The sequence below is a fragment of the Balaenoptera physalus genome, assembly GCF_965194825.1.
Source record: "Balaenoptera physalus genome assembly, chromosome: 4".
Classification (NCBI taxonomy): domain Eukaryota; kingdom Metazoa; phylum Chordata; class Mammalia; order Artiodactyla; family Balaenopteridae; genus Balaenoptera; species Balaenoptera physalus.
Window position 1 is genome coordinate 32,716,827 of NC_138891.1, and position 110,199 is coordinate 32,827,025.

A 110,199-nucleotide genomic window follows, 5' to 3' on the forward strand; every position below is an offset into this window, starting at 1 on the left:
CGCAAATCAATCAACATGATACACCATATTAACAAATTGAAGGAGAAAAACCATATGATCATCCTAATAGATACAGAGAAAGCTTTCAACAGAATTCAACACCCATTTATGATAAAAACCCTCCAGAAAGTAGGCATAGAGGGAATTTCCTCAACATAATAAAGGCCATATATGACAAACCCACAGGCAACATCGTCCTCAATGGTGAAAAACTGAAACCATTTCCACTAAAATCAGGAACAAGACAAGGTTGCCCACTCTCACCATTATTATTCAACATAGTTTTGGAAGTTTTAGCCACAGCAATCAGAGAAGAAAAAGAAATAAAAGGAATCCAAATTGGAAAAGAAGAAGTAAAGCTGTCACTGTTTGCAGATGACATGATACTATATATAGAGAATACTAAAGATGCTACCAGAAAACTCCTAGAGTTAATCAATGAATTTGGTAAAGTAGCAGGATACAAAATTAATGCACAGAAATCTCTTGCATTCCTATACACTAATGATGAAAAATCTGAAAGTGAAAACACTCCCATTTACCATTGCAATGAGAAGAATAAAATATCTAGGAATAAACCTACCTAAGGAGACAAAAGACCTGTATGCAGAAAATTATAAGACACTGATGAAAGAAATTAAAGTTGAAACAAATAGATGGAGAGATATACCATGTTCTTGGATTGGAAGAATCAACGTTGTGAAAATGACTCTACTACCCAAAGCAATCTACAGATTCAATGCAATCCCTATCAAACTACCACTGGCATTTTTCAGAGAACTAGAACAAAAAATTTCACAATTTGTATGGCAACACAAAAGACCCCGAATAGCCAAAGCAATCTTGAGAATGAAAAACGGAGCTGGAGGAATCAGACTCCCTGACTTCAGACTATACTACAAAGCTACAGTAATCAAGATAGTATGGTACTGGCACAAAAACAGAAATATAGATCAATGGAACAGGATAGAAAGCCCAGAGATAAACCCACACACATATGGTCACCTTATCTTTGATAAAGGAGACAAGAATATACAGTGGAGAAAAGACAGCCTCTTCAATAAGTGGTGCTGGGAAAACTGGACAGCTACATGTAAAAGAATGAAATGAGAACACTCTGTAACACCATACAAAAAATAAACTCAGAATGGATTAAAGACCTAAATGTAAGGCCAGACACCATCAAACTCTTAGAGGAAAACATAGGCAGAACACTCTATGACATAAATCACAGCAAGATCCTTTTTGATCCACCTCCTAGAGAAATGGAATTAAAAACAAAAATAAACAAATGGGACCTAATGAAACTTAAAAGCTTTTGCACAGGAAACGAAACCATAAACAAGACGAAAATACAACCCTCAGAATGGGAGAAAATATTTGCAAATGAAGCAACTGACAAAGCATTAATCTCCAAAACATACAAGCAACACATGCAGCTCAATATCAAAAAAATAAACAACCCAATCCAAAAATGGGGAGAAGACCTAAATAAACATTTCTCCAAAGAAGATATACAGAATGCCAACAAACACGTGAAAGAATGCTCAACATCATTAATCATTAGAGAAATGCAAATCAAAACTACAATGAGATATCATCTCACACCGGTCAGAATGGCCATCATCAAAAAATCTACAAACAATAAATGCTGGAGAGGGTGTGGAGAAAAAGGAACCCTCTTGCCCTGTTGGTGGGAATGTAAATTGATACAGCCACTATGGAGAACAGTACAGAGGTTCCTTAGAAAACTAAAAATAGAACTACCATACCACCCAGCAATCCCACTACTGGGCATATCCCCAGAGAAAACCATAATTCAAAAAGAGTCATGTACCAAAATGTGCATTGCAGCTCTGTTTACAATAGCCAGGACATGGAAGCAACCTAAGTGTCCATTGACAGATGACTGGATAAAGAAGATGTGGCACATATATACAATGGAATATTACTCAGCCATAAAAAGAAAAGAAATTGAGTTATTTGTAGTAAGGTGGTTGGACCTAGAGTCTGTCATACAGAGTGAGTGAAGTAAGTCAGAAAGAGAAAAACAAATACTGTATGCTAACACATATATATGGAATCTAAAAAAAGAAAAAAAATGATCAGAAGAACCTAGGGGCAAGACAGGAATAAAGACACAGACCTACTAGAGAATGGACTTGAGGATATGGGGAGGGGGAAGGGTGAGAGGTGACAGGGTGAGAGAGTGTCATGGACATATATACTCTACCAAATGTTAAATAGATAGCTAGTGGGAAGCAGCCACATAGTACAGGGAGATCAGCTTGGTGCTTTGTGACCACCTAGAGGGGTGGGAGGGAGGGAGATACAAGAGGGAAGAGATATGGGGACATGTATATGTATAACTGATTCACTGTGTTATAAAGCAGAAACTAACACACCATTGTAAAGCAATTTTACTCTAATAAAGATGTTTTAAAAAAAAGGTAGCTATGAAGATCATGTAGCAATTTGGACAAATGTTTATGATAAAAGTTAAATAAACAAAGCAGGATGCAAAGTAAAAAAAATCAATAGACTGGATTTTTTTATTATTATTTTTTAAAATTTATTTTATTGAAGAATAGTTGATTTACAATGTCATGTTAGTTTCTGCTGTACAGCAAAGTGATTCAGTTATACATATATATATATTCTTTTTCATATTCTTTTCCATTATGGTTTATTACAGGATATTGAGTATAGTTCCCTGTACTATACAGTAGGACCTTGTTTTTATCCATTCTATATATAATAGTTTTCATCTGCTAACCCCAAACACCCAATCCACCCTTCCCCGACCCCTCTCCCCTTTGACAACCACAAGTCTGTTCTCTATGTCTGTGAGTCTGCTTGTGTTTCATAGATAAGTTCATTTGTGTCATATTTTAGATTCCACATATACGTGATATCATATGATGTTTGTCTTTCTCTGTCTGATTTACTTCACTTAGTGTGATAATCTCTAGGTCCATCCATGTTGCTGCAAATGGCATTATTTCGTTCTTTTTTTACGGCTGAATAGTATTCCATTGTATATATATCCACCACATCTTCTTTATCCATTCATCTGTCGATGGGCATTTAGGCTCTTTTCATATCTTGGCTACTGTAAATACTGACTATGGATTTTACTAAATCGTTCTTGTTGTTGTTGTTATTGTTATTGCTGTTGTTGGCTGTGCCGCAAGGCTTGCGGGATCTCAGTTTCCTGACCAGGGATTGAGCCCGGGCCTCGGCAGTGAAAACCTGGACTCCTAACCACTAGGCCACCAGGGAACTCCCCTGACTATGGATTTTAATCATACCTGCAAACTGTCTTCACAGTAGCACCCATATTAGTGTTTGACTGAGTAACTGGAGACTGTAGTGTAGCCAAATTGACGCATAAAACTGATGGTCACAAGTATGATGGTATTATGGGTAGGTACAAAAACATCTTTGTTCTTAGAAGATACATGTTGAAATATTTAAGCTGAAGTATCATGATGTCTGCAATTTATGCTCACTTAGTTTACAAAATATACATATGGAGAGAACAAATGGCAAAAGGTTAATACTTGTGCAATGCAGATGGAGGGTATATGAGGGTTCACTGTCTTATTCTTTCAATTTTTCTATTTGCCTGAAAATTTTCATACTAAAATTCATGAATTAAAGTGGCCCCGATCTCCTGCCTGGCACAGTGTCTGCTGGCTCATAACATACACTCAGTAAGTGTTGCACGAATTAAATTGGACAAATGGCAGCATTTCACTCACAGCCAAAGTTGTCAGCAAGATAATGTGGCCAGGGTTCTAATAATAAGAATCTTCTCTTCATCTTGCTCTATCCTTGTTCAGACAATTCCACTGATAAATAACCAATAGCTCAGGCATTTCTTGAGGTGAGTGGAGGCTGTGGGATGTAGCAGAGGAAATACTAAGATAGGAGCCAGGAATTCTGTGTTATAACAGCAAGCTGTGTGACTTTGGGCAAATTGCTTACCTACTCTGAACCTATTTCCTCATCTGAAAATGGGGATTATTATTCCTGCTTTTTTCAGGATTGTTCTGAGGAAGAAGTTCAATAACAACTGTGAAAATGCCCTGTAAGCACGAGCGCTGCAGAATGGTCCTCCCACTCACTGTTGCATGCAGGATCTAGACCCATGTCTTATCACATTTAACATCTCTGACTTGGGAAGAGCCTTACAATGGATGGTGCATCATAGTTTAATTGGCAACATTTTTTTCTTTCTTAATGGTATTTAAAATAATAGTGGCATCTTTTTTTTTTAAATAAATGTGTTTATTTATTTATTTATTTTTGGCTGTGTTGGGTCCTCGTTGCTGCGCGTGGGCTTTCTTTTAGTTGTGGTGAGTGGGGCTACTCTTCATTGTGGTGCGTGGGCTTCTCTTGTTGTGGAGCATGGGCTCTAGGCATGCAGGCTTCGGTAGTTGTGGCTCGCGGGCTCTAGAGCACAGGCTCAGTAGTTGTGGTGCATGGGCTTTGTTGCTCTGCAGCATGTGGGATCTTCCCAGACCAGGGCTCGAACCCGTGACCCCTGCATTGGCAGGGGGATTCTTAACCATTGCGCCACCAGGGAAGCCCCAGTGGTGGCATCTTAGATTTGATGAAATACTTACCACGGCGGAGTGGTCTTGGGCAATGACTTATACCCTTCAAACCTCATCTTTTTCCTCTTTGCTTTGGGGACTAAAGTACTTTTATGGTTGTTACGAAGATTAAATAAAACTGAGTGCAAAGAACTCAGTAAGTGTTCAGTAAATAGCAGTACAACATAGTATTACACAGATATAAGTTATTATTACTTAGTACAGAACATATGCAGTCTCTAAAGATCCTGCCCGTAGAACCCAACTTGGCCACCCAAGTTTTGAAGAAGAAGAGAAATACAACCATATCAAGTTTTCTTTGGAAAAAATGACCCCAAATGAAATCTAGACGATTGCTTTGAGGGTTAGTTCTAAAGAAGCAGATCTGAAAACAAGGTGTCAGCGTAGCAAACTCTTTTTACTTTCAGTTCCTACTGGCTGGATGCTGGCACTATTTTCACAGCCACACTTCTGGGGACTCCCTTAGACTCTTAGGCTAGGACCTGGGGTAGTGCAATTTCTGTGCGCACAGAAGTTTTTTTTTTGAAGGCCTTCTCTCTTCCAAGATTATAATATAGTCTCCTTTATTTTCTTCCATTTCTGTACACAGAAGTTTTGAGAATGTTGAGATCAGCCCTACCCTGGGCGAGCTGCACTGCAGGCTTCCCTCAATAAAACTCCCAGGGGTTTCTCCCCCCACTGCTGTAGCCATGAGCTGAGGCTTCTGGTGTCCAGCAACCGGGGTTGGCAAACACATTACCTGCAGGAAAGGCTTTTATTTTTGTTGACCTGCAGTGTGAGCATTTAATGTGCACGATCCCTCCTGCGGAGAGAAGCCTGTGAATCGTGCCAGCTGAGGCAGCCTGTGTTAAGTGCTTCCAACCAAAAGGCACAATCAAATCCCGCGGCAAAGGCTCCGGTCTTACCTTCTCAAACAGTGTCCCTTGCATAGTTTGGCAAGCAACTGGCCATTAGGATTTCAACATATGAATTTGAGGGGGGGACACATTTAGATCATAGCAGTGGATGTACCTCAATTTATTTAACCAGTTTCCTTTTTTTTTTTTAAGATTTTTTTTTTTTGATGTGGACCATTTTTAAAATCTTTATTGAATTTGTTACAGTATTGCTTCTGTTTTATGTTTTGGTTTTTTGGCTGCGTGGCATGTGGGATCTTAGCTCCCCAACCAGGGATCAAACCCACACCCCCTGTATTGGAAGGCGAAGTCTTAACCACTGGACCGCCAGGGAAGTCCCACTAGTTCCCTATTGATGGATGCTACTGTTTGGCAGTTTTTTGTTGTTTTTTTTTTAATTATTCGCGATCAAATACATCCTGAGTGATACACTGGTCAGTAAAGGGCAGAGGGTGAGGGGGAAGCCCTAGGAAACCACCTTAGCGGTAGAATGAATTTCACCAGGCACACACATTGCATAGCTTTGGGTGATCTTGGTTCTAATTGATAGATTTAACTGCAGTGGGCTGGACGTGAGGCAAAGCAAAGTAACGGAAGCATAAAAGGAAACCAGGCCTTATTGTTGATCCTTAGAATCTGATGACAAGGAATGAGTTAACATGATGCCCTGTTAACAGGCATTTTAATTCTTTCTTATAATGAAGAGTCCTGAATTCCTGAAAAGGGCACCAGATACAGAGTGAGGGGATTGGGATCTAACCCTGCAGAACATCAGATTCCTCAGAGAAAAGTGCTGTGGCCTCTACTGCTTCAGGACCAGACCCCCAAGGGAACAAGATACTGAGTGGGACTTTTCCTTGGCCTGGGAATTGATGGCCAGAGCCAAAGCCGAAAACAGAGGATTCTACAGAGAAAGGTATCAAGGAGCCTCTAAAAATTGGGGCCAATCACCGGCCCACCTCAGCCATCGCCCCTGTGCTGCTCCCTATCTATAAGCCAAAGACAGCTGGCAGGGGGTAGGAGTGAGGGTGAGAGGTGGGGAGCCAGAGGAGAAAGTGAAGTGTTGGAGTTGTGAGCCATCAATTTATGGGAGTGGGAGGGTGTTGTGGTTATTTCTATGCAATTTTTATTTATTTATTTATTTATTTATGTATTTATTTTTGGCTGTGTTGGGTCTTCGTTTCTGTGCGAGGGCTTTCTCTAATTGCGGCAAGCGGGGGCCACTCTTCATCGCGGTGCGCGGGCCTCTCACTATCGCGGTCTCACTTGTTGCGGAGCACAGGCTCCAGCCGCGCAGGCTCAGTAGTTGTGGCTCACGGGCCCAGTTGCTCCGCGGCATGTGGGATCTTCCCACACCAGGGCTCGAACCCGTGTCCCCTGCATTGGCAGGCAGATTCTCAACCACTGCGCCACCAGGGAAGCCCCTCTATGCAGCTTTAAAGTCAAGCAAAGGGGTCCCCAAGGGTTACTTGTAAAGACAGGGGTCCTGCAGGAAGGGTGGGTGGCCATTGTATTAGTTTTCTATTACCGTTATAACATATTACTACAAATTTAGTAGCTTAAAACAATGCAAATTTATGATTTTACAGCTTTGGAAGTCAAATCAATCTCCGTGAGCTAAAGTCAAGGTGCTGGCATGCTCCTTCTCTCACTCTGGTTCTATCATCACACGGCCTTCTCCTAACTTTGACCTTCTTCCCTCCCATTAGGACCCATGTGACTATCTTGGAGCTACCTGGATAATCCAGGATAATCTCACTATCTCAAGATCCTTCATTGAACTACATCTGCAAAGTCAAAGAGACTTACCTACCATGTAAGATAACATATTCACCGGTTCCATGGGTTAGAACATGGACATCTTGGGAGGCCATTATTCAGCCAATCACAGTCATAGCTCCTTGATCGGAATCACCTTTGGCACTGGACTTGTGGAACTGCCCTCCACCTACCTGAGTAGGGCAAAAGCGAATTGGAGAGGGATGTGGAATTGAGGGGGGATGGCCATGGGGCAGATGTCACTGACCGGTTAGATAAGGATGTGAGAGTACCCAGGGCATCCAGAGAGCAGCCTTCACTTGGCGACGGGGATCCTGGGAGAAAGTAGCTCTGGGTAGGACTGCTAGGTGCAGGAAGTGAGGGATTAGGATTGGATGAAGTGGGCTTGGAGCCAGATCTCCCAACTCTATGTGGGAGCAGGAGAGAGAGCAGACCACCACCTCTCCCCACATCAGCCCCCACAGTCACAGTCTGGTTGGTTATTTGGAAGAGAAAACGTTGCATCAAACATAAGATGGGGAGGTATAAACTGCATGGGCTTTTTTTTTTTTTTTTTTTTTAATTTATTTTTGGCTGTGTTGGGTCTTCGTTTCTGTGCGAGGGCTTTCTCTAGTTGTGGCAAGCGGGGGCCACTCTTCATCGCGGTGCACGGGCATCTCACTGTCGCGGCCTCTCTTGTTGCGGAGCACAGGCTCCAGACGCGCAGGCTCAGTAGTTGTGGCTCATGGGCCTAGTTGCTCCGCGGCATGTGGGATCTTCCCAGACCAGGGCTCGAACCCGTGTCCCCTGCATTGGCAGGCAGATTCTCAACCACTGCACCACCAGGGAAGCCCTGCATGGGCTTTTTAATAACTTTTGATAACCAGAAATCTAGATCTGCCCAAGATGTCATGCTAGCCAGTAGGGAAAGAAGAGTCAACATTTGACAGTTGGGGTTCAGTGAAGAAAAAAGAAAAACAACAGTTATTTCACGTTTGTGTTACTAGCAAGGGCAGGCTCTTCAATAAACCAGTTATATTTCTTCATATCAGGGCTGGGACTCCAAGGAGAGAAGGAAGAATCTTAAAAAGACTAAGTCACAGCAGCTACCTTTGCTTAAGTGCCACTTGCAACACCCCGGGAATGAGCGTTTTCCCTCTAGGGCCACACTTGCCATAGTTATGTGTGGTTATCTGTGTAGTTGAATAGCGTGGAGGCCCACTTCTAGCTGAGTTAGAGGAAAGGATTTTCAATATAGCAGTCCTCAGGTAAACTTCTTAACAGTTGTTTTTCTGGAGTGACCCACAACTGAGCCTCAAACTTGCCTGGAAGGAGGCATTTGAAGATTACCTATCACCCACCTGCAATAGCACCCTGACCTCATATTCCATTCCTGCAACCGTTCCATGGGAGGCAGTGGAACAAGGCGGGTAGCAGGGCAGACAATCCCACGTTCTAATCCTAGTTTATCACTTCCAGGTGTGTGACCTTGAGCAGGTTTCTGAACCTTTTAATCCAACTTACCTAGTCCAGGTAGGCAAAGCACAACCTTTTCTTGGTGGATTTTGGGCACTCTTCAGTATTTGGGGTGGTGGGGTCACGTTTATGAACTGTTGCAACCCCACTCTTGAGTTTCAAGGAAAAGAGGTCTCAGGCTGACTTCTGCTACACACAGACATTTACTAGCAAGTAGGTACGAAACATGCATAGTCCCTGTTAGTAAGCTTGATGGAATCCCAGCTATTGATTCCCCATAGTGCTCTTTGCATAAAAGTCACCTCTGAGGGAAATGCAGCTATATATATATATATATATATATATATATATATATATATATATATATATATATTTTTTTTAAACATCTTTATTGTAGTGTAATTGCTTTACAATGGTGTGTTAGTTTCTGCTGTATAACAAAGTGAATCAGCTATACGTATACATATATCCCCATGTCTCCTCCCTCTTGTGTCTCCCTCCCACCCTCCCTACCCCACCCCTCTAGGTGGTCACAAAGCACCGAGCTGATCTCCCCGTGTTATGCGGCGGCTTCCTACTGTCTATCTATTTTACATTTGGTAGTATATATATGTCCATGCCACTCAAACTTCGTCCCACCTTACCCTTCCCCCTCCCCACGTCCTCAAGTCCATTCTCTACATCTGCATCTTTATTCCTGTCCTGCCCCTGGGTTCTTCAGAACCATCTTTTTTTTGGATTCAATATATATGTGTTAGCATACCGTATTTGTTTTTCTCTTTCTGACTTACTTCACTTTGTATGACAGACTCTAGGTCCATCCACATCACTACAAATAACTCAATTTCATTTCTTTTTATGGCTGAGTAATATTCCATTGTATATATGTGCCACATCTTCTTTATCCATTCATCTGTCACACCGGTCAGAATGGCCATCATCAAAAAAATCTCTAAACAATAAATGCTGGAGAGGGTGTGGAGAAAAGGGAACCCTCTTGCACTGTTGATGGGAATGTAATTTGATACAGCCACTATGGAGAACAGTACGGAGGTTCCTTAAAAAACTAAAAATAGAATTACCGTATGACCCAGCAATCCCACTACTGGACATATACCCTGAGAAAACCATAATGCAGCTATATTTTAGTGGCAGGATTCTGTGGGCTGTTTTGTTGGAGTCAACAGTCATCTGGAATCAGCAGGTGCACACCAGACCTTTTACAAGAGTTGATCAGCCTTGGGGGTCATTGATAAGGGTTAAGTTTCTTATGTACCATTGATGCCAGTGGGTTCTTTAAATTATGTTATTCATCCATATATGTTGAACAAGCTGTTAACTTTACCAATGGAAAGTCATGTTTAATATCCATTAGGCTAATGAAAAAACTTCAAGTGCTGGTGAGAGATAAAAATACCTGAGGAGCTTATAGCAGCTCCCTCTGGAGTGGAGCCTTTTGATTAAATGCCAGCACACCACCCCTGGAGTGTATATTCCTGATTAGGGCATGACTGTCACATGGGTGTAGCCCAAATCAACTAATACATATATTTATAGCACACTGTTTATGTTGAACTATTTTAAAGCAAACTACAGATGACATGAGACCTCTCACACCCTGGCTTCCTCTTCTGCAAAATGAGGGTAATAAAACCTACCTCACATGGTTGTCAGCAGACTGTTAAATTATGAGAAAGCTTACTATAGTGCCTGGTAAATAGTAGCGGCTCAGAAAAGTGTTAGCTGATACTGTTATTTTTTGCTTAGATACACCCAAGCAAACTTTTTAAAGAAATTGTGTACCCATTGAACACTTCGAAGTTGACATCTAAAATTTTTCGTTACAGAGTTTTATAATAGCAAAGGATTTAATTTCTGGCATGTAATAATTATTAACATTTTAAATTAAAACTGATGTATCAATCCTTTAAATATATCCAACAGAATCTAAATACATCGATTGGGTGCCAGCTATCCCTATTTTAAAAACACATAAACAAGCTTTTCTTTCTTGTAAAAGCTCTTCTGTGATATTTAAAGTAGAACATTTTATTTCTTTACTTTTTCTCCTTGAACTTGCATTTCCATTTCACTTACCCTACAGAATTTTATTCTAACATAATATACTTGTATGCTTGAAAGTCTTTTATTGATCATGCTATTGTATTTTCTGCAACAAATATGTGTATGTTAAAAAAGGTTTGTAATTATTTCCTGTTACCTCAAGGCTCCAAATGTTAAAAACATTTAGCTTGGGTTGTCATTATAGTTATTTTTTTGTGTAGAGTTGATCAGAATAACATAAATGTATGATACATTTTGATAAGCATGTGCCAAAGAAAAAGTAAGCTTGTATTAGAAATAAACTTAATAAAATGATTTTTTCAACTAATTGATGTATCTGGATGAATACTGTTTATTGCTAGAATGAGACAAGAGTGGGGGAGAGCAAGAACAAGCTGGAACCCACAAAGGCAGGCTGAAACCTTTCCCATTTTCCCAAATACTTTCCCACTTTTATTTTTATTGATATGAGAAATGAGGACATTTATTCATGTATATAGGAAGTTGGGCATGGAAGGACTCTTGCTCCAGCAATGACATTTAATTCTTTGAACTCTGTATATTTTAAGGGATATTATAACAACCCCTGAGAATTTACTTGTAAAGTAGATTATGAAAGCAGTGACGTTGTTGTTTAGATCACGTGGACCTGGGAGAACTGATTTATCCACCCCACCTGGGCAAGGAACCACAATTAGCCGAGGTGTTTGCTGAGGGCAACAGTAAAGGTAAGAACTAAAAACTCATGCTCAGTTGAAAGAATCTAACAGGGTATTTCTTTCTTATTTTGATATATATCAACCAAATAGTTTTGGTTTTCTTCCCTTATTGTCCTTTTATCACATTTTAAAATGTGTCAATAGTATTTAACTTTATATCGCAGTATATAAGTTACAGGATAGCAAAAGGGGCGTATGAGTCAGCTAGAAGAATGAATAGCACCCAAGAACAAAAAAAAGGGACTTGGCGTCTCCTCTTGGGGAAAGGATTAGTGGGATTTTGATTGAGCTGTGGGTCAGCTCATTGGCAAGAGGCGGCAGCTGGGTCTACTTTAGCTTTTCTGACTCCTGGGCGGGGATGTGTGTTCAGCTACGTGAAGAAAGGCCCTGGCTTCTGCAGGACGCCATTAAGGTCAGAGGCAACAAGAGCTGACAGAGGTTTTGGTCTGCCTTTGTGGGTTCCAGCTTGTTCTCCCCGACTCTACATCCATCTTCTCTTCTTGATTGCCTGTCCATCATCAGTCAGGAAGACAAACCCTTACTGTGATAGTTAATTTTATGTGTCCATTTAGCTCAGCTAAGGGATGCCCAGATAGCTGGGAAAATATTATTTCCCCGGGGGTGGGGAGTGGGAAGTCTGTGGCTTCTGGAAGAGACCAGCATTCGAACGGGTGAACTGAGTAAAGCAGCCCGCCCTCCCCTGGGCGCGTGGGCACCGTCCAATCCACTGAGGGCCTGAATAAAACACAAAGGTGGCAGAAGGGCGAATTCACTCTCTCTTTGCCTGAGCTGAGACATTCATGTTCTCCTGCCCTGGTAATTTGGTACTCCTGGTTCTCAGGTTTTTGGACTTAGATTAGGATTTACACCATTAGCCCTTGATTCTCAGGCCTTTGGACTCAGGCTAGATTATACTACCGGATTTCCTGGTTCTCCAGTTTGCTGATGGCAGTTGGGGGACTGATTTCTCAGCCTCCATAACTGCATGAGTAATTGCTATAATAAATCTCCTTTTATCTATATGTAGAGCTGTCTATATATCTATATCTACATCTATCCTATTGGTTCTGTTTCTCTGGAGAATCCTAATACATTTACAGAGACTACTTACCCAGCTCCCCAAATTGCATGGGGTCTAGTTCCTGTAACAAACCCCATATTAGTGGTTCTGTTTCTTTGATAGAACCCTGACTGATATAGTAAGTTATAAAAATACATTGAAATCAATATGCCATTTAAAAAAATTTACAGTAATGCAATGCAATTTGTGGCTCACATTGTAAGTTATTTTGTTGTTGAAGCCAGTATGTACTTTGATAAAGACAGGGTATTTCTCCTGTAATTAAGTGTGGGAGCACATAGGGACCGTGGTGTTCTGTCTTAGAGAATAATTATAGTGGAATTTAGCATAATAATCTGAAATAACTTTGATAATTTTTTTGGACACTATAATCAAACTTTTCTGACTTATTTTATAAAAGAGAAAGGTAAATAACACTAAAAACTAATTAGTCCAACAGCCAGCATATAATTTTTTTTATTAATAAGAGATTTAAAATATTGAACATTTTATGAAAAATAAATTAGATTTTACTCTAATTAAAATAAATGTTTCATGATATATAATAAAATATACTTTAAGTAGACTGTTAACAATAGGCACTGAATCTGAGAAAATGTTACCCATAAATTAATTCCAATGTGTCCTGAAAAACTGACAAATCTAGAAAATATTCTTGTTATATTTAAAAGAATCAGCGTCACTAATCTCTACTGTTTTGGCTGCTCAAAGTTGCTTTTCCTTCCAGCTAATGGCAAATTCTAGGCATGAGTGTTGAGAAAAGCAGAAAATATTTGCTTGTGTTTAAATACATGAAAAAAAGTTATTTTTAGCATTCAGGATTTCTAATCGATGCTCTCTTTGCTTTGCTGTCATGAAATTCTCCCTTGGATGATTCATCCTCTGAACGTATGGTGAAAAAAAGTAGACAAGAAATACGAACAAATAGTCCACAGAAAAAGAGTTGCAAATTGCTTCTAGTCATCAGGGAGAATGTTTAGTTTTATCCCAAATAAGAGAAATGCAAGGTAAAACTGCACCAAGAGAAACAGAGCTCATGGAGAAGTGAGGAGGAGAGACCTGGGGTGTGTGTTGGGTTAGTAGGTGATAGAGATGAATATATGCGAGTCAGAGCTGGGGATTCAGGGAAGAGGAACACTGGCCTCAACGTGGCAGCAATGTGTAAAGAGGACCCCTCCCTCCTCCACGTGTTAGTGATGCGGGGGAGAAAGCAGCCACCTCTTAAGATGGCTAACGACAAAACTCAAGACAAGAAAAAACGAAAAATAAAAACCAATCTGCCAAGATGCAAAACTGACAAAAAATTTTAAAGTTTGACAATTCTGTTGACAAAACTGTGGGAACAGAAACTTTTTTAAATTTTTTACATCTTTATTGGAGTATAATTGTTTTACAATGTTATGTTAGTTTCTGCTTTATAACAAAATGAATCAGTATATGCATACATATATCCTCATATCCCCTCCTTTTTTTTTTTAGTTCTCTCCACATGGTGGAATTTAAGGTGACTTTTAAGTCTCTATTTGTTTTTTGTTGTTGTTGTTGTTTTTAATTTTTGAATTTCATTTTATTTATTTTTTTATACAGCAGGTTCTTATTAGTCATCAATTTTATACACATCAGTGTATACATGTCAGTCCCAACCACCCAATTCAGCACACCACCATCCCCAACCCCCGCAGTTTTCCCCCCTTGGTGTCCATACGTTTGTTCTCTACATCTGTGTCTCAACTTCTGCCCTGCAAACTGGTTCATCTGTACCATTTTTCTAGGTTCCACATACATGTGTTAATATACAATATTTGTTTTTCTCTTTCTGACTTACTTCACTCTGTATGACAGTCTCTAGATCCATCCACGTCTCAACAAATGACTCAATTTCGTTCCTTTTTATGGCTGAGTAATAGTCCATTGTATATATGTACCACAACTTCTTTATCCATTCATCTGTTGATGGGCATTTATGTTGCTTCCATGACCTGGCTATTGTAAATAGTGCAGCAATGAACATTGGGGTGCATGTGTCTTTTTGAATTATGATTTTCTCTGGGTATATGCCCAGTAGTGGGATTGCTGGATCATATGGTAATTCTATTTTTAGCTTTTTAATGAACCTCCATACTGTTCTCCATAGTGGCTTTATCAATTTACATTCCCACCAACAGTGCAAGAGGGTTCCCTTTTCTCCACACCCTCTCCAGCATTTGTTGTTTGTAGATTTTCTTATTATGCCCATTCTAACTGGTGTGAGGTGATACCTCATTGTAGTTTTGATTTGCATTTCTCTAATAATTAGTGATGTTGAGCAGCTTTTCATGTGCTTCTTGGCCATCTGTATGTCTTCGTTGGAGAAATGTCTATTTAGGTCTTCTGCCCATTTTTGGATTGGGTTGTTTGTTTCTTTAATATTGAGCTGCATGAGCTGTTCATATATTTTGGAGATTAATCCTTTGTCCATTGATTCATTTGCAAATATTTTCTCCCATTCTGAGGATTGTCTTTTCGTCTTGTTTATGGTGTACATTGCTGTGCAAAAGCTTTTAAGTTTCATTAGGTCCCGTTTGTTTATTCTTGTTTTTATTTCCATTACTCTAGGAGGTGGATCAAAAAAGATCTTGCTGTGACTTATGTCATAGAGTGTTCTTCCTATGTTTTCCTCTAAGAGTTTTATAGTGTGCAGTCTTACATTTAGGTCTCGAATCCATTTTGAGTTTATTTTTGTGTATGGTGTTAGGGAGTGTTCTAATTTCATTCTTTTACATGTAGCTGTCCAGTTTTCCCAGCACCACTTATTGAAGAGACTGTCTTTTCTCCATTGTATATCCTTGATTCCTTTGTCATAGATTACTTGACCATAGGTGTGCGGGTTTATCTCTGGGCTTTCTATCCTGTTCCATTGATCTATGTTTCTGTTTTTGTGCCAGTACCATACTGTCTTGATTACTGTAACCTTATAGTATAGTCTGAAGTCAGGGAGTCTGATTCCTCCAGCTCCGTTTTTTTCCCTCAAGACTGCTTTGGATATTCGGGGTCTTTTGTGTCTTCATACAAATTTTAAGATATTTTCTTCTAGTTCTGTAAAAAATGCCATTGGTAATTTGATAGGGATTGCTTTGAATCTGTAGATTGCTTTGGGTAGTATAGTCATTTTCACAATGTTGATTCTTCCAATCCAAGAACATGGTATATCTCTCCATCTGTTGATATCATCCTTAATTTCTTTCAGTGGTGTCTTATAGTTTTCTGCATACAGGTCTTTTGTCTCCCTAGATAGGCTTATTCCTAGGTATTTTATTCTTTCTGTTGCAGTGGTAAATGGGAGTTTTTCCTTAATTTCTCTTTCAGATTTTTCATCATTAGTGTATAAGAATGGAAGAGATTTCTGTGCATTAATTTTGTATCCTGCAACTTTACCAAATTCATTGATTAGCTCTAGTAGTTTTCTGGTGGCATCTTTAGGATTCTCTGTATATAGTATATGTCATCTGTAAACAGTGACAGTTTTACTTCTTCTTTTCCAATTTGTATTACTTTTATTTCTTTTTCTTCTCTGATTGCCGTGGCTAGGACTTCCAGAACTATGTTGAATAATAGTGGTGAGAGTGGACATCCTTGTCTTGTTCCTGATCTTAGAGGAAATGCTTTCAGTTTTTCACTGCTGAGAATGATGTTTGCTGTGGGTTTGTCGTATATGGCCTTTATTATGTTGAGGTAGGTTCCCTCTATGCCCACTTTCTGGAGAGTTTTTATCATAAATGGGTGTTGAATTTTGTCAAAAGCTTTTTCTGCATCTACTGAGATGATCATATGGTTTTTATTCTTCAGTTTGTTAATATGGTGTATCACATTGATTGATTTGCATATATTGAAGAATCCTTGCATCCCTGGGATAAATCCCATTTGATCATAGTGTATGATCCTTTTAATGTGTTGTTGGATTCTGTTTGCTAGTATTTTGTTGAGGATTTTTGCATCTATATTCATCAGTGATATTGGTCTGTAATTTTCTTTTTTTGTAGTATCTTTGTCTGGTTTTGGTATCAGGGTGATGGTGGCCTCATAGAATGAGTTTGGGAGTATTCCTTCCTCTGCAATTTTTTGGAAGAGTTTGAGAAGGATGGGTGTTAACTCTTCTCTAAATGTTTGTTAGAATTCACCTGTGAAGCCATCTGGTCCTGGACTTTTGTTTGTTGGAAGATTTTTAATCACATTTTCAATTTCATTACTTGTGATTGGTCTGTTCATATTTTCTATTTCTTCCTGGTTCAGTCTTGGAAGGTTATATACCTTTCTAAGAATTTGTCCATTTCCAGGTTGTCCATTTTATTGGCATAGAGTTGCTTGTAGTAGTCTCTTAGGATGCTTTGTATTTCTGCGGTGTCTGTTGTTAACGTCTCCCTTTTCATTTCTAATTTTATTGATTTGAGTCCTCTCCCTCTTTTTCTTGATGGGTCTGGCTAATGGTTTATCAATTTTGTTTATCTTCTCAAAGAACCAGCTTTTAGTTTCATTGATCTTTGCTATTGTTTTCTTTGTTTCTATTTCATTTATTTCTGCTCTGATCTTTATGATTTCTTTCCTTCTGCTAACTTTGGGTTTTGTTTATTCTCCTTTCTCTAGTTCCTTTAGGTGTAAGGTTATATTGTTTATTTGAGATTTTTCTTGTTTCTTGAGGTAGGCTTGTATAGCTATAAATTTCCCTCTTAGAACTGCTTTTGCTGCATTCCTTAGGTTTTGGATCATCGTGTTTTCATTGTCATTTTTCTCTAGGTATTTTTTGATTTCCTCTTTGATGTCTTCAGTGATCTCTTGGTTATTTAGTAACGTATTGTTTAGCCTCCATGTGTTTGTGTTTTTTACGTTTTTTTCCCTGTAATTCATTTCTTTTTTTTTTTAATTTTATTTATTTATTTATTTATTTTTGGCTGTGTTGGGTCTTCGTTTCTGTGCGTGGGCTTTCTCTAGTTGTGGCAAGCGGGGGCCACTCTTCATCGCGGTGTGCGGGCCTCTCACTGTCACGGCCTCTCTTGTTTCAGAGCACAAGCTCCAGACGTGCAGGCTCAGTAGTTGTGGCTCATGGGCCTAGTTGCTCCGTGGCTTGTGGGATCTTCCCAGACCAGGGCTCAAACCCGTGTTCCCTACATTGGCAGGTAGATTCTCAACCACTGCGCCACCAGGGAAGCCCCTTGTAATTCATTTCTAATCTCATAGCGTTGTGGTCAGAAAAGATGCTTGATATGATTTCAATTTTCTTAAATTTACTGAGGCTTGATTTGTGACCCAGGATGTGATCTATCCTGGAGAATGTTCCGCACGCACTTGAGAAGAAAGTGTAATCTGCTGTTTTTGGATGGAATGTCCTATAAATATCAATTAAATCTATCTGGTCTATTGTGTCATTTAAAGCTTCTGTTTCCTTATTTATTTTCATTTTGGATGATCTGTCCATTGGTGTAAGTGAGGTGTTAAAGTCCCTCACTATTATTGTGTTACTGTCGATTTGTTCTTTTATAGGTGTTAGCAGTTGCCTTTTGTATTGAGGTGCTCCTATGTTGGGTGCATATATATTTATAATTGTTATATCTTCTTCTTGGACTGATCCCTTGATCATTATGTAGTGTCCTTCCTTGTCTCTTGTAACATTCTTTATTTTAAAGACTATTTTATCTGATATGAGTATAGCTACTCCAGCTTTCTTTTGATTTCCATTTGCATGGAATATCTTTTTCCATCCCCTCACTTTCAGTCTGTATGTGTCCCTAGGTCTGAAGTGGGTCTCTTGTAGACAGCATATATATGAGTCTTGTTTTTGTATCCATTCAGCGAGCCTGTGTCTTTTGCTTGGAGCATTTAATGCATTCACGTTTAAGGTAATTCTCGATATGTATGTTCCTATGACCATTTTCTTAATTGTTTTGGGTTTGTTTTTTAGGTCCATTTCTTCTCTTGTGTTTCCCACTTAGAGAAGTTCCTTTAGCATTTGTTGTAGAGCTGGTTTGGTGGTACTGAATTCTCTTAGCCTTTGCTTGTCTGTAAAGCTTTTGATTTCTCCATCGAATATGAATGAGATCCTTGCCGGGTAGAGTAATCTTGGTTGTAGGTTCTTCCTTTTCATCACTTTAAGTATATCATGCCACTCCCTTCTGGCTTGTAGAGTTTCTGCTGAGAAATCAGCTGTTAACCTTATGGGAGTTCCCTTGTATGTTATTTGTCATTTTTCCCTTGCTGCTTTCAATAATTTTTCTTTGTCTTTAATTCTTGCCAGTTTGATTACTATGTGTCTCAGCGTGTTTCTCCTTGGGTTTATCCTGTAAGGGACTCGCTGCGCTTCCTGGACTTGGGTGGCTATTTCGTTTCCCATGTTAGGGAAGTTTTTGACTATAATTTCTTCAAATATTTTCTCTGGTACTTTCTATCTATCTCTCTTCTCCTTCTGGGACCCCTATAATGCGAATGTTGTTGCATTTAATATTGTCCCAGAGGTCTCTTAGGCTGTCTTCATTTCTTTTCATTCTTTTTTCTTTGTTCTTTTCCGCAGCAGTGAATTCCACCATTCTGTCTTCCAGGTCACTTATCCGTTCTTCTGCCTCAGTTATTCTGCTATTGATTCCTTCTAGTGTAGTTTTCATTTCATTTATGGTATTGTTCATCTCTGTTTGTTTGTTCTTTAATTCTTCTAGGTCTTTGTTAAACATTTCTTGCATCTTCTCGATCTTTGCCTCCATTCTTTTTCCGAGGTCCTGGATCATCTTCACTATCATTATTCTGAATTCTTTTTCTGGCAGGTTGCCTATCTCCACTTCATTTAGTTGTTTTTCTGGGGTTTTATCTTGTTCCTTCATCTGTACATAGCCCTCTGCCTTTTCATCTTGTCTATCTTTCTGTGAATGTGGTTTTTGTTCCACAGGCTGCAGGATTGTAGTTCTTGCTTCTGCTGTCTGCCCTCTGGTGGATGAGGCTATCTAAGAAGCTTGTGTAAGTTTCCTGATGGGAGGGACTGGTGGTGGGTAGAGCTGACTGTTGCTCTGGTAGGCAGAGTTCAGTAAAACTTTAATCTGCTTGACTGTTGATGGGTGGGGCTGGGTACCCTCCCTTTTGGTTGTTTGGCCTGAGGCAACCCACACTGGAGCCTACCTGGGCTCTTTTGTGGGGCTAATGGCAGACTCTGGGAGGACTCACGCCAAGGAGTACTTCCCAGAACTTCTGCTGCCAGTGTCCTTGTCCCCACGGTGAGCCACAGCCACCCCCACCTCTGCCAGAGACCCTCCAGTCTCCGCTGGGGTCACTGCTCCTTCTCCTGGGTCCCGATGCGCACACTACTTTGTGTGTGCCCTCCAAGAGTGGAGTCTCTGTTTCGCCCAGTCCTGTCAAAGTCCTGCAATCAATTCCCACTAGGCTTCAAAGTCTCTTTCTCTAGGAATTCCTCCTCCCGTTGCTGGAACCCCAGGTTGGGAAGCCTGACGTGGGGCTCAGAAGTTTCACTCCAGTGGGTGGACTTCTGTGGTCTATGTGTTCTCCAGTCTGTGAGTCACCCACCCAGCAGATATGGGATTTGATTTTACTGTGATTGTTCCCCTCCTACCATCCCACTGTGGCTTCTCCTTTGTCTTTGGATGTGGGGTATCTTTTTTGGTGAGTTCCAGTGTCTTCCTGTCGATGATTGTCCAGCAGCTAGTTGTGATTCTGGTGTTCTCACAAGAGGGAGTGAGAGCACATCCTTCTACTCTGCCATCTTGGTTCCTCTCCCTCCCGTCCCTCTTGAACCTCCCTCCCACCCTCCCTATCCCACCCCTCTAGGTCATCGAAAAGCACCAAGCTGATCTCCCTGTGATATGCAGCAGCTTCCCACTAGCTATCTATTTTACATTTGGTAGTATATATATGTCAATGCTACTCTCTCACTTTGTACCACCTTCCCCCTACCACCCTGTGTCCTCAAGTCCATTCTCTACGTCTGTGTCTTTATTCCTGTCCTGCCACTAGGTTCAACATTACCATTTTTTTTTAAGATTCCATATATATGCGTTAGCATATGGTATTTGTTTTTCTCTTTCTGACTTACTTCACTTTGTATGACAGACTCTAGGTCCATCCGCCTCACTACAAATAACTCCGTTTCATTCCTTTTTATGGCTGAGTAATATTCCATTATATATATGTGCCACATCTTCTTTATCCATTCATCTGTCAGTGGACATTTAGGTTGTTTTCATGTCCTGGCTGTTGTAAACAGTGCTGCCTTGAACACTGTGGTACATGTCTCTTTTTGAATTATGGTTTTCTCAGGGTATATGCCCAGTAGTGGGATTGCTGGGTCATATGCTAGTTCCAATTTTAGTTTTTTAAGGAACCTCCATACTGTTCTCCATAGTGGCTGTATCAATTTACATTCTCACCAACAGTGTGAGAGGGTTCCCTTTTCTCCACACCCTCTCCAGCATTTATTGTTTGTAGATTTTTTGATGATGGCCATTCTGACAGGTGTGAGGTGATACCTCATTGTAGTTTTGATTTGCAATTCTCTAATGGTTAGTGATTTTGAGCATCTTTTCATGTGTTTGTTGGCAATCTGTTTGTCTTCTTTGGAGAAATGTCTGTTTAGGTCTTCCACCCATTTTTGGATTGGGTTGTTTGTTTTTTTAATTTTGAGCTGCATGAGCTGTTTACATATTTTGGAGATTAATCCTTTGTCCGTTGATTCATTTGCAAATATTTTCTCCCATTCTGAGGGTTGTCTTTTCGTCTTGTTTATGGTGTACTTTGCTGTGCAAAAGCTTTTAAGTTTTATTAGGTCCCATTTGTTTATTTTTATTTACATTACTCTAGGAGGTGGGTCATAAAGGATCTTGCTGTGATTTATGTTGTAGAGTGTTCTGCCTATGTTTTCCTCTAAGAGCTTTATAGTGTCTGGCCTTACATTTAAGTCTTTAATACGTTATGAGTTTATTTTTGCGTATGGTGTTAGGAAATGTTCTAATTTCATTCTTTTACATGTAGCTGTCCATTTTCCCCAGCATCACTTATTGAAGAGGCTGTGTTTTCTCCCTTGTATATTCTTGCCTCCTTTGTCAAAGATAAGGTGACATATCTTATGTGTGTGGGTTTATCTCTGGGCTTTCTATCCTGTTCCATTGACTCTATATTTCTGTTTTTGTGCCAGTACCATACTGTCTTGATTACTGTAGCTTTGTAGTGTAGTCTGAAGTCAGCGAGCCTGATTCCTCCAGCTCCGTTTATCTGTCTCAATATTGCTTTGGCTATTCGGGGTCTTTTGTGTTTCCATACAAATTGTGAAATTTTTTGTTCTAGTTCTGTGAAAAATGCCATTCGTAATTCCTAAAGATGCCTCCAGAAAACTACTAGAGCTAATCAAAGAATTTGGTAAAGTAGTAGGGTACAAAATTAATGCACAGAAATCTCTTGCATTCCTATACACTAACAATGAAAAATCAGAAAGAGAAATTAAGGAAACACTCCCATTTACCATGCAACAAAAAGAATAAAATACCTAGGAATAAACCTACCTAAGGAGGCAAAAGACCTCTATGCAGAAAACTATAAGGCACTGATGAAAGAAATCAAAGATGATACAAACTGATGGAGAGATATACCATGTTCTGGGATTGGAAGAATCAACATTGTGAAAATGACTATACTACCCAAAGCAGAAACTGTTTTGTATTGCTGGGAGGAGTGTAAAACTGTATAACTCCTATGGAGGGGATTTGATGAAAGCTAGCAATATTACATATGCATTTACGTAATATCCCAGAAATTCATTTTAAAGATTCACTGGCAAAAATACAAAATGATAAATATACGAAGACTCTTCTCATCGTAGCACCAAACTCAAAATGCAAATGGAAAGAATGCAAAAGTTGACATATAAAGGACTAGTTGAATAACTATGGTACACACACAGTGGAATACTAGAAAGCTATAAAAAGAAGGGACTTCTATAGGACAAACAGTCCATTTCTTTCAATAAGGGTCAGGAATACAAAAAAGAGAACTGGAAACTGTTATAGGTTAAAATAGATTGAATGAAGTCAAATGCAATGTACGAATTTTGTTTGGAAACTAATTCCAAGAAGTCAACTGGAAAAAAGACATTTTTGAGATAATTAGGAAAATTTAAATATGGCATAGGTATTAAATGATATTAAGGGATCATTATTTTTGTTAGGTGTGATAATGATATTGTGCTTATATTTAGAGAGAGGTATAGAAAGATGTATCTGCTGAGATATGTACAGAAATAGCTATGGATAATATGATATATAAGATATAGTGTTTGCTTAAAATATCCCTTCCCCACTACTAATAAAGTATGTGTGTTTGTGTGTATGTCTGTGTATGTGTGTGTAGGGAAAGAAATGAAACAAGGGTGGAAAGATGCCTATTTTCTTTGAGGTTGGGTGATGGGTACTTGGTTTATCACACTATTCTTTATTTTTGTATATGTTTGAAAATTTCCATAATCAAAAGTTAAATATTTTCAAATTCAAAGAAAAGGGATAGAGCCTTTTTAAATAAAAATGATTATTCCCACCCTCTACTTGACTATGTATTTTAATTCACAACATCCCAACACAAGCCAAACTACTCAGTTGCATTTCACAATTATAGTTCTATTTGACAGAATCCCTAATCCATTGGCTTTCACTGTTCTGCATTTCGTGCGCCCCAACACCAGCTGGCCCGCTTAAAGTTTGAGCTCCGCCTTTAACCTTAGAGCTGTATAAGACAGAGAAAGGCAGGAGGAGTTATGGGTTCCTGATTGATTAATTAACAAAGAGAGAGGTCTTTATACCCTGGGGCAATGCAACCGTAAGATTTGGAATAGGTGAGGGTTAGTGTGGGAGGGGATTATTGTGATGCAGCCCCCTCTCCTAGGTGGATCGGTTTTAGCAGAGTGCCTAAGGAAGCATAGGGTCTAGAAATCCGGTACCTTAAAATAATCCCTGCTCTAGTTTCTCTGGGAAGGTCTTTGTTTGTCTGCAGAGGTGCAGGCTCTCGTGTGAACACTGCTCATCTACAGCTTGGCGTGGGTCCTCAGCATCCCCTGATGTCCTGTTCTCTGGCCAGGTCTCAGTGCAGGGTGGCAGTTCGTGCCCTGTACAAAGGAGCCAGAGTGCAAGAGTAGGGAGGAAGTCCAGCCCCAGGCTCGCCAAGCTTGCAGCCTGGCAAGGAAGGGCCTTCAGGTACCTCATCTTCTGGGGAGTTTTCTGTAACTTGTGCAGAGGTGGCATCTGTGCTAGTGGAGACCCAGGCGCTGGGTGCCCATCCTTAACATTCTCCTGGTTCCATCGTCTTCCCAGTATCAGGGCTTTAGGCCTCAATGGTAGGAACCCCGAATCATCTGCATTTTGGGGTTTCAGTGGCTTTGTGTTGATTTTAGAAGTGGGGTGTCTTTCTTATATCATCTACTCAGTCATGTTCAGAGGGCAGCAGATCTTGGAGTCTCAGGGAAACGCAGACTGTAAAGTAATCTTCATCGTATCCTCCCTTTTCTCCTTTAAACTCTTACTCCCTCACTGCAAAATCAGATGCTTTCAGCCTCTTGAAAATTGTACACGGATCCTTTTAACAATTTAGATATACAGTGCTTGCTACAGAAATATTTTTAGAATACCATTTGCCTGATTATAAAAATTATACGTGTTCATCATAAAAAAAACTTGGAAATTTTTTGAATGAAGACAAAATATTCTACCATTCAGAATAAGTATTAACGTTTTCTAATTATCTACTTTTCATGCGTAGATGTCTATGTAGCTCTATTTGACAATATTAGGAATGACCTGTATTAACAGTTTTACATCTTGCTTTTGTCATTAAGTCTTGAAACAATTTGTTAAAAAATAATTAAAGAGTGTACTAGGAAAGGCACTGTGCTGGGCTGTAGGGTATACAATGTGTGTGTGTGTGTGTGTGTGTGTGTGTGTGTGTGAACTCATATATGCATGATTATATTTTCCAGCTTGTTCCCCAAAGTAAAGAGGCAATAGATGTTATCTCTGGCCTCCCAGACTTTCCAATCTAATAGAAGAAATAATACATATACATAATTAACTTCAATACAGTGGCAGCATATAATAAATCATGAATTCCTCAGAGATAACTTGGAGATGGGATGAATCTACACATGCGTATTCGGGTCATTTTCCTGTTCTAGTAACTGACATTGAAGAACTATAACAATAGTCTTGGAGCTTCCCCCGATCTGTGAATGAACAATTTCTGCTTTTCAAATGTAGAAATCATTGAAACGTTTGGTATGCTCATGACAAAGCGTTGTTGGGATCAGTGGAATTTGTCTCATTTTCATTGTTCCCCGCCTCTGAAAGGTCATTCTACCAACACTGTTTTGTCAGAGGCAGCTAGAGTCCTGGGGAGCTCTGCCACCTGTCTCTGGAATGTTTTGAGGGTGAGGAATAGACGAGACATTCAAAGAATGAGAAGAGAACTCCTTTTCTCATTTTGCTCCTCCCTCCTTGGTGTGCCATGGGAAAACACTAATTTGGAGTAATTAGAGCTAAGTAATGGAGAAGGCATAATGGGACATTAGCCATGCATATGACACAACAGGAGATTGCCCCTGCTAATGAGGAGAGAAGACCCAGTCTCCAGTAATTCAGAGACTGCACAGTGAAGTCCCATCTGAAAAGTGAGACTTCCAGGTAGGAGGGGACTGAGAGATCAGAAGTGAGCCTATGATGGGTGAATGTACCCTTTACAGAGGCACAGAATTCCCAGTGTGTCTCCAGGTGTGTTTCATGTAATTTTCTCTTGCTTCAATGTCTGATCACCATTACTTATAAAAGGGATAATCCAAAGACCAAGGGGTCACCTATGCCTTTGTAGCTGAGGCTCTGCAGACTTAACTGGTTACCCTTCCAGAAAATGGAGGTGGTATTTCTAGTGCTTTTTATTGTCTTTCCTGGGAAGCTTTCAGGATTTTGGTGAATTTGCTTACACTCATACTCATGGAAAAATCCCATTAAATCTTGCTTCAGGGTGATTTGATTTTATTTGGGAAAGAAAGCTCTCCCCCCACCTTCCAGCAAGGATTTGCATATGTTATTTATTCCCCCTTTGTGCAGATATGCAGATATTTTATAGGAAACTGTGCAGACCTTATTTGGCATTCTTTATTTAAGGAAAAGAATCACTATTTTGTTGGCACTCACCATTTCTGCAGGGAGGAAAGTCATTACATGGCAGGAGCTGGGCCATCCAATACCAGGTGGAGAAATTTCAGAGAAAGCCGCAACCGGAGTGCACTGCTCCCAGGGCGCTGTTCAGAGCGCGAATATGCTTGGGTCATCTGAGGGATGTAAACAGCCAGGCCAGCTTCGGAGTATTTTTTGGTTATGCTTGCATGGAAAAACCAGACTAAGAAAGTAAGTCAGGTTCCACCTTGAGAAAAGCTTCAGTGAATTTATCCCTGACTGCAAGGGAGCCCCCTGCAATGACTTAACCTCATTCAGGTGGAAAATGATATTCTTGGTCATCTGACCATGGAAATTTTTCTTAGCAAGACAGGAAGTGGAAATTTAGTTTGTTATTGAATAATAGTGGCAAAAGCAATAAAAGTCTTCCTCTGAGACAGGGACAAGGCAGTGAGGCTCCGCCAGAAGGCATGCTGAATTGTCATTACCAGCGCGGTCATCTGTATTTGGTCCACCCATTTTCTCAGTCTACAGTTCACAAAAAATATTTGCCTAGGGGGTGAGATGTGTGGAGTAAATGCTTTTCTTTGTGCAAAGCCAAGACTCATTTAGAAAGGAGGACTGACCCCTGGTGACCTCTGTGTCCCTCTGCCGTCAAACTGAGCTCTTGGGAGGCAGAAATCTTTCTGACCACGTGAACTTTCTGCTTAAAATCCCTTAGGCTTCCGGATGATACCCACACTCTTTGATGATCTGGTCACGGGCTATCCCTTTAGCCTCTTCTCTGATAAGTCTTCACTCTGCTCTCTGGGTGCCAGTCATACCTACTTCTTTCTTTTTTTTTAATCTAATATTTACCGAGCCTGTTCTGTACTAGAAGTCAAACACAGTGCTAAGGATTTTTACATGGGTTAGCTCATGCAGTCCTGATGGCAACTCTACGAGGTAGGCACAAAGAGGTTAAGTGACTCACCTAAGGTCCAGCAGTTAATAAGTGCTAAAGCAGGATTTGAATCTGAGCAGTTTGACCACCGAGCCCATTCCCGTCACTGCTGGGCTCCACCGCCTTCTCACCTGAAGGCACCACGCTCTCTCGCCTCACTGTCTTTGTTTATGCTGTTCTTTTTGTATTTCTTCCTTATGGATTCCCTTCCTTGTTTAGAAATCATATGGACGTCACCTCCTTCAGGAAGCCCTCTCACACGCACTCTCCCAGCACCTGTACTTAATTGTCGTAGCCCTTGTCACACTTGTGTGTGTGTGATATTTTTTATAGTCTCCCTTGTCACTAGGCCAACAGCTTCTTTTAGGTAAGAATGACATCTTTGATCTCCACAGTCCTACTCTGAGTTCCCAGAACTTAGGAAGTCCTAAGTATATAGTAAGACAGTCAATACAGTTTTTTTCTTTTAGACGATGAACGCGTGATGTGTACCTTTTTCTCACCAAACAGTCTGGATATAAGGGTCCAGGGCGGGGGTAGCAGCAGTAGGGTGAAGGGTCCCGGTGTCCTATCTTTTTGATTCACTGTCTTGAAGGTGCTGCTCTCGTCCATGTGGGCCTAGATGGACCATCTCCACAGTGTCCACCCACATTCAAACCAGTGGGAAGGGTGAAGGGAATGACGGCGCCCTCGCTCTTTCCCTTTAAGGACCCAACTTGGTATTTGCACTCCTGGCTTCTGCTCACATACCATTGGCTGGAACTGAGTTACGTGGCTGCATCTCGCTGCAAGGGAGCCTGGGAAATGTATTCTGGGAGGACATCTGCCCAGATAAAAACTATTAGTATAACTGTATTACTGTAGAAGGAGGGAAATGAAGATTTGGGGATAACTATCAATTTCTGCCACAGTGAACAAGAATTTAAAAACCACCAGAGAGTCTATCTTGGGCATGTTAAGTTAAAACAGCAGGTGGAGTGTTGAATTTTTAGTTTACTAAATAGTAATTTATTTTATAGAGTCTAAAGCCTTTAATAATTTTCTGGCTGGAATCATTTGTCAGTGAACATAGTATTAATGAATCAATTTAGTGGAACCATGGAGGAGTGGCCTGTCGGGGAAGGTTTCCTGGTGGAGGAGCATCTGATCTGATATTTGAGGCATGTGTAGGAGTTAAGCCAGCTGATGACCAGCCCACGTCTCCAGGTCCAGAGGCTGCAGTGGTGACCAGCTATGCCTGGGCCACCCCCAGCTTCACGCTTGCCCCTCAGACTTCTTGCCTTCTGTTCTGGGCCCTCCCTGTTGACACCGATGCATGGGAAGTTGTAAAACCCCCATACACACACAACCGGAAATGCAGGGCAGAAAACACCCCCTGGAATAAACCTTCAACCTGAGAGGAGGGCTGCTAGATACGTTTTTTTCCCCTTTCTCACCCAGCTGAACAGTCCTGAGGCACATTTTAAATGGCTTCTCAGGATTTCCCCGGTGGTCCAGTGGTTAAGACTCTGCATTTCCAATGCAGGGGGCACAGGTTCGATCCCTGGTCGGGGAACTAAGATTCCACATGCTGCATGGCGTGGCAAAAAAAAAAAAAAAAAGGCTTCTCAGAGGAGTGGCAGGAGGTCAAGCTTCTAGTGCCTTCCATGCATCTCACCCTCGCGTGGCACTCCTCCTTCCCTGCCTCCCTCCCCGTGTCCCTCGCTCCTGCTCTGTGGAGTTTCCACCCCTAAATAAAGGAGAAGCACGGAAGCCTTCACCTCTCAGGCTCTGCTTGCTGGAGAATGCCTTGTTTCCTCAAATCGCATTTCCCATTCCGTCAGCAGCATAAATCCATTCTCCTCTGTGCTAGCTCTGTGAAAGGGGTTAGGTGCACAATAGCCATCCACATGAGTACCCACCCCAACTTGCCCTGAAGGAGAGTGTAACTTCTGCAAAGACTCAGAGGCACAGGACATTTTCAGAAAGCCATTCAACCACACATTTCAATTTAGATCTCATTGATCCCATGTTAGCATGGAGAGAGAGAGTTATTAAAGACTGCGGTTGAGTGGTTCCTGCCCTGACGTCTGTCTCTCACAGAGGAGTTGTCATTGGCATGGGGTCGGGGTGGGGGGGAAGGCAGGGGGCGTGCAGCTGCCGGCATCAGCGTCCCTCACAGCTTTCAGGAGTGGAGACAGATTTCTCTAGAGTCAAACTAATGTTAGGATGGAAGTCCCTCTCCCCCACCCCATACCCACAAAAAAATCTCCCACAGAGACTCAGCAAGGCACAAGAGTCTCATCTTGACTGTGGAGTCCCTACTTTTTAAAAAAGTCGCTTTAATTTTTATTTTTTATTGAAGTATTGTTGATTTACAATGCTGTGTTAGTTTCAGGTGTACAGCAAAGTGATTCAGTCATATGTATATATATATGTATATATACACACACACACACAAACATACAGTAGGTCCTTAGAGTTCCTACTTTACATAAAACCCAGAGAAAATCTTATAAAGTTTCACCCGTTGACCAATCTTGTTTTTGCCTTTTATTTGTTTAATTGTGAGAATATGACGTTAAAGAAATTGAAGAAAAAAGATCAAAGATCAGCCACAGTTCCTCTCATCGAATACAGTGGCAGGGAGCGGCTGGGGTAGGTGGTCTTCATGGGGTCGTCTGCATCCAGGGGCCTGCGGATCTTGACTGTGACTGTGCTTCTCTTCCCTGTCCTGGTGAGGCTGGTGACAGCCCGTCACCTTCGCGAGCCCCCCAGTCGGCCCCAGCAGGGCCCCCGCGCTGCCATTCTCCCCTGTGCCTGGAGTGGAGCGGATCCTGGCAAGGTCTGAACTGGAGGGTACAATCCAGGTGGTTCCCTTATTAGCCCTACAGGGGCAAGCCTCTGGGTGTGGAGGCATCTTCCTGCCACTGGGAAGAACTTGAATGTTTTTGATGCAACAGCAAAACCCATGGGCTTACGATTTACTTTTCTTATAGAATCGTAAAAACTAAAGTGTAAAGAGAATCATCCGCAATTCCCTCATCTCCTGATCCTCATTCTTACTATCTGAATATATTTTCTCATATATGTACATATAAAACGTTCTCTGCTTATCACGTGATTGCTTGAGCATCCATGCTACCTTGTTAACAGGAAGCCTAGAATCTCCCCCTGGAATTCTGTTCTATAGGATGCCCCACTCCCCATGCTTATTTGTTGAAAAACTCCAGGACCTTACTTGGGATAGAGCAGCTTAGTCCTGTTTCCAGATGCCAGGTGTGAGTACCCCCAGAAAATGTGATCATTCTTCTCCCACTCATTGCATCATAGAATTGCTCTTGAAGACCGATTCTGTGCTATTGGACAGATGACCTTGGTACTCTCTGAAGCATTACAGAGGCGCTTCACATGTTAGCTTCAAGGTCAGAGTGATGGAGTCCCAAAGCATGAAACAGCTGAGGAATGGCACAGCTGGGAAGTAGCCCATCCCAAGGCCTTTGTGTTGAGTCTGGACCAACTCTAAACTCCCCCCAGTATTCATAGCAGCACTATTTACAATAGCCAAGACATGGAAGCACCCTAAGTGTCCATCGACAGAGGAATGGATGAAGAAGTTATGGTATATATACACAATGGAATACTCAGCCATAAAAAAGAATGAAATAATGCCATTTGTAGCAACAGGAATGAACGTAGAGATTATCGTACTAAGTGAAGTAAGTCAGACAAAGACAAGTATCATGTGATATCGCTTATATTTGGGATCTAAAAAAATGATACAAATGAGCTTATTTACAAAACAGAAACAGACCCACAGACATAGAAAGCAAACATGGTTACCAAAGGGGAAAGGTAGGGGGGAGGGATAAATTAGGAGTTTGGGATTAAAATATATACACTACTATATGTAAAATAGATAAATATCAAGGACCTACTGTGTAGCACAGGGAATTTTACTCAATATCTTGTAATTTATAATAGAAAAGAATCTAAAAAAGTATATATATTGATATATGTATATATATATATGACTGAATCACTTTGCCGTATACCTGAAATGAATACAACATTGTAAATCAACTATATTTCAAGTAAAATTAAAAAAAATAAACTACCCCCTTTTCCTCAGGGTAATTTTGTATGATGGCGTCATTGCCCTTTGCTGATAGTACTGGATCTTGCTTGAGATCACACCATGGTTCTCCTAACAAGTTTCCCTAACTTGAATTTCAGTAAACAGGGGTGGGGCATTACAGTACCTTCTTTTTTTTTTTTTTTTTAATTAATTTATTTTATTTTTATTTATTTTTGGCTGTGTTGGGTCTTCGTTGCTGTGCGCAGGCTTTCTCTAGTTGTGGCCAGCGGGGGCCACTCTTCGTTGCGGTGCCCAGGCTTCACTGCAGTGGCTTCCCTTGTTGCAGAGCATGGGCTCCAGGCATGCGGGCTTCAGCAATTGTGGCCCGCGGGCTCCAGAGCACAAGCTCAGCAGTTGTGGTGCACGGGCCCAGTTGCTCCGCAGCATGTGGGATCCTCCTGGACCAGGGCTCGAACCCGCATCCCATGCATTGGCAGGCAGACTCCTAACCGCTGCGCCACCAGGGAAGCCCTACAGTACCTTCTTATCCAGAAGGAGCCTGGGCACTTGATGCTCATGGATCTACCCATCCACACAATTCTCCAGTCCTCCCTACTAGGGGGAGGGGAGCTTTTGCTAAGCTCCATGAAAGGTAGAGACCAATCACATCCTTCTCTCCAGGGTCATGGCTGGCCACCACCTACACTTCTATAATTAACAGGACTCCTCAAGCAGTGGTATATTGGTCAGTGTTTAACCGGCAGATCTCTGAAAAGATAAAAAACCCTGAGTTTTCGTTTGCCAATTTTTGTGACGGAAATATTCGTACCAATTTCAACCTATCCAGGTGATGCCACAGGACTTGGAGTTGGGTGTTGATGCACACACTTGGCACTCTCTGCCCTGGGAGTCCAGCTGCAGGACACCACTGCCTCACGTGACTGGGCAGGACAGAGATCTGCTCTGAGTGCATCTTTCGTCTTTGCCTACGGAGAACTGCTAGAAGCATTTTCTAAGTAAGTGCATAAGTAACTAAAGTACACCACATTATATACTTAAAAACTGAGATCATACCAAACAGTATATTCTTTTAACATTGAAATAAGGCTTCTGGTACCTAGTTGTTTTTTGTACTTATCAAATATTTTAGAGGAGGTTGATTATTTTGTTTAATTATCAGGTTTAAAAAACTGTGCCCATCACTCGAAGCACCTCCTTCCTCCCTCCCACTGCCCGTAACTTAGTAGGGCCCCTAGTGCCGAGAACACCCCCTTCTGGGGCAGCTCCCTCCACCACGTTTCCCTTGTTTTCTGGGGATTTTGCCCATGGCCTTAAACAAACATTGTGGTAAGGTGTGATTTAGTTAAAATAGGAAAACCTTATAGGATCTGTGTATTGATTCAACATATTTTTATTCAGAACTGATGGTGTGCCAGGCACTGTTTTTAAGTGCTGAGATTTATCAGTGGACAAAACAGACAAAATTCCCGTCCTCATGGAGCTAACATCCTAGCGAGGAGAGGCAGACAATGAATGAATGAATGGATGAATCAGTGCAGGCAACAAGGACCAATGGCATGCTGGGGCAGAATTCACTTTTTGCTGGAGGAAACAGGAGTCCTGGCACCTTTCAGAAAGATTCCAAAAGTTGGTTAACCTGCTGTGGACTCTTGAAGGACACTGTTTGAGGTCGGGGAGATGGCACAACAGCATTCGGCTTTGAAGTCTCCCTTTCTATCAACCCTCAAGACTCAGACTCAATGATTTGAGAGCAGTACCAGGGACCCTGGTCTAAGGGCCCTGGGAAAAGATGGGCTGGCCCCCCTCCCCTGTGCCCCCCTCCCACTTACCCAGTGAGCCTTGAACTAATTAGCGAGCAGAGGGAGGGGTGGGGGAAGGAGTCCTGGAGGAAACCAGAAGCTCCCAGTCCTGGCCTTGCAGGTCACTAGATATAACACTTTGGGCAGCTTGCTTACCTTCTCTGAATCCACTTCCTCACCTGGAAAACAGGTTACTAAGTCCAACTTCAAGATCGTTGTGAAGCTTACAATAGCAGCTGATACATGGGAAAGCATATCGCAAACCTAACACAATTTAAATGCCATCTATTTCATATCCTTTTGATTATGAGCTAAAAATATAGTGACAGAGGTGAGTTAGGCTGGAAATTGGTCATGTGCTTTCTTTGTGATTCTCTCTCTTGCTATGTAAACAGCGTTTCCAATACAATACTAGATTGTGAAGCTATTTTCAAGTAGGGATTTAAAGCAGAGATTGAAGAAGCATGGATGGTAGGTAGCTGGTGGGAGTGTGAGACTTCTGACTAAGTGTGGACCTCCTCTGTTGTAGCAGAGGGCTCTTGAGATTTGACCTAATTGGAAGGTTACAGCGGGTGCTTCCTTGTTCCTGGATGCTGGAAGGGAGGGATGAGAGGTTCCCATGGTGTGGGACTCGGGTGGAGGTGAGATGTGTGGGCTGACAGAATGTTCAGGTGCAGGAGTGTTGGGGGAAAGACCCAGTCAATGTGGACAGTGGCCGTTTCACACATCTCAACCTTCCTGCCGTCTTGCATTAAATTCCATTCTGTGGAGTTTAAGGGAAAGCCATTTCCTGCAGTTGTAAGTTGCACATACAAGGTGACCCTTGTTGTAACTTAATAACAAACTTAATTTGGGGTCATTATTTGCCTGATACCACAATGCTGCTATCATTTCATAGGCAGCTCGGCATGCTCTAAAAACATCAAATTTATGTCAAGGCATTTGCATGAATGAAACGGTCACTTTTAAAATTTGGTAATAGCAATTGGCAGAATGTGGACCTAAGTCAGTGTTAGGAAACATTATCTATAGTCTTCAATACCATGTCTTTAAAGTACACGGACACATTGTGTTTAAAAATGTACGCGAAGTTCTTAACTATTAAACTTCCGCTAAAGCGTGAAGCATTTTTTTTCTCTCCTTGATGATTGTTTCACTATTGTCTGAAGGAGCCTAAAGTAGTTAATGTAACTGCTGTCATCCTAATAATTTTGGAAACAGATTGTGGGTTGTAGTTATTTAAAAATGAGAAAATTGGAGCTCAAGAAGGGAATGCTATTTTCTTCTGGTGCGAAATATCAAGGCAGACTAATTATAAGAAATCAGCTTTTCTGACTAAACAGGTATCTGTTATGTCTTTTCCATAAAACATGTGCACAGTTACTGGGCTGTACTGTTCTTTTTCTTCTCAGTTTAGTTCTCTGGGCAGCTTGTCCCTTACCAGTCTGTCTTGACCCCCTTCCTCCCTTCCTCCCTTCCTTCCTTTCCTTCCTCCCTCCCTTCCTTCCTTCCTCCCTCCTCTCCTTCCTTCCTCCCTCCCTTCCTTCCTTCCTCCCTCCTCCTTCCTTCCTCCCTTCCTTCCTTCCTTCCTCCCTCCCTTCCCTTCCCTTCCTTCCTTCCTTCCTCCTTCCCTCCCTCTCCCCTCCCTTCCTTCCTCCTCCCTCCCTCCCTCCCTTCCTCCCTTCTTCCCTTCTTCCCTCCCTCCCTCCCTCCCTTCCTTCCTTCCTCCCTCCCTCCCTTCCTTCCTCCCTCCCTTCCTTCCTTCCTTCCTCCCTTCCTTCCTTCCTCCCTTCCTTCCTTCCTTCCTCCCTCCCTCCATTCCTCCCTCCCTTCCTTCCTTCCTCCTTCCCTCCCTTCCTTCCTTCCTCCCTCCCTCCCTCCCTTCCTTCCTTCCTCCCTCCCTCCCTTCCTTCCTCCCTCCCTCCCTTCCTTCCTCCCTCCCTCCCTTCTTCCCTTCTTCCCTCCCTCCCTCCCTCTCTCCCTCCCTCCCTTCTTCCCTTCTTCCCTCCCTCCCTCCCTCCCTTCCTCCCTCCCTCCCTTCCTTCCTTCCTCCCTCCCTCCCCCCTTCCTCCCTCCTCCCTCCCTTCCTCCCTCCCTCCCTCCCTTCCTCCCTCCCTCCCTTCCTTCCTCCCTCCCTCCCTTCCTTCCTTCCTCCCTCCCTCCCTTCCTCCCTCCCTTCCTTCCTTCCTCCCTCCCTCCATTCCTCCCTTCCTTCCTCCCTTCCTCCCTTCCTCCCTCCCTTCCTTCCTTCCTCCCTCCCTCCATTCCTCCCTTCCTTCCTCCCTTCCTTCCTTCCTCCCTCCCTCCCTTCCTTCCTCCCTCCCTCCCTTCCTCCCTCCCTCCCTTCCTCCCTCCCTTCCTTCCCCCTTCCCCCCTTCCTCCCTTCCTCCCTTCCTTCCTTCCTCCCTCCCTTCCTCCCTCCCTTCCTCCCTCCCTTCCTTCCTTCCTCCTTCCCTCCCTCCCTTCCTTCCTCCCTCCCTTCCTTCCTTCCTCCCTCCCTCTCTCCCTCCCTCCCTTCTTCCCTTCTTCCCTCCCTCCCTCCCTCTCTCCCTCCCTCCCTTCTTCCCTTCTTCCCTCCCTCCCTCCCTCCCTTCCTCCCTTCCTCCCTTCCTTCCTTCCTCCCTTCCTCCCTCCCTCCCTTCCTTCCTCCCTCCCTTCCTTCCTTCCTCCCTTCCTTCCTCCCTCCCTTCCTTCCTTCCTTCCTTCCTCCCTCCCTCCCTCCCTCCCTCCCTCCCTTCCTCCCTCCCTTCCTTCCTTCCTCCCTTCCTTCCTCCCTCCCTTCCTTCCTTCCTCCCTTCCTCCCTCCCTCCCTTCCTCCCTCCCTCCCTTCCTTCCTCCCTCCCTCCCTTCCTTCCTTCCTCCCTCCCTCCCTTCCTCCCTTCTTCCCTTCTTCCCTCCCTCCCTCCCTCCCTTCCTCCCTCCCTCCCTCCCTCCCTTCCTTCCTCCCTCCCTCCCTCCCTTCCTTCCTCTCTCTCTCTCTCACACTCATCAGCATCAGCCCTGCTTCACTCCCTATTCTTTTCATCAGTAAAGGGAACTTGATTGATCTTGATTAGGTCACCAAAAGATACCTTTTTATCAACATCAAACGACTGATTAAATGTATCTCTCAGACCAATAAATCACTTATAAGGCAGTGTGTGAGAAGGAGGTACTGAGAAGAATAGAAGGGACTGATGGCTTTAAGAGTTATTGACTCACAGACATGGAAAACAAATTTATGGTTACCAGAGCATTAGCAGGGGGTGGGAGAGGTAAATTAGGAGCTGGGGGTGAACATATACACACTACTATGTATAAAATAGATAAACGACAAGGACCTACGGTATAGCACAGGGAACTATATTCAGTGTCTTATAATAACCTATAATGGAAAAGAATCTGAAAAAGTGTGTGTGTATATATGTATATGGGAAGAAAGTAGAAAAAAACCCAGCCTGGGTATGGCCTGTACGTTGGAATGGCAGTTGTTCACACAAATTTCTTCGGTTGTTCCCGGGAAGGGGTAGCACTTTGAGGGGCAGAGCAAGGAGATCCGTCACACCTTACATAGTTGGATCTCTTAAATTCTTGGACAATGATTTCATCCTTTCCATTATGCTAGCAGCTGCAACCTGAGTATGCAGGGCAACGTGACCTAGATCATTCCAAGGAGCAAAGTATGTTCTATGGTGTACTGTTCCTTTTTTGAAATGGGAAATCTCATTCTATGGAAAAGACTCCAAATTGGTTTTTCATTTTACACGCTAATAGCAGGGGCAGCTACAAAAGGCTTTAAGCAGTGATTACAGCTCTGCGCGTGGAGCAACGTTCTGCCTTTTGATTACCCTGGAAATTCAGGCTCTGGAGTATATCTGGTGTTACTCTGAGCTGGACTCACCATTCGGAAAGGGTTCATAGGTTGCATGCTTGCCCTCACCTCACCCGTGACCTGGTACCGACAGCGCTCTGAGACTGTCCTGTGAACTGCCCACCAGCCAGGGGCTATTTTACTTTCTATGGTGACAGTTGAGTTCACTTAGCCAGCTCATTTGCACAGCTCTTTCCTCCCCGGTGGCTTTAAATTGCTCAGTTAGTGAATCTCTTACTTTCAAGCAGCAATCAAGCGGGTTGCTCACCTTCTACTTTCGTTTTGCCCGTCAGGGCTGCTCTGTCTTTCTGCCTGGTCAAGTCTGATTAGTTCTTGCACATTGTGGCTTCTTGGGCTGCTGCCCAGGGGTCACCTGTGTGTTCCCTGCAGCACATCTCTCGTGGATGGTGGTCAGCCATTCAGGCACCAGGGGAGAAAGGCGAAAGAGAGCAGTGAAGCTGGGGTCCTCTGGGAGAGGAAGGGGCCATTTGCATGGCTGCCCCCCTCCTCGTGGGGTTATAATCTCATGCAAAACAAAAGCTAATTAGAGGTGAAGGGGCTTAATCAAGTAGGGGAGGGTCTGATTGCAGCGTGTGAAATAGGCCAAAGTACCAGTTTCTTTTTAGGGAACAGTGTTGGTTATGTTAGGGAGCAGGGGATGGTGATGAAATTTTCACCCTCTCCCTCCACCATAAACAGTCATGCCTCTCAAAACACGTTGGTCAGAGGCAAAGACTTTTTGTCTTTGCAAATCTATCAGATCCTTACTATTTTACTACTGCCCCTTGCAAACAAATGGTGTTAGTACCCCTTATAAATAGCTATTTTTTACAAACAGCTTTATTGGGATATAATTTACATTCCATAAAGTTCATCTGTTTACATGTTCTTTAGTGTATGTACAGAGTGTGTATTCAATACTATGATCTAATTTTAGAACATTTTCATCATCCAGAAAAGAAACCTTATACCCTTTAGCAGTCACTCTCTACCCATCCTCCCTGCCTACCCTCTCCTCCCAGCCCTAGGCAACCACGAATCTACTTTCTGCCTCTATAGATTTGTCTTTTCTGGTCATTTTATATAAATTGAATCACATAGTATGTGGTCTTTTGTGACTAACTTCTTTCACTTCGCATAATTTTTTGAAGTTCATCTACGTTATAGTCAACTGTGATGTGGTCATCTATGTAGGCCATTCCTTTTTATGGCTGAATAATATTCCATGGTATAGATATACAATATGTTGTTTATTTATCAGTTGATGGACCTTTGGGTTGTTTCTACTTTTTGACTATTATAAATAGTCATTTATAATATAATGCTGATATAAACATTTGCATGAAAGTTTTTGTGTGGACATAGGCTTTTGTTTTTCTGGGGTACATATCTAGGAGTGAATTGCTGGCTAATGTGGTAACTTCATGCTTAACATTTTGAGGAACTACCAAACTGGTTTCCAAAGTGGCTATACCATTTTACATTTCCACCAGCAATGAAGCAATCAGCATCCTTACCAACACTTGTCTTTTTGATTACAGCCATCCTAGTGGGTGTGAAGTAATATTTCTTAGGGTGTTAATTTGCATGTCCCTAATGGATAATGATGTTGAAGATCTTTTTGTGTGCTTATTTAGCCATTTGTAGATCTTCTTTGGAGAAATCTCTATTCAAATCACTTGCACATTTCAAACTGAATTATTATTGAGTTATACAAGTTCTTTACATATTCTGGGTACAAGTCTCTTATCAGATGCATGATTCTCAAATATTTTCTCCCAGTCTGTGGTTGTCTTTTCTTGACGGTGTTCTTTGAAGAACAAATGTCTTTAATTTTGAGAGGTTCAACTTATCAATCTTTTCTTTTACTGCTTGTGCTTTTGGTATTGTATCTAAGATACCATTGCCTAATACAAAATCTCAGATTTATTCCTATGTTTTCTTCTAAGAGTCCTGTAGTTTCAACTTTTACATTTATATCTATGACCCACTTTGAGTTAAATTTTGTGTATTGTGTGAGATAAGGGTCCAACTTCATCTGTTGCATGTGAATATCTAGTTATCCCACCACCATTCATTGAAAAGACTGTTCTTTCTCCCATTTAATTGTTTTGCCCTCTTTGTCAAAAATCAATTGACCATGAAATTTAGGGTTTATTTCTGGACTCATAATTCCCTTCCATTGATCTATATGTCTAACCTCAAACGTCCTAGTTCAGAAAAATCTTTTTTTTTAATTATAATATGCATATAGAAAAGAGCATACATTTAAATGTATAATTCTGATTAATTTTTGCAAGTGAACACAGCTGTGTCGCCAGTGCTCAGACTTGGAAATATAACATTACTAGCACCCCACAACCCTCTTGTACGCCTTCTATTCACTAGTCCCACAGGTTACCACTCTCCTGACCTTTATCACTGCAGATTTGTTCTGTCTATTTTTGAACTATATATAAATGGAACTGTGTAGCACATAGTATTTCCTGTCTGGCTTCTTTCCTTCAACATTATGTTTATGAGCTCCATCCATGTTGTTTCATGTAGCAATAGTTCATTAGTAACTAATACGAGTTTTTGATATGGCATTATAAAATATGACAACATTTAATGATCTACATAATTCAACAAAGCAATATTTTCCAAATGACTGGTGCATAGGAAAGATGCATTGAAAGTGCAAGATACACCAATGAATTTTAATATAACAGAGTTTGAAAAGCTCGTTGATATGGTTTCACTTCCTGCATTGCAACTAACCGTTCAGAAATGACTACTTGTAGAGTTCTGGTGTAGTATCAAAGAAGAAGAGCCACAGAACTATTACATTTCTCCTTTGTTTTCCGGCTAAATATCTATGTGAGGCCAGATTTTCTTTATGTATTTCAGCCTAAAAGTGTATCACAACAGATTGAAATAAGAGGCAGATATGAGAATATATAGCCATCTCATGTTAAGCTGGCCATGAAAGAAATTTACGGAAATGTAAAAAAGTAATGCCACTGCTTCCTTTGGAAAATATAGTTGTCTTTCATAAGATAGGTTAACATGTAATAGGTTTATTATTGTTATTTTAAATGAATGAATAGATAAATATTTAAACAGATTTTCAGCTTTAATTTCTAACAGGATAAATATTAACAGAATAACCCTGATAAACAAAAGGTTTTTGGGGTCATTGATCATTTTCAGAGCATAAAGGGGTCCTGAGACCAAAAAGTCTGAGAACCACTGGGCTAGTGGGTAGTTAGGCATTCAACACGTAAGCATACAAATAAGTATGTAATTATTAACCACCACAGTGAGTGTATAAAGGAGAACTAGGTGCTAAGAGAGACAAACCAGGGAGAGCTATTAGATGGGGGGTAGTGTCAGAGAAGGCCCATCTGAGGAAGTGGTTTTTAAGCAGAGATCTGAAGAGTGAGATAGGGGTGAACATCGTTGTTGGCAGAGGGAGCAGGATGGGCAAAGCTCCTCAGGTGGGGGTGAGTTTGGCTTGGCTGGAGCATGGTGATGAGGAGAGGGGCATGAGATGAATCAGAAGTTAAAGCCCACAGGCTCTTGGAGATCATGTTAAGATTTTGGCATTTTGTCCAAAGTCCATAAACATGACTCTACTGTATAATATGATCAGATTCAAAGTTTTAAAAGATAACTGTTGTGTTGAAAACGGTTAGAAGTGGACAAGAGAGAAGCGGAGGGGAGCATCTGGGCAGCTCTTTTCATAGTCCAGTGGTGTCTGCGCCAGGAAGGCGGCAATGCAAATGCAAGTAGTTGAGAGCTAACATTTACAGTCCTTGCTGCACCTCCTCCGCACCCCTCCCCCCTCCCCGCCATTGGAGCTGAAGACAGAGGGAGACTCCAAGGAGAGCAGTACTACCCGCCGTGCTTAGTGACACCAGTTCTAAGTATCACAGAAGTTAAATATCCGTCGCATCAATTTTATAATTATTTGCTAATTTTTGTGTGTGTGATTGAATTGACCACGTTTACTTAATTATTTTTGATGAGATTGAAAAAGTCACTCTCATAGCACCACCTGGTGGACAGTAGTGAGAAGTTTTAAAAATTGGGTTTAATAAGTGGAGGAAAAAAAAAAAAAAAAGACACACCAAGTTCTCCAGAAAGTTTACCAATTATCAGCCACCCCACGTCCTTCTTGGAAAGAGAGGGGATATGAACACATTCAGCAGAATTAATTTCCGGCTCTCCTGAAACTGACTGGCTGTATTTATTCGAAGTCCATTCTCTCTGGTTGAGTTTTGACATAAAAGAGTCACTGACTGAAAATACCTTTTATTTAGATGTCATTTGAGGGCCACCTCCTATATCTCTGGCTGCTCCTTCTCTGTCTCTTTTCCAGGCTCATCAGAACTTGCCTGAACACTAACAGTGGAACTCCTCGGGGCTCAGATTCAGGCCCAGTTCTCTTCTTACACCATACTCTCCTCAGGCAAATTTATTCCCGAACATCATGTTTCTCGCCACTGGTGCCTCCCAGATGTACTTGTGTGGTGCAAACCTCTCCTCTGAGGTCCAGATCTTTATTTCTAACCCACTGTTCTACTTCTGCATATGAAGGCTTCACATCCAAGACTGAACTTGGGATTTCCTCCCCTCCAAAACTGCTGTTCTTTTAGTGTTTTTAAATTCAATGAAGACACAAACTTCCATCCAGCTTTCAAACCAGAAACTTAGAAGCTATTCCTGATGCCTCCTTCTCCCTCATCTCCGCCCCCCACCCCCACACCCCAGCAATCAATCTCTTGGCCTTGTCTGCTTTACCCACCACGTAATTTCTCCTGAGTGGCCCACTTTGGTCTACCTTCATTGCCACCACTCTGCTCTGGTCATTTCTTGTCTAGACCCCTGCTGTAGCCTTCTAACTAGTCTCCGTGTCCACTGTGGGCTCTCTAATCCATTCTCCCCACTGAGGCATTTTCTCAAAATGCACATCTTCTCAGGCCACTGCAAACCTTCCAAGGCTGCCCACGCCTCCTAGTCTACAGTGCCCTGTGGTGGGTCCTTCCCTGCCCCTCCAGCTGCTTCTCACGCTCCACTCCGCGCTCTGCACGGCAGACCCACTGCCTCTCTGTTCCTCAAGCGTGTCCACTGCAGGGATTGGCACCTGCTCTCCCTTCTGCCCCTCCCCTGCTTATCTCCACTCAGCCTTCCTACCTCAGCTTAGCCGTCTGTTCCTCAGAGATGCCTTTTCCTGAACTTCCAGCCTTTATTATAAGCTATTACACGTCAGAAATACCTTCCCTCTGAACACTTATCTCAGTTTCCAAGTTTATATTCATTAAAGCGGTTTCTTGAATGCCTTTGCTTCAGAAGAGCTCCAGAGAGAAGAGGGCCCATGGCTCATTTTGCTCACTGTGTCTCTCCAGCACCCAGCCAAGTGCCTGGCACATAGGTGATGTTTAAAAAGCTCCCTGAGTGAATGAGTGAACTGTTGTGTCTCTGAGGCCCTGACGAGGCAATTACAACAGCCCACAGTGAATATCCATAGTTTGTGTTACCTACTTATAAATAAAATCAGGTCCAGGTGTGATGGAAGGTTGAACATAACGTGCAGATGCCAAACCTGGCCAGGGAAACTCAGGCCCGCCTGCCCCTCGACCTGGTCCCGCCTGGTCTTGTGACATTGGTGAGTGTACCCTTGACAAAAATGATACATGCATCTTCGCTAAGAACAAACAATGATTTTTTTTTTTAATGGAAATGCTTATTTCACCTTGAGGATTATGTGTGGATCTTTTTTTTTTTTTTTTAAAGTATTTGTTTTTATTTATTTATTTATGGCTGTGTTGGGTCTTCGTTTCTGTGCGAGGGCTTTCTCTAGTTGCGGCAAGCGGGGGCCACTCTTCATCGCGGTGCGCGGGCCTCTCACTATCGCGGCCTCTCTTGTTGCGGAGCACAGGCTCCAGACGGGCAGGCTCAGTAGTTGTGGCTCACGGGCCTAGTTGCTCCCCGGCATGTGGGATCTTCCCAGACCAGGGCTCGAACCTGTGTCCCGTGCATTGGCAGGCAGATTCTCAACCGCTGCTCCACCAGGGAAGCCCACAAACAATGATTTTGAGGGACATACCAAAAGTATTTGCCGTCTCCTCAGGGGCGTGGTCTCACTAAAAACACATTCAGTTTAGGTAACTGCTCAGAAAAATTATTATCTCTATCTGCATGCAAATAGCTTTCTCCTGCTTTATGTTTTAGAAGCTGACAGGACAATTAAAGTCATTTATCTCAAAACACAGAGAGTTCAAAGGTGAACTGCCAGTCCTAGGAAATTTCTAGCTACTTTTTTTTTTTTTTTCCTAGCTACTTTTAAATAACATGTTTCCACGTTACAAAAAAAATCAAACATTATTGGGTGCCGTGTTCATAAGTTGAAATAAACACTCATTTTCACTGGATATTGACGTACAAAGTGATGAATGCCTTTCTATGTCAAAATTATTATACAACTATATATAAAACATGTTCTTAATCTTTCCTCTATTATTTTACTTATTAATACATTTGTTCCAGGAATAATTTAAGACATTATAACAGCACACAAAATACAGCAAAATAACATAAATTATAAATCAATTAAGAATTCAAAAGAAAAATAGGGTAGGATAGAAAATAGATTCAGAAATGAGGCCAATTAAAAAATGCGTTTTGAAAGGACTAATATACTGCCAGGCAGCACTGCTGGTTGTCTACACAACAGTCATCCTGCCCTTCTTCCTTCTACAGAGCCCTGATTATGTTCTGATATCGAGTATCCTGTGCTCAGTCCCAGAGGATGAACCATGGTTGATCTAAGAGAGTGATGGGCCCCTATCTGGACCATTCTTGTTAGAAAGGAATGTCCTTACTGTGTGAGACACTTTTAGTGAGATCTCTTACTTGTGGCTGGGAGGTTTCTGACCGATGCACTTGCTATGGTTCTCATTAGGCTCTAAGCTTTCCAGCAGTCCACACCAAAAGGGAGATTTAGTTAGAAATAAGTCAGTGTCTGTAAAACAAAAACAGGTTCGCACCTCAGGAAAAGCACAATATTGCTAAGACTAAGAAATATGCTGAGGGTCTGTAGGGATCCACTCACTTGTCCAATGTATTTAAAATCCCGAATGAAAGCATCAATGATAAGGATACTGTAATCAGCAATCCAAGCCATATTGCCTTTTTCTTTTGACATAATTTATTATTCACCTTGAAGTTTCATTTACTATATGCTTCTCAAGTTGAAACATTATTCTCTGAGCCAAAAGAAAATGCATTTAACAAATTAATTTGGACAACGGGTGCAGACAAGTTGTTCTTTGCAAACGAACCTTTGGCTTATGAATACAAAGCCCTAATTCTATGAGTCGGTAGACCAGTGGGGTGGGTAGGAAAAAGGTCTAGATGGTCCCCCTGTGCTTCTTTTAGAAAGAATATGTGTCTTGCTCTATGTATTTCTACAGAAAAAGTGTAAGCATTCAGCAGGACAGGGAAAGATCATATTCTAAAAAAAATTGTTTTCCCCCTTGAACAATGACATAAGAAGATTTTTTTTTGTGTATAATTTTATTTTGTCTAGGAATCAGACTTCTTTCTCAGTTTATCTGTTTGTCCGTCTATGTATTTATATCCAGCTTATAAAGAAACGAAGCAAACATAGCACTGATAGAAAGAATCTCTCCTTCTGTGTGCTCTCCTTGATGGCTTGAACTCCCAGCCAGCTGCAATAGCCAGCCTACCAGGAATAGACCCCACTTCAAGCCCATTTACTATTTTAATGACAAGAACTTGCTAATGTGGGCACTCAAAATGTAACCTTGGAAGGGAAAGCTCTTCATACCAGGAAATCTTTGAGAAGGCTTGAGTTCTTGCCATAAGTAAAAATCTGATGATGTATTACTGATGACTTCATCCCCAAATGAAAGCTAGCTCCCTGCTTCCATAATCCCCGGGGAGAATCACACCGAGAAGAGGGGAATTTGGAGAGGGCGTGAAGGAAAGAGACTTCAGTTTCTCTTTTGAATAAAAATGAAGGCACCAGTCTAGGTGAGTATAGAGGACACACGTTCCAGGTGCTGCAGTAAGTGGCCTGTATGTCTCCTACAGCACTGATATAGCAACTGCAGAGAGTTCACAGAGGACCAAAGAAAGAACAGACTGCTCACGGGGGGCGGGGTTTGGTGGGGCTTCGGCATGAGGAATGTAGATGTGAAATGGTCTCTCCCCCAGTTAGGCTTTGTATCCCAGCGGTGCTGACGCTTCAGACGTCATTGCACATCCTGGCTTTCTCTTTAGAAAAGGGGAACAGTTCCATTCCAGTTGATGGTGGCCTCTCTCCACTTGCTTCTGATTGCCATCTCCACTGGAGAAAACCGTCTTCCTGGCCTGTGTTCATCTTCATGTCGGACTCTTTCCCAGTGATGGGAGTGAGTATCTGTCAGGGGGAACAGCCAGCATTTAGACCCTAGCCTATGTATACCATTTTGGAGGAAGCCAGGAAGGAAGGAATGTAGGATGGGTGGGCAGGAGTTGGGCTCAGCAAGCTGTGTTCCTAGAACTGGGTAAGCAGAGGGGGATTCTAGTAGATGATGGTATTTAGACTCGCCCCATACAGAACACGGCCATGATAACCTGGGTTGTTGTAGATTTTGGAAACGGAATATTGATGACATGTAATGGCATGGTCCAGCACCAGATGGGACACGTAGAGCCAGGTGTAGGTCACCGGATGTTGTCAGGAAAAACAAGAAAAGAGAGAGCTTACCACTTCTCAATGCTTCTAAGAGTACCTTTGCATTTTGGGGTGAAGGGCAAAGTATTCTCATGAGGTAGTCAAGAACTGAGTTCCAGGCCCAGGTTGGTCTCAAATGACATTGAGACCAACTTGAGAGGGTACTTAAGGGTACTTAATATCGCTCAGCCTCATTTACTCAATTAGGAATCATTTTTTGGCCACTTCAGTTTCCTCTACATAAAATAAATATCATAGTATCTACCTCAGCTGACTGTTGGGAGAATGAGATAGTGTACGTAAAGTTTTCAACGCAGAGCCCGGAACAGAATGCTTGCCATGCATGTGAGCTAATAAAAACAAAAAACGATGCTTTCCTCAAAGAAGAGAGTAAAGTAGAAACGATAATATATTTTAAGGAATGTATTGTCAGTGTCCCACTAAAAGAAATGGGCTCATGTATATCTCTATATCTATATAGATATTTCTCATAATTAAAGAAAAAGAATTAGGAGTTACACAGATAAAGCAGTCACTAAGATACTTCTCCAAATTTAGTCATAATGATGAAAAGTTGCTTAACACCAGACCTGTGATACTAAATGCAAAGAGTCAGACATCACATCAACAAGGCTCCATCTACGGTGCCGAGGTACCAGATACAGCCTCCCAGTCTCATCGTGGTTTTTCCCTTGTCCAAAAGGCTAATGTTTAAAGACATCTTAAGATTGGTCTTTTTTCCTCATGTGTTTAAAAAAATATGGTGGGAATTGAAATGGATTGTGTGGTCGCCCTTGGACCAGAACCTCTAAGGTTTGCTGGGACTGTGCGTTCGTTATCGTTGCTTTCCTAGTGGCTGGCACGGTGGTTGCGTCTTAGTAGACCTCAAAAATGCTTTTTGAACTAATCTGAACACAAATGCCCTCTCAGTTTCATTACTATGTCCCGGGATGATTGATCATCTGATGTTTGTTCTTGGGATAGAATAGACCAATTGGAATCCCCCCGCCCCTATCCCTTTGTTTTTCTAGTTCTTTCCTTGGGCATTACATGCCTTGTGCTCACAGATAGAAGACCCCAGGGAAGACTTTTTTGGAAATCTGACTCTCAACCTTTTGTTTTTTCTCTTACCTACAAGTTGTTGGTTCCTCTGTGCTACTTCTAGACCCCCTACCCTTACTTAAAGCAGGTTTAGAATTCCCACGTTACAATGCTTAGGTTAGGCCCATGGGATCGATGCCTAGGTTTCATTTCAGAGATCACACTTCTACACCTTCCTGCAGAGCTAGCATGAGCTGTGAACCGGCGGTAGCTGCATCTCTCTGAGCACATTAAAGCTCAGGGCACTTGGGATCTGGAATGCTCACCTACGGTAAGGTGTGCAGGCTTGTTCTGTACGGGCTGGCCACTGTAGAAGTACAGATCAAAGAGGCGCTCCACTTTCCAGTCTGATAACAGCTGCCTGTTTGTGCTAAAAAGGACGCTGTAATTTCCGTTGATGTTGCACAGCCAAATAGGTAACTTGGGAGTCCTCAGCATGCTGCCCACCTGCAAGGGGAGAGGGGGATGCCGATGAACATAGAGATTTGGCCACACTGTGAAAGATGCTGATATGGCATCAGGATCAAAAAGCAGCTTGGGGGCTCGGCGTTGCGCGGGGAGCTGTGCAGGGCTCAGTGTGTGAAGGAAGATTTCAAACGAAATCTTCATCATGAATGAATTTACATTTATGAATGGCGTGGTGGTGATGCTGCAGTTTTTCTCTGCATGGATTGTATTTTAAAACATTTTGGGGATGGGCTCACGGAGGAGGTGGGACCACCTCAGTTCAGTTTGGAAGGGAGGTGGAGAATAAATAGATAAACTGAAATAGAAAGGTAGGGGTGGAACAGGAGAACGTCAAGTGGTCTTTGTTGTTGGCTAGTGTATTTACCCCCATTCCCAAGGTGGGACAGTATTTCATTCAGCAGGTGGTCATTCTGGCAGCACTAACCATTTAGAATATAGGAAAAAGAGACTATTTAGAATATGGAAACAGTGAATATTTTGAATACAGAAAAAAGCTTCTGGGAAATAAGGGGGACGCACACACCCTCACACTCACACAGATATACATATATCTGCATGTTAACGTGTAGATCAATTGTGAAGAGGTACTTACAGCTGATTGTACTAGTTTAATATTACCTATAATGTTAAGTTCACTGTTTTAAGCAGCTTGTTATCTGGTTTTTCCAGGCAACTGTCAATTCAGCCTTGAATTTTCAAAGTAGTGCATTAGATTCACAAAAACACCACTCTGGGAGGTGCCGTAATAAAGGGTCCTACACACTGAAGTAGCCCCTGAGGGTATCTCGATATTACAGTGTATTTTTCTTAATGATGTCTCCCATTTTGTTTGAAGAGGCAGGGAAGCACATTTTTTTAAATGCCATTGAAACTCATTAAGGTTAAAAAAAATTCTTTTTTTCTACTTAAAGAGACAAACATGAGCTACATGGAAACCCCCATCATTTTCACACGATGCCAGGGAGAGCTCTGGACCCTCAGCCCTGGCACGTCTTCCCATAACAAAAGGATTCAGTTCTGTTTCTTTTCTTCTCAGTCCTTCAAGTTGTCCTGTGTGCTCAGGAGCAAATTCTTTTGTGTGGAAAATCCATCTTTGAGAAAATGATCATGTGTTTTGTAAAACCAAGTACTAAAGGCTAATAACTTGACATTTTGATTTCTCAATAGTTCTATTCAAATCTCTTCCTTTTTCTAGAGTTTAAATTCTTCAGTTGTGGGTGAGTGGGTGAATCAGAGGTGCTTTTGTCTTTAAGCTTTTCTCTTCAGCTACTGGAGAAAAATTATATTACTGTGTTTAAAAGAAATGACCTCAGTTTTAGTTGACAGTTGGAAAAAGGGGTGCAAGCCCAGCACCCCAGTCTGGATATGCTCATAGTGGGTGCAGGAGTTGCTCATCTGCCACACCAGCACTGGCCCCTCTGGGCTGAGTATAACATGAACCTCTCACACAACAAACGTGGGGCAAGTCGCCCACTGGCTACATCGGAAATAAAACACAGAGGATGTGCCACTGAAGCAGCGCCATGTGTTTACGTTCCAGGAGCCACCCCCAAGTTCCAAAGAACACTGTCACCATTCATTAGTTATAAAATAAGCTCTTTCTTTCTCAGGCCTTCTTGCAATGGTAGCTCCTGTACTAAGGTTATGTGTAATCAAAATATGATCCATGTGATTTGGGATTGTTAAGGTTGGAACACATGGATAAACCAATTAGGAAACTGAGGGCTGTTTGTAATAAAAAGCCACTCCATTTGAACTTCAGGTCGATGTTCTGGCTGATTTTAAACCAAAGAAATTTCCTGTAAATTATGTGTGGGTGGATGTAATAGACTGTATGATATTGTTTCATGGAATCTTTGTAACGTAGGCAAAATTCAACAGGCGCTCAGATTCATACTCCGCAAAGGGCTGACACCACACTGTTGTGATTTTATGCAACAATGCAATGGGTTTCTTTCCTGAACTCAAAGCTACTCAAGATTTTATTAAAGTAGGAGGAAAATGAAGTAGTCATAAATATAACAATCTCCAGCACCCAAAGTGACCAGCCACAGACCCCACACTAAGCAGGCAAAGTCCCGCTTGTCTTGAGAGACTCTGGTCAAGAGGAAAATGTCTGTCACAGCACTTTGGGTTTTAACTCCAAGGGGTGAGCCTTCGGATTACAGCTGAGAACATACCTGGTTTAAAGGGAGTCCCACAAAACCAAAACTGAGCACCTCCCAATGGAACCCAGCCAAATATCACACCCTTTTCATTCCTCTGAGCACCATGTAATCTGTTTGACTGGAATCTTCTGTTAAGAATTTGTAATGTGGGTTCAAGATGGTGGAGTAGAAGGACGTGCGTTTACTCCTCTTGCGAGAGCACGGGAATCACAACTAAATGCTGAACAGTCATCGACAGGAAGACACTGGAACTCACCAAAAAAGATACCCCACATCCAAAGACAAAGGAGAAGCCACAATGAGACGGTAGGAGGGGCACAATCACAATAAAAACAAATCTCATAACTGCTGGGTGGGTGACTCACAAACTGGAGAACGCTTATACCACAGAAGTCCACCCACTGGAGGGAAGGGTCTGAGTCCCACGTCAGGCTTCCCAACCTGGGGGTCTGGCAACAGAGAGAGGAATTCCTAGAGAATCAGACTTTGAAGGCTATTGGGATTTGATTGCAGGCCTTTGACAAGACTGGGGGAAACAGAGACTCCGCTCCTGGAGGGCACACACAAAGTCGTGTGCACATCGGGACTCAGGGGAAGGACCAGTGACCCCATAGGAGACTGAACCAGACCTACCTGCTAGTGTTGGAGGGTCTCCTGCAGAGGCGGGGAGTGGCTGTGGCTCACTACGGGGCAAGGACACTGGCAGCAGCAGTTCTGGGAAGTACTCCTTGGCGTGAGCCCTCCCAGACTCTGTCATTAGCCCCACCAAAGAGCCCAGGTAGGCTCCAGTGTTGGGTTGCCTCAGGCCAAACAACCAACAGGGAGGGAACTCAGCCCCACCCATCAGGAAGCTTGCACAAGCCTCTTAGATAGCCTCATCCACCAGAAGGCAGACAGCAGAAGCAAGAAGAACTACAATCCTGCAGCCTGTGGAACAAAAACCACATTCACAGAAAGATAGACAAGATGAAAAGGCAGAGGGCTATGTACCAGATGAAGGAACAAGATAAAACCCCAGAAAAACAACTGAATGAAGTGGAGATAGGCAACCTTCCAGAAAAAGAATTCAGAATAATGATAGTGAAGATGATTCAGGACCTCAGAAAAAGAATGGAGGCAAAGATCGAGAAGTGCAAGAAATGTTTAACAAAGACCTAGAAGAATTAAAGAACAAACACCTAGAAGAATTAAAGAACAAACGAACAGAGATGAACAATACAATAACTGAAATGAAAAATACACTAGAAGGAACCAATAGCAGAATAACTGAGGCAGAAGAATGGAAAAGTGATCTGGAAGACAGAATGGTGGAATCCACTGCTGCAGAACAGAATAAAGAAAAAAGAATGAAAAGAAATGAAGACAGCCTAAGAGACCTCTGGGACAACATTAAATGCAACAACATTCGCATTATAGGGGTCCCAGAAGGAGAAGAGAGAAAGGACCCCAGAAAATATTTGAAGAGATTATAGTTGAAAACTTCCCTAACATGGGAAAAGAAATAGCCACTCAAGTCCAGGAAGTGCAGAGAGTCCCAGGCAGGATAAACCCAAGGAGAAACATGCCGAGACACATAGTAATCAAATTGACAAAAATTAAAGACAAAGAAAAATTATTGAAGGCAACAAGGGAAAAACGACAAATAACATACAAGGGAACTCCCATAAGGTTAACAGCTGATTTCTAGGCAGAAACTCTACAAGCCAGAAGGGAGTGGCATGATATATTTAAAGTGATGAAAGGGAAGAACCTACAACCAAGATTACTCTACCTGGCAAGGATCTCACTCAGATTCGATGGAGAAATCAAAAGCTTTACAGACAAGCAAAAGCTAAGAGAATTGAGCACCACCAAAACAGCTCTACAACAAATGCCAAAGGAACTTCTCTAAGTGGGAAACACAAGAGAAGAAAAGGACCTACAAAAACAAACCCATAACAATTAAGAAAACGGTAATAGGAACATACATATCGATAATTACCTTAAATGTGAATGGAATAAATGCTCCAACCAAAAGACACAGGCTGGCTGAATGGATACAAAAACAAGACCCATATATATGCTGTCTACAAGAGACCCACTTCAGACCTAGGGACACATACAGACTGAAAGTGAGGGGATGGAAAAAGATATTCCATGTAAATGGAAATCAAAAGTAAGTTGGAGTAGCATTACTCATATCAGATAAAATAGACTTTAAAATAAAGAATGTTACAAGAGACAAGGAAGGACACTTCATAATGATCAAGGGATCAATCCAAGAAGAATATATAATAATTATAAATATATATGCACCCAACACAGGAGTGCCTCAATACATAAGGCAACTGCTAACAGCTATAAAAGAGGAAATCGACAGTAACACAATAATAGTGGGGGACTTTAACACCTCATTTACACCAATGGAAAGATCATCCAAGCAGAAAATTAATAAGGAAACACAAGTTTTAAATGACACAATAGACCAGATAGACTTAATTGATATTTATAGGACATTCCATCCAAAAACAGCAGATTACACTTTCTTCTCAAGTGTACATGGAACATTCTCCAGGATAGATCACATCTTGGGTCACAAATCAAGCCTCAGTAAATTTAAGAAAATTGAAATCATATCAAGCATCCTTTCTGACCAAAACACTATGAGATTAGAAATCAATTACAGGGAAAAAAAAAAAAAAAACGTAAAAAGCACAAACACATGGAGGCTAAATAATACGTTACTAAATAACCAAGAGATCACTGAAGAAAGCAAAGAGGAAATCAAAAAATACCTAGAGACAAATGACAACGAAAACACAATGATCCAAAACCTATGGGATGCAGCAAAAGCAGTTCTAAGAGGGAAGTTTATAGCAATACAAACCTACCTCAAGAAACAAGAAAAATCTCAAATAAATAATCTAACCTTACACTTAAAGTAACTAGGGAAAGAAGAACAAACAAAACCCAAAGTTAGCAGAAGGAAAGAAATAATAAAGATCAGAGCAGAAATAAATGAAATAAAAACAAAGAAAACAATAGCAAAGATCAATAAAACTAAAAGCTTGTTCTTTGAGAAGATAAACAAAATTGATAAACCATTAGCCAGACTCATCAAGAAAAAGAGGGAGAAGACTCAAGTCAATAAAATCAGAAATGAAAATGGAGACGTTACAACAGACACCGCAGAAACACAATGCATCCTAAGAGCCTACTACAAGCAACTCTATGCCAATAAAATGAACAACCTGGAAGAAATGGACAAATTCTTAGAAAGGTATAACCTTCCAAGACTGAACCAGGAAGAAATAGAAAATATGAACAGACCAATCACAGGTAATGAAATAGAAACTGTGATTAAAAATCTTCCAACAAACAAAAGTCCATGACCAGATGGCTTCACAGGTGAATTCTATCAAACATTTAGAGAAGAGCTAACACCCATCCTTCTGAAACTCTTCCAAAAAATTGCAGAGGAAGGAACACTCCCAAACTCATTCTATGAGGCCACCATCAGCCTGATACCAAAACCAGACAAAGGTAGTACAAAAAAAGAAAATTACAGACCAATATCACTGATGAATATAGATGCAAAAATCCTCAACAAAACACTAGCAAACAGAATCCAGCAACACATTAAAAGGATCATACACCATGATCAAGTGGGATTTATCCCAGGAATGCAAGGATTCTTCAATATATACAAATCAGTCAATGTGATACACCATATTAACAAACTGAAGAATAAAAACCATACAATCATCTCAGTAGATGCAGAAAAAGCTTTTGACAAAATTCAACACCCATTTATGATAAAAACTCTCCAGAAAGTGGGCATAGAGGGAACCTACCTCAACATAATAAAGGCCGTATATGACAAACCCACCGCAAACATCATTCTCAATGGTGAAAAACTGAAAGCATTTCCTCTAAGATTAGGAACAAGACAAGGATGTCCACTCTCACCACTATTATTCAGCATAGTTATGGAAGTCCTAGTCATGGTAATCAGAGAAGAAAAAGAAATAAAAGTAATACAAATTGGAAAAGAAGAAGTAAAACGGTCACTGTTTGCAGATGACATGATACTATACATAGAGAATCCTAAAAATGCCACCAGAAAACTACTGGAGCTAATCAATGAATTTGGCAAAGTTGCAGGATACAAAATTAATGCACAGAAATCTCTTGCATTCCTATACACTAATGATGAAAAATCTGAGAGAGAAATGAAGGAAACACTCCCATTTACCATTGCAATAAAAGGAATAAAATACCTAGGCATAAACCTACCTACGGAGACAAAAGACCTGTATGCAGAAAACTATAAGACACTGATGAAGGAAATTAAAGATGATACCAACAGATGGAGAGATATACCATGTTCTTGGATTAGAAGAATGAATATTGTGAAAGTGACTCTACTACCCAAAGCAATCTACAGATGCAGTGCAATCCCTATCAAATTACCAATGGCATTTTTTATAGAAGTAGAACAAAAAGTCTTAAAATTTGTATGGAGACACCAAAGACCCCGAATAGCCAAAGCAGTCTTGAGGGAAAAAAACGGAGCTGGAGGAATCAGACTCCCTGACTTCAGAGTATACTACAAGGCTGCAGTAATCAAGACAGTATGGTACTGGCACAAAAACAGAAACATAGATTAATGGAATAGGATAGAAAGCCCAGAGATAAACCCACGCACCTATGGTCAACTAATCTATGACAAAGGAGGCAAGGATATACAATGGAGAAAAGACAGTCTCTTCAGTAAGTGGTGCTGGGAAAGCTGGACAGCTACATGTAAAAGAATGAAATTAGAACACTCCTTAACACCATACACAAAAATAAACTCAAAATGGATTAGAGGCCTAAATATAAGACCAGACACTATAAAACTCTTAGAGGAAAACATAGGAAGAACACTCTTTGACATAAATCACAGCAAGATCTTTTTTGATCCACCTCCTAGAGTAATGGAAATACAAACAAAAAGAAACAAATGGGACCTAATGAAACTTAAAAGCTTTTGCAAAGCAAAGGAAACTACAAACAAGATGAAAAGACAACCCTGAGAATGGGAGAAAATATTTGCAAACGAATCAACGGAGAAAGGATTCATCTCCAAAATTTATAAGCAGCTCATGCAGCTCAATATTAAAAAAATGAACAACCCGATCAAAAAATTGGCAGAAGACATAAGTAGACATTTCTTCAATGAAGACATACAGATGGGCAAGAAGCACATGAAAAGTTGCTCAACATCATTAATTATTAGAGAAATACACCTCAAAACTACTATGCGGTATCACCTCACACCAGTTAGAATGGGCATCATCAGAAAATCTACAAACAACAAATGCTGGAGAGAGTGTGGAGAAAAGGGAACCCTTTTGCACTGTTGGTGGGAATGTAAATTGATACAGCCACTATGGAGAACAGTATGGAGGTTCCTTAAAAAACTAAAAATGGAATTACCATATGACCCAGCAATCCCACTACTGGGCATATACCCAGAGAAAACCATAATTCAAAAAGACACATGCACCCCAATGTTCATTGCAGCACTATTTACAGTAGCCATTCATGGAAGCAACCTAAATGCCCATCTACAGACGAATGGATAAAGAAGTGTGGTACATATATACAATGGAATATTACTCAGCCATAAAAAGGAACGAAATTGGGTCATTTGTAGAGACGTGGATGGATCTAGAGACTGTCATACAGAGCGAAGTAAGTGAGAAAGAGAAAAACAAATATCGTATATTAACGCATATATATGGAACCTAGAAAAATGGTACAGATGAACTGGTTTGCAGGGCAGAAGTTGAGACACTGATGTAGAGAACAGATGTATGGACACCAAGGGGGGAAAGTGGCAGGGGGTGGTGGTGGTGGTGTGATGAATTGGGCGATTGGGATTGACATGTATACACTGATGTGTATAAAATGGATAACTAATAAGAACCTGCTGTATTAAAAAATAAATAAAATAAAATTAAAAAAAAAAAATTTGTATTGCTTTGGGGTAGACACAATTTATCAGCTAAGCTCCCCCAAAGGAGGATTCTAAATATGTTTTATTGGTGAGATTCCACCAATGCAGAATTTGTGCGTGTTGCCTCATGTTGCCATGGTAAGAAGGAAATTAAATTGTGATACAGTGGTGCTATAAATAAAATACCTTTCTCCTTAAATTCACTCATAGTGTTATAAGCCCAGTGTGTTCAGCCTTACATGCAGCAATCAAGCCTTCCATAACATGTATCATTTAATGTAAAGTTATGAAGATAGGAAGAAAGATGGGACAATTCTAAGCACCAGAGGATGAGGATGGAGTCCACGTAATTCTTTCTTATGCCGCCGTCTAGAACAATGGCTCTTACAGTATGCCTTCGCACAGCGAGCTTGATGTTGAAGTCCCAAGGCCCCCAGCCGGTGATCTGAACGGGAGAAAGGTGTTGGAAATGTCGTGTTTTCTTTGCTGATTCCTGGTGACAATTTGTGTGCATGACTGTTTGGGGTCTGGCTCTCATCTCTGCCACCTGGAACTTGAGTTGATGTAACTTCTCTCAGTGAGTTTGCAGGGATGTTGTCATGTTTGCAGGGCACTACCTCAGTGACTGAGTGGTAGAGAACAGTGGGTGGAGTTTCATCTGGTACTTTTAGGCTTGGATATCTTCCTATCAGTCTCTTTAAAGGGAAAATGTAAAGAGGGAAGAGGGTAGCACTCGGATGGTGATGTGCTCTGCCAGGGCTGCCGGGGGAATAAATCCAGCAAGACCTAAATGGCTTCAGTCCCTTCTAAAAACCAGAGTTGATTTTTCTTCTCTGTGGCAGGTGCGAAGGTAATGTGAACCTCCTAAGGCTTTCCAGATGGTGTTAGACTCCAACTGCTTTATGTTCTCACTTAGGTATTGGAACCTCACACTCAAACCTGTACCTTCAAATAGAAAAGTGACGGGAGGCTTCAAAATAGTGCCTCATCCTGAGGGGAGCTGGCTGTGTGCTGCAGGAACCATCCGTCTGCTGGGCTCTGGGGGCCCTGCCATGTCAGCTAATGAGAGCTCCTTTTTTATTTTTTAATCTCACCTACTGGGCTGTGACATTGGGACTGAAAGACGTGTGTTTTTGCAATCTCTGCAATTTTGTCACCGAGTAAGAAGAGATTCGCTTCGGGAAGACAGATGCAGTGGTACAGGAGGGGTTTCACCTCGACAGCAGAATCTGTCAGGCAGCACGTTGGTTTTCTTTTGAACTCAGAAACCTTCTTATATTAGGTTTCTATTACCCGTGCCTACATAGAATCTTCTGATTTAGAGCACCCACCCTAGGCGGGAGTCCCTAAATGCCCATAAAATGCTTAAACCTATATGCTTTTGGCATATTCACGTGTCCTGTGCAGAGCCACCGTGCCTCAGAGCAGAAAGGGAGGGGAGCGACTGTGAGAGCCTCAATCCAGTGATGCTTAAAGCATTGTCCTAGAACCACATCTGGTTCTTTTCTGAGCAAATTGCTGTTCTGCAAGAAGCTCTATGATAAAACGTTATGAAATACTAGACATCTGTACGCACTGCAGTCAGATGGGGCTTCTGGTTAGCACGTCTCTGAGTGCCACTGAGCTTGTCCTTCTAGCACGTAAGTGAGAGATGTGGTCTGACAAACCACAGGTGAAGGGTGACGGATACTTGAAAGGGTACGTGCTACCAGTACCTGCAGTTCGTGGTCAACTCAAACTCACCACTGCTTTAACCTGGAAGTCAGTGGATAAAGTTCTAGATGTTGAGCACAGCCGTCATACATTCTAAAACTGAGCCATGATTTGGCTACCATCTAACTGTTGTGCTTCAGCAGCAGTGTACCTGTGACTGATCTTACAGACTATGTAGTACAGATCTACATCTCTATGCCAATACATTGATGCGACCGATTACGAAAGTACTTCTGATGATATAATGCCAAGAACTGGCATTCTGTATTTACCACTTTATCAGAAAACAAGCCAAGATGATCATGACAGGCAACGTGGCACGGTGGGCTGAAGGGGCCTTTGAATGTAGCTGGGTCTGGGGTCAGAACCCTGGCTCTGACACTTCCCTAGCTGGTGGCCTAGGGCAACTTCCTATACTTTTCTCAGTCTGGATTTTCTCATCTCTAAAATGAATGACCAAACAACAGCCAGTGCACTTGAACTAACACTGATTATAACTTTGAGCGGAAGTGAGGATTAAATGAAAGAAGATATCATTACCGGTGGCTTAGAGAGAGCCTGGCGCACAGTATGTGCTCTACACAAGTGGCTGTTGGCAATATAATGACTAAATGAGCTTTAAAAAATACCATCTTCGAGGATGATGAGAAAATATAAAATTCTTATATACATAAAGTCATTCTATGTAAAAATTATTTTAATAGTAATAGATGAGTTGTGGATTGCTTTTATCCTGGAATATAATGAGCTGCTATAGAAAATAAAAAAGCACCTTCAGATTAAATAAACTTTATGTGTACACATGTGGATGCCTAATAGTCATATATCTCAGCAGTTCAAGTAAGAATACTACCTACCAGCCTATATTTGCTCTTTAATACATTTGTTCTGAAACCAAGCTTCAAGTGCACGTTAGAGACAACATAATAAACATCCTCCGGGTTTCAAGCCATTAGTGTACAATTTCAGGCAATTTTTACCACGGGCAGGATTCATAGGCATCTCCCTGGGGAAAGAACACTGATTCTAAGAAGAAAGGATGAAAAGCCACATTAGTCACTTTTCGAAAAGATGGGAGCTTTGTAGATGTGATTTCTATGTAGATTTAAAAGCTAACCTGGCCTGTCGCCATCCTTTGCCCTACTTCCAATTTGTGAGCAGGCCTTTGGACGGTGGTCCTGAGGTCGGGTACATTTTGCCCTCTTCCCGGCAGGAAAGCTCTTATTTATTTATTTATTTATTTATTTATTTTTTTAACCTTAGGCCTCGGCCTCTTGATTGACTTTAAGGTCCCAACAAACACCCACTTTATTATTGGAGGATATTTTAGGCTCTGCAGGTATTTTTCTTTAGAGCATGATTTAGTAGCACTATTGGTCAGAGCTGACTTGTATCAAAAGAAATGCGATCCAGGGAAAATGGTAGCACTGGATTGCTGTGAATTCTTGACTCTCTGAGGCTCGCTCTCTCTCTCTCTCTCTCTCTCTCTATCTCACTCTCTTTCTTGGAGCAGGGGCGGGGGTGGTGGTGGTGGGGCGCGTAGCCTTTGATATAGTTTCTTTTGTTGGAGCAGCTTAGTAGCTATTTAGCAAACACCTGTTTAATTTTAATTTAAGATAAGGTTTGAAACTTGCCCTGAAAGCCTTGCAAACGGTAAAAAGGAATAGAAAGCTGTCAACCTTTCTGATACTGATTGAAAGGAGATACTCTTTCTTGTAATTTCAGTTGAAATAGCTAGTTTTCCAGTTCTGCACACCATGGATTTAATCAGCTAAGCCAAACGAGATTTTTTTTTTTTTTTTTTCCGTTTTTTAGAGCAGTAATTCAGTCAGGGCAGTTTTGTCCCCCAGGGGACATTTGGCAATGTCTGAAGACATTTTTGGGCCGGGGGCATAGTGGGTAAAAGCCAGAATGCTGCTAAACATCCCATAATGCACAGGACAGCCCCCATCACAAAGAATTATCCAGTCCAAAATATCAGTAGTGCTGAGGTTAAGCAGCCCTGTTCCAGAACAGAGGTTTCTAGCCTTGGATGCACATTAGAATCACCTGAGGACTTAAAAAAAATTCAATGCCCAGGTGCTCTCCAGGCCAGATAAACAGAGTCATTGGGTAGGACAAGGCTGTACAATTTGTCGGGTCCAGTACAAAATGAAAAAGTGGAGGCCTTTGTTGAAAAAGTGTTAAGAATTTTAAGGCAGTGACAACAGAGCATCAAACCAAGTGCAACACCTTGTAAGTGTGGGGCTGGGTGTGAGCACACAGGTCCTACACACGTGTAGTTGACACTGTTCTGGAGGGTGACCTGGGCATTGATAGTTTTAAAAGCTCCACAAGTGGACCAAAGACTAACAGACACCTCACCAAAGAAGACAGACAGATGGCAAATAAGTATATGCAAAGATGTTCCATACCATATACTATAATATTATCAGGGCAATGCAAAAAAAAAACACAATAATTGAGATACCACTACACACCTATTAGAATGGCCAAAATCCAGAACACTGACAATACCAAATGCTGGCAAGGATGTAGGGCCACAGGATGTCTCATCCATTGCTGGTAGGAATGTAAAACGGCACAGCCAGTTTGGAAGGCACTTTGGTAGTTTCTTACAAAACTAAACATACCATATGATCTAGCATTTGCCCTCCTTGGTATTTACCCAAAGGAGTTGAAAACTTACATCCACACAAAAAACCTGCACACGGATGTTTATAGCAGCTTTATTCATAATTACCAAAACTTGGAAGCAGCCAAGATATCTTTTGTAAGTGAATGGATAAATAAACCATGGTTTATCAGTAGAATAATATTTGTTCAATGAAATGTTACTCACAATATTCCAATGGAATATTATTCAGTGCTATAAAGAAATGAGATATCAAACTGTGAAAATACATGAAGGAAATTTAAATGCATAGTATTAAGTGAAAGAAGCCAATCTGAAAAGGCTACATACTCTATGATTCCAACTAGGTAACCTTCTGGAAAAGGTAAAACTATGGAGACAGTAAAAAGATCATTGGTGGCTGGGGTTGGAGGGGACGGAGGGTTGCACAGCAGGGCACAGAGGATTTTTAGGGCAGTGAAACTACTCTGTATGATGCTATAATGGCGGATACATGTCATTGTACCTTTGTCCAAACCCACAGAATGTAAACACCAAGAGTGAACCCTAATGTAAACTATGGACTTTGGATGATAGCGATATGTCAGTGTAGGTTCATCAGTTGTAACAAATGTACCACTCTGGTGATGGATACTGATAATGTGGAGGCCATGCATGTGTAGGGACAGGGGATACATGGAAATCTTTGTAAATACTTTCCACTCAGTTTTGCCGAGAGCCTAAAGCTGCTCTAAAAAAATAAAGTCGCTTGAAAAAACAAAACTCTCCAGGTGATTTCAATGTGCAGCCAGTGTCAAGATCGCTGTTATGTAGCTTTTATTGCCTAGCCTTCCTATAGCACTCAGTTTACGTATGTGGTATTGCCCATGTATAACTCCTCTTTGTATTGGATACAGAATCTCACTATCAATAGATGCTGAATGAACATGGCTGAATAAAACACTCGCTGTTATTCCTTATCATCTATTATAAAGCCTTATGTGTGGAGAGGTCATTCGGGCTTTCCAAACAGGCTTCAGCATTCACGATTTTGTTTGCTGTTCGCATCAGTCATGTGGTTGCAGGGCAAGTGTTAGGACATTAGTCTGTGGATGAGGAAGCAGGCTCAGAGCAGGTAAGGGACTGGCCCAAGTCACACTCCTGTGAGTGGCAGGGCAAGGCCTCCAGCCAAGTCTCCTGGTTCCCAGGACAGGGCTGTTTTCCACGTGTTAGGGGAACCTCCCCACTTTTACACTAGGTTTCTAAAGTATGGTGCACGTGCCCCTTGGTGGCATGTGGCACGGAAGTCAGGGCACAAGGGGTGAACTTTAAAACAAACCATGTTTACTTATTTATTTAATATGTCTTAGAAAAAAATAGCATATCAAGTCCATAGTTTGTATTACTGCTGCAGAAAACGTTAGATTCAAATTGTAAATGTGAGTTGATTTAAAGGAAAATATTAAGCAAATAACAGCAGAGGTGGTGCGAAGATATGACAAAGCTTTTGAATTACCTAATTAAATGACAGAACTATGAGAAACACTTTTAAATCTTTGTAGTTTAGAATGAGGATACAGTGAAATAATATTGTGAAAGAGCTTTGTAATAGTAGACACAGCACTAAAATTGTTGTGGTTTTTGCACCCTCACTCCTTGAAACTTGCCCCCAGTGTATCCTACCAGACTGAGTCTTGGCCTGTTATTGGGCTCTGATCGGTACAGAGTGCTTTACCATGGACCTCAAGTGACCATGCATGGGTGAAAGGAAAGAAAAATATGTAAAATGAAATCTGTAAGTCCCCTATTTCTGGCTTAGTTTTCCTTGTCATTATATATATATATCAAATTCTAACATGAATTCCCAAATGGTCTGGAACAAACGATTAGGAACTTTATAATAATAACAAATCCATTCTCTGTCTAGGGCATATTCAAAGTACAGTCTTCACATTCCTACAGTGCAAATCTTTGCATCCATTAAATGTGGTGAAGGATATATATTCATTGGCATATAAGGACGTTAGTGTTAAATGAGAAAGGCAGGGTTCAGAGGAGTAGAATAGAACATATTTATATGAGAAAGAGAAGGAAGCATTTCTGAGAGGATTGACCCTGGGTGATGGGATTGGGTTCATTTCTTTTGCTTTTAGCTTATCTGTCACTTCTCATTTTTTCTTTTTCTTTTTTTGAATTGAAGTATAGTTGATTTACAATGTTATGTTAGTTTCTGGTGTCATTTTTCTATGATGAACTAGATTCCAAACTCAAGGAATACTAGGTAAACTTTTAAGACACACTTGTACACAAAATATACTAATTCTGGGAAAGTCAGACGCTACGTTCCCAATGCTATCACACGTGATTTGTATGTGTTGTGAGATGCTGATTTCATGATTAACGCATTGTAGCTGGAGCCAACAGTAGGAGGAAAGACAGATGAAGCTATGGATATAAACGGACATGATAAAGTGTAAAGCCCTGTACGTTGAAAGGGATTTTGAGCTGGAACCAGGAGAGTGAAGGACAGGCTCTGAGCAATGGGGCCTCATTTGGTGCTGGTGGATGGTGAGCCTGGGGTGGGGTTTGTCACCATCACATTGAATTCCATCCCAGCTAGTGTTAGGGCCGCTCCAAAGAAGTGTTGCTTTTCATAGAATCTGCCTTGCCTTCTCTGGGTTTTATAATGAAATTTTTGTGAAAATATCACAGAAGCATCTTTGATTTGTGGTTTGGGTGGGTATACTTGCTTCCTCACTCTCTCTCCTGGTTGTTTTTACAGAACCACATCTTACTTAATTCTCTGGCTGTGCTTTTCAACAGCACAGTCTACTTTCTGGTTGTCAGAGGTTGTACATCCCCTGATCTAGAAAGCTTTTTGAGAGGTGTTTCGTAAGTGGGATTCCCTTTTCTTTCAGTTATTTTTTTTTTAAAGCTTTGAGCAATAGATAGAATATATGCATTCATGTTTGCATAATAAACGGTTGGGCAGATAACCATTCTCTGCTGGCAATATTGATTTCTGATGAGTGGGGATGCCAGGAGACTTTATTTGTATATTTCAAGTATTGTTTAAAAATTATTTGCATATTACTTGTATTACCTATACTCTGTATACATAAAAATATATAAAGTAAAATATGAAGCAAGTAAACTTGGATATTTCCATTTAGACGCTGAAAAATCTCCATGTGTGTCTATATGTGCAAGTGGAAGGCAGGCAGGAAAGTAGTAAAGGAAAAAGCAAGCTCCGATTTGAATTGCCTTGTCCAAATAGTGACACTCTGGTGGTGTGGTTGAGAATTGGGACACACTCACCTGTGAAAGTCTATCATCCTCTGAAGTGTCCTTACGCCACTGCAAATAGCCGATGTCACTGCGGGTCAGGACCCCACTTAACATTTCCTGAGACTTTCCATCCTGATAGCCGTTAAAGACATGTGGACTTGCTCTTCCAGTTAAAATCATGTTCAAAACTGCCTAGATGACACATTTTACAAATATTTACATTTCAGGTAGCGTTGACACAAGGACTTAATTTCTTTTTTCTTTTAATAATCATAAAATGTATCATTTTTAGTGAAAAGAATGAAATCCCACAATATATAATTCTGGGAAAACATATGTCATGAATGTTTGGTAGTGTTAAAACAGGAGTTTATTGATTTTTTTTTCTTGAGCCATGCCCCATAACTCCCCATGGGCCCTTCTTCCCTTCATATTTTTTTTAAACTTTGGTTTCCATAGTTGTGATTTAAGCTGCAAGAAGCTAAGAAGTTTTTATAGTGCTTTTCTTTCAGTTACTAGGGACTCCTGGGGGGTCTTGTCAAGATATTTTCTAACGTTTCTAGAATCTCAGGGATGGCAGGCTCTCAGAGGTAAGCTAGAAAGGACTGTAATGGAAAGTGGAAAGATAGAATCTGATAACAAACTCAGGGGAGCATCTTAGTTTTTCAAAGATAATTTGATCACTCTTCACTTAAGGAGAGAATATACTTAGTTGAAAGGAAAAAAAAATAGCCTAATTGAGATGCTACAATAAAAAGGCAAAGTCGGGGCTTCCCTGGTGGCGCAGTGGTTGAGAATCTGCCTGCCAATGCAGGGGACACGGGTTCGAGCCCTGGTCTGGGAAGATCCCACATGCCGCGGAACAACTAGGCCCGTGAGCCACAACTACTGAGCCTGCGCGTCTGGAGCCTGTGCTCCGCAACAAGAGAGGCCGCGATAGTGAGAGGCCCACGCACCGCGATGAAGAGTGGCCCCCGCTCGCCGCAACTAGAGAAAGCCCTCGCACAGAAACGAAGACCCAACGCAGCCATAAATAAATAAATAAATAAATAAAAATTAAAAAAAAAAAAAAAAGGCAAAGTCTTCCAACCCACCTGGCTGCACAGGAAACCTCCAGCATTTGGTCGTAGCAGAGGAGTGGTGGAGACGTCCAGGTCCTTCTGAAGCCTGCAGAGCGGGAGGAGCCATCAGCACTCACAGACGACGATGCTCCAGGGACATGCAGCCTCTCCTCCCTCCTCCCCCAACGCACAGCAGCAGTAACTTGGGCTTTTGCCTGGCCACTGTCCTTCCCATGTGCCTGGCGTGTTTCCATCTGTCGCTGGGAAAGCTTCTAGGACTGGGGCTGCAGAGGTGATTGGGCAAGCTCTGGATGCCGTTGGGGGAAGCCAGCGATACGTGGTCAGGGAGGAGGATGAAGCGACAGACCTCGCACGTTAGAATCCCCGGGTGTGGGCTCTGTGTGGGTGCTGGGCTCTGTAGCAAAACTGTTTGCGCTGAGGGCCGAGGGACGCTTGGCTTAGGGTGGTGACACGTGACCCCTCCAGAGGGTGCTGGCCCAAGGCAGAGTTGACCAGACTGTTCAAGTGGAAGCCACCAGCTGGGGAGTTAAGCCCATGTCTTGGCTGCAAGCCTCTACTGTTTCACCAGGGCCAAGGGGTCAGGGATCCATCCAGAACAGTATAATATCGAGGTGGAAAGCGCTCGTGTTGTCACCCAGAGGGAGACGCTGAGTTACGTGGGCTGTATGTGTTCTTGAACGAACCTGTTCACAGGCCTGGAAGGTCAAGCACTTCCATGAATAAGACCTAAAGACGTGGGTCAAGTGTCAGATATAATTCAGGGCAGCGTTTCCTAAATTATGGCACGATGTTAGGTGGTATAGATAGGAGCATTTAAAAAAATTTACAGTGATGTGTTTCATACATTTTTTTCTTTAGCACAGCAAATACATGATTTAGAGGATATTAATGTTTAAGAAGAGGATGATATTTAAATGTCTGTTGATTTTGAATTCTTTTTCTTTTATTTATTTTTTGGCCGTGCCCCACAGCATGCGGGGTCTTAGTTCCCCGACCAGGGATTGAAACCGTGCCTCCCCTGCAGTGGAAACATAGAGTCTTGACCACTGGACCACCAGGGAAATCCCAAGTGTGTGTTGATTTAAGGACACTGTTAAGCAAATAATAATATAGGTCATAAAAGTATGATATGCAAAAGACAAGTTTTCAGGAACACTGCTTCAAGGCTTGAAATTCTTCCTTTCTGGGGGCCCTCTGTTTCTCTCTGTCTGACTCTCAAAAGCTTACCCTTTTCTCAGGGTCCAGAAGAAAGTCTGTTTCTTCCCAGAAGCCTTCCTTGGCCACCTTATCTGTTGGGACCCCTCCCTCCTCTGGAATCCGTGAAGATTCATTGTCTCTGTACTTCATTTGGCACGTCAAGTACCACCTGGGACTTGCTCAGTCTCTCTGTGTACCCCTGGTTTTTCCCAAACTGGAACCTGCAAGGAGGTCAGGGCCATATCCTCTTTTATTTGTATTTCGCACAGTGCCAAGAACAGGGCTTTGCATTTCATAGGGACAAAATAAATATTTGTGGGTATATATTTTCTCGTACATAGAAATCATTAAAATATTTTCATTTATGAAAACTGTACAAATAAGCCTGAGTGGTATCTGCCAATATTTATAACCGCAAGAAAAAGGAACCTACTACTGTGCTAGAAAAGTAGATTCAAACTTTTCTGATGACATCCACTCTCCCATGAATATGGCCAAACTGAACTACAGAAAAGGATGCATCAACGGAAGAGTGTCCACTAGAAAAAAATTGCACTCATGTTTCCAAGAAGGCATGAAAATATTTTCCAACACAAGAGAGCATTGTTTACGTGACCCCAGAGCTATAGGAAATACCTGTGCAAATATTTGTAGAATTTACCTTTCAAATGTTTTGGAGAAGATCAGGCTGTAAAGAAACAAGATGACACCATGGCCTCCTTCTCCTTTGAACTATTTGAAAAACAAAGGAAAAACACGTTTGCATAAACACAATGCATCTCTGTGTATCTGTGGGCATGAATTCAAGGATTTACACCTGAGAGATTTTTTTCTGGCTGCCGAAAGGACGGTGGGAGCTCTCTCTGCTTCCCTAGGTCACGTCCACCCTCAGATGCATCCTCTTTCCTTGCTTCAGGCCTGCCAATGGCACCATCATTCTCTTGGTTTTCAACCCCTCTTTCCTCCACTTCTATCATGTGATTCTCTTCGAATCATGGCTAAGACATAGTGTATACTTCCTCTCCATTTTCCAGCGTCTATCCTAGCTCAGTCCCTCAGAGCTGCTCAGGCTGGCCCTTATCCAGCCTCCCTCGGTCAGTGCACCCTTCCTCATCACCCTGTTAAACTCAGGGGGAGCAGAGGAGCTTTCTAGAAATAGCTTTGGAGTTATACAAACCTGAGTTCAAAACCAGTTCTACTATACTGACTCCAGCTTCTTTAAGTCTCAATCTCATCTGCAAATGTAGATAAAAATACCCTTTTCCTAGGATTGTTGCAAAAGTTAAATGAAATTATGCACAGGACCTACCTTAGTTCTTAGAACATGCTAGAACCACAGCAAAATTACTGTCTGTCCCTCTCTAAGGCACTTCTCCCTGTCTCTTTTCTTGGCCAGGTTACTTTTCTGCTCCGAACTTTCCAAAGGTGCCCTGTGAGCTCCAGGATAAAATCCATCCCCATTCAGGGCCTCTCAATGGTTGGCCTTATCTTAGCTTTGTGTCAATACTCTACCTGCAGAAAAGAAGCTCCTTGGCTGGCTTTCAAGGTGCCCAGGCTTAAAGCCTCTTCTTTAAAGGCATTATATCAGGAAGCCTTCTGCTAAAATGCATGCACTTTTCCTTTTGTGGATTAATTTGTCCCCTTCACTATCTGTGCCCTTGCAGGGGCTGGATCTTCAGGCAGGAGAAGAAATTTCAGTGCCCACAGAAGCCAGATGGGAACCCAAATGGGTGTACGGCAGGACGTGAGGGTAACGGGGAGAGGTGGGGCCCGAGGCACGGGAGAGCACGTGTGCGTCAGTTTCCTGTTGCTGCCTTAACAGACGACCACAGACGTGTTGGCTTAAAACCACAGGAATCACTACCAAACGTAAAATAGATAACTAGTGGGAAGCAACCGCATAGCACAGGGAGATCAGCTCTGTGCTTTGTGACCACATAGAGGGGTGGGATAGGGAGGGTGAGAGGGAGGGAGACGCAAGAGGGAGGGGATATGGGGATATATGTATATGTATAACTGATTCACTTTGTTATAAAGCAGAAACTAACACACCATTGTAAAGCAATTACACTCCAATAAAGATGTTAAAAAAAAAAAAAAACGAAAACAAAAAAACACAGGAATCCATCATCTCACAGTTCTGGAGGTTAGACGTCCAGCCCTGGTGTCGCTGGACTCCATTCAAACTGCTGGTTGGCCTGTGTTCCTTCTGGAGGCTATGATGTCTCCTAGCCTTTTCCAGCTTCTAGAAGCTGTCCTTATTCCTTGGTTCATGACTCCACATCACATAGCCTCTTCTCCTCTGCTTCCCTCGTCACATCCCTTTTTCTGAATGTCCTGCCATCCTCTTTCTCTTATAAAACTCTTATGATTCATTGGGCCCACCAGAAAAATTCAGAATAATCTCCCCATCTGAGATCTTGAACTTAATCACATCTGCAGAGTCCTCTTTACCAGTTAGGTAACATCATTCAGTCTATCACGACTTGTCTAATGGGAGTCACTGCTCCTTTTATCAGCTGATTGAAGACATGCTAGAATACAGGCCTAGTGCTGTCAGATTTTCTGATTTTGGGTGGGAGTGGGGGGGACCTAAACACTTAGTTTTTGTGTGTGGTTTTTTTTGTTGTTGGTTTTTTTTTTTTTTTTTTTGCTGCTCTGTGCAGATTGAGGGGTGGCTTAACCTTAGTTCCCCGACTGGGGATTGAACCTGTGCCCTCAGCAGCAGCAGCGAAAGCGAGGAATCCTAACCATTGGACCACCAGGGAATGCCCAAACATTTAGGTTTTTACGTGGAATTTTCTGATTATTTTTGAAGTTCACCAACTCAAGTTTTTAAAAATACAGCACCATATGAGCTAATGCTGCAGATTCTATGTGATAGATGTATTAGTTTCCTAGACCTACCCTACAAATGGCCAGAAATTTGAATGGCTTGAAACAGTAGGAATTTATTCCTTCACAGTTCTGGAAGCTAGAAGTCTGAAATCAAGGTGTCAGAGGCGGGCCATGCTCTCTCTGAAGGCCTTAGGGGAGGATCCTTCCTTGTATCTTCCTAGCTTCTGGTGGCTGCTGGAAGTCCTTGGTGTCCTTGGTTTGGGAGGTGCGTCACTCCAGTCTCTGCCTTCATTGTCACATGGTGTTCTCCCTGCCTGTGTCGGTGTCTATGACCAAATTTGTCTCTCCTTATAAAGATACCAGTCATTGGATGAAGGCCCACCTTAATCCAGCATGACCTGATCTTAACATGATTACATCTGCAAAGAAACTCTTTCCAAATATGAACACATTCACAGGTACTGGGGGTTAGGACTTAAACATATCTCTTCTTTGGGGAGAGGGGAGATGCAATTCAACCCGTAATAACAACAGGCCTACTGCCCACATGTAACCCTCAGACCTCTAGCTTGTGATCTCTGCCTGAAGACAGGGCACAGAACTGCTTCATTTTGATAGTGAATGGCGTTTGGTAAAGGTCTGGATGGGGGCTGATCACACATGCAGCCCCGGTTAGGGAGTGCCCTCCAGAGGAATATCTATGCATCAAGATGCCCCCTCACTCAGGAAATGGTGCCAACCCTTTCCCCGCGTGGCTATGGTAATGGTCAGCTTGGGTCCGCTTGACACGGCTCTTGTGCAGATCTCACCTGCACCATGCAGTCTGATTCTGCTTCCTTTCATTACTTATTCCAGCTCAACTCTTAGTCTTTTTTTTAATTTTATTTTTTAAATTAATTTTTATTAATTAAAAATTATTTTAAAAATTAAGCATAGTTGATTTACAATGTTGTGTTAGTTTCTGCATTACAGCAAAGTGAATCAGTTATACATATACATATATCCCCTCTTTTTAAGATTCTTTTCCCATATAGGTCATTACAGAGTATTGAGTTCCCTGTGCTGTACAGTAGGTCCCCATTATCAACTCTCAGTCCTTGAAGGGTAAAACCTATGTATAGCTCTAGCTCTAATCATCTTATTCTCAACTCTAGCTACACTTAAGAAGCCCTTGCAGATGTGACAGACTTTCTTATTGAATCAGACTCTCCCAGGTCTGAGTTGAAGAGATGGAAGACAGAGAGGGAAGGGTTTGCCTCTGTTTGCTGGCAGAATCATTTCTTACATGGTTCCCTCCATGTAGCCCCATTAAACATCTCCCTCTACCACAAAGAGTCCCTAAGCAGGCTTCTAGCTTAACATTTCATGTCAGGTATTTAAAATCTATCATATAGCTTTCATTAGTTTCCTATTGCTGCTGTAACAAATTACCATACATTTAGTAGCTTAAATAATACAGATTTATTATCTTACAGTTCTAGAGGTTAGAAGACTGAAATGGGTCTTACTGGCCTAAAATCAAGATGTTAGCAGCCCTGCGTTCTTTCTGGAGGCTCTAGGGGAGAATCTGTTTCCTTGCCCTTTCCAGCTTCTAGCAGCCCTGCCCACATTCCTTGGTGCATGGCTCCCACCTTCGACCTTCGATGCCAGCAACAGTGGGGGGTACTCTTTTCACATCACATCAGTCTTCCCCTCTCTTATGCCTTCCTCATCCGCATTTAAAGTCCCTTGAGATTACACTGGGCCCACCCGGATAACCCAGGATAATGTCCCTATTTTAGAGTCATCCGATTAACAAGCTTAATTCCTCTTTACCATGTAATGAAACATTCACAGGTTCTAGGGGGTAGGGTACGGACATCTTTCAGGGGACCATTCTTCTGCCTACCACATAGACCCAAGAGAGGGTGGGGGAGGAAGGTCTGGGGTAACTAGTTTAAGCAAGATCATATGGCTAGTGTGTGGCTGGGAACTCATGCCCAGGTTTTCTGTCCCTATGACCTTTGAAAGGAATGGGGTTGTGAGTTTCATGAATCAAATTTTCCCTTTCCATACAAGCCACCTTTCTATGGCTTCATGGTTACTCTGCAAATTGTCCTCTGCTACATTGTAAGGTTCTGATTCTTTCGAAAATCAACTTTCATTTCTTTATCCACAGAGGAAACTTAAAAAAGCACCTTCCGTTTTCCACCATCCCTATCCCCTACTTTGTGTCCTTCCCACACAGGAGGTGGGGAAGATTCATTGCAGGGGAGGGCATTGTGTGGAAGGTGCTGATAGAAGACGTGAAAGGGGGCCACCTTTTTCAGACTGGAAGTCATTTTTTTGAGCCAATGTGAATGGCCATTTTGGCAATTTAGACTACCATTTTTGTGTTTTATCCCTTAGATGAGGCAAGGCTGCTCTAACATTTTATCTTCCCATAAAAGCAATCTTATTGTATATGCCCTCTATAGTATTATTCTCTGGGTTTGATTAGCCAAGGAGAAAGGCATTTGTGAGTGGGCCTGTGTGTGATCTGGCCTCTTTCTAGATTGTGGGGAGGGAGAGATGGGTTTCTCTTTCCCTCATTCTGCCCTCTCTTAGTCCTCAAAATGACCTGCTTTTCTTAACAAGCATCATTAGAAATACACTTTATAAAAGGAAGAAGATTCCTGTAAGATCAATTCAACATAAAGGAATTATCTCAACACTTAAACACTTACACACTGTAAATGATCATAGATGAATTTCTCAGTGGCTTCTTTCTCTAAAAGTTCAAACAGCTGGAGCTATAAATCAGAAATAGAAGATAAAAATGAAACAGAGGATGAAAGTTATATCTAGAAGATGTCAACTCACTGTTAGTACCTCAAGGGAGTTCTTTGTTTCCTTGCAAAATCACATTGCTAGAAACTGACATGTTATCTTACACAAGGCCATGTAAAACATACATGGTAGGATTGGGTGGCCACTGGCTTCACTTTTACATTCCTCAGTTTTAAACCAATATGGTATCTGGAGCAGGAAAACTGTAAACAGATTTTTCCCCTAATAGGTAGAATTTAGCCAGGTTTAAAAGAGTGGCTATGGAAATGGAGTTTATGATAATTTCAGGCATGGGATATTCTTTAAAAAATTTTTTTTGTTGAAGTATAGTTGATATACAATATTATATAAGTTACAGGTGTACAATATAGTGATTCACAATTTTTAAAGGTAATACTTCATTTATAGTTATTATAAAATATTGGCTATATTCCCTGTGTTGTACAACATACCTTGTAGCTTACTTTATATATAATAGTGTGCACCTCTTAATCCCCTACCCCTATGTTGCCCCTCCCCTTTCCCTCTCCCCACTGATAACTACTACTTTGTTCTCTATGTCTGTGAATCTGCTTCTTTTCTGTTGGGTACGGAATATTCTTGATCATGGTGAATTCTGGAAGGAGAAATTCACAGCAGGCACCTCTATTTTGGCTGCTTGGATTACGTATGCCCTTGACGCTTGCCTCTTTGGCAGGTACCTTTGGCCACATCAGATGCTTACATCTTGGAGGTCCACCCGGGGGCATCAGTTCCACCTCCATCTCCATGGTGAGTCTAATACTCACCCAGGCTTCCTCGTCCTCTATCTGGCAGGACGGGCAGGAGTGCACTCACCCGTTCAGTGACACCGTCCCCAGAGTAGTCAGGAGTCGGGGCGACGTAAGCGTCCTCAGTGACAAGGCAGATGGTGGCTTTCCGAGCTGCTCCTGCGGCCCACAAGGCACCCGCGAGCGCCGCAGCCAGTGCGTGGTCCTGCTCTCGCTTGCTTGTCGCGCGCAGACTTCAGCACAGGAGGAGGGTAGGGACACATTGCAACGAATGCCACCTAGCTGAGGGCCTGGGCCTCCACTTTCATGAACCCTTCTGAGTACAGGATGGGTCAGTTTGGTTCCTTCGTCAACCTACACCGTGGGAACATTGTGGAGGGCCTCATCCTCTCTGCCCGCCCCGAACGGGCATCCTCACCCCAGAGCATTAATCCTCTGGGCTCTCCACTGATCCCACCCGGTGCATTCCTGCCCCTGCTGAATCCCAACACTGTCTTCTCTCCTGAGCTCCAGCCGGGCTCCACCCAAACTCTCTAACCCGATAACACAGGCCCTTCCCAAGTGCAACCCAAACAATCCTTCCAGTTTTATCTCCCAGGTTTCCATTTTGCAAACCCTCTGCCCCAGATGGACTAGCTCCCTGGACATATTTTCTGCATTCTGCCTCCATGCTTTTTCTCATGTACTTGTCTGCCTTTAATATGCAAGTTCTGTCTGTTCTTCCTGCCTGATCACACCCTACGAATCATCTGAGGCCGACTTCCCCCTTACTAACTTATAGTTTACACTCATCTGGCACTCACTGGGCCCAGAATTGTTCTAAGTACCTAACACATATTACCTCATTTAATCCTTATGACGACCTGTGAGGTGGATGCTATCAATATTATTAGGCCCATTTTAGAGATGAGGAAAGTAAGACAGGGAGGTTGAGTACTCTGCCCCTGGTCATTCACCTTTAAACAGTAGAGCAGTGATTTGAATGCAGGCAGTGTGCCTCCTGACTTAACCATTAGATTGTTCTTAACCATTAGATTCCATCAAATAATCCCAGTGGGTGAGACTTCCCCGGAAATGGGAGCCAATCTTTACATCACAGACCTTTCCTATGCTCATTTTCTAAATGTTTAACATTGACAACTGTCGTCCTGATGAAGAAACACATGATAGAGGTAAATGAATGAACTCAGCCATGATTTATAGCAGTGGTCCCCAACCTTTTTGGCACCGGGGACCGGTTTTGTGGAAGACAATTTTTCCACGAACGTGTGGGGGGAGGTGGTTTTGGGATGATTCAAGCACATTACATTCATTGTGCACTTTATTTCTATTATTATTACATTGTAATATATAATGAAGTAATTGTACAGCTCACCATAATGCTGACGGGAGGTGGAGCTCAGGCAGTAACGCCAGCGATGGGGAGCGGCTGTAAATAGAGATGAAGCTTCCCTCGCTTGCCCGCCGCTCGCCTCCTGCTGTGCGGCCTGGTTCCTAACAGGCTACAGACCGCTACCAGTCTGCGGCCCGGCGGTTGGGGACTCCCGATTTATAGAATCCATCTAGCTCTATGGTGATACCGAAATGAGTAGCAGAAGCCTCACACTCCAAGACCCTTGTCCAAGGTAGAATGAGAGTAAAACAAAGTGCTGTGAGACTACAGAGGAAGGAGGGAGAACTTGTGATCGGGAAGGTTCAGGAAGGCTTCACGGAGCAGGTCGATAATAGCAATTACGCATTGCCATTTATGTAATACCTGCCACATGCCAGGTACTGTGCTAAATGCTTTCCATTCATGTAGCAAATGTTGTATGTGTTCCATCTACATTCCTTGGGATCGCTTTTACTCAGTTGGTGGACATGTCCCCCCCACCCTTGCTTTGGGTACTGCTGCTAGTGGCTCCTACTTTTCAACTTTCTCTGAAGAATTGGAGCCACCTTCCCTGGAAGTGACTGGGAGTTGTGCCACGTTCCCATAGGAGGGTCCATAGAGGATGCCTGATGAGGGTGGGAGGTGAAAAGGCCCCGCCCCCTTATCTGAAGATGGAGCAGTTGCCCCCCAGAGCTCCCATGGATCAGGCAGAGGCTAGACATACCTGGAAGCCACATGCCTCCCCTGCTTCTCCTCCTTCCCTAGCCTGCTTCCCTGCTCTCTTAGGGGTTTCTCCTGAGGGCATTCATTCCCTTAATAAATCACCTGCATGAAGAATTCCCATCTCTGGCTCTGCTTCTAAGGAAGCTGGCAATTCACGTTCTTAGAATAGATTAGACATTCAGTTCCTGTTTTGGGTGATAAGTTACCCTGCCTGAGGGAAGGTAGATGCCTTTTAATTATTTCTGTTTCCTCTAATATCAACCATAGAGTCTTACACATGATAGGGGTTTATTAGCATCTAAGAACAAAATAATTTGAACTGATTTTTTACATAGGCAACTACCAAACGCTGTACTTTGTCAGCGTGATTAAATAGGAGGATGAATCCTTCATTTATTAGGTTTGTCATCACCCCTTTTGTTCTCTCTCTGGAACTGTTAGGTTGGGACTTCCTATCAAATGTTGTCAAGTAAGCCTACCTGGAGACCTGGTGCTTCATTTTCTCTGTCAGGCTGCTCGGCAGTGGAGCATAAAAGCTGTCAGTGTTACCCCTGCAACTGAACATTGAAAGGGACTCTGGAAGAGCTCTGCCTAGTCACGAAATTCAGTCTCTCTGGGAGAGCCAGAGCCGTTTCTGTCTTACGAGGCAAGTCCTCTTATGAGGCAAGTCCCCTTCCTGAGGCAACCTGGGGGATTTTCCCTGGTGCTTATTTAGCCTATAAAGGTTCTCGGGAAATGGGTAGTTCTTTTCAAATACTTCTCATAGGCCTCTTACCTGAGAAAGTTACAGTCTTTTCCCTTCCTTGTAAACAACAGATATTTAATGATGGGTCCTTGTACAGCCATCTGAATGCTTCGGGCACCTCCCTGAGAAGCGGAGGGTGAATAGTGAGGAGCAGGGCTTTACAACGGTGGTGGAAGCCTCAGGGCCCACGTTATAAAAGAGAAGTCTTGGAAATGGATGTCATTATTTATTCTTCTCGGCAGCCTTTTCCCTTCTGGCACACAGCATCCCCTAGACTTAGGGAAGGGCCACTGTTCTCTACGTGTGCCATCCCTCCCCATGGGCTGTGGCCGGGTGCCACGGCTGGGCTAGAATCTGCGATGACTAGCTTCTCTGTGGAGCTCCATAGGCTGGCACCCCGGGATGCCTGGCCCCTCTGCCCCACCTTCACTGGGCTCGTGCCTCATGTCCAACTGTCAGATTTGCAGGAGGTAAGGAACTAGTCGGCTAGCTCTTGAAATTCTGCCTGCCTAGGGATCCATGATTTGAATTATTGAGGTTTTAAACAAGCCAGAAAGAAACTCCTAGATCTCTTCCTGCCTCTAAATTCTTAGGAATGCTTAGGACCTGGAGAAAAGAGCCAGGAAAATGAAAATTTGGAAGAGGGTGGGGAGGAGTTTGAGACTTTGTGACATCCTAGGTAGCGTGTCATAATTTTCAATAGTCTGTTATCATTTAAGGTTAAATTTTAAATTGTCGATATGTTTCTACAGTATGATGATAATGAAAACACGCCTCGTATGGAGGAGGATGGAAGGAAACACAGACAGGGAGCATGGGATTAGGACTTTAAAAAATTATCACCTGCTATTACCTTTCCCATTTCCAAAGCGAAAGCCAGGTCAGAAAAAGGATCATGAAACCGGAAATAGGCCTCTGTCCAGTCAGAGCTGAAGACCTGGTCTGTATTTCCAAAGAGGCTCTGGCGCAGTTTCTGAAAAGAGGGGAAATAAATGGTTCCAACAAAGAGAATTCTTCCTAGACACAAGCCCTCAGCAAACAGACTTAAGCCAGGTGGTGAAACCGTGGAGGAGGGCCTGTCCCCTTCCTAGAGTCAGGTTCACACATTACTCTATTCCCTGATTGTAATTGTGCAGCTCTGTGCAAAAGGTTTGCATAGGGTTCACTTAGGACATTTTATCCTGAAGGCTGAGAGTGTCAACTCCGCACCTTGTTTTCCCCATCCGAGTTCTGTCTCTGTGTCTGTCTCACCTTCCATTGCCAGCCATCTTCCCTGTACCCCCTTAAGATCCGTGACGGGCGACTGCTCTCTCCTTATGCCTCTCATTCCTCTAACCATGACTCTGTAACTCCTGTCTCTCCCACGTTTGGGTCTTTCTCTCTTGCTCCAGAAAAAAGGAATAGGTAGGACTCTGATTTCAGTCTGAGTTCAATAGTGGTGTAAATTGGTATTAAACAAGCAGTCTCTGTTTTTTGGCCCTAGAATCTTTAAGTTTTTTCTGGATACTCTGCAGCATGTTAAGGTTGGAGACGGTCTTTTAGAAAATCCCAGAAAACTGGGTACAAGCCTTTGTAAACCAAACCCATGGCAAAAAGGGAATCCCTTTATAATCAGAGGCATATTAATCATTCGGCTTGTGCTAGGTCCTGTGTGGGGTATGGATAGGGAGAGAGAACTTCCGACTGAAGTACTCAGGAAGGCTTCGTGGAAGAGGTGGCATTTAAACTAGGCTGGCAGATGGCATCTAGCATTTATTGAGTATTTTCTACGCACCAGGCACTGGGCTAAGTGCTTTGCATTCATTACGTTAATTTAATTCCTGGAGAAAGGTACTGTTATCATCTTCCTTTTACAGGAAAGTATTTGCCTAAGGTCACCCAGCAAGTCAGGCAGAGCTGGTATTCGTACCCATTCTAACACCACTGATCCGCCTCCCCAACTTTAATCCTGTATGTGCCATCCTTATAACTGCTGTCATTTTTGTATGCCAATGATTATTGAATTAATATTTCTCATTAGCTTGGGCCATTCTTTTATAACTTAGAAAACATTTATTTAAAGCATTTCTTCCTTCCTTTCTTTCTTTCTTCCTTTCTTGGTAGGGAGGTTGGCAGTTTCTCTATTTCAAATCAGTTCACCGTCATTAAGAGCTTACAAAGGGTCAGATATATGCATTATCTCATTTAATCCCCATTTCACAAGGAAACATTTATTTAAATAAATAAATAAATAAATAAAGCGTTTATTTAAAAGGACACTTTATACCACATCCTTAAATGAGAATCAAAATCACTTGCCATAATAAAAAAAGAAACAGAAATAAAACGATGTTATTGGATTATGCTAGAAACTGTTGCCTGTGAAAGCTCTGACTGAGCCCTGCACTCTTTGTAATTAAAAAGGGAGATAAGAGGCGTTAAAGAGGTGTGAATGTGTGCTGTCCTTTACCCGGTCTTCTCCCTGGCCTGCCAGAGTGGAGAAGGGGCTGACTTTCCCACGAGGTAACTCAGTGCTATTCAGTGTCACTTACTGCCATATCCCCAAAGCACCCCATGCTCCAGCACAGACACATGTCCCACACGCGGTGACAGACCTCACAGTGGTCTGTCGCCTGTAAAGGTGGGGATGCTGGGTAGAGAGAGAGATCTGCAAACGCACACGCATGGTACCAGGGTATCCAGCAACAGTGAGTAGTTCACTGGGTCTAGAACACTGTGTGTTCTGGGGCCACAGGGCAGGAAGTCAGTGGAAGCTCAGAATGGAAAGTGCCTTGGGTCTGACCCTGGAGGGCTTTGAATATCACACTCAGGCATTTGGAGCCAGTTGAAGAGTGTGGACAAAAGGAACATGAAGCCCAACTGGTCCAGAGCCAGGGTACCTCTTCCCAGCTGTGCATAGCACGGGCTCTAATGGTTTCCAAGAAGGACAGATGCAGGAGAAGCATGCATCTGGAACAGTCTTCCCCAGCTCAACCCAGGGTCTGGTTCCGTGGCTGGAGTTTATTTCCTGGCCACCTCTGCACCCACCCTCAAAAGGAAAGATTGCCTCTACAGAGAAATAGAGACAGGTGCATTTCAGAATAAGCAAGAGCCTAGAATTGCACCTGAAGGAAAATTATCTGTCCGGTGTCCATCAAGGAGAGGGGGCAGAAAGCACAAAGGCTGCTCTTGGGAGATGCAGACTCGGTGTGCACCTTAACCAAAGAGGGCCACCACCCCAGGACATCCCCAGCAGAGCACTGAATATGGACAGAAAGTGTCTCCCTGACATCAAGACTGCACAGAAGAAAACGGCTCGCTCCTGACTCCAGGGTTGAGAAGCCCCAGCTCCGCTCCTCGCCGACCACATGAACGGGCACAGATTGTCAAACCTCTCTAAGACTTTCTTTGCTTATCCTGAAATGGGGATAACCCCTGCTCTGTCCCCATCACTGAAGTTGAAAGCTATCCCTGCAAGAGGAGAAGTATGGAAAGGATTGTGGGAACCGTAAGTGCTGTTATTACCTTTGTGAAAACACAGCCTGTCTACACTGGAACCTCTTATGCTGCATGGAAGAAAGTCCCAGAACCAGAGGGAAAAAGACCAGAGACTGGCGGGAGTGAGGGAGGAGAAGCCATGGATAATGTGACAGACTAAGACAATTGTGGCTAAGAAAGCTTAGAATTCAAATTCAAGTAAAAAAATTCAGTAAGCCAAATCAAACTCCCGTTTCTGTTGCCAGCTGCCCCCTCCAACGTAGGGAGTGCCGTTGTCCAGATTCACCTCGGGAAGGCCTAGAACAGGGGGGCTGCAGGCTTCTCAGGGAGCCCCCTGTGTCCAGGGTGGCAACAAAGATGACTCACCTTACTTATGTAACACTGACTTTCTTTTTTTTAAAAATTTTTATTGGAGTATAGTTGATTTAGAATGTTGTGTTAGTTTCTGCTGTACAGCAAAAGTGAATCCGTTATACATATACATATACCCACTCTTTTTAGATTCTTTTCCCATATAGGGCATTACAGAGTACTGAGTAGAGTTCCCTGTGCTGTTCAGTAGGTCCTTATTAGTTATCTATTTTATATATAGTAGTGTGTATATGTCAATCCCAATCTCCCAATTTATCCCTCCTCCCAACACCGACTTTCATATCCATATAATTTATAACAAGATTAACCTGACACATAGTCAATGATACATGTATGTTGTTGTGCTGCCTGGTAACTAGACACAAATGGTAAATGGTCCTAATAAATGACTCTAATGATTGTTATTATTTAACACAATCAAGCACGGTTTTTCTCTCTTTACTTTGTTAGTTTTCCAGGAATACCTCTCTTCCCTGATTGCTGTGATGACGATAATGATGGTGATCATTCTCTCTCTGTCTCTCTCTGTCACACACACACACACACACACACACACACACACACACACACACACACACAGGTCCTGGATCCTTCTTCCCAACAGATTTCATTTCCTTACCCTGACTGCCTGGTCCACTGTCCCTGGTCTTAGAGGGACCTCTTGTGACCACCTGTCCCCATCCAGTCCTCGCCCACATGCTTCCTGCCCACAACTTGAAGTAGAATAATTCTCTTTGAAGCTCCTTCCCTCAATCTTTTCCTGCTTTAGAAATTACTGGACCATCATGGAATCAGAGAGTTTAGAATTACTGTGTCCTAAGAAGACATTTCTAAACTAGCCCATCAAATAGAGTGGTAGTCTCTTGACCTGGCTGGGTTCACCATCGATTTCTCAGCATCTGGTGCAGTACCTGGTACAGAGTAGGCTCGCAAGAAGTAGTTGTTGAATTTTTAAAAATCTGATTCGGCTCTCTTGTTTTACAGTTAAAGGACTTGGGGCCCAGAGCAGTGAAGTGGTATGCCCAAGGTCACATGTATAGTAAATGGTAGTGCCAGGAATCAAATGCAAGCCTTTCAACTGGGACCAGTCAGGGTCCCAGCAGGAAAGAGATGGCACTCAAGTCAGGATAATTAACTTGAGGAAACTTTAATTCAGGGACCATTTACAAAGATGTGGGCTGCATGTGGGGCAACAACAGTGGCTAATGCAGGGTCCCAGGGTTAGCAAGAGTGAGAAGTTTTTACGTCCCCGACACCTGGAGGGGTGGAAGGGAGAAGAGAGTCCTGGGAGAGGACTGCCTTCTGAGGAGAGGGATTCAGCCAGCTTTGCACACCTGACTTCATTCCCTTCCGTCCCTCCAGGCTCCCTCCAGGGCTCCCATTGGTCAAACTCAACAGGAAGTCAGAGGAGGGAGCCCTATTGATGGAGTGAGTACAGCTCAGTCTCCAGCGCAGAAAGCAGGGCGGACAGGGGTAGAGTATGCTTCTGAAGGGGCACACAAATGACACCCACTGCCCTGTACAGAGATGCCTCTCTTGGGGATCTCCCAGAGGCAATGAATGAATGAATTAATTAAACATCTACTGAGGACCATCTATCAGCCAGACCTGTGTTGGGGTTACCAGGCTGTGCCTCCTGCTCCCCTAAAGCCAGCCCGTTGCCTGTTACCCTCGATTAGAGCTTCATCCTTCTGGTTCTCCCCCAGAATATTTTGATCTCCCAGTATTACAGTTTTAATATGATCCTGCTGGGTGATATTGCAAATACACTAGGGGTTTGTTTATTGGCTGCTGATAAAAGAGGCTATAGGAATGTGTTCCAGGCTAGGTCCTGCAGAAGGGCCTGACTGTGGAGGAGGATGAGAAACTCCTGCTGGTGGGAAGCACAGGGGGGGAGGGGGTGTTGCTGTGGAACAGCCCAGAGGAAGACCCTCACCTTCTCCAATGATCCCACCTGGGCCAGCAGCCTTGCCCGCCTTTCATGACACCACACACACTATAAGACGTGAGGCTGGGGGAAGGAAGAACCCTGTGGTATTGGAAATAGGGCAACACAAGGCGAGAAACAGGAGAGCTGGGGAAAGCAAAGGGGCATTGGCTGCTTTGCCCACTCCCTACTTTCTCAGCAGATTCCCAGCAAAACGTGTGTGCCAATGTCATGAAATGCTACGAATCGCAATTCCAAATGGAGGGGGGAAATGAGAACAGCAGAATGACAACGAAAAGCACTCTCATGTGAGTGCTAGGATCCAATCGCGCTAATAATTTGCCAGGCGGCTGCACGGCCAAAATGTCAATTAGAATTGGTCAAGCTTCCAAACTGCCTCCCTGGACACGAGTATTCAGAATCCCAAGGCTCATCATCTTGAAATCCCAGGGTGTGTTTAATTAATGCTACTGTTATTTAAAGGACACATTATCATCTGGTCCTCATAATGGGAATATGTCCAAATTTGTTGTTTTTTTTTTTTTTGAAGAAAAATCAATTCTCTTTGCTTCTGGGACTTCCTGAACACTCCATCAGGTCTGATTCTTTCGTCTCCCAGCCTTTTCCAAAGGGAGAGAATTACCTTGGAAAAGTCACCGAGGAGGTCTCCAATTGCATCACGTCTGTGTTTGCAGACAAGTGGGAGAATTCAGACCCAGACTCTCCTGCCTCCACTAAATAGAGAGGAACTAGAAGACTTTGGAAACACCTGTGAATGCCTTTTTTTCCTGTTTTTAAAATGCATGACGGTGTTTTTAGAAATAGATTGTCCATTCACATGGTTCAAAATCCAGAGGGTACAAAAAGCTATGCTGAGAAGACTCCCCCCCGACCCAGGGCTCTTGCGCCTCTCCCTCCCCCTACTGTTACATCTTAGGAAGTCTTCTGGAATTTCTGTGTGCATATACAGGCAAATACGGTATCAGTGTAGAATCACAGTTTTCTCTATTTTCCATACAAAAGGTAGCCTATTTCCTGATATGTGTAGATTTTAAAATGACATTCTCCATAGAAACTCATTAGTAGCCAATAATACTTTTTTATTCAAGTGTTCATTATAAACCTTTTACAATAAAATATGGATACACTCGGCCCTCTGTATCTGCGGGTATGGGGGTGCCGATGGTATTAGGCCATTTTATATAAGGGACTTGAGCATCGGAGGATTTTGGTTTCCTCTGGGGGCTCCTGAAACCAATCTCCCGAGGATATTGAGGGGCGCTGTAGTTGCTCTAACTACTGTTTCTACAGCACAGTGTAGGCGGAATAACCACTGAGGCTGGAGATGCTAATAGGATTACACATTACCTGTCTTCATTACTCAAAAGGAGAGTGATGAACTAGACACCTAAGACACAAGTTAAGGCACTGTCCAGGGACTTTGAGGCCAGTGAGCAAAGTGCAGCATCTCAAGAGAGCCCTGCCGGCCTGTCTTCCTGTGACATCCGGCATTGGAGCACAAGAGGGTAAGTGGCTTGAGGCAGAAAGATCTGTGAAGATAAGAAAGAGCACGTGGGCCTCCCTGCACGTTTGTGCCGCAGCTACGGCAGTGGAGAGGGCTGCTCTGTGGAGCCTGTAAGGATGTGCATGATGAAAAAGAACACGGGGGCTGGAGTCCTTGTGTCTGATGTTCCGTCTGGGGAGCCTCAGGAACAGCTGCTCGGAGGGTTGGAAATACGCAGTCAGGGCCAGCCTGGCCTCTGGGCTCGAAAAGCAGGTGGAGAGCGTGAGGTTTCCCCAGAGGCGGTCTGGCCCCCACTCCTGCCTCTCATCAGGGACCCCGCCTGCAGGGCACAGACTACATGGCAGGTCTGACCGTAGGCCTTGTTGGTCTTTGCCCAGATGACCAGGCTGGTCCCGGGTGGGTTCTGCAAGCGTGCCCAGGTGCAGGGCAGCGTGTCCTCAGGAAGGAAGTGCTTCTTCTGACTTTTGTCCTTAGGGCCCCAGGAGAGGTCTCTGCCTAAGTATCTAGAATGTGGTCTGGAGGTTGAGGAAATGGGGTGAATGTGGGAAAACTGTCCCTAGAAGCCCTGATTTTCACTATGATTGAAAGGGCCATATTACAGGACAATCCTATTGGAGGGATCTCTCACCCTCGCTGGTGCTTTTTCCTTGCCTCGACCCCTGGCTTCACTTCCCCAGTTCCCGATCATGCCTCTTTGACCACGACAGCTGGTCCTTTGGCCATTCGCCAAGGCATTGCCCCCAGCCCATGCAATGGGGTGCATCTGGGTCTGTGCCTCAGCCCCTCTCCCCAACACTGGTCAAGTTTTGAATGGAACAAATAGTCCCTGGGAACAGTAGCTTCCAGGTCATCGGGTTCTTTTCAAATCTGCTTATTAGTTGGCAGCCCCAGGGAACGCTTCTTTCTTGAGATCATCTCTTTGCCCCAGGACTGGGCCTGGAAACGTGCCCCCATCTCTCTCCCTCCTGCCCACACAGGACAGGGGTCCTGTCTCCCACATCTACCTCGTCTTCCACCTTTGCAGTCCTCCCCATCTGCCCTGTCCTACCTTATATGGTAAATTATTTGAATTTAACTCCCTCATGGCTTCACACTTGACTGTCACACTGAGGGAGTAAATAGAGAGGCTGAAAGTTTGGGAGGAAAAGCCTGTAACATCACCGGTGTCCTTGAAAAATACCATAAATAAGTCATTTTAATTATATTCGCCTTTTACCAGTAACCACCGTCTGTAGTCTTATCTTCCATAATACTCTCACATGACAGCAGATAAGATTCCCCAGCCTTGTTGTTTGGGGAAGATTATGTTTCATTTCATGTTTAATTGACAAGCTATACTTACCGTGGCCACTGCTAGGGAGATAGGAAAGCCGCCCGATTTTGAAGAGATGGTAGAGGGTTTGGGAACAGAACAAAGGCTACTTGATGGCCACTGTCCGTGTCCTTTTGGCTGAGGTATTCCCGTTCCATCTTCAGTTTCACCGGCAGATATATGGTTGCCTTCACGATTCTGTGTAAAATGCCACCACCAAAAAACAAAGCAAACAGAGCTGGTGATGACCTTTTTTCCCCTCTTTTCTCTCTTTCTCTCTGAAATATCAGTGTTCAGAAAATGTTGTCTCCCTTTTAAAGATGTCTGAAAATTTTCATAAATAGCAATAAAAGAGGCAGAAAAATCCCAGTGTCTGTGTCAAAAGGGTTTCTCCTAAGTTTTATGTGACTCGGAGAGGTTAAGTGTAACTATGGAAACATAATTAACGCTATCAAGACCTTGACTTGAAATTATGTTTATAGAAGAATGTAAATGTCACTGTCTCTTGTTTTGAGAAGGCAACATTTTATAAACAATGAGTGAATCTTCCAGTCTATATGAAGTATTTGTCATTATGTTGTTAACTGACCAATAAACAAAGTCAGGTTACCTCCTTTTAATTCTCTCAGATTCCTGTTGCTTAGCAAGTGAATATAATAATTTTCTTCCTTAAAAAAATCCACCCCCTACCTTTAAGAAAAAAATCTATTTTTACTTTTCTTAACTGATTCTTACGGCATTTAAATATAAGTTAGCATTGATTCTTCTTCCAATTTACTTCTATCCTAATTTCATGAAACAAATTTGCCTAGTTGGTAGCTGAAACATGAAGGAAACTGCCTTCCTAGTTTTTCTGGATTCCTAGAGGCTAAGATGCTTTCTTATCTCAGAAACACAGCATCCAAGTCACAGACTACTGGTGGGATAAGATGCATTTCGTAAATCACATGGAAAATCTTTACATTTTTGGCAGGGGGTTTCCCCCACCTTGTGTAAAGCATAACTTGACATTTTTTTTTTTTTCCTTGCAAAGATTGTTTTATCTTTTGACTATTCTATTCCCCCAAATGATAGCTAGCTCCATTTAATACTTTCAGGACTAAAATAGAAGTCTTATCTCCCCAATTCTAATAGACTGTGTAAGAGAGTTTCAGCACAAATAACAAGGCTTTTGATCACAGGTTACTTGGAGCAAGGTGCTTTAGTGTTAATAGTTAAAATATTAATAATTCAGTTGTTTGATTGTATCATATATTAGTGCCAAGAAAATCACCTTAATATTTTATGCTGTGTTTGTTCAGTGATTGAATTAATAACTGAAACACAAAGTCCATTACCTTCTAACCTTTTCAGGTGACGTGAGAGAAAAACATCTTTCATCTTATACTGTATAACAGATTTTAAAATACATTTTAACACCTGAATTCAGTCATCTTTTCCTTATTTGAAGATGGTAAGGAAAACAATTTTTCAGAAGCTGAATCAAGACAGTAACTATTTTCAGAACGACTTTTCTTCAGGATCACTGAAGCACTTGGGTGTCAGAATCTAGTGTTATTTCACAAGTGTAGGAACTCTAGATTCTCATATATTTTTTTCTAAAATAATAACCACATGTGCTTCTAATGATGAAGAGGAGCTCAGCTTGGTGCTCTGTGGTGACCTAGATGGGTGGGATGGGGTGGAGGGCGGGAGGGAGGTCCAAGAGGGAGGGGACATATGTATACATATAGCTGATTCACTTCATTGTACAGCAGAAACTAACACAACATTGTAAAGCAACTATACCCCAATTAAAAAGAAAAAGTAGGAAGAGATTTTTATGAAAAAAGAAAGCGTAAGAAAAGATCTTCAACAAGGTTTCTAGTTTTGTGTTTTCACACATTAAATGCTGGGTGCCTGAGTGACATTATGCGCACAGAATAAATGCAGATTATGCTGTTAATGTGATTGTTTTGAAGAAGCAGCTAGAGGAAAACACACTAGCTTTGAGGAAAATAATTACCTGAGAAGTTGTATTATTGGTTCCCAACCTATAAATGAAAGAGAGAAAACATCAAGAAAATTACTCACTATGTTCAACCCTTATACCCTCAAACCTCTTCAACTTCAACCTTGCTAGGGATGGCTCTTTCTGCAAACAGTTATACCTGAAGCATTTAAAATGTAAATCTGTAACGGACACTTCTCACGTGGGAAGTGTAAAAGCTGATTACTTAAACACCTAAAATCCCTCTGGTTCTAGAGAAATGAGAAAATGAGAACATCTTACCGGTGATAACTAAAGATTTCCCTCCACTTGTCCAGAAATGAAATCTTCCTAGTTATCTCCTCTAAATCCAGCTCTTGGGAGCTCTGTTCCCGGTCCGAGGGCTCCATAGCTGTTTAGATAATGTAAGGAATTAGAAGAAGGAAGTTGTTCGGGTGGGAGAGAGAGGGCTGGCAGTGAAGTGAGATGGCTGGCATAGATACCCAGGTGGAGTGTGTGCAACCCCTACTTTTTGACCAGCAAGGAGATCATGCCACCCAGTTGCAGCTTTGGGCGTTTTGTAAGCCCCTGCTATCAGATCATGATTAAACTTTCATTAGAGGTAGAATACTTTTGCGTTTTTCTTCACTGTATGGGCGCCATGAATGTTTAATCCAAGACACAGATTTATAAACAAAGGGGCTGCAATTACTTACCTGTATCAAAGCAACTGGGATAATTTAACCGATGAGAGATACCATGCTGGGGGAATGTGATAGCACCTTATTCTGTGGTGCCTCCTTGGAAACACGTAGTCAAAGAGGATAAAAGCCATCATGCTGATACTGAAAAATGATAGCAACTACTATTGGGTAATACGTAGGCCGAGGAAGAATCTGGCCAAAGGATATTTGATATAGATTTTAGTCCACAGAAATATTACACAATTTGAAGCGGGACTGGTTTGATTTGTTTTGGGGAGAAATTTAAAGGTATGTCTCTTCCTATTGGCTGAATGAATTGTAGCTGTAATAACTGGCATAAAAAAGAATATTGATGGTTGTGTCGGTTAATTTTATGTGCCAACTTGCTAGGCTATGGTACCGAGTTTTTGGTCAAATACCAGTCCAGATGTTGCTGTAAAGATATTTTTTAGATATGATTAACATTTAAATGGTAGACTTATGGTTTCTCTGGGTATATGCCCAGTAGTGGGATTGCTGGGTCATATGGTAGTTTTATTTTTAGTTTTTTAAGGAACCTCCATACTGTTCTCCGTAGTGGCTGTATCAATTTACATTCCCACCAGCAGTGCAAGAGGGTTCCCTTTTCTCCACACTCTCTCCAGCATTTATTGTTTGTAGATTTTTTGATGATGGCCATTCTGACCGGTGTGACAGATGAATGGATAAAGAATATACAATGCAATATTACTCAGCCATAAAAAAGAATGAAATTGGGTCATTTGTAGAGACGTTGATGGATCTAGAGACTGTCTTACAGAGTGAAGTAAGTCAGAAAGAGAAAAACAAATATCGTATATTAACACATAAATGTGGAACCTAGAAAAATGGTACAGATGAACCAGTTTGCAGGGCAGAAATAGAGACACAGATGTAGAGAACAATGTATGGACACCAAGGGGAGAAAGTGGGGGTGGGAGATGGTGGTTGTGGTGGGATGAATTGGGAGATTGGGATTGACATGTATACACTAATATGTATAAAATGGATAACTAACAAGAATCTGCTGTATAAAAAATAAATTAAATAAAATTCAAAAATTCAAAAAAAAATTTAAATTGGTGATTTTGAGTAAAGCAGATTATCCTTTGTAATGTGGGTGAGTCTTATCCAATCAGTTGAAGGCCTTAAGAGAAAAGACCAAGGTCCGCAGAGGAAGAAGGAATTTGGCCTCTAAACAGCCTTTAGACCTGAGCCTGCAACATCAACTCTTCCCTGGGCCCCCAGCCTGCCAGCCTGCCGTGCATATTTCAGACTTGCCAGTCCCCACAATCATGTGGCCAATTAGTTTAAGGAAATATATATATATATAGAGAGAGAGAGAGAGAGAGAGAGAGAGACCCACATGTCCTATTGGTTCTGTTTCTCTGGAGAACCCTGAGAAATACAATAGTTTTATCAAAACAAATAATAATGGTTACCAGAAAAGGGTTCCTGTCTTTTCTGACCTAAATTGGACCTCTTCAGCAGGAGGTCACTTTCTCTATGACATATCTGATCATGAGTTTTGTGAAATTCTGGGAATACTAAGAGGTCAAAGCAAAGAGGCTATGTGGATTTATGATGACTAGAGTAGTCAGGGCTGAGGGGACTGGTTATATATTGAAACACAGCAAGTCACCACATCAACCAGAGGCAGATTTAAATGTCCACAGTTTTGCCTGGGAATGCTCTACTCCAGTTTCTTAAACTAACTTTTAGTGATTGCTTAACCATTTCATATTCACAGGTCTCATAAACTTCCACCAGGTTCAGTATTTTTATTGTAGACATAAGAGGCATAAAGAAATCCTTCCTTATTTCCCTCCTCTAACCATACATCCTCCTTTAAAAAAAGCTTTACTCTGCTTTCCTCTTTATAATTTTATAGTTTTAATGGTGGCATCAGTATTTAATATTTATTGGGCACCCCCTAACCCCCGCTGTAGAAAAACAATGAAAATACTTGATCCTTGCTCTCAAATAATATAAAGGTGAGAAATGTCTTGGAATTTCCAATTTAGAAAGTCATATTAAAAAATTAATTCTGGATCTACCATTTAAATAATTTAACAACCCTAAACCAAGAAAGAAGAGTAGCTGAGAAAACTATTTTTCTTAAGAATCGTTATTAAGTCTGTATATTTGGAACTATGTCTGTGTCCTGGTTTACAGAGAATTCTATAAAGGTAGAAGCATAAGCCCCATTGACTAGACAACTTACTAATGCACCATTCTGTTGGGTTCAATAAAATATTTTGAGTACTTCCTGTGTGCCAGGCACTCGGAGATGCCAAGGTAAGATGTGGTTCTTGCTCTTTCTAGCAGAAGAAACAGGCACACAGGGAGGGGAAAATGCTGTGAGAACAGTGGCTTGGGGCTGTGGGAGCAAGGGGGCAGGTAGGAGAGCAGAGTGGTAAAGGGCATGGCCTCTGGGCCCCAGCTGCTTAGTTCTGAATCATGGTTTCACCACTTGCTAGCTGTGTGGCCTTGGGCAAGTTATTTAACCTCTCTGTGCCCAGTTTATTCATCTGTGAAATGGGGATAGTTCCATATCTTTACCATGTTGAGACTTCTAATTGATGAAAACGGTATATCACTCTACTTAATGTAGATCTTATTTATCTTTCCATTGTTTAATCCTTAAAAATAGAATCCCTGAACCAAATGATATGGTTATTTTAAAGAGTTTTGCTACTGCCAAATTTTGTTATTGTTTGTGAGCATTCCTTGCCCAGCCCCTTTTGTTCCTTTTATTTCTAAGTTGGAATTCATGGTCCCATTCTTTTCAACCAAGAAAGTGCTGTCTTTACTACCGTTCCTTTCTTTTTCTTTTCAGTTAGATGTTGATAAGAGTTCTATAAATGGAAAGGGCTGGCCTCTGGACTACACCAGGAGTTAAGAATGTGACTCAGCTACATCCAGAGGAAGCCACTGCTCTCTTGGGCATTTTGTCAAAAGACTTAGGGTAGGAGCTGGGCGTAGAAGTAGGGTGGAAAGAAAAGATGGGATTGGGGGATCTCGGGCCAGATCTGGAGAGTTGGGCAGGAAAGGTGTACACAAATACGTAGAATTTGGGGTTACCCCCCTCACTTTTTAATACCTTTGCCCCCACCCCATGGCACATGAAGTCACCTAAATCTCCTGTCCCAACACTGCCCATGATGCATCAAAGGATTGGGCCTGAATACAGGGTTTCATGCAGCAATGGATCTGCAGCAGCAAAAGGAAAGAGTACAAAGCAGCGGCCATGGGGTAGGAGGGAAGTTTTGCAGCCCTGCAGTGGGGCAGGGGGATGGTGCAGGGTCTGAAATCCTTCACCTGTAAAGGAAATACACTATGTAAGTGCAGAAACCTGTGCCTGAATCCATTTGCTTTCTTTCTTGATAATTTTGAAAAATAATACCAATGATTTCATGAGAAAAGCTAGTTTTTATTTCAAACTTGGAAATTAACATGTAAACATTTAATGTTATTAACATTTGCTATAGGTTCCCAGAAAACTATGACTGATCTTTACAGTATTTACTCAGTTCATCCTTATGGTCAAATTTGAAGACCTTGGGCTTGCAAGCATTTTGACCGGCTTGAAAAATTATCCCCAACCTTTCTTCTTGCTGTTTCTACATGAGACTTTATAAACAGAAATCTGGAAGCAGAATTTTAGAGCCTTTCGATTTTTTTTCTTAAATAAAATCTTGTTAGTGTTTAATTAACCTTACTCCTGGAAAGCTCTTCCTTAGGATTAAGTTAAATCCTTTATGGTTTAATTATCATTCATTTTCTTTAGTTCTTCTTTCTGTGGAGATGGAAATTTCCTGATTATAGTCCTTCCTTAAAGAATTCTGCCAATCCACTGGAAACTAGAAGATAGTTGATATATTCCCCTTTTGTTCTTCGGTGGTGTGGTAAGGAAGAGAAAGAGGGTGTCAGGCCCAGGGTCAAATCCCAGGGCCTCTCCCATGACCGTAACCTTGGAGAAGTTATTTAGTTTCTCTGAGCTTCACTTTCCGTATCTCCTTTGACTTACCTCACAGAATCAAAATGAATATGACCTATGCGAAAACTCCTAACCTTTAGCCAATGTTTTCTTGCCTCTTATATATTAAAAATTCTCCTTTCAAAGTTTTACTTTTTCCTGCCTTTACGCATTCTAGGGGTGATAGCACAGGCTCGGGATAGAGCTAGAAGTCAGAAAGTCCTAAAGTATGAAGACTGGGGCATTTGTCCCTCAGTCAGTGGCCATGAGGTCATTGGTTGTTCACTTAGTCGCTGGTATGGGCCACATTCCTCCTCCAAAAGGTCTTAAAGACCAATGTGGTATAATGGGATATACATATTTGGTCTTTGTCCCCAGTTCCTGTCAAACCTTTGGAATTTCAATTGTAGAACACCTAAGTGGTGTTGGAGAAATAGCGAATTAGTTGGTTTGGGGAAAAAAAAAAAATCTCTCATCTGGTGTCAGAAAGAATCTGAGAACCAGCATTTAAAGCACATATCCTGGAGTCAGATTGGGTGGGAATCTTTGCTCCTCTGCTATATTAGTTATCTATTGCTGCACAAGAAATTACCACAAACTTAGCAGCTTAAAACAATACCTATTTACTATGTCACAGTTTCCCCCGCTCAGGAGTCCAGGCATGGTTTAGAATCCTCTGCTCAAGGTCTCACAAGGCTGCAATTAAGGTGTTCGCCAGGCCTTGAGTTCTCATCTAGACTGAGTCCTCTTCTAAGCTCACATAGTTGTTGGCAGAACTCATTTCCTTGTGACTAGAGAACTTATTTCTTCAAGACCAGCAGGAAAAAGGGAGGCTCTGCTGCTTCAAGTCCCTGATCTTGGGAAAAGCCTAAGCTCTCTTATAAAGGACTCACTTGATTAGACCAGGTCCACCCAGAAATATCTCCCTTTTGATTAATTGGAAGTCAAACTGATTAGGGACCTTAATTACATCTGCAAAATTCCTTCACCTTTGCCATATGAGGTAACATAATGATGAGAGTGATAGCCCACCACCTTTGCCATAGTCTGTTGGCTTTTTCAGATGGTCTCTTTCTTGTGTGAGTTGTGTCTTTCAAGGAATTGGTCAATTTTATTTAAGTTATCAAATTTGTGAGCATAGAGTTGTTTATAGTATTCCTTTATTATCCTTTTAATGTCCATGAGATCTGTAGTGATGTCCCCTCTTTAATTTCTTTTTTTTTAAATTTTGATTTATGTTAATTATTATATATGGCTTATATCATCATATGTAAAAAGTAACCAAGCAGAATTTTAAAAGCCCTTAGCTATTATACATTATCTACTCACTTCTTTTTTTTTATTTAACATCTTTATTGGAGTATAATTGCTTTACAATGGTGCGTTAGTTTCTGCTTTGTAACAAAGTGAATCAGCTATACATATACATATATCCCCATATTTCCTCCCTCTTGCTTCTCCCTCACACCCTGTCTATCCCACCCCTCTAGGTGGTCACAAAGCACCAAGCTGATCTCCCTGTTCTATGCAGCTGCTTCCCACTAGCTATCTACTTCACATTTCATAGTGTATATATATCCATGCCACTCTATCACTTCATCCCAGCTTACCCTTCCCCCTCCTCATGTCCTCAAGTCCATTCTCTACATCTGCATCTTTATTCCTGTCCTGCCCCTAGGTTCTTCAGAACCTATTTATTTATTTATTTATTTTTTAGATTCCATATATATGTGTTAGCATACGGTATTTGTTTTTCTCTTTCTGACTTACTTCACTCTGTATGACAGACTCTAGATCCAACCACCTTACTACAAATAACTCAATTTCTTTTCTTTTTATGGCTGAGTAATATTCCATTGCATATATGTGCCACATCTTCTTTATCCATTCATCTGTCGATGGACACTTAGGTTGCTTCCATGTCCTGGCTATTGTGAATAGAACTGCAATGAACATTGTGGTAGATGACTGTTTTTGAATTATGGTTTTCTCAGGGTATATGCCCAGTATTGGGATTGCTGGGTCATATGGTAGTTCTATTTTTAATTTTTTAAGGAACCTCCATACTGTTCTCCATAGTAGCTGTATCAATTTACATTCCCACCAACAGTGCAAGAGGGTTCCCTTTTCTCCACACCCTCTCCAGCATTTATTATTTGTAGATTTTTTGATGATGGCCATTCTGACTGGTGTGAGGTGATACCTCATTGTAGTTTTGATTTGCATTTCTCTAATGATTAGTGATGTGGAGCATCTTTTCATGTGTTTGTTGGCAATCTGTATATTTTCTTTGGAGAAATGTCTGTTTAGGTCTTCTGCCCACTTTTGGATTGGGTTGTTTGTTTTTTTGATATTGAGCTGCATGAGTTGCTTGTATGTTTTGGAGATTAATCCTTTGTCAGTTGCTTCATTTGCAAATATTTTCTCCCATTCTGAGGGTTGTCTTTTCATCTTGTTTATGGTTTCCTTTGCTGTGCAAAAGCTTTTAAGTTTCATTAGGTCCCATTAGTTTATTTTTGTTTTTATTTCCATTTCTCTAGGAGGTGTGTCAAAAAGGATCTTGCTGTGATTTATGTCATAGAGTGTTCTGCCTATGTTTTTCTCTAAGTGTTTTCTAGTGTCTGGCCTTACTTTGAGGTCTTTAATCCATTTTGAGTTTATTTTTGTGTATGGTGTTAGGGAGTGTTCTAATTTCATTCTTTTACATATAGCTGTTCAGTTTTCCCAGCACCACTTATTGAAGAGGCTGTCTTTTTTCCATCGTATATTCTTGCCTCCTTTATCAAAAATAAGGTGACCATATGTGCGTGGGTTTATCTCTGGGCTTTCTACCCATTCCATTCATCTATATTTGTTTTTGTGCCAGTACCATATTGTCTTGATTACTATACTACAGACTATAGCTTTGTAGTATAGTCTGAGGTCTGGGAGCCTGATTCTTCCAGTTCCATTTTTCTTTCTCAAGATTGCTTTGGCTATTCAGGGTCTTTTGTGTTTCCATACAAATTGTGAAATTTTTTGTTCTAGTTCTGTGAAAAATGCCTTTGATGGTTTGATAGGGATTGCACTGAATCTGTAGATTGCTTTGGGTACTATAGTCATTTTCACAATGTTGATTCTTCCTATCCAAGAACATGGTATATCTCTCCATCTGTTTGAATCATCTTTAATTTCTTTCATCAGTGTCTTATAGTTTTCTGCATACAGGTCTTTTGTCTCCTTAGGTAGGTTTATTCCTAGATATTTTATTCTTTTTGTTGCAGTGGTAAATGGTATTCTTTCCTTAATTTCTCTTTCAGATTTGTCATCATTAGTGTATAGGAATGCAAGAGATTTCTGTGCATTAATTTTGTATCCTGCTACTTTACCAAATTCATTGATTAGCTCTAGTAGTTTTCTGGTACCATCTTTAGGATTCTCTATGTATAGTATCATGTCATCTGCAAACAGTGACAGCTTTACTTCTCCTTTTCCGATTTGGATTCCTTTTATTTCTTTTTCTTCTCTGATTGCTGTGGCTAAAACTTCCAAAACTATGTTGAATAATAGTGGAGAGAGTGGACAACATTGTCTTGTTCCTGCTCTTAGAGGAAATGGTTTCAGTTTTTCACCATTGAGAACGATGTTGGCTGTGGGTTTGTCATATATGGCCTTTATTATGTTGAAGTAAGTCCCTCTATGCCTACTTTCTGCAGGGTTTTTATCATAAATGGGTGTTGAATTTTGTCAAAAGCTTTTTCTGCATCTATTGAGAAGATCATATGGTTTTTCCTCCTTCAATTTGTTAATATGGTGTATCACATTGATTGATTTGCGTATATTGAAGAATCCTTGCATTCCTGGGATAAACCCCACTTGATCGTGGTGTATGATTCTTTTAATGTGCTGTTGGATTCTGTTTGCTAGTATTTTGTTGAGGATTTTTGCATCTATGTTGATCAGTGATATTGGCCTGTAGTTTTCTTTCTTTGTGACATCTTTGTCTGGTTTTGATATCAGGGTGATGGTGGCCTCATAGAATGAGTTTGGGAGTGTTCCACCTTCTGCTATATTTTGGAAGAGTTTGAGAAGGATAGGTGTTAGCTCTTCTCTAAATGTTTGATAGAATTCGTCTGTGAAGCCATCCGGTCCTGGGCTTTTGTTTGTTGGAAGATTTTTAATCACAGTCTCAATTTCAGTGCTTGTGAATGGTCTGTTTATATTTTATTTCTTCCTGGTTCAGTCTTGGAAAGTTGTGCTTTTCTAAAAATTTGTCCATTTCTTCCATGTTGTCCATTTTATTAGCATATACTTGCTTGTAGTAATCTCTCATGATCCTTTGTATTTCTGCAGTGTCAGTTGTTACTTCTCCTTTTTAATTTCTAATTCTATTGATTTGAGTCTTCTCCCTTTTTTTCTTGATGTGTCTGGCTAATGATTTTCAATTTTGTTTATCTTCTCAAAGAACGAGCTTTTAGTTTTATTGAGCTTTGCTATTGTTTCCTTCATTTCTTTTTCATTTATTTCTGATCTGATCTTTATCATTTCTTTCCTCCTGCTAACTTTGGGGTTGTTTTGTTTTTCTTTCTTTAATTGCTTTAGGTGTAAGGTTAGTTGTTTATTTGAGATGTTTCTTGTTTCCTGAGGTAGGATTGTATTACTATAAACTTCCCTCTTAGAACTGCTTTTGCTGCATTCCATAACTTTTTTGTCATCGTGTTTTCATTGTCATTCGTTTCTACGTATATGTTGATTTCCTCTTTGATTTCTTCAGTGATCTCTTGGTTATTTAGTAGTGTATTCTTTCGCCTCCACGTGTTTGTATTTTTTACAGATTTTTTCCTGTAATTGATATCTAGTCTCATAGCGTTGTGGTCGGAAAAGATACTTGATATGATTTCAATTTTCTTAAATTTACCAAGACTTGATTTGTGACCCAAGATATGATCTATCCTGGAGAAAGTTCCACGAGCACTTGAGAAGAAAGTGTATTCTGTTGTTTTTGGATGGAATGTCCTGTATATATCAGTTAAGTGCATCTTGTTTAAGGTATCATTTAAAGCTTGTGTTTCCTTATTTATTTTCATTTTGGACGATCTGTCCATTGGTGAAAGTGGGGTGTTAAAGTCCCCTACTGTTATTGTGTTACTGTCTATTTCCCCTTTTATGGCTGTTAGTATTTGCCTTATGTATTGAGGTGTTCCTATGTTGGGTGCATAAATATTTATAATTGTTATATCTTCTTCTTGGATTGATCCCTTGATCATTAGATCATTATGTAGTGTCCTTCTTTGTCTCTTGTAATAGTCTTTATTTTAAAGTCTATTTTGTCTGATATGAATATTGCTACTCCAACTTTCTTTTGATTTCCATTTGTATGGAGTATCTTTTTCCATCCCCTCACTTTCAGTCTGTATGGGTGCTTAGGTCTGAAGTGGGTCTCTTGTAGACAGCATATATATGGGTCTTGTTTTTGTATCCATTCAGCCAGTCTATGTCTTTTGGTTGGAGCATTTAATCCATTTACATTTAAGGTAATTTTCAATATGTATGTTCCTATTACCATTTTCTCAATTGTTTTGGGTTTGTTATTGTAGGTCTTTTCCTTCTCTTGTGTTTCCTGCCTAGAGAATTTCCTTTAGCATTTCTTGTAAAGCTGGTTTGGTGGTGCTGAATTCTCTTAGCTTTTGTTTGTCTGTAAAGTTTTTAATTTCTCCGTCAAATCTGAATGAGATCCTTGCTGGGTAGAGTAATCTTGGTTTTAGGTTTTTCTCTTTCATCACTTTAAATATGTCCTGCCACTCCCTTCTGCCTTGCAGAGTTTCTGCTGAAAGATCAGCTCTTAACCTTATGGGTATTCCCTTGTATTTTATTTGTTGCTTTTCCCTTGCTGCTTTTAATATTTTTTCTTTGTATTTAATTTTTGATAGTTTGATTAATATGTGTCTTGGCATGTTTCTCCTTGGATTTATCCTGTATGGGAGTCTCTCTGCTTTCTGGACTTGACTGACTATTTCCTTTCCCATATTAGGGAAGTTTTAAACTATAATCTCTTCAAATATTTTCTCAGTCCCTTTATTTTTCTCTTCTTCTTTAGGACCCCTATAATTCGAATGTTGGTGTGTTTAATGTTGTCCCAGAGGTCTCTGAGACTGTCCTCAATTCTTTTCATTCTTTTTTCTTTATTCTGCTCTGTGGTAGTTATTTCCACGATTTTATCTTCCAGGTCACTTATCCGTTCTTCTGCCTCAGTTATTTTGCTATTGATTTCTTCTAGAGAATTTTTAATTTCAGTTATTGTGTTGTTCATCTCTGTTTGTTTGCTCTTTAGGTCTTCTAGGTCCTTGTTAAACGTTTCTTGTATTTTCTCCATTCTATTTCCAAGATTTTGGATCATCTTTACTACTATTACTCTGAATTCTTTTCCAGGTAGACTGCCTATTTCCTCTTCATTTTTTTGGTCTGGTGAGTTTTTACGTTGCTTCCTCACCTGCTGTGTGTTTCTCTGTCTTCTCATTTTGCTTAACTTACTGTGTTTGGGGTCTCCTTTTCGCAGGCTGCAGGTTCGTAGTTCCCGTTGTTAGTGGTGTCTGCCCCCAGTGGCTAAGGTTGGTTCATTGTGTTGTGTAGGCTTCCTGGTGGAGGGGACTGGTTCCTGTGTTCTGGTGGATGAAACTGGATATTGTCTTTCTGGTGGGCAGGACCGCATCCGGTGGTGTGTTTTGGGGCGTCTGTGACCTTTTTATTATTTTTGGCAGGCTCTCTACTAATGGGTGGGGTTGTGTTCCTGTCTTGCTGGTTGTTTGGCATAGGGTATCCATCACTGTAGCTTTCTGGTCGTTGAGCGGAGCTGGGTATTAGCGTTGAGATGGAGATCTTTGGGAGAGCTTTTGCCATTTGATATTATGTGGAAGCTGGGAGGTCTCTGGTGGTCCAATGTCCCGAACTTGGCTCCTGACACCTGGCCAGAGCACCAAGACCCTGTCAGCCACATGACTCAGAAGAAAAGGAAGAAAAAGAGAAAGAAAGAAAGAAAATAAATAAATAAATAAAATAAAATAAAGTTGTTAAAAATATATTAAAAATTAAAAAGTAATAAAAAAAGAAAGAAAGAAAGAAGAGAGTAACCAAGCCAAAAAACAAATCCACCAATGATAACAGGCACTAAAATCTATACAAAAACAAAACAAAAACCATGAAAAAAAACGGACAGACAGAACCCTAGGACAAACGTTAAAAGCAAAGCTAAACAGACAAAATCACACAAAGAAGCATACACATACATACTCACAAGAGAAAAAGTAAGAAAATATATATATCGTTGCTCCACCACCTCAGTTTTTGGTATGATTCGTTGTCTATTCAGGTATTCCACAGATGCAGGTACATCAAGTTGATTGTGGAGATTTAATGCGCTGCTCCTGAGGCTGCTCGGAGAGATTTCCTTTTCTCTTCTTTGTTTGCATAGCTCCTGTGGTTCACCTTTGGATTTGGCCCCGCCTCTGCGTGTAGGTCGCCTGAGGACATCTGTTCCCCGCCCAGACAGGAAGGGGTTAAAGGAGCAGCTGATTCGGGGGCTCTGGCTCACTCAGGCCCTGGGAGGGAGGGGTATGGAATGCGGGGCAAGCCTGTTGTGGCAGAGGCTGGCATGACATTGCACCAGCCTGAGGCACACCATGTGTTCTCCTGGGGAGGTTTTCCCTGGATCACGGGACCGTGGCAGTGGTGGGCTGCACAGGCTCCCGGGAGGGGAGGTATGGATAGTGACCTGTGCTTGCACACAGGCTTCTTGGTGGCTGCAGCAGCAGCCTTAGCATCTCATGCCTGTCTCTGGGGTCCGCGTTGATAGCCGCGGCTTGTGCCCGTCTCTGGAGCTCATTTAGGTGGTGCTCTGAATCCCCTCTCCTCGTGCACCCCGAAACAATGGTCTCTTGCCTCTTAGGCAGTTCCAGACTTTTTCTCGGACTCCCTCCCACTTAGCTGTGGTGCACTAGCCCCCTTCAGGCTGTGTTCATGCAGCCAACCCCAGTCCTCTCCCTGGGATCTGACCTCCGAAGCCCAAGCCTCAGCTCCCAGCCCCGCCCGCCCTGGCGGGTGAGCAGACAAGCCTCTCAGGCTGGTGAGTGCTGGGTGGCACCACTCCTCTGTGCGGGAATCTCTCCACTTTGCCCTCTGCACCCCTGTTGCTGCGCTCTCCTCCGTGGCTTCAAAACTCCCCCCACCCCTGTCACCCCCCTGTCTCCCCCTGGCTTCCTAGTGTGTGGAAACTTTTCCTCCTTCACAGCTCCCTCCCAGAGGTGCAGGTCCCATCCCTGTTTTTTGTCTCTGTTTTTTCTTTTTTCTTTTGCCCTACCCAGGTACGTGGGGAGTTTCTTGCCTTTTGGGAAGTCTGAGGTCTTCTGCCAGCGTTCAGTAGGTGTTCTGTAGGAGTTGTTCCATATGTAGATGTATTTTTGATGTATTTGTGGGGAGGAAGGTGATCTCCACGTCTTACTCGTCTGCCATCTTGAAGGTCTCTCCCCCTCTTTAATTTCTGATATTAGTCATGCTCTCTCTTTTTTCCTTAGCCTGGCTAGAGCTATATTGATTTTATTGATCTTTTCAAAGAACCAGCTTTTGGTTTCATAGATTTTCTCTATTGATTTCCTGTTCTTAATTTTATTGATATCTGCTCTAATTTTTATTATTTATTTTCTTTGCCTTACTTTGGATTGAATTTACTCTTCTTTTTCTAGTTTCCTAAGGTGGAAATTTAGATGATTGATTTTAGATCTTCTTTACTAATATATGCATTCAATGCTATAAATTTCCCTCTAAAAACTGCTTTTGCTGCATTCCACAAATTTTGATAAGTTGTGATTTATTTTCTTTTAGTTTAAAATATTTTAACTTTTATCTTGAGATTTCTCCTTCGACCCATGTGCTATTTAGAAGTGTGTTGTTTAGTCTCCACATATTTGGGGATTTCCCCTTTATCTTTCTATTATTGATTCCTAGTTTAATTCCATTGTAGTCTAAGAATAGACATTGCATAATTTCTATTCTTTTAAATTTGTTAGGTTTTGTAACAACTCTAAGAGTTCAACTAGTGAACCGGGTAGATGTGTTTCATGGCCCAGGATGTGGGCACCAACCTAACATCTTATAGTATGTTAGGTGTGTTTTATGGCCCAGAATGTGTTCTATCTTGGTGAATGTTCCGTGTGAGCTTGAGAAGAATATATATTATGCTACTAGTGGGATGAAATATTCTATATGTCAATTATATCCAGTTGATTGATGGCATTGTTGAATTGAACTATGTCCTTACTGATTTTTCCACCTGCTGGATCCGCCCATTTCTGGGAGAGGGTGTTGAAGTCTCTCACTATGATAGTGGATTCATCTATTTTCTCCTTGCAGTTCTATCAGTTTTTGCCTCATGAAGTTTGATGCTCTGTTGGTAGGCACATACATTTTAAGAATTACTATGTGTTCTTGGAGAATTGACCCCTTTATCATTGTGTAATATCCTTCTTTATCCCAGATTTTGTTGATAAGAAGCAAGTCACAAGTCCTGCCAACACTCAAAGGGAGGTTATGACACAGAACAATGACTAGTTGGGGGGTCAACCTAGGGTGTGTCCACCATATCTAGATACTGGCAGTGATCTTGGACCAATCATTTCACTTTTCTGCGCTTTAGTTTCTACCCTTGAAAAATGGGGATAATAATTTTAACCACATCATTGGATCACTATGAGGATTTATTAATTAATACCTAAGAAGCATTCAGAACAGTGGAACATAGCAGGTATTTATGACTTTTAGCAGTTTCTCTTCAAAATAGGGACATTTCCTGCACTGTCAACCTCTTAGAGTTGTTACAAAACAACTCAGGGGGTTGCAAGGTCTCTGTTAACTAAAAAGCACCACACAAATGCGGATGGGTTATTGTTTTAGGGTTTGTCTTCCTTACTCTTTTAACAAATGTTGCTTTTTGACTACTTTCCTATATTGTGTAATGACACATAATTGTCTCTTTACATTTGTGCATGGAAGGAAGTGAAGGCTCTGCATCTATTCATCATGTTGGCGCTTCACATCTGCCTGCTTTGAGATATTTTCTGCCTTGTTTTAGCAGCTGCTCAGGCAACAGAAAGGTCACAGGGCAGCAAGTAAAGAGATATGAATGCACTTAAGCTGCTGTGTGATCTTATGAAAGTCACTCGCCCTCTCTGAGCCTGTAGAAGTAAAATAAGGGGTTGGACAACACTAGCTAATCTCCAGATAACCCCTTCAGTGCATACCTTCTCTGATTTTGGCTTAATTTGTCAATTCTACCCAACTCCACCTGGAATCTCTTGACTCAGGCCCATGAACTCTTTTCTTTTTATAGGCTGTTCATGGTTTTTAATGCTTTGGGCTCTCTTCCTGGACTTTAGATCATCTAATTTTCAATGGAACCAAGAAAGCCCCTTCAGAGACAGCAGAATTCATTCTCAGGAATGAATAATAATTCTAGGAGCCAGAAGCAAAGTTATGCTAACAAAGTCAAAAGGCAGACAAAATTAACAGATGCTCCCAGTAATGAACAAGGTGCAGAGAGGTTTTTCATAATGACTGCTTCCGTAGAGCATAAATAGGAATGCATCCCTTTCCTCCCGTCTCCCCTCACACCATCTGTTATTTGTGTCAGGCAGTCAGTAATTGCTATATGTGACCCTTGTTGTTGGTAACAGGGACAACACTGTACATTGCAGCTTTCTTTGCTTTCTCCCATCTCCTGGCAGCTGTGGCTATAAGGTTTGTGTCTATCCTAAGATGGTAGATCAGGATTTCCCTGGCTCTTGTAACTAAATATAAACCACTCACTCACCCTCCCAATTGGGAAATAAGTTATAAATAACAAGAGGGAACAATCTTTCATCAGAGAGACTGTGGTTACTAGGAAACGGGCACTGCAGTCAAGCTGTCTATTGTCATTATGTATCCATATGGCATTGAATATAAGCTCTGGTTCTCTGTCTTTGGCCTTTCAAATGGTTCCTGAGTACACTGTTCTTGCACATTAGAGTATTCTACTCTTTGGTACATTTGGGGTTCTAATTGGCCTCTGTCATCAACTTGCTGTGTGACTTTGGGTGAATTAATTCACCTCTCTGGTCCTCAGTTTAATTCTCAGTAAAAGAGATGAGAAGGTTCGGCTACATCAGGGCTTAACAAATGACAGCCCACAGACCAACAAGTCTGGTCTGCCATCTGTTTATGTGCAGCCAGCAAGCTAAGAATGGATTTTACATTTTTAAATGGTTAAAAACAAAAGAATACTATTTCATGACATAAAATATTTTATTATTTCATAGTATAATTTAACAATACATAATTATAATTTGTAATAATGTATATTATAATATTTATGAAAATTATATGAAATCCCGGTTTGTGTCCATAAATAAAGTTTTATTGGAACACAGCCACACTCACTTGTTTACATGCTGTCTATGGCTGCTTTCAGACTCAACAGCAGAGTTGAGTAGTTGCAACAGAGATCGTATGGCCTGCCAAGCCTAAAATAATTACTATTTGGCCCTTTATGGAAAAAGTTACTGACCCCTGACCTAGGTGGTCTCTTAGTCACTTTACAAACTAACCAATTCTCAGTATAGCGCCTTCTCAATGTGGGAAAGAAATTCAGACTTTACGTGAAACAGACCTGGGCTGCTTCTGGAGAAAATCTGGTGCTTCCAACAAGTCCTGATTATTGCCATGGCTGATGGGTGGCCTGAAAAGGACTAGAAATATCTCAGCCCAAGACAGGATTGGGTGCTGGATTCTGGCCCTGCCCTTGTCTGGGTCGGTCCAGTCCTGGGGACCAGGGTAGTGAGCCACGTGCCTGCCCTGAGGACCGGAGCCTGCAGTGGTTCTAGGCCAAGGCCCCTGCAGGTCTAGTGGAGAGATGGGGTGTACGGATGTCCTTGTCGTGACAGAGAGACTCCAAGTGACAGTGGCTTAAACAAGCCAGAAGATCGTTGGTCTTTTCCATAAAAGTCCAAGTAACCTATACACTAACAGAGACGTATCAACTGATTGCAATGTATGGAATTTATTTGGATCCTGCAAAAAAGTTTATGAGATAATTGGGGAAATTAAACACTGTATGTTTAATGATAATAACAAAGAATGGTATGATGATCACGTTTTTAAAAAAGAATTCTTATCCTGAGATATATGCTAAAATATTTATGGATGAAATGATGTGATGTCTGTGCTTTGCCTCAAAGTAATCCACTTGGGGAGGATTGGAAGTGGATGAGGCCATACAGATGAAACAAAATTGGTCAGGAGTTAGTAGCTGAAGATGTGTAATATGTGTACAGGGGTTCATTGTATTACTTTCTCTAATCATGTATATATTTGAAATTTTCCATAGTAAAACATTTAAAATATTTAATGTTCATAATCAGTGATTTAAAATTTGTATTTTAAAGGAATTTAGTCTATGAAAAATCTCACACAAGAGCCAAAAGTATGTAATTACCGTCATTGTGTTTTTGATAGGAATTTCTGGTAAAAAGTTTCCCTATGAGAAGAAAAAATTCCTTGAAGAGGAATAATTGTATTAAAAGTTGTAAGCATTCAAAAAATTTCAATTGATGGAATATAGTTTATTAATAATTTCACTATTGATATATAATCATTTTAAATCTTAAAGTAGATAAAGAAGACATAGAACTTACCACTAATTCCCTAGCCAAATACACCAACTTTTTTTTTAGCCTGCATATCAATCATGTAAATATTTAGCATTTACCAGTGCCTACAATAATACTGCATGATGCATGGCATTATATTATTTCTTCAATATAACCATAATAAAATTATTTCTTGGAATTGAAAATAATTCTGGGTTGGCAGTGATTAGTATGGTGGCTTAATCATCAGGAACCCAGGCTTTATCCATTGTGTGTCTCTGCCATCCTCATACTTGGCTTGTACCTCATGGTCCAATATGGCTGCTTTACCTCCTGCCATTAACTCTGTATTCCAGAGTGTAGAAAGGAGGAAGAGGTAAAAGACATGCCCTTTAAGAGCATGACAGGGGATTTGTACATGTCACTTTTGCTCACACCCCAAAAGCCAGAAACATGTGGCCACGACTTGGAAGGGAGATTGGAAATGTAACCCTTAGCTGGGAAGCCATTCATTCTACTAAGAATGCTTTTACTATATTGTAAGGGAAGACTAGCCATTGGGGGGGGGGCAATGAATAGCCTCTGCCATTGATACATTATAGATATGTTTTATGTACGGATTCCAGAAGTCTTCCTCTTGATCTGAGTCTAATTCTTGCTTTTCTCTTTCCTCCACCTGTATTCTGGTCCCTCCTCCCCTTTTTCTTGCGCTCTTGTAAATAGCTTAGTTTGAGAGTGCAAGTGACCACATTCGTTCAGTTCTGGTTGTTCTGATCCAGACACTCCCTTACCTATTATTCATGCATTTCTACCCAGGTAGTCATTTGTTTCTCCCACACCCACACTCACATACTTGGTTTTGCAGCACAGGAGACATAGGTTTAAGTCCTGCCTCCTCTCCTTAGTCTATCTGTGACCTTGGGTAAGTCCACTAAGCTTTGTAAGCCTCATCTTCCTCACCTGAAAGAAGGCATCATTGCATCTGAAAGAGTCCCTGCTTAGCCTACATATGTGATAATTGTGAGGATGAGAATAGTCGTGGGGAAGTGCTTGGGCTTTATAAAGGGTGAAGAGCCACATGGCTGGGAAGTAATGTATGGAGGGAGCCCAGGTACACCGCACCTTTCCCGAATCTGATCACACTGCCCTTCTCACAGAGGGAGCCCCCAGGAGCCCTGCGTCTGCACATGACCCCATCCCAGTTGCAGCTGGTTGATTCAGGCATAGAATCTTGTCCCAAACAGGCTTGATTTTTTATTTGGGGAATATGCATTTGGACTGGAGGGACGGATGATGGTGAGACAATCCTACTAGTGGTTGAGGTCTGTAGGGGCCAATCACAAACCTTGGGATCCTGGAGTCTTTCCAGGGTCCTAGAGGTCAGCAAGTCTTTGTATTCTGTGAGATGCCTTATTCCTTCAATAAATTCCATTTCTTTGTTTCAGTTTATTAGGGTAGTTTCTTTTCCGTACAAGAACCTCAACTAAACTCTATTATTGGCAAACTTGGCAGTGTTTAACATTTGGTGCCCTCATCTTATAAATCTGTGCCCTTTCACCCTCTCAAAGTGAAAGGTAAATTGTCGTTTCTTCTGTTTCCATGTTCTTTCCCAATCAAAACTGGCCATTAGAAAAGGATCCAACAACAATTATTGACACTGTAAAAAATGTGAATTTGTAGATATATACCTCTCCCAGGCTCATCAAATCAGCCTTAAATCTAATTACATAATAAAACATATTTTTTTCTAATAAAAGAATTTTATGTGTCAGAACAGAAATGAGAAGGTGGCCTTTCTGGGAAAAGGGTAGAGCTTTCGACCCTCTCCACCCCCATTTAACACTGTACTGCACAGGTGGCTGCCTAGTTTGCTTGTGTGTGCGCCCACATGTGTACGTTTCCACATTTGTATGCATCCACACCACACTCTGTGCAATCACAAGCAAGCTTAGCTATACTGGATTTGAAGGCAGAAGACCTGGCTTCTCCTATGTTTATCTGGCTATTTCTTCTGGCCCCCAAGACACCTCCCAAGCATTTAGCTCTCCTGCATGGAGAGTCCTCTGACTGCCCTCACTGAACTGTGGGCCCGACCTCTGAGGCTCTAGTCCTACATTCTGTCTTCTCACTCGTCACCCACTTCATATTTGGGTAGCTTGTCTTTGGTTTAACAGAAAAAATGTTCACCGGACACTTATTAAAAATGGCAAGTGAGATTTTATTCAAGCTACTGCAGTAGGGGAGAGAGACTTTGGTATAGAACTGAACTCACCTCTACTCCTCCCATTTGGTCAATCATCAGACCCTGACGATTTAGCCTCATAAACATTTCTGCATCCCTTTACTGCCTGAGTCAGACTCTCATCATCTCCTGGGTGAGTTTCTATAAAATGTCCTTGTTGGTTGACCAGTCTCTGCGCCTACCCCTCCTCAACAGGCCCCAGCATGTCCTTCTATAACATAAATCCAACTATGCCATTTCCTTTCGACAATTTGCTGTGAAACGACTGCACACGAGGACCCCTCCCCAGGATGGGTTCTTGCTTCCTCCGTGCTGCCTCCACAGATACGGCCTCTCCAGGGCCCTAAGCATCTCTCCACGGCCAGCCTGTAGACCTAAATCAACACTGCATTGCTCTTGCTCTGGCTCTGTGACCTTGCTGAGCCAACATAGTCCTCTACCTTTAATGGGGGCCAGGCTGATACCTCAGCTGAAGGCATGGATTACTTTGACTTGGAATCTGAGGGATTTGTAACTCAAAAGGTGCTGAAGATATAGCTTTGAACTTTCTGAGCAGGGAGCAGATTTAGAAAGCTCCCAAGCTGCCCTACACAGAAGTTTCCAATTTCCAAAGTGAGCCATTTAAAAAATATGATATAAACCTTTCACTGCTTAAAGAAAAAATGGGAAGTAGTACTAATATAACTGAAGAAGAAAGAAAAGGAGGAAGAGGCCTTAAAATTAGATGAATAAGGAATACTGAGGGCTTAAAATACCTACTCTCCACCTTCTTTCTTGGCTCTTTGGTCTGCATGGCAGGACCCTGTGCAGAACAGACTGGCAAATGCCTCTGATATGGGGCTGCCAGGTTAGGGCAGGTCCTGGTACCACCTCCTCATCCCTGCACAGTCAAAGTCAGTGCTCCCAGAGACGTGCTGCCCTGCCTGGCCCTGCTGTGCCCTCCAGGAAGTGCTGGATTCCTTCAAATCATTAGCTGCTTTAGTCGAGAGGGACTGTAGAGGTTTTTTGAGTGGGTCGTCTTTCACGTATAATGCAGCTTTGGATCCAACCCTGACTCTACAGATCGTAGGCTAGGGTCCTTTCTGGATGCATTTATAAGACATCGACAAGAGCTGATAAGCATGACCTGTTGAGTCAGAGAAGGAGATTTTGTAGCTGGGTGCCTGGAGAGGAGAGAAGAGGGACTTGTGACAGGAGAGAATGCCATCCCATGTGTGGCATTTGGGTTGCACTCAGCCTACAGGTCTGGTTTTGGGCCTTCCTGAAAGATATTTGACATCCCAGGCGCAAACAAGACTAGTTGGGGGTACAGATGACAGAGTGTGCTCTTCTCCACCCATGCCCTCGCTCTGTCACAGACTCCATGCGTTCTAGAACCCTAGGGTTGCAGAGTGTCCCTGGGGAACAATTCCTTTGCCTTGGGAAAGCAGTCTTGTCATAGAAGCCTCAGAGGCAGGTAGGCTGTGAGCTGCCTTGGTGTGGGAGCTGGGATAGCAGAGGAAACAGGAGGACTTAGAAACTTCCAGAATGAAGTAGGAGGGACTTGGGTGAGAGGGCAGGGTGGGAAGTAATGCCTTGGTTCTCTTTTTGGCAGGGGGCTGACTATTAAGAGCCATCGAAATTTGGAAATTAAATCTAGTATGATTGTTATTTATGTTCATCTACTGGGGAAGTCTAGGGATATTTATATTGGTTTCAGATGGGTCAACAAAGGTCAGGAAAAGTTAGATGATGCCCCAACATTACAGAACTGGTGAGAGCAAGAGTTTGGGCTTAAACCAAGTCTCTTTCCTGCTTCAACACGCTGGTTCAATTTGTATTTACTTACTGAGAAAATAGTCTGTATTTTAGTGGTAGCGTAGTTTCAGTGATTTTAGGAAACTGATTTAAGTTCTAAGAGCAGGGGCCAATGCCTTGTACGTCTTTCCTGTAGGGCATGTGGTTGAAGCTTAATCAATATCTTGCGAGTCATTTGATTCATTCACTAGAACCAGCATCGGCAGCTTCTCTTGAGTGTTGTAGGCAGTTACTGGCAAAAGATTGGGAAGATGTGGCAGTACAATAGACCTTATATCTCAACATCACCACCCCCTCCAAAATGAAGGAGTGAAAGCCCTGGTAGATTTATGGTTAGACAGAAACCAAGGAGAAGGGTACATGCAATATGGTAGGGAGGGGACTGAGTTTAGGGACTTCAGTAAAGATTAGAAGCAGTCAGATCTCTGGGACAGAAAGAAGGGTTGAAAATTGGCCATCAACATTTAACAAAAATGTATTGAGTGCTTAGCACACATCAGGCATTGTTCTAGGAATTCAGCAGTGGATGAAACAGAACTGATTTACGGTGAAAGCATTTTGAGGATTGGGTTATATTTTATTTACATCTTTCCTTAAGCCCTTGTAGTCCTAGGATGATGGAAAGACTTGGATTTGTAAAATTTATATCCCAGCTTGTTCAAAAAAACTTACAGCAACTCCTAAAGTAGTATACAATTCATGAAGATATCATAAAATAGAAGTAGAAGTAATAGGTAAATACATTTCAAAAAATTTAAAAATCATTGGAACCCGAATCCAGCCAGGAATAAGGCTAGTTACTAGGACACAACGTGTATCTTTGAAATCCTAGATGCCACAAGTGAGCCACAGATGCGGTTTTAGGCTTTTCGGTGACTGAACAACTTGGGGGTTTGGGGGGGGTGGTGACACCACCATTGAAACAACCAACCATGGTTCTTTGGAAGAAGAACAACAAATCCTAATACCAAGACGTGAAGGAAATGCCTTTAAGCATCCTCCAAAAAACAGGACGCTCTGTGGTTGTGCTATGGGACTATATCACAAGCCAAAGGCCACTCAGGTGAGGCTGGGAGAGCTCTCACCTTGAACCCAATGGCCGGGGCTTTGTGGGTTCACATGGCATCTCCTGCAACAAGGGGGGGCAAGCGTGCCCATAGTGAGTCAGGCCCTGCCGCTTTCTTCAGCAGACATTAAACACACGGGAAAGCACGGCTATTGATCCTGCATGTGTTTCATGAGATAAAGAACTTTAATGTGATTCACAGAATAGCCGGAAGCAAGGCAGGAGGAAGATAAGAAGGCTTGAAGTGAGCTTCTTGCAGAGAAATGTGGGTTTGTAAACATGATGAGAACAATCTCCGCTCAGGCCCTTTTGCTCACCCAGCTCATTACGTACGTGTGGGTTTGGCCATAGATGTGCTATGGAGTGGGTGAAGAAGGCCAGAGAAAGGATGGGAAAAGGCTGTCACGTTAGAATAGAATGAATACATCTAGAAATGAAACTGCTTTGCCTTTTCCATAGAAATCATCTAGAGAGCCCCTCCCCCTCCCCCCTCTTAAGGAAGTACTTACTGTTCGGTCAGCTGGGATATCTGTGAATGCGATACACAGAGAAAAAGTGAAGCAGTGTCTCCACGTCTTTCTCTCAATGTATCTCCATGTCTTTCTCTCTCTGATTTTAGAAAACAATAAAATGGGTAAGAAATTGTGAAGGAAGTTTGATCAGTCATTACAAGGCAAGAAATGACACTAAAAGATAACAAGGAATAAAGATTAATGTATGGGATGCAGAATCACATAAGCGACCGTGATGGGTAATTTTGGGGTACCTGCCAAACTCATATCCTCTTCTAGGAGACCTCCCCTCACACACACACACACACACACACACTCACTCATCCTCTGGGCCCAGCCCCTCCCTGCAGCTGTGACTCATCTCTCTCTTACTTCAGTTGTGTGGAGTAAGAATGGGCACGTGACCAAGGGCATCTGATGCAGAGGCTGGGCTGTATCATTCTGATGTTCATTCTCTCTCTCTCTCTCTCTCTCTCCCCCTCCTTCCCTCCCTCCCCCACTCCCTCTCACTCACTGGTTCTGGATCTTGGGGATAATGTAGATCCTGCAGATAATATAGAGCTGGACTTTTCCCCCTCATGTTTTGAAAAAGCAAAGAAAGCTGGTATGCAGAGAGAGAGAGGAAAGTGAATTAGAGGTACAGGGAGAAACAGGGGCCAGAGGCATGTGGCCTTAGACACACACACACACACACACACACACACACACACATACACACAGAGGAGTGTGTAGGAGAGAAGAGAAGGGAGGGGAAGGGCAACCTTGGTCCTACTGGCTTTCCATGAGATCTGCCTCTCCCTGGCGCCTGAGTGCATAAACCGTCCTCGTCCTTGTGTACTAGTGTGATGGAGATGCCTTGTGTCTTTCAGATGGATTTCTCTCCCATGCATTCTTGCTCTCACTCTTTCCTTCCTTGGTTAAGATGTTTTAAGTGGGGTTTTTTTTCTATATTAAATATTCACTGACCAAGATATTAAGTAAAATAGGAAGTTTTCTTTCTTTTGAGGTAAAGAATAGAGGATGAATTGATATGGCATAAATACACTTTATGTTTTTATATATTTATGAATTTTAAAAAGGAAATAGTCAGCATATTTGTGCGGGTGGGAGGGCAGTTGTGAAGTTTGCTAGAAAGTGAAAAAAAAAAAAAAGTGAAGAAAAGAGCTCCCAGTTCGTTTTTTTTTTAATTGAAGTATAGTTGATTTACAATGTCATGTTAGTCTCAGGTGTACAGCACAGTGATGCAGTTTTATATATATATATGTATTCTTTTTAAGATTCTTTTCCCCTATAGGTTATTACAAAATATTGAGTATATTTTCCAGTGCTATACAGTAGGTCCTTGTTGCCAGTTTCATGTTAATGTGTGTGTGTTGGGTGGAAGGTGCAATATTTCACTGGTTCTATTTGCTTTTCTGCTCTCCTATGTCAGTTTCACTTCTTCACCTGTATTCCAGATACCTGTGGCCAGTCCAGGTAGCTACACATAAGCTTTGGGGAGAAGGGGGTGACGATGGTGGACTTAAAAAGTGATGTCAAGTTCAGTAGTCACTAATTTAGACGTGAAACAGAGTCAGATACATTCTTGAAGAAGAAGTTTGCTTTTGTCTCCAAACTAGCTAGAAAATTCCTAGGGCTGGGGATGGGCAGGAGGGGGAGAGGCACACCTAGATTAAACCTAGAATCTCTGCTGGACTGAGTACCATCTTTTTCCAGCACCAGAGAATATTGGGGAAATGAAGGCAGTGCCTGGGTGTCACCCTCATTGCCGTCCAGGTGAAGCCTCAGCTGACAGCAGGGAGAGGGCTTCCCATCAGTGTCCTTGCAGGAAGGACGCTGGTCAGGGCCCCGAGGCTTCACTCAGGACTCGTCTGACCCAGAACTGTGGAAAAATCCCTCCTCCAAATGCCCTGACCGCTCAGGAGGGGGAAGTAAGGGCAAGTGGTACTGTGGAAGGGAAAACGGCTGCCTGCCTAGGCACGACCCAGGTGACACCCCAAACCTGGGCAGTGATGGAAGCCTCCCCCCCTCCCTCCTGGCTCTTTCAGATACATTAAAAAGCCTTCCTCGGCATTATTTAATTAATTTCACAGTTCTTACAACATTTTGTGAAAAATGAAACTCTAGGATAATTGTTGATTTGGGGGGGATTTATGTAGTTAAGGAATCGCCTCTGATTAGTTGGAGTTTTTACTGCACAAATTTTAAAGCTCTGTCTTTAATAATAAATTGAAGCTTTAAAAAGAAAATAAGGATATCGACAGATATTCTTCTCTGCTCTCAACCACAGATCAAGGAAGAATGTTTTTCTGACTCTACATTTCCTCCCCCCATCTTCAATGCCTTACACACAGCTAGATCCACTGTAGATGCAAGATAAAACCTTTCTGAATGAATGAAAAGGGGTTTATTAATCGTCCTTTGGAAAGAATCCTGAAGGATACCAGCAAAAGCAAAAGTATTTATTTACTCTTTAGATATTTATGCAGAAAATTCACTCTCTGGTCTTCATTTCGGGGTTAGGGGGCTGATGAGTAATGTGGCCAGAGGGCCATGGCTCTGAGGAGGACGACGGCATAGGGAGCCACTC

General features: G+C 42.0%; 1 protein-coding gene across 1 annotated transcript; it reads right to left on the reverse strand.

Moving 5' to 3' along the window:
* Positions 1-42,239: 42,239 nt before the first annotated feature.
* MINDY4B (MINDY family member 4B) lies at positions 42,240-88,382 on the reverse strand. The gene is made up of 12 exons (XM_082459715.1): positions 84,942-88,382; positions 84,675-84,702; positions 82,700-82,867; positions 74,910-75,029; positions 74,087-74,178; positions 71,284-71,449; positions 70,344-70,409; positions 65,462-65,532; positions 63,616-63,688; positions 62,552-62,713; positions 46,554-46,734; positions 42,240-44,889 (listed from the first exon to the last, which is right to left on the reverse strand). The coding sequence occupies exons 1-12, from the start codon at positions 85,046-85,048 to the stop codon at positions 44,747-44,749; spliced, it is 1,377 nt and encodes a 458-aa protein (XP_082315841.1). The 5' UTR covers positions 85,049-88,382; the 3' UTR covers positions 42,240-44,746.
* Positions 88,383-110,199: the final 21,817 nt, after the last annotated feature.

Coding starts and splice junctions, on each gene's coding strand:
- MINDY4B (XM_082459715.1), bottom strand. CDS start 85,048: ATGGAGCCCTCGGACCGGGAACAGAGCTCCCAAGAGCTGGATTTAGAG. Junction 84,703..84,941: donor GAAATCTTTAGTTATCACCG/GTAAGATGTTCT, acceptor TTTCATTTATAG/GTTGGGAACCAATAATACAA. Junction 44,890..46,553: donor GCCTGCACACCTTACCGTAG/GTGAGCATTCCA, acceptor TCCCCCTGACAG/ATACTCACTCCCATCACTGG.